The sequence below is a fragment of the Strongylocentrotus purpuratus genome, unplaced genomic scaffold (genome assembly GCF_000002235.5).
Source record: "Strongylocentrotus purpuratus isolate Spur 01 unplaced genomic scaffold, Spur_5.0 spur5_scaffold_18, whole genome shotgun sequence".
Classification (NCBI taxonomy): domain Eukaryota; kingdom Metazoa; phylum Echinodermata; class Echinoidea; order Camarodonta; family Strongylocentrotidae; genus Strongylocentrotus; species Strongylocentrotus purpuratus.
This window is the reverse complement of record NW_022145603.1, coordinates 29,886,839-30,031,017: the sequence shown is the minus strand read 5'-3', so window position 1 is coordinate 30,031,017 and position 144,179 is coordinate 29,886,839. Positions and strand designations below refer to the sequence as shown.

Here is a 144,179-nt window from a genome sequence, read left to right as displayed (position 1 = left end):
CAGAGTTTTCATTACTTTCAGTAAACATCTAGTTTACAGAATGTTGCAGACTGTCAATTATTACGGCGACTCAAAAATATACAATATCTTTGCATAAAACTGAATTCTAATCACACGCACACACACACAACCGCTCAAACACACGCCCACACGCAGGTGGTTTTGATTTCAAGTTGGTTTCGAAAAGTAGAATAGCACCAATATTAGCTCATGTTATGTATGTGTTTGTGCGTGTGTGTGTGTGTGTGTTGAATGATGTATACCCAGTGAGTTATTAGGCTCCTTGGTATACCTACACATGTGATTCTATAATACAGAGGTAGATATACTTATATGTTTGTAAGTTTGTTAGTGTGATGTGTGCAAATACTTAATATCATTTGAATTGAGAAAAAAGTTGTATACATGGTATATATAATAATGTGTATAAGGTACAAGCATTTTGGATTATACATTTAAAGTAACTTAATCAAATAGCTCCGTTTTAGTCTCATTTGACAACGCCCCCAATCGTCAGAGTCCAGCAGCCTATAAACTTGTTAACCTATGGAATTTTGCCCCCTAAAAAATCGTTAAAAATACTCTTTTTTGGGGGGGTTTAAACGAAAAGCACATCAACCCCGACGTACGTTGACACTAGCTCTTTCATTGGAACCCTCATGTCCCATTGACTTTTGAAAGTTCACCCACCGTTATTTGATCAAAATAGGTCGCAAGCTCGCCATTGCATATATAACGTATGTGTAACAAGGCGAACTTTGGACGCAATTTACCACGCGATTGTAAGATTATAGGTCAAGCACACGAAGGATAACAGACATGAATTATCATAGATCAGTTCTGCTTGGTTCATTATGTCCACTTCAGCCAACCCATCTAGCGTAATTTTTGCATTTAGTATAGGCAAACATTTTGCCGAGGTAAGCAAAAACATGAATATTCATGACACACCATGGACTATTCGATTATTAACAGAGGGGTGCAATTGTGCACCACATCAAACTCCCCTACTTTCAGTATTTCAATGTATTATGTAGTTTGGTAGGTTTATTTTACTAACTGTTTAATTATCAGATATCAATGATAGTTTAAAGATATGGAAAAGGTTTTTGTATTTTATATTTAGCAAAGCAATCCCACATACAAAATCACTATCAAATGTCGTCTGATCCGCCGATGGCCGTCTACTATATACGTTGTATAGACGGCGAACTAACTACGTTTGTGCTGGCGAAAATGAGACAACCGGAGCAATATGAATATTGGAAAGGGTCGAAGGATTTACAATTCAAAAACTCATTTATACCCTTAAATATCATTCTGAATTTCCTTCAATATATAAATGAATACAATTACAGATATAATGCAAACACATATGATGTACTTATTATTCACTCGTATCCTTTTAATACCATTACGTCAAATATTATGACTATCCAATTCGAACAAACATCAAACGGAAGTTAAAGTTTATTTAACCTAGCAAGGTTTCCTTTACGAATCATAATGTTTTATTATCGTGTTTATTATAATTTAATGACCCCCGCTTAAGTGGAATTTAAATGAGGAAGTCGCTCTTGCATGATATAGCACAATGCAACCATGCAACTTCCTTCAAAATTAAACATCAACTTACTTCCAGGACTACATAATTGGAACTAAATAACTATTTACAGTCCTTCACGGTATTAGAGTTCAACAATTTTTTGCGATGTCATTCTTTAAAAAAATATTAGCATCAGCGGGGTAAGGCAAACTATTGCACAGGAAAGATAGCAAATTAACAATCTTTTAAATTTGTTTTCTTACGCTAACAGTTCATCATGGAGGCCTCAGCAGCTTCAATGCTGTTCTTCCTCATGTTCCTAAGAGGAAAAGGTTGTGAACTTGCAAGACAGAAATTTGGAGTTTACTGTGTAGCTGTTTGATGTGTCGATTTATTAGGGGGGAGGTAACACGCCCATAAACACTGGTGGGAAGTAGAATCCTTTCCCCCAAAAAAATTATGCTTAGTATTTAGTATTACATTGATACAATTTACGTTGTAAAAAATATACAGAACAATCTAGCAAAATGTAAAATCACGGTAGGAGAGAGAAGAGAGAGAAAGTGAGACAGCCAGATAACGGAAAGTGAGAATAAATAGTGGAAGGGTGGAAAGAGAGTGAGAGAGAGAGGGTGGACGAGAGGGAAAAAGTGGATGAGAAATATATAATTAATCAAATACTGTCTAACAGGAAGGAGATTTTGGTATCGCATGTCAATAAACATTAGAGAATCACTTTCGAGTTGGTCGAATGCCCATTACTAAGAACCACTCAGGGAAAAAACCAAAAACAATCATGGTTTACTGCGCTTCCGTGCATTGTGGAATAAGCCATCAAACAGGAACAGACAAAAGAAGAACGGCAAAATGAATAAATCAAGAGTTTCATTTTACATAAAAGCAGGAGCAAATATTTGCACTATTACAAATTCAGTCTGACATAATTATGAAGGCGACGAGAATTCATAATAATACTCTGCTACAAAACAAAGATCTATGCAATGTTATGTCCGTCGTTATCTAAAATTTAAGTACTCAAAACAAGCCGATATGAATTTTTTGGAAAGGATAGTTATCTTCGCGATAATCTGCACAGGACTCTGTTCGGCTGTTGATCCAGGTAAATTATTGCACTTTTCAATTACACTCGCTTGCTGCTCAGATATAATGTTTTTGTTAACCTATTTCAGGACTCAACCTTCTCTTTCAATTTTTGAAAGGATAGTTATCTTCGTGATAACCTGCACAGGACTCGGGGCCGATCGGGATCTGAATTGAGTCTACTTTGGAATTACAATTATTCTCATGTGTTGATTTGGCGATCGCTGCGAGGCTTTGTCAGCCGTTCCCATTGCATGTATCAAAATGCTTCTACGATATACCGGCTACTTTAATGTTTTCGTACTTAAAATGTTTTGTTCATTCACAATGCTCAGAACAAGTTTTATTACCTCTCATTTTGTAAAGCAAGTTTCAATGAATAAGATGTTAGCAATACTCTACTCATTACGTATTTATATGTGTCACCTGCCCTTATGCTCGCATTTGCTTTGTACATTATCATGCAAACAAACTCAGTATAATGCAATATTCACGTTACTGAGGTCGCCCGGGTGAGGCAGTTTCTTTGATTTGTTCCTACCCAGCAATTACGAAAACCATGCATACCTCTGTCAATAGACATCGCTCGATTCAAATAATTCGGTCATCGACCAACGCATTAAGCTGCGTTGTCTTGGTGACAATCTCAACTCACCCTCCACAATATATCAATTGCACCCCCGCCCCCCCCCCCACTCAGTGTTATTTAGGGTACGCATATGCGTGTTCCCTCCTTTTGAAACCACCCCCTAAGTCCGGTGTGTAAAGTCAATTTTGTGTATGTACGTGCCGGACCTTGGTGCGTGAAAAGTACCCCTTTACCGGGCATTTTGGTAACACGCATGCGGTCATTCCAACCCCGGGGTGGGGGGGGGGGGGGCGGTAAATGATGTCTAACTTTCCTTTACAATCGCTAACTAAATGATGAGCTTCATGACTTTTTTGTATAGCCACTCTGATGATTCCACACACTGTGAAAAGGTTGGGCAATATTTTTCCAACACTTTGCCCAACGTTGTGCCAATAGTCAACCCAACCATCTATTGGGCAATATTTTGCCCAGTGGTATTGGTAAACGTAAATACCCTTCTTCACACGTGCATAATTGTTTCGTATTTTGACCAAAATTTGGGCAAAGATTTGACCCTTCAACTGCCCGACTACGGTAGCCCACTTGTTGGGAAAATCTCGACCAGCTGTTGGGCACAATTTGAAAATATTGCCCAATAGATGGTTGGGTTGACTATTGGCACAACGTTGGGCAAAGTGTTGAAAAATATTGCCCAACTTTTTCACAGTGCACCACCCCAGGGAAACGCGGCTTTCTTTGATTCAGAAGAAATTAATCGTTAAAATTTACAAATGCCTGATATGGAACTGGGTTATGATGAACATAACAGATCATCTAATTATCTTTTACCTCTTGATTTAAAAAAAGCGTGAATTCTTCAAGCTAACAAATATTTGTTTCCGTCTTACATCACAACATACGAAGTCTCTGTAAGAATTTTGATCTATTACAATTATTTTTAAGTGTGCTTAATGTTTACTTTTCAGTCATAGGTTTATGTGAAACTTGATTGTCAGAAACGCCCCCTCCACTTCTTATTTTGGATGGCTATTCGTTTGTTCCCAAAAACAGAAAAAGTAGACCTGGTGGTAGTGTGGCCTTCTATATTGAAAATGACTTGGATTCTGCTCTAAGAGAAGATCTGATTTTTATGACTGACGCTATCGAAAGCATTTTTATTGAAATCAATGTCCCACAGGGGAGAAACATACTTGTCGGTGAAATATTCAAGCCACCAAACTCAAATTATACTGATTTTATTGATACATTACAATCTATGTTAACCTCACCTTTATTTAATGATAAACATTATATAATAATGGGAGATTTTAATCTTAACCTTTTTAATTATAATGAAAAACCACACTGTCGAGATTTCTTGGATATCATGAATTTAAAATCACTGTTTTCCAAGTATAACGAAACCAACACAAAGTTCTGATAATGCATCAACCCTTATTGATAATGTGTTCTCCAATATTTCCTATTGTATGCATCGAGACGTTATAGTTTCTGATATATCAGATCATTTCCCAGTGTTTACATGTACCCCCCCCCCCCCCCATATTTCTAACACATTCAAGCCTGATATTCAGAATATCATAGTGGGTTCACGTCATATGTCAGAAGAGAATATAGCTAGACTCAGAGCAAGTCTGATGCTCAATGACTGGTCAGTAGTTCTTGACAATAATGATGTTAATTATGCTTATAACAAGCTAGTTGATATAATTATGGCTTCATGTGATATCCATATTCCAGTGAAATCACTTTCCAAGTCGAGTTATAAAACGGTACCTAGATCCCCCTGGATCTCCAAGTCTTTACTCAGATACATTAACCGGAAAACAGTATTTTTTACAAATATAAATCTAAAAGAGCAGACGAATCTAAGCTTAAATATTTTCCCTATCATAATTCCTTGACATCTGTAGTACGTAGGTCAAAAAATTATTATTATTCAACCCAATTCACCACTCTTAAAAAATACATAAAATCAACCTGGAAAATTATCAATAATGTTCTCAGAAAAGGTGAAAAGAAAAACAATCGAATTCAGTAAGGTCGTCTACAACGGAAACGAAATAAAAGACCCTCTCGGCATAGCAAAGGCATTTGACTCTCTTTTTGTAAATATAGGGCGTGATCTTCCCAGTAAAAAACCCTGCCACGAATAATTATTTCCACACGTTTCTGAGAAACCAAAATCCTCAATCATTATTTCTTGTACCCATACTAGTCAGTTGCCGGTGGCTCTGACCCTAATATCGTTCAGTAGGTCTTAAGGAAGCCCTGTACCAAAAATGGCATTTCTACAACAACAAATCATTGTTATACAATTATTGGGGGGGGGGGGGGGCTCCAAAAAGACACCCCACCCTCTACCCTTTAATTGAAATAGTCTGTCCATTGACATTTTTTATTTAATCTGACTTTGGTAGATGGCATAGTAGCAAGCAAAATGAAAATCGCTAAGGTAATTCCAGTTTATAAAGAGGGTAATGTCGACGATGTAGGCAATTATCGCCCAATATCTTTACTTACATCATTTTCCAAATTACTCGAAAAATAATATATTCTCGCACCATCCGATTTTTAAAGCCCAAGTCCATTCCGTTTTTTCAAAAATTATAGCATGTTGTAAACAAATTCAAAGGTTAAAAGTAAAGACCAGTTTTGGAAACGCCCCTCTCTCAAAAAAATGAAATGGAAGTTCTCATTACCAATCATGTGAAAGAATATGTTTTGACTAATACGTGATGATACAAATTTTGCCGTGAAAGTCGGGAAACCACCTACTAAATGAAATGTTTGGTAAATTATTGTATCTGTTGGGACCAAATAGATATCGCGCACGTGGTCGCGTAGTCCCATATACATCTTTCTGTGTACAGTGTTTATAATTTTACCAAGACTGGGCCAAATTTCTTATCATTTAGATGATTTCAGAACCTTGCAGTACACACCAATACTTATATGCTAGATGAATAACCTTTTCTGATCGATTCCACAACGTTTCTTTCACAACGCAATCGCATGACCAGAACTAGTCTTTATCTTTAAAACTGCCAAATATCACGGCGTACTTCAATCAGGTGATTTTTAAGAGCGATTTTTGTTTCGGTTATTTCGAGAAAAACATTTGAATTGCTGTACGGATGTGACGTATGCTCCTTACAACAAAGTTGCTAGCAGTATACATTCTGACAATAGGCTATTTTCGTAATGTTACCAACTTCAATGCATACGTCTTTGTGACGTGCCTCTATACAAACTATTTCATTCACCTGAAAAGAATTATAGTATTTCATTATTTTTATCAGGTGAATGAAATAGTTTGTATGAAGGCACCTCACAAAGACGTATGCATTAAATGTGGTTACATCGTGTTGTGAGGGCCCTATATCACAACAAATGAATTTATAAGCGAGTTCGTAAATAGCTCTGGACCGCATGACCCCAAAATATCCACAGATCTTAGACCCGATGGATACTTCCCACCTGTGCATTTTAGAATAATCACTGCCAAAGTGATGGAGGTGCTTCATGGATACCTTTTGTTTGCCTCTTGAGAAGAATACTTCCACCTGTGTATCAGATAAATGTACTGTCGGTACATAAATGAATACTAATTACATAACTTTCATGAGCACGATACAAGTATTCGTCTAAATGGTTTTACAATTTGGGTTCGAATGACCTTGATCTGCCCATGCGCAAATCCTAATTACGAACTCGCTTATAGTCGGGGAGAACCGGCTTGTTTTGTGCTCATTTAAAAAAAAAAAAAAAAAAAAGTCTGAGCACCATTTTCCAAAATCAAGTTATATGTTGGCTTTTTAGATTTTTGTCTATCAAATCAGCTCAACTTTTCAGTGGAGTGGACTTGTACTTTAAACACCTGCAACATCTTAATAAATTATCAATTTGGTTTTCGCCAAAGACATTCAACCACGCACGCAAAAATACTAGGGAATTTTAGATTTACACGACGAGAGCGTGGACTGCCGCGTGTAACATTGTGTTAAAGGCACACTGCAGTACTTGTAGCTACTTGCGCCCTCTATATAACAAACAATGCCTAATCGGTGACAATTGGTCCCCCATGATCCTCTTTTTCTTATGTTAATTATGAGCTGAGTTGATGAGATAACCACCTGTCCAGTGACCTTGCAGGGCAGTCAAATCCCTCCTATAATCTAGAACAGATAAGCTTTAAATGAAACCGAACCCCAAGAAATAACTTTACTTATTCAGAGAGATTTATCGTATTATTGCCCATTAATCTACAAGATTCCCCACCAAAGTGTATGATAGAGGTATAAAGCAAGAATAATGTGCCGTTTCTCAGCACGACATGGGCATCGTCATTTTCTTGATAACGTGACGTACTATGCGAAGTCGTTTTAAGGTTTATGTATTCAAATTTATGGATGCTTCCTTCCCAGACGTGTGTGGTGATGAAGCATTTCATTCACCTGCTATTATCCTTTGTACACACTTGCCAGAACGCAAATTGCATAAATAAGTTGGTGCTCTTCTAGGGTAAAGGTTGCTCATAAATGAAATAGATTTGTCAACTGCCATAGTGTATTATTTATAAGTGAATTTAGTTACAATTGTTCCCCTGTTATTTATTTTTCAGCAAATATAATTTCCATCTTCTCAGATATGATTTTTCCTCACTGAAAAGAAAACGTTTTGGTTATTGATTTAACAATTCTTTCCAACTAAAGCTTGGTGCATGATACATGTACAGCATCACACCATGCCAGGAATAATTATGTTCATTTATATATCTCTTATTTATTTTCGTAAGGAATATTTTACATCAAAGGGCAGGAATTTATTTCATTTTTAAGAATACCTACATTTATTCTTTGGGGTTAGGTTTCCTTTAAGACACTGGGCCGTGCCCGGCAGCGTAATTACTTTCCCACTTGTGCTCCGGATCCCAGCATGAACTCATTTGCATACAGCCAATCAGAGCTCATCTTGTCAATAACTAGCTTGTACAGATTTTACGGATGCGGAAGGGTACGGTGCAAAACTCACGCCAAACAGCGCATTGCCTATGTCACACACGCATGGTGTGCGTGCATAGGTCCATGGCACAGCTTGGCTGGGAAATAGTTTCAATTGTGCTCTAGCATGTCTACCTTTAGCAAATATTTTATAGATCTACACCTCTAATATCAGCTTATGAAATTGCTGTGAAAAGTTTTTACTTAGCACTAATTTAAAAATATTCTGTCAATCAATGATATGCCTTATCGTCATCAAAGCAGTATAGGGACTCATTTATAAAGGTTTTATTACGGTTGAGAAATTTATTAGAGATCTACATCTCTCTGAGGCTCTAATAATATCAGTTTAAGAAATTGCTGTGATGTTCATAGTTCTCAGTTAAGAATTCCTGCAATAAAAGAAGTAACAAAATAAAAATGATATTATTAGGGCCTTTTAGAGATGTATATAGTCTAGATGTATGATAAATTCTCAACCGTAAAATCTTAAGAAATGAGTCCCTATATAGTGGCTTCGATGACGATAAGGCCTATCTTTGATTGCTAGAGTAACTTTAAATTAGTACTAAGTAATAACTTTTCACAGCAATTTCATGAGCTGATATTATTATTAGAGGTGTAGATCTGTAGTAAATTTGCTAAAGGTATATACATGCTAGAGCACAAATGAGCACGGTTGAGAATGTATTATACATCTAGACTATATACATCTCTAAAAGGCCCTAATAATATCAGCTGTGTGTACATGATCTCTAATAAAGACTTGATTTACCACCCATGAGCTCTGATTGGCTGTATGCAAATGAGTTCATACTGGGGTCCGGAGCTCAAGTGGGGAAAAATTACGCTGCCCGGCAGTGCCTTAAAAGGACGTCACATTAATACCTTTAAAGGATGTCACAGGTGACGGTCCACGTTCTTGTCGTGTAAATCTAAAAGACCCTAATGTTAGTTGATAAAATATCGATAGTATGTCTCATACTGTTGGTATTTTGCTGATTTTCTCCACGGCCTTCGATACAATTAACCACGAGATTCTACTTTACAATTTATCCCATTACGGGATCCGAGGGAAGGCATTGGAGTGGTTCCGAAGCTACCTTACTGGTAGAACCCAGTTTGTGTCCATTAATAACCAAAACTCGAACTCAGAATCAATATATTGCGGGCAACCACAAGGCTCCTTCCTTGGCCCACTCTTCTAATATTCTTTATATCAATGATTTCCAAATCTCATCAACAGTTCTCTCGTTCCTCCTATTCGCGGACGATTTCAATATATTTCTTTTTCACCAAAACCCCAACATGTTTCTTAATATTTTTAATTATGAACTAAATTTTGTATTTTAATGGATACAGGCCAATAAACTTTCTCTCAACTTGAATAAGACTAATGTTATGCTCTTTAGCAACACATTAATTACCCTTCCAGGGCAGGTTCAAATAAATGATTTAAGTTTGGCCATGGACCTATTACGGATGGACATTCGACGTGATTCTATCTTTGATCCAATGAGAGTCACCGTCTTCTGATTATGTGCACCTAAATGAAAACGTTCAGCTGTTTTAACAATAACTACTGCGTAAGCATTTTCGGTCATTGACAAAGGAGCAGTTTCCCTCTCTTGGGTTTTGTTTGGATGGTGTGCTCTGTAAAGAGTGTCTTAAATAAAAACATCCCCAATGGGGAGCAGCAAAGTTGAAAAGCAGACGATTTTGGTGATCTGGAAATTTGTTATTACTGATTTGCACACTTTCGCACGCACCAATGACCTTATAAAACAATTATAAGGCCATGATCTTTATAAGCCCTGTTCGTTGTAACTCTGGAATATTATGAGGAAATTGGGGCAAACGGGATTTTAAATCACAAACAATCCAGTAATAACTTTCCTAGCCTAATAATGCTTCCTCGATATTTGTTTAAGCATGGTGACATACGTACACGTGTGCTTTACCATGGATCCCTGGTTTCACCTATCATTGCATATCACCTATATATATCCATTTGATATTTGAAGATTGGTCATGTGACTTTGAAGAGGACAAATGTGGAATCATTGAAGAGGAAGGGAGCTGGACCATCGGCAACGATCCTTACAGAGGTACGTTGTTGGCATTGACTGAAACGTCTTTGCCTCTTCTTAAAACACATCTTCTGTTGACTATTCCGCATTTACAAAAGAAGAATACGTAACCAAATACGTAACATATGGATTTAATGTTGTTGTTTTATCACATTTCTTTTACCATTACAATCAACACTCTCAAATGCCATACACAAAAACTGTTGGCTTGGAGCGACGAGCAAAAACCATAAAGTGGCAGCACTTTCATACGAGAGGTCCTTGGTTCGTCAGTGCTCAATGCTTACATCATTGGACAAGGTGTTTCGCATACATGCGTTCCTCTGTTATCAGGTATAAATACGATGTTGTGTCAATCATGAAGTTGGAGTGGCAGCACTCTTATACGAGATGTCCTGGTTTCGGTTTGTGCTCAGTACTTCCATCTTTTGAAAAAGTGTTTTGCATACATTTCCCCCTCTCAACGAAGATTTAACTACAATGTTCTGTCAATAATCATTAAAGGACCTCAATGAAAGCAGAAATACGTGGTTACCGTGTATAAACAGGACCAAATTAATATCATTGCGTTTAACTAAATATAACAAAATAATAATAAATAATGTACTTTCCTGTCGAATGGATACAGGGGCCTATTTGCATTTCAACTCGTTTTCTACAAACTATATACAGGGGCTCTAATCGCAGATGTGTCTACAAGCAGTACAGGTGACATGTTCATATTCTCCATCCCGCACAATTTCACATCACCGCAAGGAAATTTATCTTTTGACTACTTCTTTGCGGGGGATGGTTCAGACTTGTTGGTCAAGGTTTGCAGGGAAGCAATTGAACCTGCATTTGCATTTGCTGGTATGGGAGGTGCAATGCTAGATACTGAAGTCGTTCCTTACTCATGTGCAAGCAAAATGGATGTTGAGGTTTGTAATGCAAGGAATTATTTTCTAGTTTTCTTTGATATTGTACCTTCAAGCATGCTTTAAGCATGCTGACACAAGATAGATCTCGCTTTTGTATTTTGTTGTTATATAAAGGCCTAAATAAGCATTAAAAATAATAATTCATAACCACATTAATTATCATTTAAATTTAACAATATATCAGTACCTTGTTTCTATTGATTTCATGGATATAAACAAGCAGTAAATTTAAACAAAATTAATATGTTTTTAAAACGTGTTGAGAATTGTCGGGCTTTTGAATAGCTAATCTGGTACGATCTTTATTTAGTATATGTATATGTTATCGATTTATCTCTTTAATTCACTCTTAAAATACTTTTAAAAATTGGTTTGTTAATATTGAAGACCACTTTCTTACAGGAGATTTCCGAAAAGAGAAATCATATTTGTTCTCCTCTGTTTTTATTTCCTTCTTCATAATTACAGATTACATTCATTGCAAGAAGGGGTCGTTATCCTCCTATCATCAGAGTAGACAACATTCAAATATATGAAATACCAAATATAGGTAAGAAGCTGAAAAAGCTTGAAGTGGGTGCATATAATGCCATAAAGTTTGATTTACAAAAGATCCATTTTTTCATGAATCTAAAATAAACGGTATAATGTATAAAGGTATAAACCTTTCGGTTTCAGTTCACGCTCTTTTAATTTTTACAGGCATCAGGATTTTGTTTTAAAACTCGTTGACATCGAGATTCTTAAGCCCGAGATTAACGAAATTAAAAGTGGAAAATAGATTATTGCTTCTCTTTTTTATATAAGTACAAGAAGAAAAAAAGCAACTATCACTTATTTAATTTGTTTAAATTAAATTATTATTTTTATTTTCATACTTTCTAATGTTGATATGAGAAGGGAAGTATTAATGTTTTAAAAATGGAGGACATCTATGAGGAACAACAACAGTTCCACAAACAAATAAACGAAAAATCTACCAATCTTTATTCTGCTCAGACAAACTGTTAACTCAGAGTCGCAAGAGACATATTTGAATCTGAAAGAACGGGATTAGAGGTCGAAACACTCCTGCATAGTGGAGTAAAACGAGTCACATTGGATGAGCGCGTGGAATTATAGGCCGTATATTTAAATTGGTGCTGAAGATTCTCTTTAGATATCTCACAGGTCCTGAACGTTTACCAAAATGCTGGTAATAATTTCCAATCTAGAAGGGTGTGGAGGTTTCGGGGTATGATGGTTCATTGACTTGACTGAAGTATCCAAGGATTGAGGGTTCGAATCCCAACCTGCTACTATTAAACGCCCTTTGTGAAGACATTATTCCGATACTTCAGTGATTATCTTCTATTAAATCGCTCTTATTCAAGAACCATGACGGACAGCACAATTTGCTGCAACATAAATAGAATCAAACGTTCCAGTGATTCTGGGTCAAAACATAGAAATAAAACGACAGTAAAACCTCTATTGGGAAGGTGTCGGCTACTGAAGTAGCTCTGCCTGCTTTAGTCATCATCCGTATGGATGATACAACTTTATCATTGCACTAATATTAATTAATAATCTGGACTGAACATCAAAATAGTAAGGTGTTTGCCCATTGCACACGGGGCGTCATTTATCTGACGTATGACTGGATCAACGACTGGCGCGGTCTTTGACGCGGTGTGAAAGTAACATTGACGCATATTGTGAGAGTCACATTGACACACAGTGTGAGAGTCACATTGTACAAACAGTGAAGGCGAAATTAACAGTGCTAACAGTGCGATGTATTACCAGCGTATATGAGCTAATGGCCTTCAGAGGGGGTAATAAGGGCAGATAATAGGGACTTTTAGATTTGCACGACGAGAATGTGGACTGCTACATGTACATCCTATTAAGGCAATGTGACGTACTTTTAAGCCACACTGCGTCACATTGCCTTAAAAGGATGACCACGTAGCAGTCTACGTTCTCGTCGTGCAAATCTAAAAGTCTCTAGTGACGCAATCGAGATGACGCCTCGAGTGTTGAAATAAGAGACCATGAAGTAGTATTGGGACGCAACTTACTCCCGAAATAACTGCTGCTGAATATTCTTTTTAGTTATTTAAACAATTGAGTTTCATCAATTTTACCTCAAGTAAATCCAATCAATTTGTCCCAAGTTAATAAACACATTCCCTTTTTCTAAATGACATGCTTAGCGTCCTGCCTGGAATCGGTTGTCACGGGTACATTTGGAACCCTGAACTTCCTCGCTACACCTCTGGACCAGACCGCTGACAGCCAAGAACGGTGTAGTGAATACAGTAACAACAGTAAGTCGATGATCAGAGATGTAGCATTGTGTTAGCCATTGAGGGGGGGGGGGGGTGGCATCGATCGGCCTTACTTGGTGGATGGCAAATGAGATTTAACTAGGCATAGTAACAAGGTCATCGATGAGGGGCCTGAATAGAGTCATGTCATCCCTTTCGTTGATACCGTACTCCTGTAGCTACATCCCTGGTCACATCACATATATTATCTAGGCATATTTAATGAAATTTATCATAATTAATCTTAATAATTTGAAAAAAATCTCTAGGCATGGGCATATAAGGCGAAGGAGGGGGTTGCAGCCCCTTGATAATTTTGAATTTTGAAAGGACTAATATTCGGACAATGATGTGGTGTTTTGATAGGGGGTCAGTCGGATTCGTCTTTATAGGTAATGCATATCATCTTCTTTGCATTTTATTTTCCCTTCGTTTCCTGTTCCTTTATTTTTTTCCCCTTTCTTTCTCTTCCTTTCCTCATTCGATTAGGTCAATTAGTTACTTAAAATCATGTACAAAAATATGTATTTATTGCAGCCCCCCTACCAAGAGCTAGACGGACATGTCGTGGGGATCTTTTATCATCAGCTGTCTGGGATGATCCCGTGTTCCAAGACTGCGTTGAGGGAGAAGATACTAATGAGGTTCTAGAAAACATTGCAAGGGTAAGAAATTAAGTTATAATTTATTTCATACGCTCTCATTTTATCATTTGCATATTGCAAGAAATTTACTACCGAGATGCAGGTTGGCTCAGAGGACGATAAGTGGTAGTAGTAGTAGTAGTAGTCATAGTAGGAGTAGTATGAGTAGTAGTGGTAGTACTTGTAGTAGTAGTAGTAGTAGTAGTAGTAGTAGAAGTAGTAGTAGTAGTAGTAGTAGTAGTAGTAGCAGCAGCAGTAGTAGTAGTAATAGTAGTAGTAGTCATAGTAGGAGTAGTATGAGTAGTAGTAGTAGTAGTAGTGGTAGTAGTAGTAGTAGTAGTAGAAGTAGTAGTAGTAGTAGTAGCAGCAGCAGCAGCAGTAGTAGTAGTAGTAGTAGTAGTAGTCATAGTAGGAGTAGTATGAGTAGTAGTAGTAGTAGTAGTAGTAGTAGTGGTAGTAGTAGTAGTAGTAGTAGTAGTAGTAGTAGAAGTAGTAGTAGTAGTAGTAGCAGCAGCAGTAGTAGTAGTAGTAGTAGTAGTAGTAGTAGTAGTAGTCATAGTAGGAGTAGTATGAGTAGTAGTAGTAGTAGTAGTAGTAGTAGTAGTAGTAGTGGTAGTAGTAGTAGTAGTAGTAGTAGTAGTAGTAGTAGTAGTAGTAGTAGTAGTAGTAGTAGATGAAGCAGAAGAGGAGGGCGAAGAAGAAGAAGAAGAAGAGAGAGAGAGAGAGAGAGAGAGAGAGATTGGTGGAGTGAGCGTTAATTCGGCTTAAAATGATGCACTGCGTGCCTTCCGTCCCAATATCGAGCTGCTCGCGTCTTTACGTGTTTACCTTGTCAAAGCCCTAGCGAATAATAATTATTTTGTATCATTGTTCATCAAAACTGAACTTTGTCATGTGGCACACTTACGCGAATGTACTCCACGTATTTAAAAAGGATGGTAGGCAGCGGCGAATGAGAGGGGAGGGGGGGGCACAATTAGCCGGTCGTTTCCCTTGCCCTGTGTCCAACTGGTAGCAACCCTCAAGTACACGACCAAAATTGGCCTCTCCAATTCTATTTTCCGGATTTTACCCTCTTGTAAGATATGACTCCGTTTCTGAGTAGTAATGTTTCTCTCCAATTACAGGCAGTTGTGACATCAGAGAATGTGACCGAATATTCTTACTACGTTGCTGAAGCGACCGCGAATGTCACCGATATCAACGCGGAAGGTCTCCGAGCCATTTCCGATGCTCTGGAGAAAATCGTCAACGCCGGAAACTCATCGACAGAGGTAATAACACAGATTTTCCGTGATCTGACATAATATTTGTTGGCGACTTCAAATATTTTTGTTTTAGGGCTTGCATAGGTTACGATGAGAATTAGATTAGGTTAATGGTTATAGGATAAAGGTAAGTTAGGTTTTGTGTTGGATCCATGGTTCAATTTAGGATTTTGATTATTAACTGTTAATCTATTGTCGCCGGAACACTATCTTTACACAATTATTATCATGATTATTATGAATCAGTTCTGTCATTACACATTACACATTTTAACCATGTGAAAGCCATTCTTACGACTTTGTCCATCAATTTATAACTTTATATTGTATTTTGTAACACAACCCACCCAAATAAAAAGAAGTATAATTCAATGCATAGGCGCCGGAAGTGGGGCAACTGCCCCCCCCCCCAGTCAAAAAAGTGGGAGGGGGGCAAAACGCATTTTTGCCCCCCCCCCAAAAAAAAAAAAAAAAAAAACGCCCCCCCCCCCAAAAAAAAAAAAAAAAAAAACGCCCCCCCCCTCCAAAAAAAAAAAAATAGTAAAGGAGTAAACATGGTTTGTATTTTTAATCCAAAAGAACGTAACAATAATAAAAAAAACCTTAATTAAATCACAATTACAATTCTATTCAAAGAAAAAGGAAAGTTTACAGGAATTAAATTTCATGAACATTGCGCATGCCACTTATACGATATTTATCAATGGAGGTCTCTAAAATAGCGATATGCGCATATCGTGGACATATTTTTCGAGAATGGGAAAGCGTGTCCGTTTTTTTGTTTGTTATAGGGGTGAGAAGACATGAGCCCCTGAACGCGGGCGTACTGAGGGGCGGGGGGGGGGGAGGGATGTGATGTATTTCTTTGTCGAAACAAGTGATTTACAAATGTTGATGTTCTGACATGATTTTCCGTCATTTTTTTCTCCAGTCATAACTTTTTATGCGTTCGTTGGAAAATAAGAAAGTCCCAAAAAACAGTCAGGCGAAATACGTTTATTAAGAAGCCTTTATGTCATGATTTGCAAAGTGGCTGGGCTCGAGCCCCCCCCCCCCCCTCCCTTTTTGAAAAAGTATGTTAAAGAGAAAAAGAAAGAAAGACGGAGAAAAAAGTGACCTGCCAATGTCACAAATAAGGTATAAAAAATGCTCATGACCGTAATTAAATGCTTAAAACCCCAGACCTTACGGGGGCTCCTCCCCCTGGACCCACCAAGGGACCTAAGGCGGGCCCCTGGATGCTCATCTGACCGTAATTAAAAACCTAAAACCCCTGAGCTTCCGGGGGCTCTGCCCCCTGGACCTCAACAAGGGCTCTAAGTCGGGCCCCTGGATGCTCATCTGACCGTAATTAAAAACCTAAAACCCCTGAGCTTCCGGGGCTCTGCCCCCTGGGCCCCACCAAGGGCCCTAAGGCGGGCCCCTGGATGCTCATCTGACCGTAATTAAAAACCTAAAACCCCTGAGCTTCCGGGGCTCTGCCCCCTGGGCCCCAACAAGGGCCCTAAGGCGGCCCCTGGATGCTCATCTGACCGTAATTAAATACCTAAAAAAAACCTGAGCTTCCGGGGGCTCTGCCCCCTGGACCCCACCAAGGGCCCTAAGGCGGGCCCCTGGATGCTCATCTGACCGTAATTAAATACCTAAAACCCTGAGCTTCCGGAAGCTCTGCCCCCTGGAACCCCACCAAGGGCCCTAAGGCGGGCCCCCTGGATGCTCATCTGACCGTAATTAAATACCTAAAACCTCTGAGCTTTTGGGGGCTCTCCCCCTCCTTGGAACATATCAATTGCCTTACAGAGGGCCCCTGGATGCTCATCTAACCGTAATTAAATACCTAAAACCCTGAGCTTCCAGGTGCTCAGCCCCTTGACCCCCTGCCGAGGCTCATGCCCTGGACCCCACGCCAATTTACGCTCTACCTGATCGATAATACTCCACTTTGAAAAACGTTCCGCGGGACCTGCATGTAACGTGTACGACTGGTGGTGATGCAGATTTTTCGTCGGCCCCCCCCCCTTCCGAATTTTTTTTCTCATTACGTCACTGCCCCTGGAATGTGAGCCGCCTGGAATGTTTGCCCCCCTCCCCCCCCCCCCCCCCCCCCATCCCAAACTGCTTCTGGCGCGCCTGATTCAATGGATGTCCAATAAACTTGAATATTTTAAGATTAATACTGTGAGGGTTTCCAATCAGAGCTAGTGCCCTTGGGTGAGATATCTATATTAATTCATTTCGGGTTAGGAAAATCAATCAATTACCTGTTTTCTACCAGGTCACCAACAATACCCTCCAGATCGTCGACAACGCTCTCGGTGCTCCCGACGAGGAGTTCGTAAACTCCGTAGACGTCGAAGCTCCGACGAGGATTCTCGATTTCTTAGAGCAACAGATCACCCTCTTCCAGACCAAGGGCGACGCCAACAACCTCACCATCGTCGGAAGGAGCGTAGCTGTGGTGGCCCTCCAGTTCCCGAACGCCAGTCTGTTGGAAGGCTTAGGATTCGCTACCCTGGCATCGCCGGACGGTGAAGAGAAAAGTGAAGTGCTCAACGAGCTGAATGAAAATAAAACGATGGTGTACTTCAACCCAGACAACATTCCAAAGACAACAATCGATGCAGCTGTTGTTTTGCCACCAGACATTCTTGGACTGTTGCCTCTATATTTATTAGGTGCGAAACACTACATGTTAAAAACCCAAACATTAGATACAATTGCATGATTAAACTGTCCCTTAACTATAGTTTAAACTACAATCATGGACTTTAAATTGTGTTCCCTTCAAATCGATCCAATGAACATTAATGAAATCAATTTGAAATTATTTAAAAAATATAGTGGTAAGCAAACAGTATTCAAAGCGCGGATCCATTTGGCGAGACACGTTCTTCATATCAGACCGAAAACGTTAACTTACTCAGTAATATTGACATCTGAGATAATGGGCAAAACGTGTCACCATTGACCAATATAAAAAAAAATACAAGTTAGAATCACACGAACACCACTTTTTGAAAATCCCTGAAAAGCAATTCTTCTCCCATCTTCCCTACCATGCAGAAAATGGAACTGTTCCAGTGACTTTCTTCATATTCCAGACCAGTAAGATCTTCATAAGTTCAGACCAAGAATACGACCTCGGCGGTGGTCGTCGACTAGCGGTCGGCACCCGGGTCATATCAGCGACCGTGGAGGGTGCGGTCATTCAAGGTTTGCCGCAGGGTGGTGAAGTGGAGACAGCCTTCCTCGAACTGAATGTGAGTTCGTTTGCTTCATTAAAAAGAGCAGCGGCAAAACTGCGAGCTTTAATCAATCTGAAAGGATTCATTCATTGTCAACACGTTATTTGTATACTTTAATTTTATAAGAGCCAATATAAAATACAATCTACAATTTCTTTTACAAATATAAAACACAAAGGGCTACGATATTACGCTAATGCAAGTTGCACACGGGGTGTTATTTCGATTACGTCATTGCCTGCACTATTAGGGACTTTTAGATTTGCACAACGGCAACGTGAATTGCTACGATCGACGTCCTTTTAATGCACTGCCTTGAATGGACGTCACACGTATCAGTCCACGCAAATCTAAAAGTCCCTAATTATTTCCCCCGTGCGTCAGGCAAATGAAGCCTTTGTGTAACAGATATTATGGCCATTGCACACACGGCATCATTTCCCTATCGTAACAATTAATCGGGCCTATGTAAGCGATTTGCACATACGACATCAGGCGCGGATCCAGGATTTTTCCAATAGGGGGGGGGGGGGGGGGGCCGGAAGTTTGAAAATTGCGCCGACCGTTTTTTTCATGGTCATATTAGAAGCACCATACCATTACAATTTTTGACATTTTCATCGGAGGGGGGGTGGGCTATAGCCTCTTATCCGAAAAAGTAACTTTCTGGTTTCACAATTCGGCTAGTGAGCGAAGCGAGCGAGCAACAATTTGAGCAAAATATGTATTTTGTGAAAGTGTTATTTATAACCAAAATAAACGAGAAAAGATATCAAAAAATCATATGCAGATAGCTCGCTAACCCCCCCCCCCTTCCCAATGACGCGCGAAGCGCGGAAGCTTTGACCTTTCATTAATTATTAGAGAAAGAAGACGATTTGTTGTACCATTCTCGACTCTTAATCCTTCTCTGAATTCAGTTTTCCCCCTCCCGCGCAAAGCGCGGAAGCTTTGACATTTTATAGTTTAATGAAATTATTAGAGAAAAAGATAATTCGTTGTTCCATTCTCGACTCTTAATCCTTCTCTGAATTCAGTTTACCCCCTCCCGCGCAAAGCGCAGAAGCTTAACGTTTCATTAAATTATTAGAGAAAGAAGACGATTTGTTGTACCATTCTCGACTCTTATTACTTGACTGAATTCAGTTTTCCCCCTCCCGCGCAAAGCACGGAAGCTTTGGCCTTTCATAGTTTAATGAAATTATTAGAGAAAGGAGATGATTCGTTGTACCATTCTCGACTCTTAATCCTTGTCGGAATTCAGTTCCCGTCCCCCCCCCCCCCCCTCCAGCGCGTAGCGCTTAAGCTTTGACGTTTAATTAAATTATATGGAAAAGGGGACGATTCTTTGTACCATTCTCGACTCTTCCTTGTCTGAATTCAGTTTTCCTCTGCCCGTGCGTAGCGCGTAAGCTTTGACGGTTCATTAAATTATTAGAGGAAGAAGACGAATCGTTTTACCATTCTCGTCTCTTAATCCTTCTTTGAATTCAGTTTTCCTCCTCCCACGCGAAGCGCGGAAACGTTGACGTTTCATTAAATTATAAGGGAAAGGAGACGATTCTTTGTAGCATTCTCGACTCTTAATCATTGTCTGAATTGAGTCCCCGCCCCCCCCCCCCCCTCCTCGACGTTTCATTAAAGTATTAGAGAAAGAAGATGATTCGTTGTACCGTCATCGACTCTTTAACCTTGTCTGAATTAAGTTTTCCCTTGGCCGCGCGTAGCGCGTAAGCTTTGACGGTTTATTGAATTATTAGAGGAAGAAGACGAATTATTTTTTCATTCTCGACTCTTAATCCTTGTCTGAATTAAGTTTTCACTTGGCCGCGCGTAGCGCGTAAGCTTTGACGGTTTATTAAATTATTATCCTTCTTTGAATTTAGTTTTTCCCCTCCCACGCGAAGCGCTGAAACGTTGACGTTTCATTAAATTATTAGAGAAAGAAGATGATTCGTTGCACCGTCATCGACTCTTCATCCTTGTCTGAATTGAGTCCCCCCCCCCTCCATTCTCGCGCGAAGCGCGGAAGCTTTGACGTTTTATTAGATTATTAGAGAAAGAAGACGATTCGTTGTACCGTTCTCGACTCTTAATCCTTGTCTGAATTGAGTTCCCGCCCCCCCCCCCTCCCGAGCGAAGCGCGGAAACGTTGACGTTTCATTAAATTATTAGAGAAAGAAGATGATTCGATTTACCATTCTCGACTCCCAATCCTTGTCTGAATTCAGTTGCCCCCCTCCCGAGCGATGCGCGGAAGCTTTGACATTTCATTAAATTATTGGAGAAAGAAGACGATTTGTTGTACCGTTCTCTATTACACCTACCATGGATAAATCACGGCCGGGAGCGTCATAATTTTGTGTTATCGGGCGAGGGCCGGGGCTGGGGCGTAGCGACCATGCAAGCGAGATTTTGCAATGTTGAATGCTGAAATTATGCATTCTAAAAAATCCCTAAGCCCGATATGTACGTTCTTTCCGCTATATTTATTTCTAGCTATATTTCTAAATTTTCTGGGAGACTTTTCCCCTATCGGGCCCAGGATCGCCGCCCCTGTCCACGATTACTACCAACATGAGTTCTAATACAATCACAAGCGAGTCGATACGAGCTGAATCCAAATGAAGGGCAAAATAAGAGTTGTGAAGCGGCCCTACCGTTAATTTAAAATTTGACTGTTGAGTATATAACTTCTATTTAAAAGACATCCAAAATATTGTGCCCTTTTCAAATTTCTCACTAAAGAATGATGACCGCAGGGGCTGTTCTTAACGTTTAACTTTGAATCCGCGGCTCGAGATTTTATGCGGCCGGCCCGGCCCCCCTCTATTCAATAACGTTTGCCAATGAGCCTTCTGAAATGTCCCCTAATCTCCCGATTACAGTTTTCCCATATTTGTCGTTACTGTCACTTAGCGCCATTTCCTTGCCTTTCCCCCTTTCTCATCGACTTTTCTTTTCCCCACCCCCCCCCCCCCCTCACCCCCTCAGTGTTATCTAGAGTATGCACATGTATGTTCACTCTCTTTGAAAGCACCCTTCTGTCTCCGGTGTGTTAAGTCAGTACGGGCCGGATTTTTGTGTATTCCGACCCCGGAGTTGGAGGGAGGGGGGAGGGGGGGGGGGGGGGGGGGGGGGCTTTTTATTCATCTTTTCTCTTCTATTTTCTTTTCTCTTCTTTTTCCTTTCTCTTCTCCATTCTTTTCTCTTCTCCTTTTTTTTCTCCTCTTCTCCTTTCTTTTTTTCTCTTCTTTTCTTCCTCTTTTTTTCTTCCTTTTTTTTGCGCCGCCAATAGGGGGGGCCGCGGCCGTTTCGGCCCCCCCCCTGGATCCGCCACTGGACATGCAGTCATAGCACATCTGTCCTGCTCATTTTAAATAACACTCTCTCTTTGTACGACGTCATGTTCACATGGCAGCCCGTTCAAGGCCGCGCAGTGAGGGCCACGCACTATTCGCTGACGACTCGTATGTAATGGGTTTACGGCCCTGTCCACACGAGGTCATATATATATATTTATATATGTATATGACAAGCCTCGATTATTATTGCATTATAGGCCCCTAGAAACAGAGACAAGCACGCATGTGGTACGGCCAACATGCACTCATTTGCTTGTGTAGAAAACTGCTCGGTTGTTCAGTTGAGCGTCAATTTCAAACAAACTCCAAATTTGACCCTTGGCTGAACACCGGCTAAACATAAGCCGGGTCTTACTTTTTGATACATGCGCTCGATCATTGTCAACCTGAAATATATGCAAACTAAACAATGACAGCACGTTGCATGATGGTGGGTTTAGGGAACAATAGAGAAACCCCAAACGAAAAGCGCCCCTAAAATTACTGTATATATTGTTCAACATTTCACCCCTTTAAAGACCCTCAATACTACTGGGCCAGAAGGGATTAGACCACACAGCGAGGTCACTGACAGGTGGCTATCTCATTAACTCAGCTCTCAACAAACATAAGAAAAAGAGGATCATGGGGGACCAACAGGCACCGATTGGGGAAGTTTTCTATATAGAGGGAGCAAGTAGCTACAAGTAGGACAGTGGGGCTTAAAAAACAAAACAAATCTTGATCCGCCCCTGTAATGTTTGTCTGCTTCGTCCTGCTCCATACAGGTGACTCGAGACAGTGAGGCGGTGGATAACAGGACGTGTGTGTTCTGGGATAAGACTGATCAAGGTGGCCGATGGTCGTCAGAAGGATGTCGACGAGAAGACAACCCCGACAACAATAGGATACGATGTCTTTGCGATCACCTGACAAGCTTTGCCGTTTTACTGGTACATTATTATTATTTCTTTTCATGTCATTTAATTTCCTTTAAAACAAAAAAAGGACATGTAATAAATATTTGGAAAAAACAGTTAGCTGTTAGATGTGTCGCTGTGGAATATTTCTCGGTATTAGAACCACTATCGTACATTATACCGTGAAATATCGCGGTTATTACTATCCATTGTACTATTGTTCACCTCTCTGCCATGAATGGATTTTCAAGGTGTAGATTTCAGGCCTGGTCATTACAGCGGTACAGAATTGAACATTATATCCACCAGAGTGTGATGTTTAATCTTAAAATAGGTCGAAACAGAGGCGGCGTAGACAAATGGTTTTAAAATGTTACCAGAGATACGAAGGTCGTGAGTTTCAAGATTCAAGATTTAGATTCAAGATGTATTCATTTTATTCAATAAAAAACATATATGTATATAAAAGATAATTAAAGTGTTAAAAAAGTAAAAGAAATACAAGTTATACAAACATCAGAAGGTCACTGATCAGTACATTTAAAGGTAAATAAATCAAATGGAATTTGGGTCACTGCAAAAGTTTAAATAAATTTGAACTTGTCGACGCTGTGCCAAAGGTTTGAATTAAAATATTTTTTGCAATAGATAACTATGTACATAAACAATTTTCGTTACTTTTTAAATTATAGAAGTACATATATACAGTTTTGCTACATTAATAGATAGCTTAGTTAAATTGAACAATGTAGATATATTTTGTAGTTCAGTATTAAGCATAATTTGTAACTGTGTAATATCATTACGACTAATCATGTTGGTATCATCAGGAAAACGTACAAGTTTAAGAAGAGATAAGCAATTGGAAAGATCATTAATATAGAGTAAAAAAAAATTGTATTTGTAGGTGATTAATTTTGTCTCTATGTCTCTCTCTCTCTTTCTTTTCCACTCTCCTCCTCCCTCTCTCCCTTCTCCCACCCTCTCCCTCTCTCTCCCACCCTCTCTCTCTCCCACCCTCTCCCTCTCTCCCTCTCTCCCTCTCTCCCTCTCTTGCAATGCTTCCTTCGTTATTTGTAGGATGTATCAGGAGATGTGGGCCTCTACGTTTTAGATGTGTTTGGCATGATCGGCTGTATCATCTCCATCATATGCCTAGTGATCACACTTGTTACCTATCTGAGCATGAAGTAAGTAATCTTTCCTAATATCCCCTCTGTCTCATCAAACTTCAATATTTTACATACTTGTGTAATATTTGATTGATTGCAGAGCTTGAGAAGAGGTTAAGAACGGGTTTGAAGCAGTATTTTGAACAATATCCTTTAAATCAAAGCATTATTTATATCAAATACAGTTTGCAAAATGGTGGCATGACATGGCTTTGTAGCCTTTGCAAACTTGCACTTTCTGCCTCCATTCTGCATTTTACTTTAGGTTAATTTTATGATTTTATTGAATAAACTTTGGAACCATGTAACTGGTGAGTTGGCATCAGCAAACTGTAAAAAAATAGAGAATCAGTACACCATGTATTGAACGCATGCCATGTGTCACTTGACGAGGGACGCTATACTTGGCGCCATGACAACGTACTTTTGTATCTTGCCGAAATTATTCAAGGAGGCATCGCTTCTCTTAGCGACACTATAATTTACACAGACGTGAATGTAGAGCGATGGACAAAAGAAGGCATCTCCACAATTCCACTAGAGTCTACTCAAACCAACCTCATCCCAGACATTTGTGTTTTTTGGAAGAACTTAAAGAAAATTCTCATACTTGAATCGTCAGTTCTCTCTGAAACGAATGTAGTTAATGCACATGAATATAAATCAAAAAAAATATGCCCCCTAAGCTACCGACATTCACGCTAATGGATATTCTGTGGTGTATTTTACTTTGGAAATCGGCTCTAGAGGTCATATTTCGCCAGACAATGTGACGAGGCTAAAGCAGCTGTTGAACGAAATCGGAAAACCTGTCAACTTGGAATAAGTTCGACAGAATCTATCCAGGGAGGTGAAAGAAAGGAGTGGATTCAATCCGCTTCCCTTTGACCCCATGCTCCGAGCCGCCGAAAAGTTATGCGTTAATATCCAACTGTTGACCAGATGGTGAGATAAAAGAGCGCATGAAATATCCGGATTTAGAATTCCTACATCAGGAAATGGTATCCCAGCAACTGTTCGCTGTCCCTTTCGATGATTTCTCATCAATTGTTGAATGTGTAACGAGTAGAACAAGCGAACACAAACTTGTGTAATTTCCCCCTTTTTTCCAACTGCAAAAATACAAAAACACGCGAAAACACGCATAAGCAAACTTAAACTTATCGAAGATTGTAAATCATGGATTTAATAACAGGACATTAAAACATGCACAAATTAGCGCATTATCCTAAAAAATGGAGATTTTGTCAGGATATAATTTTTCTTTTACCAACTCTGGCACACAAATTATAGGAAGGACGGAGTACTAAATCTGAAAAATTGTCTGATGCACTATTCCCAATACAATCACCATATAAAGTTTATGACTTACACTGAGATTTTGCCGGTAGTTTAATATTTTGTAATAAATGTGAAACTGGTGCCTGTCCTCCAAAATTCCCCGCAGTGAAAGATCGGCTCGGAGCATGGAACTTCAAAGCCAAGTGAAATGTTACACATCCCATTGTTACGCTTTAGAACACACGAATGCGTTTCAATAAATTACAAGAGTTTCGACTCCTTTCTTTCACCTCCCTGATCTATTCGACCTATCTATCGTATCTTCGTTTGTCATCTACTACTCAAAGAATGCTAAATAAATGGGAAACCAAAATTCCTCTTCGCATTTCAAGTACGTATTAAAATGATTATACTTTTTTGGAAGAGGTTACTCATTCAATGGCTTTGATATGATTTAATAACTTGTGATTGATTTTCATTAATAGCATTATTATCCTTAACAAAAATGGTGGTAATTCTACACAATTTGGCTGGATTTGAAAAAAAAAACTACAAGATTTTGTTGTTAATGGAAAGGAGTAATATTTGATAGTGGTGAAATAAATGAGAATTTGTGCTAATCGAGTCTGGCCCTTTTAACGCTAAATATCATATACAACTTTCTAGTTGTACATGATATTTTGCGACTTTAACATGTTGCATTTGTAGGTCATAATCACTTGTTAAAGTCCAAGTCCACTCCAAAAAAAAAGTTAATTTCAATAGGACCAGAAAAATCAGACAAACCAATCAAAAAAAGTTTGAGCAAAATCGGATAACTAATAAAAAAAAATTAAAAAAGCATTTTTGAAAAAGTATGTAAAACTATGGAACGATATAGTTTCTCATATAATTATGTATAATGTATTTGTACAATATGTGACCAAAACTAATTTCCATGTTTTCTTGTGAATATGGAGGAATAAAATAATTTAATTGAATTGAATTGAAAAAATGGAAATCACTACTCAAACTGCCAATTTGGTTATCAGTTTGTGACGTCATGTCCTCACTACATGTATTTATCAATTGCTTTATATAGTTTAATCCCATTAATTTCCCTTTTTATCCCCTAAAACTTGATTTTCCCCATGCCTTTGCCCAGGTTATATGACTTGTTTTATATTGGGTGCATGACATTTCAAAAAAACTTCCATGAACTTTGAAGAATTGAGACTATTTTCTGAATATTGTATACTCATAATTATTGATTTTTATGTAAATGTTTTTTAGCAAAATTCCCATTTTTCATGAATTAACTGGAAAAATATTACTCTATATAAATGCATCCACACAAAAACATATTACTATCAATCTAGGTGGATGCTGGTTTGAAGAAATAAGATTCTTAGGGAGAAAATAGGAAATTCATATTATCAATATATAGAAAATAATTAGTGGATAGTGAGGACATGACGTCACAGATTCATGAGTGAGTTGCTAATTTGTCTTGTGATTTTCAAAGTTTTTCTTGTCATTAAAAGTTCATAACTTTCTTATTAGTTATCCGATTTTGCTCAAACTTTTTTGGTTGGTTTGTCTGAGTTTTCTGCTTCCATTGAAAGTAAGTTATTTTTTGGAGTGGACTTGCCCTTTAAAACGCACTCTACCGTCTCATCAATATGCCACAAGAACACTTTATGGGTGTAAGTCTGAGTTAATTGGGAGGAATTTGGCAGCACATGTTATGCTTGATAATTATTGTATTTCGCTTGCGAAAATTTCGGAATTGGACAATCTTTTCCCTAAAATATATGTTAAAATCTTGTTGGATTGTTCCCAATCCTCAAAGCTTTACATGGTTTTATTTTCGATTTTACGATTCGGTCCTTAAGAACGGACCCCGAAAGACAAAATTCACATGTTACATGTTCTTTTTCAGGGACCATGCAGCCACCATGTCGGCCTGTATAATTATACAAACTGTAAACGTATATTGATAATCAAATTTGATCACCCTTTTCAATATAAACAGAAAACTACGCTCGAAACAACCTCAGCAGATCCTGATCAACCTTTGCTTCGCGCTCCTCGGGCTCTATCTCGTGTTCGTCATCGGTATCGACCGCCGATACCCGACCGCGGGTTGCGTGGTCGTCGGTTTTCTCATCCATTTCTTTCTGCTGTCGTCGATGTCGTGGATGTTGGTGGAAGCTATCAATATGTACCTCCTCTTCGTCAAGGTCTTAAACGCCACCGTCTCTCGTTTTATGCTCAAGGCCGCGTTTTTTGCTTATGGTGAGTGTCTTGGTCTACTAAAACAAATAATGTGGAGGTGTCGTGGTATAGAGGGTTGTTTACTTGACTCGCAATCTTAGGATTTAGGGTTCAAATTACATCCCAGCATTATGGTCCTTTGACAAGACATTAATCCGCACTTACCACTCTCCACCATGTGTAAATGGGTATCTGGCAATTGCTAGGGAGACTAAGTTAATAATTGCACGACCCTCCAGAAGAACAGCATTGATGCTGATGAAAATTTCCTTTTATAAACAAAAATTCCTGTTTAAACACAATTATTATTATTATTTTCAAATTTCAAAGGACATGTAACTTAGTGGTTACTGCCCCAGCGCAAATAGGGCTGAAGTTAGGAATTCAATTAGAGTCATCAGAGCATAGATAGTCCTACATCCCATTGTATCATAAGTCCTACGATTTATTTTACCACCTCGGGCAAATGCCTCCTTATTCAAATCCGGGAAGTGTTAAGCTATTTGACGAGAAAAAAATAATTGCCACTATTATAAGATGTCAAATTTTTACGAGCTCGCAAAATTTAGAATACTGGAAATAAGTTAACAATCAGGCAGCGAGAAGTCAATCTTCCCGAGGAAATTGGACCTTTTCAACTACATGTATATTGATTTCACTCATTTTTTCATTGATCTAAACACATTCTTTAGTCTTTCTGAAATTAAATGTTGTTTACAGGTTTGCCTCTTCTCGTGTGCATCATAACGGTAGCAGTCGATAGCTCACTCTACTTGGGAGACGGGACTTAGTAAGTTAAATCTTTAAATTTTCTCGTAAGTCGTCATCTAGTATTAAAGGCATAATAATATTTGTGAAAACCCAAGGTCGCTAATTTGCATTATTCTTGGAAACTGTGTCGGCCCGTGTAGTTACATTGTATATAAAATTATTATTATCTTTTGCAAACCCGTGTTTACAAGGTCGTCATTTTGCGTCTTTACATGAAAACTGTGTAAGCCCATGTAGTTATTCCAATTTTAATGATGAATAAAAATGATCTGCTTCTTGTCGAGTTATCATTATCGCTATCATTACATATAAATTATTATTATTGTTATTAATCTTATAAGTGGTCAATATTTTGTTGAAGAGAATAATACTGTGATGATAATGGTCTCTCTGTTCTCAAACTTAAGTATGGTGTGTTTTTCTCTCTTCGCTTAACAGTTGCTTTGTCAAACCGGGTCCTGCCCTGTATTACGGCGTCTTACTCATCGTCGCTATCTTACTTGCCGCCAACTTCATCATCTTTGGTCTCGTCATGCAACGCTTGTCATGCCGCAAGTCCGTCGCTGACAACAAGACCAACCAAGCCAACCGCGGTGAGATGTGGCGACGGGTCCAGAACGCCGCTGCCATCTCTGTCTTGCTCGGTCTGACATGGTTGTTCGGTTTCCTCGCCGTTGGTGGTGCCCGTCTTGTCTTCAACATCCTCTTCCTCGTCTTAAACTCCCTCCAGGGGTTCCTCGTCTTCATCATGTTCTGCGTCCGGCAGAAGAAGGTCCGTGAGCAGTGGGTTCGATGGATGCACTGCCACTTTGCCGGTCAGCGTCGCAGTGACGATTGCGTCAAGGCAAAGTACAAGAAAACTGGGTCGCAGGATGGTCGAACGTCCTTGGCGACTTCGAGCGGTCAAGGTATTCAACTGGCAAGTAGAGAAACAGTCAGCACCAATACTACATAGTGACTTCCAGGATATTAATACATTTTGCATGAGTACATTGCTAGACCAGCTGACCAGTAAGAAAATATGAGAATAAAATGCCATTGATAGTAGTATTAGTAGTATCCTTACATGAGCTTTTTAAATTTCATAATATTTATATTATTAGTAAATATAATTTAACTATACAATGTTGCATATCGAAAGCGAAACATAATGTATAGCTAAAAAACGTAAATCTCATTTAATCCTATATATATATATAGGATTTTATTGAAATCAAAACATCAAAAACCAAGAGCAAACAGTCCAAAGACTGACAACTGTCTTGGGTACAAAAATATAATTTAAATCAAATATACATAATAAAATAGTAGTAATGAATAAATACATAAGTTACATAAGTTAAAATATCAAATAACTAAACTATTATCAATAAATATTGCAAAAAGGACATATAAACAATAAGTATACATCATTACAATTACGTCAAAAGAGGGCTCTCGAGCTGTGCAAAATCTAAATCAGGTACAGACCGAGAGTCCAATAAAAGAAAATTAAAATGCATAAGACTGGGTTTAAAAAAGATCAATAGTGAAAAGAGGGGAATATGTCAGCTAAAGAATAATTTTTTTAATTTAAAGTATTGAGAAGGTACAAGTAACATACAATAAAGAAATTCCCAAGAGAGCATAGTAAGAGAATAGAGTAAGATAGAGGAAGAGAGAGGGGGAGAGAGAGAGAGAGAGAGAGAAAGAGAGAAGGAAGAGGATAGGAAGAAAGTTAGGGAAATATCAATACCATCTGTAGAATTTGTAAAAACAGTCCAGGTATTCAACATTGTAGACATCATTGCAATTATGCAATTATGCAATATGCAATCCTATATTTTAATTAAGCCTATGATTCAGCCAAAAGATTCAAATGAATCTAAAGGCTTACATGACCGTTAACAAACATGAATCTTGCCAGAAACTTAACGGCCATTATTTGCATTTATTTAGTTGCATCAACGTTTGAAATTTTGTATTGTGCATAGAAAATGATAAGATAAATAAAAGAAATATCTGTGATTACAAATTACAAACAAGATGAGTGAAAATATATACTGCTTTAGCGCTTACCAAGAAATGAAAGCAAGTATACACAATGGATTGCTTGCTGGTTACAGTCTAGTTTATAGAATTTTCAAACTTAATTACCATGTTTTATCTATCTATAAATCGTTGAGTGTCTATAGGACACTATAAAATATGACATGTATTGTGCTGCGTTGATATTGATGGACTACTAAATTTACGTCTATAAGAAAAAGAAAAAATCTGCTGAGAATTGACAACCACAAGGACGTATTTAGTGTCGTATCTAAAATTAATACAATTGGGGAAGAATCGACTCCAAACGGGGAGCCTATATCTAGGGGAAGCCCTGCGTGAATCCTGAATCGGTAAACAGGGGGTGGGCGGACACCCCCCCCCCCCTCCCCCTCCCACCGTCACTATGAAATGAGGAGAGAATGTATCAAGTGCGTGATTTACATTTTTTGTAGAAGGTTAAATTTTCCGGGTGTGGTATGCCGGGTTCACCCAGCCAGTGCTGATCCGACAACTGTAGTTCAGTAACAACAGAGTCGATTTACTCTAATCTCCATTGTGCCAAGCCCCAGATCCCCTCGTGCCAAGTTTATTTTGAGATAATCTGATTAATGCGATGGTTCTATGAATAGTGCATGCGAAACACACAGCACACTACAATGAGCATGAACCGTATCAGGACAATTACCCCCTGGGCAATCACCCCCCCCCGGAAATTACCCCCGGAAAACTACACCCGTAGGACTATTACCCCCCGGGAAATCACCCCCCCGGAGAATTACCCCCCGAGGAAAATTACCCCCCCCCCCAAGGACAATTACCCCCCCCCCCCCCCCGGAGAATCACCCCCCGAGGACAATTACCCCCCGAGGACAATTCCCCCCGAGGACAACTACCCCCGAGGACAATTACCCCCCAAGGAAAAATACCCCCGAGGACAATTACCCCCGAGGACAATTACCCCCGAGGAAAATTACCCCCGAGGACAACTACCCCCGAGGACTGCTATCCCCCAAGGAAAACTAACCCAACTGGAGACAACTAGCGGGCAGGCTATGAGTTAAATATAAAACTTTTGTTCTTCCTCGTCTCGAAGGACTGTGATCCGGCTCACAAACTTTCTGGCTATAATCTTCAACGGAATTTAGTATGTGAATGTTCTATAATCCACAATTACCCATTTCGAAATCCCGTTAGCAGTTTAAAAAAAATGTTAAAGTAGAATTCCGTTTCAAGGTAATCTGACAACTACTTATAATTGTCCAATGACAGTAGAAACTATGAACAGGATTATCTGATCGAGATAAAGCGGCAACTCTGTAATGACTTTGTGATGCCACCATCCGTCACGTAGTTTTAATATTATAACAATAATTTTTTCCACAGAATTAGTTTGATCGTTTCTTTTACTGATGTTTTTAAATTTATTGCACTTATTCAACTTCATAAAATAATTATTATCATTAATGAAAAGAATTTTTTTTGGTACGTTATCTATTCATAAATGTACATAATTGCGTACAAACATTTCATTCAAATTCGTTGTTTTGATATCAAATACAATAGATTAGATATACGAATATACGATCATAAACTTGATACTAACATCAACCTTGGGTAGAGGCTTTATGAAATAGTTTTCTTTGCGATAAAGCTATCAGGTTAAACAAAGGAATAATTAAATGACATGGGAGACCCATGACCGGTCAGTTTGCCTATTTATCTCAATGGTCAATGACAAGCACTACGTTAAAGTCCGTTCATGTTCCTTGCGTGTAGAGAAAACAAACCATAACTTTTCAATATCACTCTGTCACAATCATCATAAATACATAGATATCATGTTTTCAAACTGTTATACATTTACATTTACGGCATCTATTACATAGGTTTCTCATAGTACATAACGAATTTTGAACATTTTCCTATAAGATATGTGTGTCGTTTCAAATGTTTCTAAAATCTAAATTTAGATATATAGCATATTTCTATTCTTAATTTGTGTCTTTCTGTATACTTTGTAGAGTTTGCTGTAATGTATTTTGTATACATCTTTCCTAGATTCTGATATCATGATGTTATCATTTGTCTGCAGAGATACGTTTACGTAATATTTTAATTCATGTAACTTCGTCAAGTCATGCATTACTCCGTAAAATTATGTTCATTTTTATTATTATATACGTAGATTCTAGAGGCGTTTGCAGGATTCTAGTTGAAATAAAAGTAATACAAATCATTTCCCCTTGATTGAGATTTGTTTGTATTTATCAAGCATTGCATTTCTTGGCTGCAAATCTTCCATAACCAACCATGGCATATCATGTCATACAACATTGTCAACATATCGATATATAAAAGGGCCATTCCCTCTCCCATTTGCTCAACCGTTGTCTTTCTTTTTCTCTCTTTCTCTCCTTTTCTCTCTCTCTCCTTTTTTTCTCTCTCTTTTTCACTCTCTCTCTCCTTTTTTCTCTCTCTCCTTTTCTCTCTCTCTTTTTCTAACTCTCTCTCTCCTTTTCTCTCTGTTTTTTTCTCTCTCTCTCCTTTTTTCTCTCTTTGTTTTTTTTTTCTCTCTCTCTCTCTCACCTTTTTTTCTCTCTCTCCTTTTCTCTCTCTCTCTCTCTCTCTCTCTCTTTTTTCTCTCTCTCTCCTTTTTTCTCTCTACTTTTTTCTCTCTCTCCTTTTCTCTCTCTCTCTCTCTCTCTCTCCTTTTTTCTCTCTCTCCTTTTCTCTCTCTCTTTCTCTCTCTCTCTCCTTTTTTCTCTCTCCTTTTCTCTCTCTCCTTTTTTCTCTCTTTTCTCTCTCTCTCTCTCTCTCTCCTTTTTTTCTCTCTCCTTTTCTCTTTCTCTTTCTCTCTCTCTCTCCTTTTTTCTCTCTACTTTTTTCTCTCTCTCCTTTTCTCTCTCTCTCTTTTTTTTCTCTCTCTCTCTCTCTTTTTCTCTCTCTCTTTCTAAGGGCTTCCTGCTTCCTTATCAAATTGTGCTTGATTTCCAGTTTCGATTTCGGTTCAGAGTTTTCATAACTTTAAGTCAAAATCTAGTTTTGATGTTGCAGACTGTTGATAATCAGGACGACTGAGAAATATATATGAAGAGGTGTCATGGTTGAGTTGTTTAAACACTTAACTTGACATTAAAAGGCCGTTGGTTCGTTCCTCGACACGGAACTAATGTCCTTTGGCAAGGCATTAATCTACATTTGCCACTCCATACCCCGGAGAGACATGGGAGCCTGGTAGGATGACGAAAGCACTTGTGTTAGTAATTGCTATATGGCCCCACGGTGACCATATGGTAGGAATACTCCCCAGGAAATGAAGATGGTGTACATTGTGCGTGAATGTATCTGATGACCGGGGTAATAATATTTGTAAAGCGCTTTATAAATCCAGATTATTATCATTTTAAATATATGCTGTCTTTGCATAAATCGGGATTTAAATCACACACATACACACACACACACGCACGCACGCACACGCATGCAGACAAGCTCAGAAACTCATATCTCTCATGTTCCAAAATCAACATTGTAATTGTTAATATATGAATAAAAGCCTGTTTATCTCTCCTTCTAATGATGCCTAATTAAAACAAAAAAGTATTATTGTCAATCGGGGATGGCTGGTCCGAAGTAATATTTCGAAGAAAACATTGTCTTCATTTTTACAAGAAGTTCTTTAACAAACTACTTTCCAAAAAGTTTGTGCGTCACCGATTGAATTGTGTGAACATGCCAATGACGTATTACGTGATCTAAACAGGATTTCTATGGGACATACAACAGGGTATTGAAATCGCCCATGCGTCGGGATTTCAAAAGCAGTTGCGATCGTGATTCGAGGCCAATTTATGTTATCTATTTTCTCACTATTAAGTGATATAAATCAGTAGCGTTGATGTACAAGAAGAGCTACTTTTTTGGATGAAAGAACGGGTATATGATATGATAAGATCAACTCCACTTCAGAAGCTCCTCGTTTGGCGCCGATTAGGATTCCTTCCCGTAAAGCGATTCCATAGATAGCAACTCTTGACATTAATCAAACGTTCAAGGTCAATTCAAAGTGTGGAGTCAAGAAAAGATGGCGAGTATAATACAAGAACTCTCCTACTAATCATAGAGGGGGCTTGAGGGAGTGTACCCCCCGAAAAGTTCTACAAAATAAAGTAGAAAGGGATAAAGAATCAAACCTCCATTCTGCATACCCATGTCCCTAGTTGACATGACCCCAAAGGGGAAGATAGATATATATATTTGATTGCTAATTCTCAAACAGTGAAAGCCTGTGCATACTTTCAGAGTAACCCGCCCTTCCATTCCACACAGCCCTGTTCCCAGCATATATCATTTCATTGAATATTGTAGTGTAAGCAAGGGACTGGTTAAAGAGATTATTATAGCCAGGGAAACTGAAAGACAAAGGAGACTGTTGACGATTGTCATGTTTAATTACGTTAGTAGGACTATTTTCAGCCCCGTTGTTTACGGACAAAATATCAATTGAAATTGCCTTGTACAGCTTCCAATGGGAAAAGGTTATCCTAATTTGTGTTCAGTGTTTAAAGTCGAAGTAATTATTGGACTACTCTGAGATATTGTTATGCTTCGTAGTATAGATCGAGGGGCTCGCTCAAAGAGTATATAAAGGGTAAGAAGCAGATGCAGAGAGGAGGAAGGAAAATTCCAGATGAGAACTAAGCCCCAACACAAATAAGCCAGGCATCACGACTAGATACCACCTACTCGACCCCTTTCAGGACTGAGCGATTGAAATTCAGTTATGAATTTTGGCAGGTGCTATTAATAAAAAAAATAGCAACTCTGTGACAAATCTTGCGAGCTCCCTGTACTAAATCTACTTCAAAAATTCATATTTTCCCTTAAGAAAGTCTTCAATTATACACTTACCTTAAATACGATTATTGCAAAAAGAATTGTATAAAACGTCTGTATGAACAAAGATCTATTCCGTCATCAATTACAAAGAAAATGAAAGTTCATGACATGTTTCTGAATAGAGCAAATTGAAGAGGAAGTCGCAAATTACGTCATATTGACGCCAGTTTCACTGATGGCAACTTTAACAAAATCATAACCTTCCAATTTGTAGTTGGATATTGCTCAAAATTGTACTAATATGTCCCTCTCATTTTTCTGCTTTTGTTTAAACCAACTTAATATCACAGGGGACTTCCCTTTCAAACACTATTCAATTGTGAATATAATTATCACGACGACAATTTTATGCGTTTCAAATTTGGATGTACATCAGTTATTATCCCTTTCTTTGGTTGACATGCAGTCAGTATGTAGCAAATTGATTTTCTTTTTTTACCTTAATTTTGGAGACAAAGTTGGTTTTCCCCTTTCTATTTTTTTTTAATCCTGTATTATGCTCTCACCTCCCTTTATTCCCTCTTCCTCTCTTTCTTGTTATACTCTCTCTCTCTCTCTCTCTCTCTCTCTCTCTAATTCTCTCTGTCTCTCTTTCTTCTTTTTTCTCTCTATCCCTCTTCCCTTCTTTCATCTATCTCTCTCCCTTTCATCTCTTTTTCACTTTCTTTTCTTCTTCTTCTCTCTCTCTCTCTCTCTGTCTCTTTCTTTTTCTCTCTCTCTCTCTCTCTGTCTGTCTCTAAAGAGAATGTTAAAGGTACTACGTCCCTTTTGCAGCCAACCTCAATTTCTGTAGAACTTTGCAGGAATTATAACTAAGTCGTGTATGTCCTATCTGTGACATTTGAACGTTAGCAGTGTCCTAATATTCAAATTATGCAAGGAAACCCGTTTACTTGCTAGACTTCACTGTCAGACACTATTCAGTGACTGACTAGCTTTTTTTTTCTTCTTTGGTAATAACATACATAAAATGAGCTGTAAAGGGTACATGAGCATTTGTCTACATCAATAACCCACTTCTTGTGATGGCCAAAATTAAACTGATTGAATCTGCGCGCAGCATAAAACGTATGACCATTATGTACAATGGTCTGAAAATCAAGACTGATACTTATTGGCTCTATAGCTCCTAAGTCGATTTGACAACTAATAGTCGTTATTTTCCCACTTGGAGACATTTTCAAGCCCCACCTTTTCTAGGGAAGTTCTAAATTAGTATTATCTTTCAAATGCCGTTGGAATTTAACCTTTCCATTTGTTTGGCCTACAAATGGGACATAGTACCTTTAAAGATGATAACATGAGCACTGGAATTTCTGTATAAATTGCTCTGATAACTATCAATACTCTGTGTTAATGACTGACTTAAACAAAAATGTATGGAGACTAGACCTCCTCACTCGTATGTCCCTGTATTATTATATTGGTCTACGAAACAGTCCTGAAGTTCTGAGCCATCAATGTTTTCTTCTCATAACACGAGATGGCGCTATCTCGAATTACATTCTTCGGAAAGAGAGAAATCGTCAGTAAACACAGCCAGCTGATTTCTGATTATGACAAGAGTGTTCTTCCATTAAACAAAATATTCTCTTATAACTTTCATCAAAGAACATTCATACTTTTCACAGCTGCATACATACCAGTCTTTGAAACAACCAAATATCTGTGATTCTGAGTAAAAATGTAATATTCGACATCAGCCTAAAATACACTCAATGAGTGTATTTTAGGCTGATGGACATGTTCTTTTCTCCTAACCAGTAATGTATGAACTATGAAATACAGTCATATCATATTGAGATACATAAAGCTTCTCTACAATAAATAGAGCCACCTTCTATTTAACGTCATAATAATGTTTATGCATGTTATGAAGAATTATGCAATGTACAAACTATATTTGAAGAAGGTTGCACTGTTCGTTGATCCTTCCATAATTTTCTTAATTACTAGGTTAGTTTGGGGGAGTTCATACCACACAAATATACTAATCTGATGTTAAATAGGGTTATCCGCAAAAACTCCGGAGTACATCCAAAGACAAGGGTATAACAATTACATTTTCATTTCATATTTAAACTTTAAGTAAAATTACACAATATCAAGAGTCTGCATTTATTTATCAGTGTATTTATCAACTAATGCTTTTTCTGTTATTCATTTTATGCCCATGATAACTTTTTAAATTTAAAATGTATTGGCTTTTTGTTTGTTTTTCTTTAGGTTTTATTGTTTACGGCACTTCCGACACAAAAGCGTTTGCTCTTTAAACATGTCGCCGCCTGTAATCTATTTTCACTGTATATTTTCGAACATAATGGAAGAGAGAGAATAAATATATTAATACTAATGCTAATACTAATATTATTATTAGTCCTAATAATAATGATAATGAGAACATAATTACTAATGATAATAATAATAGTAATAAAAAGGAAGACAAAATGTAGGGGCAATGGCACCTCTATCATCATTATCATCACAAAAGTATAAGAGTTAGGTTACACTAATAGCTATATAACAATAATCGCAATAAGTACATTTATCTAAGCGCACAAGTAGTACTGTCTAACTCAGTAGAATTATTCAACATGTTTAATCGCTTAAAAGCAGAACTAGAATAAAATGTTACTAATACAATACAATTAAGTTGACAGGAATTAACTACTTGTGTGCGCCTCCAGTATAATTTAACTGATTATCTTGTTCCTCCATACCTCAATGCAAGTTACAGAATTAAGCATTTAGGCCATTTTAGCGTACCCGCCCGCTTCTTTTTGGGGGGCCGTCTCCTTTTTTCTTTTTTTTTAATTTTTCAATGAAATTTTTAATTTAAAAAAATAATAATTTAAAGAAAAAAAACATGAAAAATATGTTAAAATGGATGTATTTCTGATTTAAAAATATTAAAAAATGTCGGCGGCCATTTTGAAAAATACCCCGACTGTCAGGGAAAATGTTCCGAGCGGTAATTTTGAGCGGCCATTTTGAAAAAAAAAGGGCCTCCTCCTTCCTATTTTTCAGAAAAACAGGACGCTAAACATGTTTGTTTTTTATTTTGCCTTACTATTTACATGTAGAATGAAGAGGTAAATCCATTTCGGAGGTGAGGATGGAGTCAGGCTGGATGGAGTGTGTTCCACAGTTCAGGGCCAGAACTTGAAAGCGATTGCCTTCACGGCCCAGGAGTGCCGTGAACGTGTGATGCAAAGAAGCTGGGTGTGAGCAGAGCGGAGTCGTCGTGGTGGTTCGTAGAGGTTTACTAGGTCCTGTATGTATGAGGATGCAGTGCAATGAAGAGCTTGATAGACGAGAAGATTGCCTTTGAAGATGATGCGCTGGCGGATAGAAAGCCAGTACAGTACGTGCCTGAAGGATGTAAGTGGCGCCTCTAGTGAGCGCTACAAGTAGTGACCGCTATATAGTTCCGATGACGTTTTTGGAGGCGTTGCAGCTGGTAGTCAGGAAGATGTATCAGAAGAGAATTTAAAAGTCTAAGTGGGAAGAAATAAGGGAATGACCAAGTCATATTATGATTTAGAGTCATGTTCGAATCGATGACAATTACACCAAAATTTCCTGCATTTATTTGCAGGCCAGGGCTGATTTGAGCATCAGTGCATCACAAATTGTATATGAAGCTTTCCGGGATGTTGTTGAGCATCACCTTTGAGCTTAGAATCATGAACTCAGATTTCCCTCCTTTGAGCTTTAGATTACAACCGAATATTCCGCTTCCTTCGAAGTTACGGCGTGTTTACCTGCGGCATCGTCCGCCATTTTTTCATAGATATCCTCCGTTACCATGACTACTTGGTTGTCTATGGTCTTCATGTCGACATACTCTGCCTCCATGGTCTCTCTCTTCATTCGGGGCGTTAAATATTCATTCTCGATCTCGCCTTGTTGGTCGTTCTTAAAGATATAAAATGAAAGTTAAATTTAAACCAATACACAAACATACCAAAGCAACAATAAAAAGCTTACAAAGAATAATAAAATAAGCCTAATACTAATAAAACCATTAATAAGAACATAATTAAATCAAATTATTTATAACACGGAAAGGAGGGGGGGGGGGGGGTAATGACCTTTTAAATACAAAGACGAGTTCTTATTTTGAGTTACTGATGAAAAGTGCGACGTCGTTCCACATTTTCGATGCAGCCACTATAAAACGTCTTTCAGTTGATGAGAGTCTGTGTTTGGGAATGATCAATTTAGTTCTGTCAGTTGCAGAGCAACGATAATTATACCATAAAGGTTTTTATTGAAATAGTAAGATGCCAAACAACACAAATTATTTAGAATTCTGAAGACATACACCATACAAGCAAACATTACAAAGAATGCATTGATAAAGAGGTAACCCGTGGATTTTCTAATCGAAGGTGAGTATGAGTCCTGGGGGTGTTTCTCAAAGACTTAGATCGACTTTAAGTTGGACTTAACTATGGCAGGCCATTAGTGCCCCAATTTTCTCTCACCATTTACTGGCATTGTTCTCTCCAGGGATGTACAAGTCATGGTCACAAATCTACAGAATTTACTTGTTTTGATCATCCATTATTGAAGGAAAAATATTATCTAAAGACCATGATCGAGAGACCAATGATGTGAGCAACCACTGACATAGTTAAGTCCAACTTAAAGTCGATCTTAGTCTTTGTGAAACACCCCCTGGAATCTAGTCAAATCTTATGTTTAGTGGTTCGATTCTGGACATTTTACCTCCATGTTTATGCGCAAAGAGTCACTGCCAGAGGCTTCGGGAAAAGCCACAATCGTAGTCTCGTACCCAGGAGGTGGTGCTTCTTCACCTGCCATCTCCTCGAGACCGGAACCATTGTTTGGGTCTTGTTTCGGCTTGCACCTAATGAGAGAGGCAATACGTAAGGAGAAGAAACATTACCTGTCAGCTACCATGGCCGGGTAGGCCTATTTTCACTGACTGAATTATTTCAGCAATATACTGTTTGCAACTAATGATCAACAGTTTGGTTTTTGTCAGAGAGTTTATCTGGCTGTATTTTATTTCGTTCCCCAAAAAAGTTGTTTTACCTCGCTTTTAGCATGTTGAATTATGATGTGACGTTTTTAAAAATGAAGGATGAACTTCTTGCACAAAGGCTAATAACTGCCTATTTGAAGCTTTTTGACGTTCGTTTGAAATATCTTAACTACTACAATATACTGATGATTGATTGAAATTGAATTCTCACCTGCTTATGCAGTCTATACTTGCCATTAATCATTCAACATTTAAAGGACTATTTATAACCTTAGAATGTAACCATACTCACTTGCATCTATAAACGAGAATGATGATAATGATGCATACTACTACTGCTGCTGCAACTCCACCGCCTATAGCTGCATATGGAGCTGTGTGTAAAAACAAGTATCTAGCATCGTTACCATTTACCCAAATGGACATGCATATATTGGGAGAGCAGTAAATACATAATTTCATTGTGTCCAGAGATGGGGTTAGAGCATGTCGAGAATATGGCACACGTTTATTCCGACTCTTCTTCTTCTTCCACATCTATTTCTCATTGTGCGCTTTGGACTATAGCTTCTAAATAAACTGCACCATACAAAATAATGCTTATCATCATTATTGTTTAATAGCACTATCATTATTGTTATCATCATGATCATTATTATCATCATCATGATCATCATGAATGGATAATTTACTACATTTACCTTGTCTAAGATACGCTTGTCTATACGAATAACAATCTTAACCCAATTAAACACGTCTATAGTTGCGATCATGAACATAACGAAATTCCTTTCTTTAATTACATAAATTATGTTCGCTACTTTGTGTAGAATGTATTGCGAAAGGCTCTAGGCAAATGTAAGCTCCGAGAAAAACGAAATTGAATTGAGTTGAATTGAATTGACTTGAACTGAGTGAATAATCCTACATCTTCTTTATAGTCACGTGTAGGTAAAGGCAAGCGAGGGAGAACAGTCATACATATCCACGGTAAGAAAAACAAAATTGGAGGTGAAATATGAAGGAATCTTGTGAAATATGACATGTTACATAATATGAAAATGACATTTACCTTCTAATGAAGTGGTTGATTTACCTGTCGAGCTAGTAGGGGTGGATGCTTTAGACTGGAGGTTTGTGCTGATTGGTTCAGTTGATGGTTGTCTTGTTACAAATGGATCTGTGTATTTTTAAAAGGAAGTAAATTCAAATAAGATCGCAATGACGTTCAATAAATGAACATGAGACGATTTTACTAAAGCCCATCGCATATTATATGATCTGACTTTGATCCGATTTGTGATTAATTGCAGTAGCATTTCATATGGACATTCAAACGTGTAAAATCTGGCTGTGAATCTTAGTAGAAAAATAAAATGCACTAAAATTCCTGTTGTTAGCATTATTAATATTATTCAGAACCTATATCAGGAAAATGGTGTAAGTTTATACTGCAATATCTGATATAATTGCAATTTCTTCGAAAATCCACCGTAGGAGGGTCGAATAGTTAGGCGTCACATTTTGCCATACTTGTGCGAACATGACATTGATATAATACGTAATCTGACAAGGGATTCAAAAGGCAACATAATAGGGTACTGACATTGCACTTGGGTTGATTTTTTTGTCAAAGTATTTGATATGAAATCAATATTATAGTGGCTTTTGATTGGGCTTTTTATTGAAGAAGTCATTCATTTTAGATTCATAACAAGATGGATCTTTTGTAGATCAAATTTTATGGCATTACGTGCACCTATAATTCTAGAGTAATGTCTCTTTCAACTGCTTACCTATATACGGTGTTTCATATATTCTAATGTTGTATAGTCTGATCAGAGGAATTACACTGCCCCTTCTGACAATAAATGTTATCTGCAATAATAAATAAGGATATAAGAACAAAAATGCCTTCTTTTTTTCGGAATCTCCTGTTAAGTGTTAGACATTGCTTAGTGATGTTCAATAATATTCCCAAACGGGGTTCTTAAAATAAATCGAAGAGATAAATCCAAAACACATGCATGTGTAGTATGGTATAAAGACCAGGTTCGCTTTTCTAAAGCTTGACAAAACTCATCAAATTTGATAACAGTTATACACGTTTTTACCGCTTGTTTAGATCCATGATATCTATACAACACAATGTTATGATATATAGTGCAATATAAATAATAATTCATGTGGTTATGATTATGTTTCAATCTTATTTAGGCCTTACAATTAAGAAAATACAAAAGTGAGATCTATCTTGTTTCAGCATGCTTGAAACATGCTTAAAGGAATATCAAGGAAAACTAGAAAATAAGTCCTTGTATTACAAACCTCTACGTCCATTTTGCTTGCACATGAGTAAGGAACTACTTCAGTATTTGGCGTCGGACTTCCCACGCCATCAAACGTAAATGCAGGTTCACTTGCTTCCCTGCAGACCTTGACCGACATAGATGAATCAGAACCCCCAAAGACGTATTCAAAAGATACATTTCCTCGCGGTGATGTGAAATTGTGCGGGATGGAGAATATGAACATGTCACCCGAACTGCTTGTAGACACATTCGCCCTTAGAGCCCCTGTTTATAGTTTGTAGAAAAGGAGTTGAAAAAAATAGGCCCCTGTATCCATTCGACAAGAAAATACATTATTATTAGTTTTTTAATAATCGTGATTTTGTTAAATGTAGTTAAACACAATAATATCAATGTGGTCCTATTTAATACTGATCTTATCGAGGACCCTTTAAATTATCATTGACGCAGCATTGTATTTATACTTGGGTAGAGAGGGACAAATGTATGCGAAACACCTTGTCCAAGGATGTAAGCACTGAGCAGTGACCGAACCAAGGACCTCTCGTATGAAAGTGCTGCCGGGTCATTTTTCTTTCATAGAGACAGCTGCTTTTTGCTCGTCATTCCAAGCCAACGGTCCTCTTAATATTTATGACTGATGATTGCAATGGTAAAAGAAATGTAATAGATATAATTGTTAAGTATTTGGTTCCATAATCTTCGTTTGTAAATGCTGAATAGTCAACAGAAGATGTGTTTTCGGAAGAGGCAAAGACGTTGCAGATAATGTCAGCCACGTACCTCTGTCGATTGTCCAGCTCCCTTCTGTCTCAATGATTCCACATTTGTCCTCTTCAAAGTCACATGACCAATCTAAAAATATCAAATGGAGTCAGGAAAAAGATTAAAGCAATGATAGGTATTAACAACCAGAGATCTATGGTAAAACATACATGTATGAAATATATGCTTAAACAAATATCGGAGAAGCATTTCAAGCTACATGCACTTTTTTAAACCAACAAATTCAGTTTTGCGGGCCTTCTCATAGTTTAGTTCACGGTTTATGAACCCGGCGGCACACATTACTGACAGCCCACAAGACCTAGTGCAGCGGCTTAGCAAGAAAATTGTGCACTTTTTGATAAAAGCATGAAACTTCTAGCATAGTTTGCTTTCACCATAAGATTTATTTTCAGATGTGGAGGGAAGTCAGATTTGACCTCTGATGACCCTGAGAGGTCAAATCCAAAATGGCCGCCAGGCCGCATGGTCTAATGTACAAACATGCTTAAGTTTTGAACCAAATAGTCCAGAGAAACGTTTAAGGTGTCATTTCCAACTAACTTGGGGATGCCAATTCATTTGGTAATACTTTTGAGATCGCCTGAACTCAGGGTTTTGCATTTAGGTCAAGGTCAAGGTCAAAATTGACTAAAAATAGCAAGTTTTGAATGGTTACAAATGGTTAAATCTCATTTATTTGTCATTTGTTCTCAAATTTCTTTAGGAATGGTTCCCCTGCATAGTCCTCCACCTTAATCCTTTTCAGGTAGTCTATTTCAGTTTGATTTGACCTCTGATGACCCTGAGAGGTCAAATCCAAAATGGCCGCCAGGCCGCATGGTCTAATGTACAAACATGCTTAAGTTTTGAACCAAATAGTCCAGAGAAACGTTTAAGGTGTCATTACCAACTAACTTGGGGATGCCAATTCATTTGGTAATACTTTTGAGATCGCCTGAACTCAGGGTTTTGCATTTAGGTCAAGGTCAAGGTCAAAATTGACTAAAAATAGCAAGTTTTGAATGGTTACAAATGGTTAAATCTCATTTATTTGTCATTTGTTCTCAAATTTCTTTAGGAATGGTTCCCCTGCATAGTCCTCCACCTTAATCCTTTTCAGGTAGTCTATTTCAGTTTGATTTGACCTCTGATGACCCTGAGAGGTCAAATCCAAAATGGCCGCCAGGCCGCATGGTCTAATGTACAAACATGCTTAAGTTTTGAACCAAATAGTCCAGAGAAACGTTTAAGGTGTCATTTCCAACTAACTTGGGGATGCCAATTCATTTGGTAATACTTTTGAGATCGCCTGAACTCAGGTTTTTGCATTTAGGTCAAGGTCAAGGTCAAAATTGACTAAAAATAGCAAGTTTTGAATGGTTACAAATGGTTAAATCTCATTTATTTGTCATTTGTTCTCAAATTTCTTTAGGAATGGTTCCCCTGCATAGTCCTCCACCTTAATCCTTTTCAGGTAGTCTATTTCAGTTTGATTTGACCTCTGATGAAACTGAGAGGTCAAATCCAAAATGGCTGCCAGTCCGCAAGGGCTAATGTATAAACGCAGTAACTTTTGAACCAAATAATCCAGAAAAACATTTAAGGTGTCATTTCCAACTAAATTGGGGATGCCAGTTCATCTGGTAGTACATTTGAGATCGCCAGAACTCAGGGTGTGGCATTTATGTCAAGGTCGAGGTCAAAATTGACTTAAAATAGCAAGTTTTGAATGGTTAAAGAAGGTTAAATCCCTATTATTTGTAATTTGTTCTCCCTAGCTATGTTCTCAAATTTATTAAGGAATGGTTCCCCTGCAGAGTTCTCCACCTTAATCCTTTTCAGTTAGTTTATTTAACAGTTTGATGTGACCTCTGATGACTCTAAGAGGTCAAATCCAAAATAGCCGCCAGTCCGCATGGTCTAATGTACAAACGTGGTAACTTTTGAACCAAAAAGTGTAGAAAAACGTTTGAGGTGTCATTTCCAACTAACTTGGGGATGCCAATTCATTACGTAATACATTGAGATCGCCAGAACTCAGGGATTTGCAATAAGGTCAAGTTAAAGGTCATATTAGGCCAAAAAAGTGCTGTTTTCTTTTTAAAAATAAACTTTGCCTCTATTTTGACACTTAAGGTTTCATTATTTTAAAAATTAATAAAAAGACCCGTGTACCACCACTTTGACTATCCAGGGCCAAATTTCATAGAGCTGCTTATCGGCTGGTTCTGTGCTTACGTATTAATTTCTACTTCAAAGCACTGCTAACCGTAAGCACACGAAAATGCATTAACCTTACGCTGCTTACTGGACGAAAATGAATTTTGTAACAATGCAATCCATTGTGAACGTACAAGGTGGACGCCATGTTTTCTTGCTAACCAAATTTGTCTGCTACAGTTATAGCACGAAAATTTGCTTACCGGTTAGCAGCTTTATAAAATTGGGCCCAGAAGACAAAAAAAGCTATTCCAAATACGACCTAAAACCTGTTCATAACCACAGCTAAAGATATTTACATGAATTTAGCACTGTCCACAACTTATGCATATCCTAATGATGGTAACGATCAAAATCTAACAGTCTCCAGAACAAGATCACAGTTCAGTGCATCTTTTCTTGCAGCGACAGTGGATTATTCATGCCACAATTTTTATGCTTCCGGGAGAGTGGTCCAAAGAGGCTGCCACCCAGTTGTTTCGTTTGTCCAGCCCAAGTCAGATGGCTCTGCATCTCTGGATTCTTGGCCAATATCTGGTTTCAACAGTTGGCCTGGTAGCAAGTGCGCTTGAGGTGCTGCTTGAGTGCTGCCTGGGATGGAGGAAAGTTCTCCAGGTTTCTAGACTTCTGTGCGAAGAGCTGTTTCCTGGCATCATTCACTATCATGCTCTCACTGGTTCGGTCGTATTAGCACCACAAATCGCTCTAACAGTAACATTGATCCTTCACTGACCTCCCTTGGCAAGCACAGGAGTTCATTGAAGGAATCATTCACCTCTGGGAAAGACTTCTAAGTTTTTCCTGTGAATGTAGAAACAGTGTGACACCCGGTGAACATGAAAGATTGGAAGAGTCATACATTGTGTCAGACTCATGGTGGCAACTATCATGATTTTATGAAAAGCCTTGTACCGAAAGCTTGATCTGACACCAAAAGCGATCCCCAGCATCAGGAGCTGTCTTGCTAAATGAAGCCACGGCCAGTTCAACCGCATCAGTACCAACAATACGTATGGATACCCTTTTACACCCATTGGACAAGGCCTGCCAAGTGTGACTCAGCAGCAGAGCAGACTACTCCACTTCAATCTGTTGCATATTATACAGTTCTTTGCCCTGTGGTAGAGGAAGGTAAACGGCTTCGCATGACATGAAATCAAACAATTCGGTTTTGTTCTCATTGAATCGAAGGAAGTCCTTCCAGCTTTCTGGCAGCAAAATAGAGGGAGCCACCCTTTTCCTGGTGCCCTTTCCCTTTTCCTGCCCTATTGAGGCTTTCAGGCTAGCAGGTAAGTATACACCATAGCCAAGGTCGATGCGGATGCTTTTCTCGAGTTGAGCAAAGATGTATGGGGCAAACACTTTTTCTCCATACTCTTGAAATGTTCTTGATGTTACAGGGTTGAGCATTTGAACCACAGCTTCACCATCAATAATTATTGCTTGGGCCACAGGTGCACTATTGTTTTCGAGCAGATTTGATTCCAGGCAGCGAAGTAGATCTGCTTTATAAACTCCAAACCGCATTTACCTCCAGTTAACAAAGCTGGCGGGACTGCCTGGTTTTCATGAGAGAAGAAATTGTCCATATCTCCATCCCTTGTCTGACACGAGATGTAAATCCTCAAAAAGAGACCACAGTCACTCTTAAGTGCTGCAAACTGTGCCTTCTGTTTTAACATATATATAACCTTCGCCGGCTGCCGACTGAAAAATGGCAACTTGTTCGTATGAAGTGTTTGTGTGACAGCTAGGTGTCGTACACTGCTCTAGCCTTTCTGTCACAAACTTTGTGTACTGCTCACCTAGGGTCTCAATCCTTCTCCCCGTTTCAGCCAATTGGATGTCCATGATATGTTGCTTGTGCCAATGACTAGTATGTCTTGACTTTGTTCTAGAGATGGATTCCCCATCTCTTTCAGTACTGTCAGAAGTTCCCATCCCTCAAGAATGCTGCCTGCACTCCAGGTTGCTGGTCAAGGTGATGTTTGTATAGTGTTAGCAGAAACGTTAGTTTGCTTTATGGCATGTTCCTCAAACTCTGTAGCGATTATTTAAATTACTTAAACCAAATAAAACACAAAGTAACTTAAAGAACATCTTACCAGTATTATTGAGCAGTAACGGAAAGGAGCAGTTTCCCTGACTTGAATTGAGGTTTGTACCGTATACTGCCTAGCTGCCCACTGACCATGCTATATGCATATGGTCAGTTACAAGACAACTACTGGTTTGGTGCTATAATTAGTGAAATAAACTAAATGGAGACTATGCAGGGGAACCACTCCTAAAGAAATGTGAGAACATAGGGGGACAAATAAATGGGAAAACTTTTTGTAAACATTCAAAACTTGCTATTTTTTTAGTCAATTTTGACCTTGACCTTGACTTCATGCAAAGCCCAGAGTTCTGGCGTACCCAAAAGTATTACCAAATGAATTGGCATCCCCAACTTAGTTGGAAATGACACCTTAAACGTTTTTCTGGACTATTTAGTTCAAGAGTTAAGCGTGTTTGGTCAATTATTAGACTATGCGGCGGACTGGCAGCCATTTTTGATTTGACCTCTCAGGGTCATCAGAGGTCAAATCTGATTTCACTCTACGTCTGAAAATGAATCTCATGGTCTGCAGGGGAACCACTCTTAAAGAAATTTGAGAACATAGGAGCGAACAAATGACAAATAAATGGGATTTGTTTCGTTGAAAACATTGAAAACTTGCTATTTTTAGTCAATTTTGACCTTAACCTTGACCTAAATGCCAAAGCCCGAAATCTGGCGATCTCAAAAGTATTACCAAATGCATTGGCATCCTCAATTTAGTTGGAAACGACACCTTAAATGTTTTTCTGGACTATTTGGTTCAAAAGTTAAGCGTGTTTGTACATTAGACCATGCGGACTGGCGGCCATTTTGAATTTGACCTCTCAGGGTCATCAGAGGTCAAATCTGACTTCCCTCCACATCTGAAAATGAATCTTATGGTCTAAACTAACTATGCTAGAAGTTTCATGCTTTTATCAAAAAGTGCACAATTCTCGTTATATGGGGAGCTAATCCGCTGTACTAACCGACAATTTTGCTCTCGCGGGTATTTATGAAAATGTAATCCTGCTTCACGAGACCGAAGGCCCACGAGATCGACAGCTTGAGAGAGTGGCTTGAGGGCCTGGCAATCTTTTTAAGGATTCATGAGACCGATACTATACACATAGGGATGGTATCGTGGACTGTCGGTCTATTCTATTGATCTATAATGAATGTCTCGGTTAACAGGATTAAACTGTAGCAATATTTATATCTAGATTGAAACAAATTGTAATTGTACTTGATATTTAGGTAAATAAAAGAGTGGGAGGGTTAAAGGCAGAAGTTAAATATTCTTTCTTTTTAGAATGAATTGGTGAATGAATCATTACCGTTGCAAAAACACTGAATAGGTAAAAACAAATATAGGTTCATCGGTTTCATTGAAAGACAAAGTTGAGTTCTGATTTAGGCTAACAAACAAAATTATGACTTATGTCTGAGCATCAACAGATTATCAATAATTATCAGTGAAATAATTTACCTGGATCAACAGCCAAACAAACTCCTGTGCATATTATCGCGAAGATAACTATCCGTTTGTAAAGTTCCATAATGGCTTGTTTTGGGTACTCAAAATGAAAGATAACGACGGACATAGAATGCATAGATCTTTGTTGTACAGCAGAGCATACAATCAATTATATTCGCCTTCATAATCATGTCGGACTGAATTTTGTGATATAGTGCAAATATTTGCTCCTGCTTTTATGTAAAATGATTGTTTCATTTGCCGTCGTTCTTCTGTCTGGTCATGTTTGATGGCTTACTAAACCATGCATGGAATCGTAGTAGCCCCGTGAATGGTTTTGGTTTTCCCTGTTTGGTTCCTAATTATTGACATTCGTTCAACTGGAAAGTGATTCTCATGTTTGTATTGACATGCGATACTGAAATCTCCCTCATATATTATATTACACTTCCTTATTGTCAGGTATATATTGATACTAAATGCACTCTTATGAAAGGTTACATTATAAATATATATGATCCTTTTTGCTCTATAGCTGGGGGCAGGCGCGCCGGAAGCAGTTTGGTATGGGGGGATTTTCCAGGGGACTCACCTTTCAGGGGCAGTGGTGTAATGGGGGGGGGGGGGGGGGGGGGGAGGGGGAGAAGAAAAATCTGCACCACCATAACTTTTACATGTTACATGCAGGCCTGCACCGCCACCACTTGTACATGTTACATGCAGGCCCTGCAGAACGTTTTTCAAAGAGGAGCTTTAACGATCAGGTAGAGTGTAGTGAGCGAAGCGAGTTGAGCATAAATTGGCATGGGGTCCAGAGGCGGAGCCTCCGGAAGATCAGGGGTTTTAGGCATTAAATAACGGTCAGATAACCGTATTTGTGACACTGGCAGGTCAATAATTGGCGTGCGGTCCAGGCATTTCATCAGTCAGATGAGCATTAACTAATGAGGGCCCCGTCTTAGGGACCCTGGTGTGGTCCAGGGGTGGAGCCCCCGGAAGCTCAGAGATTTTAGGGATTTAATTATGGCCAATGAGCATATTTTGATACCTTATGTGTGAAACTGGCAGGTCACTAACTGGAGGGGGTCCAGGGGTCTGAGCCCCATGAAGCTCAGGGGCTTTAGGCATTTAATAACGGTCAGATGATCAGTCAGGGGCCCGACTAATTAGGGCCCTTGGTGGGCCTAGGGGCGGAGCCTTCGTAAGTTCAGGGGTTTTAGGCATTTATTTGAGCATATTTTGATACCTCACTTCTTTCTCTCTTCCTTTCTTTTTCTCTTTAACATACTTTTTCAAGTGAGTGAGGCTCGAGCCCCCGACCCCCGCCGTTTTGCAGACCATGATATTAAGGCTTCTTAAAAAAGTATATTGTTTTGCCTCACTGTAAATTGGGGAATTTGTAATTTTCCAACAAACGCATTAAATAGAATTACAAACTAAATTGAGAAAAAAATCTTGGAAAAATCATGTCATTTCAGCAAAATTTGTAAAATACTGGTATCGAATTAGAAATAAACCATGTTTGAATTTTCTTTGGGGGGCAACTGACCCAACCCCCCCCCCCTTCAGTGCGCCAGTGTTCATGGGCTCATGTGTTCTCAACCCTATAATAGGGGCTTTTCGTTTGTGTGGACGAGGACGGCGTTCACGTCCTCTAACGATGCGAATTGGCGTCAGACACCCGTCCTGTTCACTACCTTATGTCCCTTTTCGTTTTAAGTCGACACCCGTTCTCTACACGATGACGTAATGGGCCCCGCACGCGCTTATTCACTTTCTCCTTCTTTCACTTCTTATTTTGTTCTTCGTTTATTATTCTGTTATACTCTCTCTATTTTCCTTATGTTATTCTTTGTTTTTCCTTCTTTCATCTTCTCTTCTATCTTTCCATTGTCTATTCTTTATCATTTTCTCTTTCTGTCTTTCCTAATGTTATTGTGGTTGTTATTATTCTATCATTTTTCTTTCTATTTTTCCTCATATTATTCTTCGTTTCTTCCTTCAATCATCTTCTCTTATGTTATTCTTTGTTTTTATCTTTCTATCACTTTCTCTTTTTGTATTTCCTTATGTTATTCTTTGTGTTTTCCTTCTTTCACCTTCTCTTTCTGTCTTTCCTTATGTTATTCTTTGTTTTGTCCTTCTTTCACCTTTTCTTTCTGTCTTTCCGTCTTTCCTTATGTTATTCTTTGTTTTTCCCTTCTTTCACCTTCTCTTTCTGTCTTTCCTTATGTTATTCTTTGTTTCTACCTTCTTTCATCTTCTCTTATGTTATTCTTCGTTTTTATCATTCTATCACTTTCTCTTTCTGTCTTTCCTTATGTTATTCTTTGTTTTTTCCTTCTATCATCTTCTCTTATGTTATTCTTTGTTTGTATCATATTATCACTTTCTCTTTTTGTATTTCCTTATGTTATTCTTTGTATTTTTCCTTCTTTCACCTTCTCTTTCTGTCTTTCCTTATGTTATTCTTTGTTTCACGGTCCTTCTTTCACCTTTTCTTTCTGTCTTTCCGTCTTTCCTTATGTTATTCTTTGTTTTTCCCTTCTTTCACCTTCTCTTTCTGTCTTTCCTTATGTTATTCTTTGTTTCTACCTTCTTTCATCTTCTCTTATGTTATTCTTCGTTTTTATCATTCTATCACTTTCTCTTTCTGTCTTTCCTTATGTTATTCTTTGTTTTTTCCTTCTATCATCTTCTCTTATGTTATTCTTTGTTTGTATCATATTATCACTTTCTCTTTGTATTTCCTTATGTTATTCTTTGTATTTTTCCTTCTTTCACCTTCTCTTTCTGTCTTTCCTTATGTTATTATTTGTTTTTTTCTTCTTTCACTTTCTCTTTCTGTCTTTCCTAATGTTATTCTTTGTTTTTCCCTTCTTTCACCTTCTTTTTCTGTCTTTCCTTATGTTATTCTTTGTTTCTTCCTTCTTTCAACTTAATTCTCTTAAGTTATTCTTTGTTTTTATAATGCTATTACTTTCTCTTTTTGTCTTTCCTTATGTTAGTCTTTGTTTTTTCCTTCTATCATCTTCTCTTATGTTATTCCTTGTTTTTATCATTCTATCACTTTCTCTTTCTGTCTTTCCTTATGTTATTCTTTGTTTCTTCCTTCTATCACCTTTTCTTATGTTATTCTTTGTTTTTTTAATCATTCTATCCCTTTCTCTTTCTGTTTTTACTTTCTGATGACGTCATTCTGACGACGGGTCACTAGTTTTTGACGAACCTCAAATCATCGATGAACGGGTTTTCAAATGTGGCCTGACGACGCCAGACGACCCGACGCATGCGCAGATCGCCGAAATGACGTCACATATTTGACGTCGACGTGACAAACGAAAACCCCCTAATAAAAAAAAAAAAACGCTTTCCTATTCGTTAACAATATTTCCATGATATGCGCGTATCGCTACATGTATTATAAAAACCTCCATTGATAAATATAAGGGCATGCGGATTATTCAGGAAGTTTAATTCCTGTTTACTCTCCTTTTCTTTGAATCAAATTTAATTCAATGTGATTCAATTCATGTTTTATTATTTTTTTATTTTCTTTTTGGTTAAAAAAATACACACCGTTTTTTACTCCTTTACTGCCAATTTTTTTTCGGGAGAGGGGGTCGGTGGGGGCAAAAATGCGTTTTGCCCCCCCCCCCCCCCGCTTCTGGTACCTATACTAACCAGAGATGAATTCGGGCACTTGTACGATTGGAAAAGGGACACCTAGTAGATTGTATTAGAGGCATTTATCAGATATGAAAAGGGGCATTTATGAGTAAGGGAAGAGGTCCTTATAAAAAGAATTGGGGCACTTATCACATGGAAAATGAGCACTTATTACAAAAAATAAAGGGGCACGTTAGGGGCACATATCAGAGGTGAAGGGGGGGGGGCAGTTATTAAGAGGAAAATGGCACTTGTCAAAGCAAAAGAGGAAGAACTGTAAACGTTGTCTTCACAAAATGAAAGAATTCCATTTTCTCACGTTTTAAGGAATGGCCATAATGTTCTTAATTAATGTTAATGGCGATAAATTTGTAATTGTTTATATCCCCCCCCCCCCCGTGAGTAAATACATATTCCATAATTTTAAAATCTTGAAAAAGCGATACGCTGAGTTATTTTGTGCACAATTTAAATGAAAATTGTTTTTGCAGTAGATGACATCGCACTTCAATGCCTGTTGGAGGTTCCCCATCTAATTGCATGTATTGATCTCGATTTTCCAAAAATAAATACTTTCTCATTCATTCTATTCCTCTCATGACTCCTTTCTATAAAGGATTTATTCCTTTACTAATATCCACGGCGATCTCGCGAGTCATCTCTCGATTTCAATAACTTCTCCCTATCCTCCTCTCCCAATCTCTCTTGATTTCTCCACATCTCCCCATATTCCAGTTTATGCAATGTATCTATGCTTTCAACTATATGTAGATGCAGTTATGACTCGAAATCATTTATGTAAATCACACTCAGGATACAGCCACTTGACGAGAATATCTTACATGTACCAATAATATATTGTTTGACAAAGGCCATGGTGATGAGATGTTCAGGTAATATGATCTGTTCGTTTAAATTGTGATACGATGGCGCACCTTCTTGGGAAAAACAGTATACTTTTATGTTTTAAAGAAAGTTCATGCCTTTATCTACAACAGTGGAGATTAATATTTTATCTTTGATGCAGAATAATACTTATTGCCTCTCTCTTTAGGTGCAAGCCGAAACAAGACCCAACTATGGTTCCGGTCGGTCTCGAGGAGAGGCAGGTGGAAAAGCTGCATCTAGCTCCTGGGTATGAGACTATGATTTTGGCTTTTCCCAAAGCCTCTGGCAGTACAGTGCACTACATTGACACAACCTTCTTCTTCTTCTTGATTTGATTTGATTTTGTTTGGCAATCAGTCACAGTGGACTATTTTGCCACACACCATATTTTATGTATTATATTTATGTACAATTTCATGTCATAAATGACTATTTTTAGGATTATTTCTCTTTCCATCCTCTTTCATTCTGCTTATTTTCTTTTTATATTCTACCTTCTTCTTCTTCTTGATTTGTTTTTGTTTGGCAATCAGTCACAGTTGACTATTTTTGCCACACACTATTTTATGAATTATTTATATATATACATATATGTACAATTTCATGTCATAAATGACTATTTTTAGGATTCTTTCTCCTTCCATCCTCTTTCCTTCCTCTTTTTTTCTTTTTAGACTCTATAACTTTTTTTAGAGAGAAAATTCAATAAATTAATAATTTTGGAAAGAGACGACGGCCTAGCAAGTTTTGAATAAAAAAAAAAAAACGCCTATAAACTAAAACTAAACGTACGTACTTGTGTTTACGCGCACGTGCGCGTTCAAATATCACCTCACGTATGCACATGTGTACTTCGCACTTACCCCCACCCTTTTCAAAATGCCATCTTACCAGTCTTTGAGGTATATTTCGCAGACTTTCGGTTTTAACCTAGGTCACTCCGGCATAGGTGAGGGGGTGCCAGCTAGCATGTGATGTTGGAGGTGATCACCGAATTGTTAGAAAAGTAAATGGTCAAATTAGTTACAAGTATTGTGGGCTTTATTGGTGCAAGAAAAAGGAAAAGAGAAGATAAGAAGAAGAAAAAAAAAAAAGAAAAAAAAAAAAAAAAAAAAAAAAAAAAAAAAAAAAAACTCAACAACAATTTAATTGTTTGGATACAGCCGCTTTGTTCTTAAAACGAAGCGAACTATTGCTTTTTGTTTAACTATTTCTGAAAGTTTAAGTAGTGTCATGATTTCCTGTGGATGTGATAAATCAGTTTCTACGAGTAACATAGCTCTTTCTATTATGTACTTTGGGCATTCAGTGAGAAAGTGGTTTACAGTTTCAGTACGTCCTATGCAGTTATTGCAATGGCCTGTCGAGTGTATATTCAATCTGAAGAGATCTAAGTTCAAACCTATCACTCCTATTCTTAATCTATGGAGAATACTTTCTTCAAATCTGTTCAACTTACATTCATATGGTTGATTTACTGTAGGCAGTATATGTCTAAGAGATCTATCAGAATTATTCCATCTGTCTTGCCAGAGTTTTATATACTTGCTGGTAATAATACTCTTTATTTCAGAAAAGGATAATTTATTACAAATTTCAATGTTATTTTGTAAAGCAGATTTTGCATAAAAATCTGCCATTTCATTTCCGTGTACACCACAATGGCTAGGAATCCATTCTAAGTGTATGTGTTTTCCTTGATACGATAATTTTGTACTTAATGTAATAATTTCAGTTACAAATGTAATATCTTTTTCATCCTTTATGGCGAGCAGGGCGCTTACGGAATCACAAAAAATAACAATGCCAACATACACATTAATGTTCTCTAGCCAATTAAGCGCAAGGACAATTGCAGCCAATTCGGCTCTGAAAGATGAGGTGTGATCCGCCAATCGTTTGGCTTGTTGAAAGGAGAATGCTGGTACATAAAAAGAAGCAGAACTTATTCCAAAACTTGGAACCTTTGACCCATCTGTATAGATGTGTAGTTGTATTGGCCATTTGGTACTGATCAATTCTAAACTGCGTTGACGTAAATAAGATGGGTTTTCATGTTTGTTCACTATTTCGCTTAATTCTATCGACACTTTTGGAGCATTAATTTTCCAAGGGGGGAAACTAGGTATAGTGTAAGGTTCGATAGTACAATGTTTCATTAGTTCTGTTCTGCATCCAAATGGCTTGTTATTCTTTTGGAGCTTCAAAAGTTCCATTTGCCAGCTGGGCTTAACGTTTAATATGACAGGGTGATCTCGATGCATTTCAATCTTTTGTCTGAATCTGTCCGCCAGCATCTGTCTTCTTAAGTCTAAGGGCATTTCACCTAGTTCAACTTGTAGTGAATCTAATGATGTAAGAGGAAGAGCTCCCGCACAAATTCTCAAGGCTTGATATTGAATGGAGTCAAGTGATTTCTTTATACTTTGAGCCGCACTGTCATAGGCTTCACAACCAAAATCTAATAACGATCTTATCAATGCTCTATATACCATTAGCAGGGATTTCGAGGAGCTTCCCCATGTAGTCCCAGTAAGGCACCTAAGAATGTTCAGTTTCTTTTTACATCTAAGGACTACGGCATCTATGTGCGTCTTCCATGAAAGTCTTTTGTCAAATATAAGTCCTAGGAAATGCTTCTTTGATTGGAATAAAAGTGCGTCGTTGTTTAATTTCAGTTCTGGGTATTTTGCTTTATTGTTTTTAGTAAATAACACTGGAAAGGATTTACTCTGTGAAAGGCGAAAGCCCCATTTAGTAAACCATTCACTCAATGTGTTCAGATAGCACTGTATTCTGTTTGAAATAATTTCTATGTTATTACCTGACATCCAGATGACACAGTCATCAGCATAAATAGATGTGGTGATTAATTCATCTGTTGGAATATCACTCATCATGATATTATACAATATAGGACTTAAGACACTCCCCTGGGGGAGGCTGTTGTACATTTCATATAATTTTGATTCTTCTTTACCAATCTTTACTTGGAAAGTCCGCTCTTTCAGATAGTTATAGAGAAACTCGAGCATATTACCTGTAATACCATGTACTGATAGTTTGTAAATAAGGCCTTTGATACAAAGTCTGTCATATGCCTTTTCAATATCGAGAAAGATTGCTAAAGTATATTCACCAACATTAATGCTTCTTTGGATGGCATTCTCTAAAAGTACAATGTTATCCGTGACCCCACGTTTACTACGAAAGCCAGTCATGAGGGGAGGAAGTATATTGTTCTTTTCTACATACCATTGGAGTCTATTCTTCACAATCCGTTCTAGTATCTTGGCAAAACATGAGGAAAGTGCTATGGGTCGGTACGACGATACCTTTCGGGGGTCTTTATTCTGTTTTAACACAGGTATTAGGATAGAGTGTTTCAGACTGGGAGGTATGCTACCCGTATCCCATATCAAGTTCATGACCTTTAGCATATATTGTTTTGCTTTCTGAGGAAGTTTTTGGTAAACCTGATAAGGGATCTTGTCTTTTCCAGGAGCTGATTGTTTACATGTGTTTAGAGTTTTTTGCAATTCAAAAAGAGTGAATGGTTCATTCAAGATATGCTCCATTCCCCGCTTCAGTGATTTCGTGACTTGTTGCTCAACATTTTTGTTTTCTTTTATTTCTGGACATTCTTTAACATTACTAATTGATTGGAAGAACTTAGAGAAAGCCTCAGTCTTTTCACTGTTACATGTGATTTCTTTTTCATTTTCTATCAGGACTGACATGTTTTTTGTTTTTTTGACAGATACCCCCTTTAACCGTTTAATGGTAGACCATACCGCTGATTCTGGTACAAAGCGGTTGAGTCTTGAGCAAAATTCTTGCCAGTAATTTCGTTCTGCTTGGCGTAGAGTTTTTTGTACCTCTGATTTTTTCTTCAAATATGTATTTAGATTTTCTATTGAAATGTGTCTTTTTAATCTATTATTAGCCCTGTTTCTTTCTTTGATACTTTGTGTACAGTCTTTTGTCCACCAAGGTACAGGGTCATGTTTTTTCTTTCCCCTCTGGGGCATTATTTCTTTAATAGTCTCTGACAAACTTTTCATAAAACATTTATACATTTTCGTAGGGTCGGAATAGTTGCCACTATGTTCAATTTTATGTTCACATTTTTCGGCAAAAGTGTTCCAATCAAAATTTTTAAAAGACCAAGTTGTTTCCTCATTTATCTTCTCGCTGTTGCTGTTTACTTTCCCTGCTCGGTCCAATAATATCTGGGTGGAGATGGGAAAATGGTCACTACCAAGGGTGTGCCGCAAAACTTCCCACGAGCATAGGCAAGATAGTTTGGGGGAGGTGATGCTAAGATCCAAACATGACATTTTCCCAGTGTGTGGATCTATTCTGGTTCCTCTTCCGTCGTTTAAAATTATAAAGTTATTGTCATGTGTGAAATTTTCAATTGTGTGCCCATTTTGGTCTATCTTTGCACTACCCCACACAGGATTATGTGAGTTGAAATCCCCAACTATAAGGAATAGATTGTATTCTAGTTTGTTAATCATCCTGTTCAAAACAATCTCGTTTAATTTTTTGCAAGGGTTATAGAAATTGATTATGGAGATTTTTGATCCAGCAACATGAACTTTAATATGTTGTATTTCGAATTCTTCGTCATTGACAGGATATTCATAGTTGATGGAATCATGTACATAAATGGCACACCCTCCTTTAGATTGATTTTCCCTGTTTCTAATAAAACATGTATATTCAGGGATTTGCAATATTCTATCATCATTGAACCATGTTTCCTGAACACAAATTAAATGGTACTTTACATCTTTATATGAATCTAAGTATTTTATAAGTTCAGGACCGTGATTAAGAAGTCCCTGCGCGTTCCATTGTAATATGGTTAGCGCTGTCATCATCATTACTATGCTATACCAGTACATCTTTAGCGTCATGTTTTACTCTTTGTTTGAGCAGTCTCTCAGCTGCCACTTTCACTAAGGATGAAATCTCCTTCTCGGATTTTCCATCCGTAAAAGTGAGAACAAGTTGCGTAATGAAAGAGATTATTTGCTCATCACTCATTAATGTTACTAGGTTACCTCGAGGGAGGGCTTCTAGTTTTACTTCAGTTTTTCCATCCTTATCTATTAATTTACTGCTCTGTGCGTTTTTTTGCAGCGGGGTGTTCCAGGGCTGGGGATCAAGTTGCGGGGTGGCGTTTTCAGGGCGGATTGCTGTGGATGACCTCACTGGTCGGGGAGGAAGAGGGAGGTTATCTGAGTTGACATCGAGGGAGGGATGTGATTCAGGGAGGTTGGCTTGTGGTTTCTGCTGTGCTTTTTCTTGCTCCGACTGTATTTTTGCAGCTTGTGCGTATGAAAGATTGTTTTTGACTTTTACTATTTGTATCTTTTTGGCTTTCTTAGCTTCAAGACAGCCGTCAAAGGCTGCTGAATGGTTCCCACCACAATTTATACATATCGGTCTTTCTTTTCGGTTACATTCCTCAAATTTGTGGTCTTCCCCGCATCTGACGCATCTCATCTTTGCTTTGCATTGAGCTATGCCGTGGCCGTAGCGTTGGCATTGAAAGCACCTCAAAACGGGGGGAATGTATAGTTTAACCTCAAAATGTTGATAGCACATTGTTATGTTGCTGGGGAGGTTTGTACGGTTGAATGCTATAATAACACTCCTCATTGGGATAAAATTGGGTCTGCTTTCTTCAATTTCAATTGATTTTACATTTGATTTGGACCTTTTCATGATTCTTTTTACATCAATTACTCCTTGGTGTTTCAATTCATTGAGAATTTCGTCATCAGTCATTTCTGTAGGTACTCCATATATGACCCCTCTCACAACTTGCTGCTTTTCTGCAACTTTTACTGGGGTGGTTCCTATGTTACTAATTTGAGATAGTGCTTTTACTTGTTTCTGGTTTTTGCATTTGATAAGGAGACCTTGGGCTGTGGGTTTGATAAATTCCACAGGGTTTGGACAAGCTTCACGGATATTTCTAGCTATAGTAATGGGATTCACATTCTTTAGCGATTTTGATTTATCTATGGGGGTAATTAAGACTTTGAGTTCCGATTGGCGGTTCTGGGTTGTATTTTGGTCTTCTGAGGAAGAGGATTCTGTTCTCATTGAAAGATTTTCAATTGCAATGCTTCCTTCGCGCCTGCGTTTATTTCTCGGTTTTTGCTCCCTACGAGAGTAATTTACAGTTCGAAATTCATCTTCTTCATTGGGTTGTAAAAGAGGTGGCTCTTCGCCCTGGCCGGTGTTTGTCACTCCGGCCATGACCTGGTTGGTTGCCTGAAAAGGGCGGGAAATTCAATTGTGTGCAGTCTACCGTGTAATTAAGGGTGCGGTATGTGTTAGTAGCCCACAAGACTTGCTTACCTTTTGACTCTGATCCTAAGTATAGGCCTGTATGAATCCACTATAGTTTCAATCCAAAGTTCAACAGTATAAAGAAGCAAAACAGTCCCAACTATATCCGGTATTGAGGCAATTTTTAACAATATTGGCAAAATTCTACAAGAAATCTACAAGAAATCTACAAGCTCCTAGAGAGCTTCTGAAAAGCACGTCCGCTCGTCCGCTCGGACTCGGACATAAATCCAGTAGGTAGCTGGGCTAGGCTTCTCTCAAGGCACAAGATTTTGTTGATAAAGTGTCAAATTAGGGTCTGTGCTTGCAGACTACATCGTACTAGTGCACGTTGACGCTCGATCCCGATCAGCTGTATCGTATCGTCATTCGGCGATTATGCATGATGATGTAAACTTGGCCGCTTCCACCACGTTGAAAACACCACCATTCGATGACGCTTACTCCAAAAATTTCGGTTATGTGTATACAAAACAGGCAGCAGAAACGATAAAGGAACAGCATGAATTGGATAAAAACACTGCGCTTTGTTTCCCTGAAAACGTTCATACAGTAAGTAAGTAAGAGCTGTATGCCCGTAAAATGAATTCGTATTCTGTTCTTGCCATTGTCTGATTGTCGCCGCCAGGGGTTTAGGCGGGTTGCCCTCTCAGACTCCCGTTATCTTTCCGACGCGTATACTTCGTGGATGATGATGCTGCTGATTTCGATGATGATAATGATGTTGATGATGATGATGTTCATCATGTTGATGATAATAATGATGATTGGTGATGATGTTGATGATGATTGGTTATAATGGTGATGATTGATGATGATGATTGATGATAATGATGATTAATTGTTGATGATGATTGATGATGATGCTAATAATGATGATGATTGATGATGATGTTCATCATGTTGATGATAATGATGATGATTGGTGGTGATGTTGGTGATGATGGTGATGATTGATGATGATGGTGATGATGAATGATGGTGATGATTGATGATGATGATGTTGATGTTGATGTTGATGTTGATGTTGATGAAGATGGTGATGATGTTGATGGTGATGATTGATGATGATTGGTGATGATGTTCATTATGTTGATGATAATGATGATGATTGGTGATGATGTTGGTGATGATATGGTGATGATTGATGATGATGGTGATGATGAATGATGGTGATGATTGATGATGATGATGTTGATGATGATGATGTTGATGTGGATGATGATGTTGATGTTGATGTTGATGATGGTGATGATTGATGATGTTGATGGTGATGATTGTTGATGATGTTCATCATGTTGATGATAATGATGATGATTGGTGATGATGTTGGTGATGATGGTGATGATTGATGATGATGGTGATGATGAATAATGGTGATGATTGATGATGATGATGTTGATGTTGATGATGATGTTGATGATGATGTTGATGTTGATGTTGATGATGTTGATATTGATGATGATGTTGATATTGATGTTGATGTTGATGATGATGGTGATGTTGATGATGATGTTGATGTTGACGTTGATGATGATGGTGATGATTGATGATGTTGATGGTGATGATTGATGATGATGGCGATGATGAATGATGGTGATGATTGATGATGATGATGAATGATGATGATGATGATGTTGATGATGTTGATGTTGATGATGATGATGAATGATGTTGATGATGGTGATGATTGATGATGTTGATGGTGATGATTGATGATGATGATGGTGATGATTGATGATGATGATGGTGATGATTGCCCGGGGGGGGGGGGGGGGGGGTACTCAGATTATAGTCGGACGGGGGTGTGCGGCTGAGACCTCCGAACCCATACCCACATCCAAGGGTCCTTTTGCTGAAATAGGTACCCATGTCTAAGGATTTTTTGTCAAAAATGGACCCATGTCTAAGGATTTCAAACTTCAAATATTACATTTTTTAAGCTGTAATAATACACTCCAGCAAAGCATATGGAGAGTCAACGCTAATGCATATTGACCTCTAGCACTGCAATACGCGTTAATAGGCAGCATTTAAATACATGAATAGTCAATACACTCATAACACAGAGATGCACACATTCATGCCGATGCGGCTGATCGGCAAGTTCGACAGTGGACTCACAATTTGATTTTTTGAATTATTCTTTCTAACATTGGAAAGTTAAAAAATGTATATTACTGCTATTTAGATCTTATTGATTGTCACTAAAGTATTGATTTTTAGTGAAATTGGTTGAGTTTTACACAGTGGTGTTTGAAATGTTGAGAATCAATACTAATAGCACAGCTTTTAATACACAGCCAGGATAGTAATGCACCTATGTGTGTAATAATACAATGGCCAATAATTTTGCAGTTTCTCGATAAAGTTCTTTATTAGTAAACTGTACCATACTACATGTAGTTTACAAGTAGTTTACACACATAAAGATGAAAACACCATGCAACATAATAATACTGTGCTAGCACCTCTAGCATCTGTTTTAATTGAAGGACTTTTCCTGTTAACGTACCCGTACACGAGCTCTCAAGCATTGGCTATATAGCTCCCTGCTTGAGCCCCGCTGCTGCCCGGCTGCTGGGCAGAGGGTACGCAGGGTATAGCTGCCGATCATTCAGCGTGCGAAGCGCTACAAGTTTCCGGGGGTACGACCCCTATACGGGCGGATACCCTACCTAGCGCGCATTATGCCATATGAGTACCCGGTATAGAGCCCATGGGGTCCTGATATATGTGGTACCCCGGGATCTAGTTGAGTTTACGAGCTACGTACGTACACCCATTGACTTAGAGGTCAGTGCGTACACCTCGTACACTGGAAATGCAATCACCGAATTCGAAGGGTCCATTTATTTAGAGATGGGAGAGATTTAGGCATTTTCAATGTAGGAGCCAATCCCAAAATCCAGGAGAAAATGAGGGAGAAAAGAGGGGAAAGGAATAAATGAAAAAAGGGACCCATGTCTAAGGATTTTTCTTAATTAAAAGGGGACCCATGTCTAAGGATCTTTCCTGAAAAAGTCACCCTTCCGAGCGGCACATTTCCCGTATACGTGAGTACCCCCCCCCCCCCCCCCCCCCCCCCGGGATGATTGATGATGGTGATGATTGATGATGTTGATGGTGATGATTGATGATGATGTTGATGATGAATGATGATGATGTTGATGTTGATGTTGATGATGATGGCGATGATGAATGATGATGATGTTGATGTTGATGATGATGATGATGATGATGATGAATGATGTTGATGATGGTGATGATGATGTTGATGATGTTGATGGTGATGATTGATGATGATGTTGATGATGAATGATGATGATGTTGATGTTGATGTTGATGATGATGGCGATGATGAATGATGAATGATGTTGATGATTGATGATGATGATGTTGATGTTAATGATGATGTTGATGATGTTGATGATTGATGATGATGATGAATGATGTTGATGATGGTGATGATTGATGATGATGATGGTTATGATGAATGATGTTGATGATGATTGATGATGATGTTGATAATGAATGATGATGATGTTGATGATGTTCATCATTATGATGATGATTGATGGTGATGTTGATGTTGATGTTGATGATGATGGTGATGATTGATGATGATGGTGATGATGAATGATGTTGATGATTGATGATGATGATGAATGATGATGAGGTTGATGATGTTGATGATGTTGATGTTGATGATGATGGTGATGATAATGATGCTGCATGATGATGGTGATGATGATTAAATTGTTTGATGATGATGGTGATATATGACCAGGAATTGAGATGGTGATGATGATCAGGATAGTGATGATGGTGATGGTGATCATGATTATGGTGGTTGTGTTGATGATGATAATGATGAAGGAAATTTTCAAGCTACGATGCTCACTCAAGTACTTCAAAATACAATAGATTTTGGGGTCTTGGTGTTTTGTCCATGGACAAGCTTGATTCATCTGAAGATCAATGGTTCTCTTTACAGCTATCGATAGATGCAAGCATATAATCTTATGGGAGGAAGCACAACCTAGCCACGGTGGAAAGATTAAGTATGATGGCATATCATTCATCCACCTCAACAAGAACATGTATGAGTGTGAATATGCCAAAGATCACAAGTTGAAATCCAAGGTGAAAGCTAAGGAAGCAAGAGCTGAAAAGAGGGTAAGTATATCCAACTTTATTGTAGCATTCAAGATACTGTGGCGTAACAGGGCTCTGCTGGGGTAGCGTTCTGCCTTGTGCAGTCTCTCAAAACCTGGTCCACGCTCTTGACAATCATTCATCAACGATCTCTCAGTGGGCTCTCACAAAAGTATATCGTGTAAGAACAACGTGGACTAGTTTTGAAGCTTCCCTGTCAACGGGGTCAACCTCGTCTTCCTCTCCTAAAGCTGACATGTGCAAGTTGGCTAGGAGCGTCCTGCTCAACCTTCGTGCTGACTTACATTCGCTTCTAACTAGGTGTCTGTAGGGCTGAAGAGATGCCACTTCGTAGGGTTCAACCTGTCCACATGAACTACCTTCAACTGTCGTACACTTGAGCAGATGTCTGCATCCGTTCCTACCCAATAGAATCTTAAGCGAACCTTATCTCTGGTCTTGTTCATGCCAAGGTATCCACTAGACTTGCCACCATGCAATTCCTTCACAACGACCTCTCGAAGCTTAGCTGATAAGACAACATTCAGTTACCCTATGTCCTTGGTCACATTCCCATTTCCTGTAGAGAACGCTTTGCTTCATTTCCAGTTGGGCTCACTTCCTTCAAGGGCTTCTCCACACTGGACTTTGAAGCCATTGCTGACCAATCCGGCCGGTCCGCAGACCGCTGCTTTGCTTCCAGGATCCAGGTCGTACTTGACAGGATCTTGCGCCTGGTCTTGGCTCATCTGCTCATTCCTGATGCTGGGTTCTATCGGAACTGTCCTTGACTGATCTGTAATTTGTAGTAAATGGTCTTACAGAAGGTGCTCCACTTAGAGACTCTGTGTCTTTCCTGAGTCTGTGTTCTTGTCCAGCCTTCTCAAGTGCTCCTGAGTCGGCCGAGTCCCGTTTCCCCAAGGCTTCTGACTATAGGTGCTATCTCTTCCTTCACTGGCGCCAATAGGCACTATTTCTTCCTTCGCCGGCGCCTATAGCATTACGTCTGACCCTCGTAGCTCGCAAACCCGAGTAAATGGCCATAAAGTCAGGTATTGAAACACCCCCTTCTTTGCTTGCTGCAGAGGAGGCCTAACCACTGATCAACTTGTTTTCCAAACATAGTTCGCGCTACTTTCCGTCTCTCTCTCTCTCTCTCTCTCCGACTCTGTTTCTTTCAGGCTGCCTCCTTCAGTCTCTCTCCCCTCTCCTTTCTATCTATCTCTCCCTTCCCTAGTTTTCTGTCTCTCCCACCTCTCTCTCCTCATGTTTATTTATGTCTGTCTCTCGATCCATTCCCCGGGTGTCCGTGTCTCTCTCTCTCTCTCTCTCCCCCTCTCTCCAAAATTTTAATTCTCTCTTCTCTCTTCTCTCTCTCTCTCTCTCTCTGGTTGGCGGCCGCTTTTCTTCTTCTTCTTCTTCGATCTTCTGTTTCTTCTTCTTCTTCTTCTTCGATCTTCTGTAATTTCTTCTTCTTAATTCTTCTTCTTCTTCTTCTTCTTCTTCTTCTTCTTCTTCTTCTTCGATCTTCTGTTTCTTCTTCTTCTTCTTCTTCTTCTTCTTCTTCTTCATCTCAGTCTATAGTGGCCTAGTCTTTTTCTCCAAGTCGAAGCGACAGTCCTCGGGTTTTTCCTGGTTGAAAAACCCCATTCATAAATTACGAGTCCTCAAACTCGGGTTTTGAAACACCCCCTTCACCCGCGCATTGATGATAACAAGAAAGTTCTCTTTACACTGCACTATTTAACGATTTTCTGTCTTGTGTCAGAAGCTTGTTATATCTTAATTGATATTAACATGTACTTTTATTATCAGTGAATACTCATGCAACGGAATGCAGCTTCTTAATGAGGACTAATTTCTGCACGGATTTTTATTAGGGGGACACTTCGTCCGCAGATGTGGACAACTCAGTGCAGTCCTGAGGTCAGTGGTGCAGTCACGTTAGGGTTAGTACCATTGACCTAGAGGTCAGTGGTTACTATGGGGTTACTATGGCGATCTGTCAATCTCTCTTCTCCCTTCCAGCAACGATCACTGGCAAAACCACATTGTTGACCTGGGGATCAGTGGTTCTTGGCAGCCTCCCAATACCTCCATCTAAGCAAGAAGCAAGGGGGTATTTCAATTTTGCTACGAGGACTTTACGTCATGGGCGCTATACCTACTACGTAGAGGCGCTATCTCTTCCTTCCAGGTGCCAATCTCCTTTAGTGCGTATGCACGTAGGCGCTGTTGGTGGAGTACGTTCCGAGCTCAGTGCTACAACCATGTTGCTTCAATCCCACCGCCGCCACCAGTGTGGCGTAACCGGGCTCTGCCGGAGTAGCTTTCTGCCTTGTGCAGTCTCTCAAAACCTTGTCCACGCTCTCGACAATCATTCATCAAAGATCTCTTATCAGTGGGCTCTCACAAAAGTATATCGTGTAAGAAAAACGTGGACAAGCTCTCAATCACTTACTCCTGCAACCACTAAATGTATGACAGGAACTCAAGAAACAACACTTGCACAGTATCTGCAGTTCAAGTAACTTAATCTCGTTCTTTGTAACGTACCTGTCGCAACGACAGCTCAACGCTGACTGACCGACATATCACGATGTACATGTATGTATTTTATAATTAACTATAACGCCCTCTACGTCTTACTGAATACTGGACCGATTATGTTACAATACTAATTATGATATAGTTGTTCTGTTTGAGTTGTTTCAAAATGGATACAAAATTCATCTATGTTAATTGCCAATAGATGTGTAGGAAGTTGTAATGGAGAATGATAACTGTTATTACTAACTAATTGAAAGAGAAGCAGATTCTCTCTTTGGTGTAAAATGATAATTTGTCCAAACAGATAATATCTGTAAAGCTATACAATACTATTATTACAAATGCATGTTTTTTCACCAGTTCCCCTCGTCTTTAATCTGATATTAAACAGTTAAGAGTTTGAAATAACTTGGTGTTCTTCTAATCTAAATCACCCCCTGTTGTTTGTTTTATCAAATGTCATACCTCACTCAATATTTAATTGTTGTGTGCCAAAAGTTAAAATGGTCACTCTATTTTCTTTAAAAGGTAGATTGTGGCCATCAGTATACTGTTGTGATGTCTTGTTATTCATTTTTTTCTTCATTTTTAGATGAGAGAACCAGCTATTGGAAATGCATACAAGCCCAGGAACCTTATATACAAGATACTAAAAAGAAAGATTGCCAGGCAAAGCTAGTCATGAAGGAAATCATGAAATTTCCAAATTTTAAGGTAAGTTATCTTATAAGGGCTTCAAGATGAGTATTCATCTAAATTTAAAAAGGGGTAGAAAATCATGATAAGAAAGCCACTTTTAAGAAGAAATAATAATGGTAAGCATCGTAAACTGAATATGATTTCAGAAGCTTTGCCGACATGCTTGACGATGCCTCCGTGTTTTTACTTCTTTCATTTGCTGTTTTTGTGTGCTTTTTTGCTGAATTAGGTTCGCTAAATCGCTTTTTTTTTTGGCCGGGGCCTTGGTCGGTTTCTTTCTATTTCTCTTTAACATACTTTTTCAAAAAATTGGGGGGGGGGGGGTAGGCTTCAGCCCTGCCATAGGGGGGCCCTGTACATTGTGTAATGGCCGGCATGATGATTTGACAGATGGACCTGAAGCTAACTGAGTCCTGACATACTTTTGAACGTTGTAACTTGTACGCCCTAGTGTACAGCGATCATCAACCGTTGTTTAAATCATATACATGTAGGCCTAATTAAAATACGAATTAGGGCTAGTCCTGACCTAAATCATATACATGTTGGCTTAATTAAAATACGAATTAGGGCTAGTCCTGACCTAAATCATATACATGTAGGCCTAATTAGAATATGAGTTAGGGCTAGTCCTGACCTGAAAATGACCAAAAACTTGGAGCACGGCTAACTGGACCGGGTCCTTGGCCTATATACGGATAAGTGAGTGCCCCGGGTCCACTTCTAACTCGTTTTTTTTAGCCCTTCTCTCCTCCCTTTTCCTTTCCTATCCTTTCCTTTTTTTAAAGAGGGGGGGGGGGGCGGGGTCCAGGGCCTGTTGGCCCCCCGTGTAAATGAGCCTGTCATACACAGTTCCAACATAAACCATATGCCACATACATGTATGATTCAGCAACTACAGCCAAGAACGAGTCCCGAGAGAGAGAAGCGACCAGGGGCCACCGCAGAGTCAGAGGGGGAGGGTTTGGGCGGGGGTATCCCTCTCACACGGTAGGGCAGATTTTGCATTTATTTACTTATAATGGTGCAATTTGGTGCATGTCCTGCCATACCTGCGAAGGAAATAAAGAATCTGAGTTAACATGTCATGATTTAAAAAAACAAAGAAAAAATGGCTATGCTCTCATCAGATTTTTACAGTTCAAACATAATCAAATAATATTTACACAAACATGACACAAATCTGCCCCTAAAATGCCATACTTTGATAACAAAAGAAGCAAAACAGAAGCCCCTTGACTAAATTGCAGGGGTGGGTTAGTCTGACATATATCAGAACACTGCTGAAATCACGCTTATGGTGCAGTGGCTGGCGGCTAGAGCGCTGTTTTGTTGATATGCTAGGCGTGGCGGCCGTGGCACGCATGGTATTGCAAACGCTCACAGAATTACCCTGGGTAACCGTAATGCATTTCACGCTCTGTTTTATATCCATAACATAGAAAACAATACTCAACTTGATGGAAGTGCTTATAAATGAATATAAAATAAATTAAAACCTCTATTATTTTAATTGTTATCATTTGTAGGCCTGGGTGTGAGATTATTAGCTCTAATTCAACCACAAAAATGACCTTTTTAAAAACTTTTTTGGTTAAAATTCTTTTTTTTAGGAGGGGGGTTCGCGTGAACCCTGCGAACCCCTAGTTTGTACAGCCATGATGATGGAGGTACATGTTGCAGGCTGGACTTTGACTAGCAGATCAGAGGTCAATGGAAGACTATCGTTACCCCCGTCTTCATCGTGTAGTGCTTCATCAGAAGAGCCTGGGCATTAGATCACACTTCTGTAGGTAGGTAGGTATCTGTTAAAGAAAGGAGTGGCATGGATCTAGAACATGGGTGAAACGACAGTAAAGATGGGGTCTTTTTCCCCAATGTACTGAAAAGATACTGCGCTGTAATAAAACTGAGAAAGCTGATATTTTCTTTTCTGTTTGGTACACACTTAAAAAGAACATATATACAACAATGATATGACACCAACAATAATAGTACAGATGTGGTGTTTTAATACTGAGTTACACAATTCACACAAGCAATGCTTGTTTACTAACACAGTGTTCTAAAATGAGTAAGCAAAATTATACTTTCCAAAGAGCTGTCAATATTCCTTTCATCACAGCACTACTCATATACAGACCACCTGAGGGAAACAAGAAAGGTGGTCTTTACAGACAGGCGGTCTTCATGTACAGGTTCCTTTAGTACATGTTTCAATGAGAAACCATTTTCAAACAAAAAACAAAACAAAAAATGTGGTCTTTGTAGACAGGTGTTCGCTAAACCAGGTTTGACTGCAGTAGGCTAAGGATGGAGTCCCTGTTTAATAGGAGGCCTGAAGACTAGATGGGAAAGTGGATGGTAACTAATGAAATGACAAGAACATTGAGGATGGGATCTATCTACCATGGTAGAAAAGCAAGATGGATAGTAACCAATGGTAACCAATGATGTGATACAAGTAGAGATGGGGTCCCTCTTCCATGGTAGGAAATCGGACTTAGAAATAGATGATTACCAAAAGTATCTACCTTCTGTGTTGCTTGATCTGGTAGAAAGGCACCTGCTGAAAGAAACGCCTACAACTTGAAAAAGCTTCTGTAACAATGTTATTCCATAATCTCTCTCCCTCACTCTTGCTCTCGATCTCCCTCTCTCTCTCACTCTCACGGGAAATAGACCAGACTTCCTTCAAGTTGTTCATTCACCAGCTTGTTACTAACAGATGATCTCTTCTCCTTCTTTATAGCCAAAGTTGAGTTCCGGGGAGAGGTGAAAAATAATTTGTGAGCATTATCATTGTTATCGTGCAAGTGTGGAAGAACATGAGAAGAAAAAAGATTCCCTGAAAAGCGTGGTTCTTCAAATGCCTCCATATTCTAAATATGACATGTAACAGCGTAAAAATCGGGACAGATTTATATTACACATGTTCATGTAGTCCCATATACATCTTTCTGTGTACAGTGCTTGGAACTTTACCAAGACTGGGTCAAATTTCTTATCATTTTGATTTTTCCAGAACCTAGCTTGCAGTACACACCAACACTTATATTCAAGATGATCAACCTTTTCTGATCGATTCCACACCGTTTCTTTCACAATGCATGACCAGAACTCAACTTTCTCTTTAATACAGAGCGGCTCATTTCACCACCAAACAACTGACAAGACAACAATGACCCGAAAAAAGAAGAGCGCCAGCCGACTTATCCCAGCTAGTTCAGCTCATCTCACAAGCAGTCATCTAGCACTGTGAAGACAGCACTGAGATAGTTCTCACCACCTGATGCAGAAAAGGCACATTGACCAAAGCAGACCAAAGCAAACATGACAGATAGCAGAGAAAGAGAAGCAAGGTTAGAAAATCAAATCAAATCTTACATAGCAAACCAAACCAAAATCAGAATAAAGGAAATATTTGGTTTGTTTTTCATTTAGTATACACTGCATTTTATTTTACTTTTTTTCTTTCATTTTCACATTTCAAGTAGAATTGTATTCTATATTTATTTTGCCTTTGCACATTTTTACATATAACATAATTGCATTTTTATTTCATTTTCATGTTTGCAAATTTAACGTAGTTATTGCTTATTTAGTAGTGTTTGATGACAGTGTAAAGCGCTTCAAAGTGTAACATTATTTTCCACCTAAAAAGGTCATGACAGTTTTCTATCATATTGCACATTTTTTTTAAATATTGCATTTTGGTAACTTTTAAAGTACATGTACTTGAAGATATGAAGTTTGAACAGTTAACCCCCATGTTCCGACAGTGATAAAGCTTTAATATTGTCTATATGAGCCTGGAAAATAGCATGATCATAATTTTCAGAGATCATGATGATTTTTATTAACTAAGTGCAGGTTCCTGGTACCATAGCATCGATCGCTCTAGGGCTGGCACAGTCTCATATGTTTACAGGATTGTGTGAATACTCCTGATAGGCCTATATTCAAAGGCATTCAACTTCTTGTATTCTTTCGCTCATATCTGCTAAAGAATATTGCTCTTAGTAGATCAGTCTAGGTGTGAAACCGTTGAGTGTGAGGATAGACCGTTATGGCCTATAATAGTTGGTAGTCTCAATTCAGCTATGTAGTGTTGCTTATATACACCACATAATGAGACCCATATCTTCTAATGTATCTGCTGTGTAGTGGGGCTCATTATACTACGGAGTAGTACTTATATCCACCACGTATAGTGGTATGGTACCCTGTTGCTACGGAGTGGTGCATATATCCGCCACGTAGTAGGTACCATATCCCCTTGAAAGTTGTCTTTATGTCCACCACTCAGAAGGACCCTTTGAGTGCCAATACGTCTCTGGCTGTAGCTGTTGTTGATGATGTTGCTATCAGCATCAAAGGATGTCAGCATTTGAGGTCTAGGATTCATACATAGTCCTCTGACTTATCTGCAAGGACAGAACTTATGTTCTTTGAAGAAAAATTTAGACATCATACGGACTGTACAGCTGAGATTGATGCAAGCCTTAGGTACCAGGATATGTGATGTTTGAGCTATAGAAATAGGCAGTTGAAATTCTCAACCTTGTGATTAAATGTCAAGTGAATCTGCCTAGCATATAGTGCCCGCATGCTAGTGTTCAATCTGTGAAAGAGTAAGTCTGATTACATTTTTGACACATGCAGTCTTTTCCAAGCATCTTTTCCGGCTAATAAAGGCCTATTTTACCTTGGAATATAGGGCTGTCACTGTTCTATCATTACTCCATGTTACATGTTCGATACGTCAGTCACTCTGACAACAGAGCATTTAGATATCAATTACAAATTTCACTACCCATACAGCCAAGAATCTGTGAGTTGAAGTCAGTTTGGCATGGTGACTGATGTTTAACATTTGAGCACAGCTTTTGTACATTTCCATTTCCATTAATAATATAGTATCATACATTTTGACACGAGACAGCTAGAGACAGTTGTGAAGCTTTTGTACCATTTACATTTACATTAATATTGTACATACTGACATGAGATAGAGACAGTGGTGATCAAAGCACGGGACTAGCCACCAAGGGGCCACTGTCATCATTGGGAGGCACCAGTCTTATCAAGTTGTTGAAATGTGAATTTACAAGGCCAAACAATTTGAGAGAGTATGTGGTAGTTTTTATCTTCTTTTTATTACTATCTTTCCCACCTGTCCCTTTTATTTTTCCCCTTTTTCTCATTTTATCCTTTTCTTTTCATCTTTCAACATTTGATTCGGTGGTATTTGCCCCCCTGACCCCGTATAGCTGCACCACTGCCTGGTGTGTATTATGATACATGTATTAGGCAACATGAAATATGTAATACAGAGAAGCCACTTCATATGCACCTTCATCTTAGCTATTATCGTACAGTATTATGTCAGTTATTTTGGTAATAATAATATTAATTATATACTTATATGGCGCACAAATCTATCAAAGAGGTATCCTTGCTTTACAATTAATGACAAAACAAGCATGAACAATTGATTAGTGCAAAAATTAACAAACCTACAATTTAGGAAAGAGAGAAGCAACAATTGGCAAATAAAGAAATATACAGAAAATATAAAGGATCAAATAACTATCATGGCATTAATGATACACTCTCTTCATCAGCATGGTTTTCAAAAGCTTCTGGCTGATTGAGATGATTTCAAGTTCATGTACAGTACAGTTCAGACTCCAGAATCATAAATGTTGTCATTTATAATATGATAATAGACAGCCCTTAAGGATTATCAAAGATACAATATTCAGGCAACCGTCACCTCATACTCCGTACGCCTATGTACCAGAACCCAAAATTCATTAAACAGTAGCACGTTCTCATAATGCAATCAAATTTAATGCATAAGTCTTTCTTAAATTAGTTGTTGCTAGGTAGGACAAACATTGCTCATTTTACCTAACAACATGTACTGTATGCAGTTTGTATTCTGACTATTGAAATACAATTATTTGTAAGAGGTGAATGAAATAATTATTAATGTCGCATTTCACGAAGACATATATGCATTATATTTGATTACATTACGAAAAATACCCCATGACAAATCAGTGGTGAATATTCACATTTCGAAACATCAGTTACAAGACAATAAGAATTGATTATAAACAAGAGATGAAGAGTTCACAAATGAAGGCCTCTATTCAATTGAATGGGTGCTTCTTTTGTGATTACTATTGCATCCACCTGCTAGTAGCAATTTCTTTCAATAAGGGAGTTTACAGAAAGCACATGGTACAAATGACCCCAAATATCCACAGATATTTTACAAACGGAGAAGTTCCACTTTGAGCATATTAGAATAATAACTGCCAAAGTCCTAGATGTGCTTCATGAATACCTTTTGTTTGCCCTCTTGAAAAGAATACTTCCACCTGCTTGTCATAGAATGTACCGTTGGTGCATAAATGAATAATGTTACATAACTTTCATGAGCACATATCCAGTATTCATCTCGAGTTTTACCTTTTTGGTACAAATGACCTTTATCTGCCCATGCGCAGATTGTATCTGTAAACTCTCTTATAGCCTGGTAAGAATCGAATTTGCATATTGTTGGTATGTAAGACAAGGCGCTGCCTAGCATGAGCTACCACTTGGAATCAATGGAGCAAAGGCATGTAACAAATTCAAGTACATTTGTAACCTGTCCTCATACAACTCATACATTGTATTTCTATAGCGCTTAATACAATGTTTCTAAGCGCTTTACAAAATTGGCAATACTTAGATGATAATACATTCAATATAATATTTACAAACTATAATTAATATATATACTAATCAACCTACAATAAATTCAAAAAACATAAGCACAGATACATCAAGTCAATACATATAAATACAATAGAATACAATTAATTTTAGGCCTAAACATTACAAACTCAAGTTTAAGCGAGTTCGTAAATAGCTCTGGAACGCATGTCCCCAAAATATCCATAGATCTTTGACACGATGGATACTTCCCACGTGTGCATTTTAGAATTATCACTGCCGAAGTGATGGAGGTGCTTCATGAATACCTTTTGTTTGCCTCTGGAGAATAATACTTCCACCTGTGTATCAGATAAATGTACTGTTGGTGCATAAATGAATACTGATGACATAACTTATATGAGCACGATCGAGTATTCGTCTCAATGGTTTTACAATTTGGGTACGAATGACCTTGATCTGCCCATTCGCAAATTCTAATTACGAACTCGCTTATTACATTACATCATACAACCCATTGTTTCAGCAGTAAGGTAGGTCTGACAGCAGGTGCAACACCAGGATTGTCTGAAAGGAGGAGAGCGGTAACAGTTTTTCTTCAACATGACCTCGCTTCAAGGAAAATGAATTCAAGAATTCAGACAATCTGAAACAGGAGGGGTGTTTTTACCCTTAAAATAGCTGGCTATTGTTGTTTTGCTTTGTTTTCTGCTCAATGGGGAGGGGGAGGCAGCAGTCATTTAAGTCCTCACTCCACCTGTCCCCCACCCCCCCTCCCCCAACAAAACAACAACAAAAAATCTACAAAAAAAAATCCAAAAAAAAATCCAAAAAAAAAAAATCACCTAAAAACAAAATAATAATAATAATAATAATAATACATAATAATAATAATAAATAAATTTAAAAAATAATAATAATAATAATAATAATAAATACCAAAAAAAATAAAAAATCACCTATATACCATTAAATATGTGCCTGTATAACAGAATTAACCCTGTAAGTCATGCTAAAGGACAGTGCACCTGGGTATGGGGTTTCAATGCAAATGATTGCTGTCAAAGGAGCAATATAGCTCTGGGGTCGTATTCTTTTTCCTTACAAATCAGAATTCTAGGGAAGAGACACTTATTGTTGGTGCTTGCACAGATATCTGTACATGCACACAGCTAGTTTGCACAAAAATTAACAAATGACTTGTTCTAACTACTTCTTGTAACTATGACACATAAAAGATTACATAGTCTTCAGAATACTACCCATGATTATAACCATTTGGTTATTTTCTTCCATTTAATAGAAATGTTACTTCTCTAACATTGCATCTGTAAGATGTCATAAGTGATGCTTATCATGGCCAACAAATAACGTGTAAAACTCATGTTTTTTTACCCTTTATTGGTCGAAAACATAACTCAAGTGAAAGAGTTGTAGTTTTGGTTATTTTGGTACGTACAATAACCATTTCTTTAGCTTTAGCTATGGGCTTTGGGAAGAACAGGTCATCCATTTAAATTTCAAACTCGCAATGAAGCTTTTCAGTAGCTGGTAACAAATTAAACACACTTTTACAATGTACAATGTAATTAATTGCTATCAAGGAGGAATTGATGCTATGTCCATAAGATTCAGGACTGGCAAATCTGATCATCATATAAAATGTGTTATGATACTCATACACTCTTTTCTTTTATGATTTACATAAACTTATTTATGCAATATATGCATCTCTGTGTAGGAAATAACAATTGATTGTCTGGCCATTATGAACTGAGCATTGCAGGTACCGGTATACAAAAAGAAGACATCTATGTATATTAAAGCTAAAGACCAGTTATGGTCATGGGATTGCATTGTGAAAGAAACATTGTGAAATCGATCAGAAAAGGTTGATCATCTAGCATAGATGTACTGCAAGGTTCTGGAATCATCAAAATGATAAGAAATTTGGCCAAGTCTTCATAAAGTTAGAATCACTGTACACAAAAAGATGTATATGGGACTACACACACGTGCGCGACACGTGCATTTGTATCTCTCAACAGGCAAGAGATACACTAATTTACCATATATATCAATTAGTAGGCGGTTTCCCGTCAATATTTTTATCATCATTTTCTATTCAAAACATATTCTTTCACATTATTGGTAATAAGAGCTTCTATTTCATTTTTTGAAATTGGGGCGTTTCCAATACTGGTCTTTACCTTTAATGTACCTCCTTTCATTTGTAAGCTCTGCAATTTGAATATTCATTATTTACAGATGTGATAGAAATGTACATACAAATATATATGCAAAATAAACCCCTAATATAAGGTTGAGAAGCATGCATAATCTCAGGCAGTTCTTCACAGGCAAGCAATTAGGAGTGAACATGTGTGTTTTCAAGCTCTTTGCAAGTTAGTGCCACGCCTGATCCTAGCTGTATAGAGTACCGAAGTGTGACGTCATATTAGCCAAGTTGTTAAGGTAGCTGGTTTCAAACAATTTTGTGCCAAACAATGGCGTGGTGATCACACCAGCGCCAAACATTGGATTTGCCCTGCTACAGCCATTTGCTTAAATGATGTCGCATTGAACCTCATGCGCAGGCTCTGTTGTTTCTAACCAGTAACCAAGACAATGAGCGAATATGACGTTAGCACTTCGGCACTCAATAGGACACCCTACAGAAGGCTTGAGAAGATCAAGCAGGTCATGTGGAATTCAAGTGTACAATAATAAACTCTTATAAACTCTCTTTTATTCAATGGTTTACATAGTAGAGTTGTATGCTTTAGTATGCATGATTTATATCCACCTGCCCAGCAGGTATACATATCCCTCTGTAGCAAATAACACATGGGTACAGATGATCTAACTGTATGACCCGAGCACAGGAAGTATACAAAATAGGTTTATGTGCATATCGGACATGTCATATGAAATGTAAATGTATAATAATAAACTCTTTTCTTCCTAAAATCACAAAGAATAGGCCTACAGGGTTTCCACCTGCCTTGCAGTATGTAGGCACAGACCATCTGACCAACATGACCCAAGTACAAGAGATATACAACATAGGTTTAGGTACAAATCCAGCATGTCATATAATATGTAATAATAAACTCTTTTCTTTAATGATGTATAAAGTATATAAGGTTTTCACCTGCCCCATTGTAAATGTCTTGGAAATAACACATAGGCACAGGTCATCTAACAAATATGACCCAAGTGTAAAAGGTATGCAGATGGAGATGTAGAATGTCATGTAATATATAAATGTATAGAAAAAAACTATTTTTTTCTTGAATTGTTATACCATATAGGTAGTTTCCCTTGTGTGGGAATCAAATAACACACTGGCACAGAAAACTAAACAAACTGGCCATATAAGGAATACATATAAGGCAGATCAAGCACCTCATGTAACTGAATGGAAAGGGGCATATCCACAATAAAAGAACATTTTTGAGAATTGTAGAACATATTGAAATATATGCAGTGAGTAGCACACAAGTTGCATCCTCAATGGGAGCCTGGTTGGTAAAAATGAAGATTTTAGCCTCCCCTTAGTTCAATACCAACAACAAAATATTATATTCAGTTCAGTATGAAACATGTTGAAAAACGCCTGTTGAAAAACCTTTGTACTCCAAGAAACATGACTTTCAAAGTACAAGTATGTATATATGTATATAAAACCAGGAGCCGAAGCCACTTGATCCTAGGGCTCACAGCCCCTACAGATACAAGCTAGGGTGTCATCCCTAACGGGAGCCTGGCCGGCTTAAAATCTTCATTTTACGTCTCCTCTGAGTTCAACACCAACAAAAAATGATAGAATGTTGGTTATATCATATATTATAATATCATTTTGATTACAACGCAGAACAAAGGTATAATTATGTTTTTATTTGTGGATATGCCCAAATATATAACAAAAAATTCCATTTTCATTCAATTTATAAGCATAGATACAATACAATATATAAATGCAATGTATAAATACAGGAGTAATACAGGAGTTGTGCATAGGCCAAATAAAAAGGAAGAGTAGGTTAATTATCTTTCTCATGTTAACACGGACTTTGAAATTTCTTTGAGAAAAAAATCCCACAAAAATAAATGATAAATACAAATAATGTATGAAAAAAGTAAAAAAGTGAATGCAGTTAAATGACCTGCTATCCCATACTAAAAGCACTTTTTTTTAAACATTTTTTTTATTTTGATCTTTTTTTCTTTTTTTCTTTTTTTCTGTCCATTTCCTCACATGAAATGTTTGTGCGGTTGTTAAGTATTTTATGTATTATCAAGTAATTTCAAAATCCATGGATGAATGCATTCCATTTTTTAATGTCCCTCAGTAAACAATGAGAAAAGAAATGTCACAAAAACAAATATACAAATGCAGTTAAGCATTTTGCAAATATACTGATCTTTACACAGACTTTGGATTTTCTTTGAAAAAATAATCCCACAAAAATATATGATAAATACAAATAATGTATGAAAAAAGTAAAAAAGTAAATGCAGTTAAATGACCTGCTTTCCCAAACTTCAAAGCACTTTTTTTTTACGTTTCTTTTATTTTTATATTTTTTTTTCTTTTTTCTGTCCATTAATTACCACACATGAGATGTATAGTGTGATTTGCTAAGAATTTAATATATCATCAATTGATTTAACAATCTATAAATTAAAGTGTTCCCCTTTTTTTAAATGTCCCATTTATAATAGTATTTTAACAAATGAAAAATAGAAAACCAAACAAACAAAAAGCCTCATAAAACAAACAAATTAATACAGTTGAGCACTTTGCAATTCCCCATCGATACAGCATCTATTTTATTATTTTATTAATTTTGTACTTCAATTTCCTAGTTTTTCTGATTATATCCATTATAACATGATGTTGAAAAAAATCGAAGGAATGCATTCTCTTACAATACTCTTATTCCTAAAGTAGATAATTAACTTGTCTTCCTTTTTATTTGGCCTAAATCCATGGCAAGAGGTTCACTATGATGACAAATACATGCTACCGGCAAGAAAACCAGTATACAAAATTATTTTATAATTGTTATTGTAAAACACATGCTCCAGAGACAATTGTTCAGCAAGCACTATCCAACCTAACTTGGATCAACCTTTGACCCAACAGCAGCTGCTGTCAAGACACTAATTGGAACACTTATTCTAACCTTAACTTTAGACCTAAATCTAACCTTAACTCTAGACCTTACTTTAACCTTAACTCTGACCCTAATTCTGACCCTAATTCTGACCCTAAATCTAAGCTAACCTGACCCTCACCTAACCTAACTTAAAACCAAACCACAACAAAAGCCTTAATCATAGATCTCTGACAGAAAAAGAATGAAACAAATGTCTCTGGAGCAAATGTTAGAAATAACAAACATGTTTTTTTTAAATGGACATAAGACCAGGAGCCAAAGGGCCTCTTGATCCTAGGGCTTATAGCCCCTATGGATACAAGTAAGGGTTGCATTCCTACAAAAGGAAGCCTGGCCGGCTAAAAATGGCGATTTCAGCCTCCCCTGAGTTCAGCGAGAATGGAATGGACATAAGACCAGGAGCCGAAGGGTCTCTTGATCCTATGGCTTATATAGCCCCTATGGATACAAGTAAGGGTTGCATTCCTACAAAAGGAAGCCTGGCCGGCTAAAAATGGCGATTTCAGCCCCCCTGAGTTCAGCGAGAATGGAATGGACATAAGACCAGGAGCCGAAGGGTCTCTTGATCCTATGGCTTATATAGCCCCTATGGATACAAGTTAGGGTTGCATTCCTACAAAATGGAAGCCTGGCCGGCTAAAAATGGCAATTTCAGCCTCCCCTGAGTTCAGCGAGAATGGAATGGACATAAGATCAGGAGCCGAAGGGCCTCTTGATCCTAAAGCTTATAGCCCCTACGGATACAAGAAAGGGTTACATTCCTATAAAAGAAAGCCCGGCCGGCTAAAAATTGCGATTTCAGCCTACCCTGTACAACCAGGGGTACAGCCATTTCTTTGTTTAAAGTTAAACTTTAAAAAATAGTTATTAATACTTATACTTAATCATAATTCAATACCAAACTCATTTTATGATAGTTAATGTTTGTCAATAACTCTCTCTGAGATGGTAGGTGTGTTTGTGTGCGTGTGGGTGTGGGTGTGTAATGATTCTATTTTGTTTTTAATACATATCGTTTACTTTTTTTGTATACAATGTGTTTTCATCTGACATGTACACACAATGTAATAATCTGAAGTGTATACTTTTTGTAGCCCTCATTTTCTTGTTCAAATGTAATTATTTACGAATGTACAGTCTGATGTTTTATTTGATGTTCAAGAATAAAATGATTTTGAATTGAATTTGAGTTGAAAAGAATGAAAAGACACATAGGACCAGGAGCCGAAGCCTCTTGATCCTAGGGCTTAGGGCCCCTACGGATACAAGTTAGGGTTGCATTCCTACAAAAGGAAGCCTGGCCGGCTAAAAATGATGATTTTAGCCTCCCCTGAGTTCAACAAGAATGGAAATACATGTTATAAAACCAAGAGCCAAAGTAACTTTAGTGCATTCTCACAGTCCCTAAAGGAAATCTAGAGTATAACGAAGGTTAAGCCTGGGGTTAAAAGTAAAGATTTTAGCCTCTCTTTGCCTAAACACCATCAGAAAAATATGTATGTTACAAAAGTAACAGAAGCCGAAGCCACTTGATCAAAGGAGGTTGATTATTCATGTTTCATGTGTTAGGAAAATTGTGTCCATTCAAAAGTATCTTTGTTTTAGGAAAATAGTGGTAATCTCCTGTATATGTGATGATGCATTGTTACATCACTGCATATTTACCTGGCATAAAAACTATCCATTCTGAAGTGCATGTGATTTGCACAAGAGTGCCTAACATTAATTAAAGATGGGAGCTCCCTACAATTCCAAAAGTAAATATGTCATTTAATTTGTAATTTAGCACCTAAAAATGGGAAGCTTAAATGCCTTTTGTTTTCGAGGAGATATCAATAGTAAGCGTGTGTTTGGGATGGATTTTGTTTCACAATTTTCCAATTTTAGCATTTCAGTTCTCTAATACATGCTGCAGAACATGAAGGAACCCTATGTAAGAAGCTTAAAAAGTCAAAGGATATTCATTTTGAAATGTTGATGTGCACTGACAACATTCCTCAGAAACAGAAGAGAGGCTAATGAATCTTAGTCACCCCATATAATGGGGTACGAGTATTGAAGAAACTTGGTAATCTTGAGAAATGAAGAACAGGGACTGAATGAATCGTACAGAAAGTGGCGCATAATGGGGCAGCTGATGAGAAATCCTAGCACTGCTGTCAGAACTTTTTGACGTGCCACCAATTTTAAAGGATTATATACAGCCTAACGTTTGTGAGAAGAGTAAAAAGCAATTTTAATTGTTTATTTAGAAACAAACGGTATTCCATAATATTCAATTTTACATTTCATGAATCTCTTTTGAATGCCAAGAAGAAAAAAAAGCCTTTCTTTCTCCAAAATAATTAGATACAATATGACTGAAGCTGTTTAAACCACCAGTGGTACTTTAAAGTTTAGAATTTATTAAGTTATATTCAGTAATGTTAAATTTATCTAAAAATTACACTATAATTAAAACGGTACAATATTATTTTCACTCTATTTATGGATATTAACCTATATTAAACTACACAATTATCAAACTATATTTAAATATAATATATTATTTCAGACTACATTTAACTATATTAAATTATTTTAGACTACATTTAATTATATTAAATTATTTTAGACTACATTTAACTATACTAAACTACATTAAACTAGATTAAACTACATTCAACTATATTGACCGCTGGTGGATTTACTCCAAAGATTCTAATATTTTGGACAAGGAAAAACTTGCATTACTTCTTGAATTCAAAATGGGTTCATGAATATTATGGAATACTATTTTTATCAAAATAAACAGTAAAAATTAGATTGAACTATGATTGAAAAAAATTCTGACAAAGTACAATTTGTTATACAGGTTTGTAAATTTGATATTACGGTATAATGTAAATTTTTGTTATCAGGGCTTAACAATTTCATTTTATTGAGTTGAGATTAACCCAAGCATTAAAGTGTTTCTAATATGCATTTATGGGTATTCAGTATTATGGGCTGTGCATTTTCATCGGACAGCAAGCATACTGCATGATGTACAGGATCCTGCTTGTCTGTAGAAATAGCAATAAAACCAGAGCAAATGGGGAACTGGATTTCATGTACCGGTAGAAATATTTTCAGTGTTCAGTGTGACAGAAAATATGATCAATGATTTCATTGTTGTGATAATCATGGCAGAGTTCTATATCAATTAGAGAGCAAGCACAAATCATTCTACGCAGGATGTAGAAATTTAAATTAAACCAGGGCAAAAATTGTAGTTTTCATGTAGAACTAGTTAAGCAGTACTTGTTCAGTGTGACAGAGACAAAAAATATGATCAATGATCTGATGGAGTCAATTGACAATTGAAAGTATTCTATGTTATTATTAAGTGACAGAAAATATGATCAATAACTGATCAAGTTTATGGACAAGGTTGAGTACGCTATCATATCGTAGATCAGTGCAGTCAAAACTTTTTACAGAGTGAGTAGTGGGACAGGCCAGTCAATATGGATGTAATTAAACTTTTTACAGAGTGAGTAGTGGAACAGGAAATATGTATGTAATTACTCTTTTTACAGAGTGAGTAGTGGGACAGGCCAGTTTTTATGTCGTGTTGAAGACAGAGAGTACTAAAACATCAAAGAATTATTAGAGAAATAAGAGGAATGCTAACAAAAGTTATAAAAAAAGAAAAACCTTGGTGGTATGTTATTTTACTTTGTAATTCATTTGACGAATTATAACTTGGGATAGAAGCAAAGATGTGAGAGCAAATTTATACCAACATCTAGGAAAGGTTTTTAGTAATGTTACCAAAATGCAACGTAAAAAGCTATAGTTAATGCATGTATATCTGTTTTGTGTAATTTGTGCCCAAAGAAACCCAGCAACCTGAATTCTACACTAGATTTGAGGTGGAGGCTTTGCTACAAGTTGACAAGTGGGATCATTTTGTTGTCATGTCTCCATTTAAGATGCCTCTTTGTATAGTACAAAATTGTGCCATCGGGATGCCGTATTGTTCTAGAATAGTGAGCAATGTTTAAGTGATCTTTGATCTTTGATTCCTGGTGAGCATTTTTGTATCTAGTCACTCCCTGTCTCACTATTTGCGAGGTAAAAGTACCTCATCAATGTAAAGAGTTGTGAAAGACATTTTATGTTGGCCTTAATGCCAGATGACTACACCATCTTGACCTGGAGATGTGAAAACTTTGTAAACTACTGGCACCCATTAAGCTAAGTCTACCAGCAGTGATTTCTTTATGGTTACAGAGGATCTTGATGGAGGCAAGAACATAGATGCATAATCCTTCCATTAATATATCTACCAGAAACAGGCAGAATAGAGATTGAGCCTTCCCCCTTAAACATTTCAACTGGAGTTCATAGGATGTAGGGTTTAAGTCTGTCTTTAACTTAAAACTTAAAACCAATGTTTGCTAGGTGCTATATATCGTCGCAGTTATTCCCAGCTACCGATTGGGATTCTGTTTAAGTAAGAACACAGTTTGACTTTGTTTATATTGCAGTCATGCTCTACTGATGATACAGCTGTTTCACCATAACTTTTCAATCTCCAGTTCTAACTCTAGTAGCCACTACTACCATACTGTCCTTTCTTATTTGTTCAGATCAAGAAAAATTGAAATGTTCGTCCTCCCTACTACACACCTCAATGGGCAAGATGTCAGTGAGTAGGCTGAGCTACTTAACCAATGAAAGAGCCACAGAAAGTGTTAATATGCGTATGCTATATAGGATTAAGATTTATATCCGGATTGAGTTATATGGATGCCTATCCCAGGCTGCTTTTAAAAAAACGTGATGCCTCCTGCGGTTCCCCTTAAACATGAGTAGGGGAAAATAAGATTAATTAAGATCATATTTTTTTCTTCTTGAAGACCCATGTATAAATGCCACCAATCCCATTGGTTGAGCTATTAGTTAAGCTTAAATACTTGACTCGCTTAACATAATATTGGAGTCTCAGTAATCAATATCCTAGCTCTTGCAGGATAGATTTTTATTTAGCTGCTTTGTATAAGTAACCCTTACTAGCCCAACCCCCCCCCCATCCCCTCTCACCTCCTGGTTCCACCATCATAATATTAGGAGTCTGATTAGCAATCAGTGGGTCAGCTCTTGGTGGACCCACTGCATCCCAAGATGGATTTGGGGATTGAACCTCATATATCCTAAGATGAATTTGGGATTTACACTCACGCATCCCAATATGGATTGGGGATTGAACTTCATCATGCATGCCAAGATGGATTTGGGGATTTAACCTCATCATGCATGCCAACATAGATTTGGGGATTGAAACTCATGCATCCCAAGATGGATTTGGGGATTGAAACTCATGCATCCCAAGATGGATTTGGGGATTGAAATTCGTGCATCCAAAGATGGATTTTGGGATTGACACTCATGCATCCAAAGATGGATTTGGGGATTGAAACTCAAGCATCCCAAGATGGATTTGGGGATTTACACTCATGCAACCCAAGATGGATTTGGGGATTTACACTCAAGCATCCCAAGAACGATTTGGGGATTGAGACTCATGCATCCTAAGATGGATTTGGGGATTGAAACTCATGCATCCTAAGATGGATTTGGGGATTGAACCTCATGCATGCCAAGATGGATTTTTGGGATTGAACGTCATGTATCCCAAGATGGATTTGGGGATTGAACCTCATGCATCCCAAGATGGATTAGGGGAGTGAACCTCATGCATTCCAAGTTAGATTTGGGGATTGAACCTCATGCATCCCAAGATTGATTTGACGATTGAACCTCATGCACGCCAAGATTGATTTCGGGATTGAACCTCATGCACGCCACGATGGATGTGGGGATTGAACCTCATGCATTCCAAGTTAGATTTGGGGATTGAACCTAATGCATCCCCAGATGGATTTGGGGATTGAACCTAATGTATCCCAAGATGGATTTTGGGATTGAACCTCATGCATCCCAAGATGGATTTGGGGATTGAACCTTATGCGTCCCAAGATGGATTTGGGGATTGAACCTCATGCATGCCAAAATGGATTAGGGGATTGAACCTCATGCATCCTGAGAAGGATTTGGGGATTGAACCTCATGCATCCCAAAGATGGATTTGGGGATTGAACCTCATGCATCCCAAGATGGATTTGGGGATTGAACCTCATGTATCTTAAGATGGATTTGGGGATTGAACCTCATGCACGCCAAGATGGATTTTCGGGATTGAACGTCATGCATCCTAAGATGGATTTGGGGATTGAACCTTATGCTGCCAAGATGGATTTGGGGATTGAACCTCATGCAACCCAAGATGGATTTGGGGAATGAACCTCATGCATCCCAAGATGGATTTGGGGATTGAGATTCATGTAACCTAAGATGGATTTGGGGATTGAAAATCATGCATCCCAAGATGGATTTGGGGATTGAGATTCATGCAACCTAAGATGGATTTGGGGATTGAAACTCCTGTATCCTAAGATGGATTTGGGGATTGAACCTCATGCATCCCAAGATGGATTTAGGGATTGAAACTCAAGCATCCCAAGATGGATTTGGGGATTTACACTCATGCACGCCAAGATGGATTTGGGGATTGAACCTCATGCACGCCAAGATGGATTTGGGGATTGAACCTCATGCAATCCAAGATGGATTTGGGGATTTACACAAATGCATCCCAAGATGGTTTTAGGGATTGAACCTCATGCACGCCAAGATAGATTTGGGGATTGAACCTCATGCATCCCAAGATGGATTTGGGGATTGAACCTCTTGCACGGCAATATGGATTGGGGATTGAACCTCATGTATCACAAGATAGATTTGGGGATTGAAACTCATGCCTCCTAAGATGGATTTGGGGATTGAAACTCATGCATTCCAAGATGTATTTTGGGATTGAAACTCATGCATCCCAAGATGGATTTGGGGATTGAAACTCATGCATCCCAAGATGGATTTGGGGATTGAACTTCATGTAACCTAAGATTGATTTGGGGATTGAACCTCATGCATCCTAAGAAGGATTTGGGGATTGAACCTCATGCATGCCAAGATAGATTTAGGGATTGAAACTCATGTACGCCAAGATGGATTTGGGGATTGAACCACATGTATCCCTATATGGATTTGGGGATTGAACCTCTTGCACGCCAAGATGGATTTGGGGATTGAACCTCATGCATCCCAAGATGAATTTGGGAATTGAAACTCCTGCAACCTAAGATTGATTTTGGGGATTGAAACTCATGCATCCAAAGATGGATTTGGGGATTGAAACTCATGCATCCTAAGATGGATTTGGGGATTGAACCTCATGCATGCCAAGATGGATTTTTGGGATTGAACGTCATGTATCCCAAGATGGATTTGGGGATTGAACCTCATGCATCCCAAGATGGATTAGGGGAGTGAACCTCATGCATTCCAAGTTAGATTTGGGGATTGAACCTCATGCATCCCAAGATTGATTTGACGATTGAACCTCATGCACGCCAAGATTGATTTCGGGATTGAACCTCATGCACGCCACGATGGATGTGGGGATTGAACCTCATGCATTCCAAGTTAGATTTGGGGATTGAACCTAATGCATCCCCAGATGGATTTGGGATTGAACCTAATGTATCCCAAGATGGATTTGGGGATTTACACAAATGCATCCCAAGATGGTTTTAGGGATTGAACCTCATGCACGCCAAGATAGATTTGGGGATTGAACCTCATGCATCCCAAGATGGATTTGGGGATTGAACCTCTTGCACGGCAATATGGATTGGGGATTGAACCTCATGTATCACAAGATAGATTTGGGGATTGAAACTCATGCCTCCTAAGATGGATTTGGGGATTGAAACTCATGCATTCCAAGATGTATTTTGGGATTGAAACTCATGCATCCCAAGATGGATTTGGGGATTGAAACTCATGCATCCCAAGATGGATTTGGGGATTGAACTTCATGTAACCTAAGATTGATTTGGGGATTGAACCTCATGCATCCTAAGAAGGATTTGGGGATTGAACCTCATGCATGCCAAGATAGATTTAGGGATTGAAACTCATGTACGCCAAGATGGATTTGGGGATTGAACCACATGTATCCCTATATGGATTTGGGGATTGAACCTCTTGCACGCCAAGATGGATTTGGGGATTGAACCTCATGCATCCCAAGATGAATTTGGGAATTGAAACTCCTGCAACCTAAGATTGATTTTGGGGATTGAAACTCATGCATCCAAAGATGGATTTGGGGATTGAAACTCATGCATCCTAAGATGGATTTGGGGATTGAACCTCATGCATGCCAAGATGGATTTTTGGGATTGAACGTCATGTATCCCAAGATGGATTTGGGGATTGAACCTCATGCATGCCAAGATGGATTAGGGGAGTGAACCTCATGCATTCCAAGTTAGATTTGGGGATTGAACCTCATGCATCCCAAGATTGATTTGACGATTGAACCTCATGCACGCCAAGATTGATTTCGGGATTGAACCTCATGCACGCCACGATGGATGTGGGGATTGAACCTCATGCATTCCAAGTTAGATTTGGGGATTGAACCTAATGCATCCCCAGATGGATTTGGGGATTGAACCTAATGTATCCCAAGATGGATTTTGGGATTGAACCTCATGCATCCCAAGATGGATTTGGGGATTGAACCTTATGCGTCCCAAGATGGATTTGGGGATTGAACCTCATGCATGCCAAAATGGATTAGGGGATTGAACCTCATGCATCCTGAGAAGGATTTGGGGATTGAACCTCATGCATCCCAAAGATGGATTTGGGGATTGAACCTCATGCATCCCAAGATGGATTTGGGGATTGAACCTCATGTATCTTAAGATGGATTTGGGGATTGAACCTCATGCACGCCAAGATGGATTTTCGGGATTGAACGTCATGCATCCTAAGATGGATTTGGGGATTGAACCTTATGCTGCCAAGATGGATTTGGGGATTGAACCTCATGCAACCCAAGATGGATTTGGGGAATGAACCTCATGCATCCCAAGATGGATTTGGGGATTGAGATTCATGTAACCTAAGATGGATTTGGGGATTGAAAATCATGCATCCCAAGATGGATTTGGGGATTGAGATTCATGCAACCTAAGATGGATTTGGGGATTGAAACTCCTGTATCCTAAGATGGATTTGGGGATTGAACCTCATGCATCCCAAGATGGATTTAGGGATTGAAACTCAAGCATCCCAAGATGGATTTGGGGATTTACACTCATGCACGCCAAGATGGATTTGGGGATTGAACCTCATGCACGCCAAGATGGATTTGGGGATTGAACCTCATGCAATCCAAGATGGATTTGGGGATTTACACAAATGCATCCCAAGATGGTTTTAGGGATTGAACCTCATGCACGCCAAGATAGATTTGGGGATTGAACCTCATGCATCCCAAGATGGATTTGGGGATTGAACCTCTTGCACGGCAATATGGATTGGGGATTGAACCTCATGTATCACAAGATAGATTTGGGGATTGAAACTCATGCCTCCTAAGATGGATTTGGGGATTGAAACTCATGCATTCCAAGATGTATTTTGGGATTGAAACTCATGCATCCCAAGATGGATTTGGGGATTGAAACTCATGCATCCCAAGATGGATTTGGGAATGAACTTCATGTAACCTAAGATTGATTTGGGGATTGAACCTCATGCATCCTAAGAAGGATTTGGGGATTGAACCTCATGCATGCCAATATAGATTTAGGGATTGAAACTCATGTACGCCAAGATGGATTTGGGGATTGAACCACATGTATCCCTATATGGATTTGGGGATTGAACCTCTTGCACGCCAAGATGGATTTGGGGATTGAACCTCATGCATCCCAAGATGAATTTGGGAATTGAAACTCCTGCAACCTAAGATTGATTTTGGGGATTGAAACTCATGCATCCAAAGACGGATTTGGGGATTAACACTCATGCATCGAAAGATAGATTTGGGGATTTACACAAATGCATCCCAAAATGGATTTGGGGATTGAAACTCATGCATTTTAAGATGGATGGGGGATTGAACCTCATGCATCCTAAGATGGATTTGGGGATTGAACCTCATACATGCCAAGATGGATTTGGGGATTGAACCTCATGCATCCCAAGATGGATTTGGGGATTGAACCTCATGCATCCCAAGCTGGATTTTAGGATTGAACCTCATGCATGCCAGCAGTGATGTCTTTACAGTTACAGAAGATCTTAATTGAGGCAAGAACATAGATGCTTAATCCTTCCATTAATATATCAACCTAAGATGGATCGGGGATTGAAACTCATGCAGGGAAAGTCTGAGTTGTATCAGACTATGTACCTAACCCAATGATGAGACATCTTTTTGTTTTAAATCTGCGGTACGATATCCTAAAGTGAACCTCCTCATTGAACCTCTTCAAACTTGTTTCTTCACATTTCTTAAGATTACAAGATAGGACAAATTTAAGGAGAAGGTGACTAAGGAATAGAATGTTGGAGGTACAGATTGTTACATAACAGGTGATAGGTATTGCCTGTAGCTTTCTTTTTTGGGGGCTTCTATATTTTGAGGAGCGGCCTAAATTAGAATTGGGAATTTCACTTGGAATTTCATGCAGGTCTGGTGCTAGCCCACTTCAGACCCATAGCCTAACAGGGCCTTCTCAACACCATCTTGACAAGAAGACAGAAGGGAAAAGAGAAGGGTAGGAAAGTGAAGGAAAAGATGGGAGAGTACATGGAAGCATAAGATAGGAAAGGAGAGGATAGGAGGATATTCTAAGTAAAGGCCGAAAAGAAACCAAGCTCCTTTACAGGTATCTCAGATACACTCACCCATATTCTCCTTAATGCTCTGTTTCAAGGTTGTCCCTCCCAAGCATGATCCATGATCTGATGATGCAGAATTAAGCCTTTGTGTGAATTCACTGACTTCTCTCCTGGAAGCTGGATGGCACCTGAATTAATCTGACTCATCAAACAAAAGGTTAGGTACTGAATAGATGGTACAAGTTTCTAAGAGTCAACACGGTAAGCAAGTCATGTTTTAGTAGTGCCTGTAATTAGCGAAAATTTTATTTTGCTCCCATCCCTTTAAATATTATAGAAGCTATGTGTACTTACCTGAAGTCAGGAACTCGCCTCCCCCTCCCTAACCTCTCCCCAACCCCTCCCTAACCCTAACCCTAACCCTCACTTAGCCTTTATCTCTATCTCTCTCTCTCTTTCTCTCCCTCACACTCTATTTCTCTCTCACACACTCTCTCTCTCTCTTTTCACTCTCCCTCTCCCTTTCTCTCCCACTTTCTATCACCTCCCTCCCCTCTCTATTTTCCCTCATTTTCCCTCTTCTCTCTCTCTCCTCTGTCTTGCTTTCTCTCTCTCTCATCACTCTTCTCTCTTTCTCTCTCTTACTCTCTCTCTCTCTCTTTATATACATATATATATATATCTCCTCTCTATCTTCTCTCTCTCTCCCATCTCCCTCTACCTATAAAACAAAGGGATGGTCTGATCATATTTATATAGCCTAGAACGATATAAAAGGTTGGCCTGGTCATTCTTGAAGAACGATATAAAAGGATGGCCTGATCATTCTTGAAGAATGATATAAAATAATGGCCTGATCATTCTTAGAGAATGAAATAGAGGGATGGCCTGGTCATTCTTAGAGAATGAATTAGAGGAATGGCCTGGTCATTCTTAGAGAATGAAATAGAGGGATGGCCTGGTCATTCTTAGAGAATGAATTAGAGGAATGGCCTGGTCATTCTTAGAGAATGAAATAGAGGAATGGCCTGGTCATTCTTAGAGAATGAATTAGAGGAATGGCCTGGTCATTCTTAGAGAATGAAATGGAGCAATGGCCTGATCATTCTTAGAGAATGAAATGAATAAGCTCTATCATTTCAAGAGAATGATAAGAAGAGATTGATTCCAATATGCTCCATTATTAAGAGAAGTTTCTGATTTTCTGATTACACATTTAAATTTCTTTCCTGAAATGAAACTTTTATCTACAAAGACGGTATGGTTCATCAGATGACTGGTAGTAACAGAAAGCTATAGCTGCAAGAATTACAATCGGACTAGCTGTCGGAGAGAATGGGAATGTACAAAGAATATAACTTGTATTGGCCCATATTGATTCCAGTCATGTTCTGATTCTTTTTCTCTGTATATGGCCTCTCTATTTCAGCGACTTGCTCTGTCATCCTTTTTTCCTAGATATTGCTTTTCTCTCAATTGATGTTGTGATTATTCCAGTCAATATGGTTGCTGATGGCAAGTGTCCTTAATACAAAAGTTGGGATCCTTCCTGAATCTTGCTGAGAGGTGGTCATCCCGTATACTTCTCCTTGACCTGTTGATATTCTTTCTTTTTTTTCACCCTGAACTTCTTAGTGGTTTCTGCAAAGTATGCTCATTTGCAGCGTTTGAAGATGCGATAATCAACTCTTGCAGATTCATCGATCAACCACTCATCCTTGGGATGTAATCCATTTAGTTTGAAGAGAGGAAGTATGGAAGTGGCTATGTTGAATTTCTTGGAAGCTTCTCTGCATTGCCTCCATGGTTACCGTTTCTGTATGTAGGTTGCTGCTGAGAGCAGACTTTTGATTCATCTGCTCTTACATTCCATTAAAGGGAGACTGCATAAATCTACAAATTTGTGTGCTTCATTGAATAACTCCATTGGTGATGAGTTGAAAAGATTTCTTGAGTATGTTCAGAAAAGATAAATCCCTGGTGTTGATATCTGTGTATGCTCACTTTCTTAGCTATATCCTCTCCTTCTTCTCCCTTATGAGATTCTTCTAATCCAGGCTGACTGAAGTAAATCCATTCTCTTTACATACTAGTCTCCAGATGAATTGAAGTAGGTTGAACACAAGATGATTTGATGTCTCGTCATTTCTATACACCCCATCCTCTGACTTTAATCAATGTTCTGGCAATTAACCCGTAGATGATTGAAGAGGTTTATCTTCTATGTGCATTCCCGTGATTTTGGACTGTGGCCGGACTGCGATTCTCCCAGCTATCGCTAGCCATCACTACCCCTCGTCTGATAAAGCATACATTTTATTGTAGACAAAAGTCCCATAAGGTAAATGGTAAATATATTTGATGTGTAATCAGAAAATTTGGCCTCTATCCATCAATGAACCTCTTCAATGATGCTCAATCATTTTTAAAGAAAAAATTCAAGGGGATGGGAAAATACACTATATCACCCAAAACGAATGATGTAAAATGATAGCCTGATTTGATCTACCATTCTCAATAGTGAATGATGTTATTGAGTATCTGGCATCACCTGAAAAGTGAACCGAATCACTGTGACCCTTAGGTCTCTTCCAATATTTTACTGGGTGTGATGTGCTGGTGTATGGCCACAACACCAGGTACTTCCCTGCTTTTTTATGAAGAGTGCAGTGGGTTTCAACATGCACAGGTGGTGACTTCTCCTACACACATGGCCTACATTTAAACATCCCATTTAAGCACTCTATCCTGAAAGATGAGGTGGTTTCCACTGTAACGTAGACTAAGTCCGACGAACAAGGGAAGGGGTGTTAAGACACAAAGGCTTCACCCAATCATCCACCTGAGTTCAACAAGTCCATCTGGATTGGATTTGAACCCATATTTTTTGTTTGATTTGCAGACACTCTACCAACTTAGCTTATTCAGTAGGTCACCAATTTGTGTGATGAGGTCCTCTTGGAGTTCCTATTAACTAGGCCTTAAATCAGTCAGGAAGGCTGGGTAGTTTAACACTGTCTTTGTGTAGAATAAAGCTTTTAGGGTAAATTAATCTAAATTTTCCACACTCAAACCAGCTAGTGAGGTAAGTAATAATAATAATGAATAATAATAATAATAATAATATTTAATTTGTATATAGCGCTCAATACAAACATCTCTAAATGCTTTACAAATATACTATTACCCCGGTCATTGGATTCAGTGCTTGCCCGCACACAATGTGTGTACAATCTCCACTCCCTGGGGAGCATTCCAGCCGGGCGTTACACGACGCTCAAAAACTGTTTGACCAACAATGACGATCGCATCCTACCGGGAACCCATTTAATACCTGGGTGGAGAGTAGCAAGTGCAGGTTAATATCTTGCCAAAGGATATTAGTGCAATGTCGGGTACCTGGTAGGATACCAAATTCTGCTGCAGTATAGTTCTGCTTCATGTGCATACTATTCACTTATATCAAGTGCATTAGATGTGCACAGGTGTCAAAACCAATGAAGACTTACACAAAGCTTGTGAAAGAGGTTTATCTCTTTGCTGACCACATCTTAATGTGTTCATTCTGCACGCTGGTAATCATTGGTATTCTTCCAGCCACATCCGTATCAGGGATTCAGTTGGACATGCTTAATGAACACAGGTCATGATATTTTTGACAATCAGGTGTCTTCCAGACCTCAGACTTAATTATGAGGACTGATTCCACAAAGCCAGAGAATCAGCTTTGTCTTTAGACTGACCACATTGTATTAGGTCTGCATGTTAATAATCGTCAATTGGTGTTTTTGCAAGCCTCATACTTTGGGGTACTTCTACAAAACCAGAGAATCAGTTTTATCTGTATTCTGACCACATCTTAATAGATGAGGTTTGCATGCTGAAGTTCATATGTGTCTTCCAAGCCTTGTACTTAATGAGGATTTTCATTTTCATACTGAACACATCTCATAAATCTCACAATCATAGAAGTATGTCTTGCAAACCTCATATTACTTTGAGCCTGCTTCTACAAAAGCTAGTGAATCAGTTATACCTGTTCACCCCAGAAAACTCAATGTACAAGATGCTAATTGTCATCCGTACATCATAACTCCTGTCCTGAGAGAAACAGACAAAGTAGGAGCCATTTTCTCAGTTCAATTGCAATAGACAGAGGTCATAGTTTACAGTCTTACTACTGCTAATAGACTCTCTTTTGATTGATGCTTAGCTGGGGAGATGTTGCTGGAGTAACTTTAATGTCATTAAAAAAGCCTTAAAGAAAATCACAAGTCAGTGATGGAGTGGTTGGAAATACAAATTAAAAGTTGATAATGCAATGAGGGTAAACTGCATTAGTAAGTGACCTTAGATGTGTAAGCCTTTCTCATAGCTGTTCATTTTACTTTGAAACAGCAAGATACCTTCTATCTAGATCTATTGTCACATGGTTTAAACACTTGTTCAAGCATGTCTTGTTTTGCTTGGGGATGACAGGTATACAGTTGTCTGTACCAGGTATAAACTTACTTATTTCTTCAAGCATATTGGACTTTTAAAGTTTGTGGATGGCTCTTATTAGGGATTAGATAAATAAATGGTAAATCTTATCACTAATCTATAATCTTTATACAGAATTGATAAATTCTGATTAATTTTCAAAACTCTCGGTTCAAACAACATGCTTTTCCAACTTTCACACACTACAATATGGTACACTGCAATGCTTTCATACACTGCAATATAGTGGCCCAAGGAAACAGTGTTAAAGACATGAATGATATGGTTAGGGATGGAAATTATGGAAAGGAAAGGAAGTAAAGATGAACCAACAAAGAAAGAGTATAGAAATCTATGCATACTTACATTGAGGGAAGTATGTCGAATACAATTTGAATATTTTTGGGCTCTCCCCATCCCCAAAAAGTTGACGAAATGGTAAAGAAAAGACTGCATGAAATTTTGGGATTGTATTCTACACACTTCCAAGTCCTTCCATTTTCGATATTCCTGCAAAGAAAAATATATATATTTTGGACAGGCAAGAATCTACCGTACATGACTGTCTTACCATACTGACTCCATGAAACCTGCTTCTCATCTATCCAGTGTCGAACCTGATGCCTGGGTCTTCATAATTCAAGTGTCATACAGCTTTCAAGAGAGAGGTCAGTGATTCCAAACAAAGGCTTCTTTCTACATCATCGTCACATGGATCACACTGTGGAAGAGACAACCTTGAAAACCAGAACAAGAAGGAGAATATGAGATCATGTTTCTGGATCTCTGAAAAGAGGTAAGTAACTGTTTGGTCTTTAAATAGAATATGGAAATAGGAAAAGATAGAGAAAGAATAGTTGGAAAGTACGAATAGATATAGCAAAGTAGAAAAGACAAATAAATGCCTGATGTTTCCCTGTCCAAGGCCATGGAACAATGAAGTGCAGATGAAAGCACTTGATGATGAAGAGTTCATCTGCACCTTGGTCTAAAAGAAAATTTTGTTTCACAAAGAAAGCTGACAATTGTGTAGGAGGATGCAATTAACCCAAAGCAATTTGAGTTTCTCTGCCAGTTTTGGATGCAGAAACAGAGGTGGCCAATATGAGGTCCCATATGTGTTGCTTGATATCAAAAGAAGCCCTTCAAAGCTCTGTATACCGTAAAGCTTCAAGAGTGCATAGCATAAGCAATAAATAAATAGGCACCTTACCAAGTGAGCTGCCTCAAGATCCCATGATTTAGAGTTTCTATTTCTATTACACTATTTTGAAGATGTCGTTCATTAATTGAATTCCCCAGGGGATATATCGGCGTATCCCTTAGAAAAGGAAGGACACCTGTTGCTAGAAGTATTACAAGGGATCAATCTTCGTGCAAATGGCCTGATTTATACAGGGGATGATGGTGGGAAAAAGAGGGCCAATGCAAGTCAAGGGCACATCCGTGCACCACCTGGTGGGTGGAAGGACCAGGTTGTATATAGCCCTTTCACCCCTGTAGTGAATAGTGACAGGGAGAACATGGACTTGACGGAACTAAAGAGACAGTTTAAAGAGCTATCCGAGAGGCAGCCCACCAAACTGAAAAATCCCAATCTTTGATGGAAAAGCTGCGGAGGTCGATGATTTTGTCATTAGCATTAAGGGATCATTTGCCAGATGTGGGATTGCAGAGGACGAAAAGGTAGCCTATCTCCTTGAATTTGTTAGAGGCGTTCCCAAGATAGAGGTCCAATCCCTCCAGAAAGAAGGAAAGACAGCGGAGGAGATTTTGACATTCCTTCGGAATTCCTATGCCTGTTTGCGCAACCTGGGGGAATTACAAAGATTTTTCTCGAAAGAAGGCAGAAGAGGGGGGAACCTCTGCGAGAGTTTGCCATGGACCTTGAGAGGAGATTCAACAGCCTCTGCAGGAGAGAGCCCTAGCTCTACTCGGATCCTAACGCAATCCTCATTGAACAATTCATCAAAGGTCTTGATGACCAAGTACTGAGGAACGCCAGCAGGGATAGATATGAATTCAATAAGAATTTGGACTTCTGTGAGTTAAGGGAGTTTGACGTACGGAAATCAGGACAAGAAATGCCCCGGGTCCATTGCCACGATGGTGCCCGACAGGCAGCCCTCCAGACAAAGCAGATAGAGGAATAGACTCCTTCATCAGATGTGCTCCTCGCGATAAAGGAAATGGGAGAGATGGTTGTTAAGGCTGTCAGAGAGGTACTACCCCCAACTTCAGTCACCAACGCTACAGATGGTCCTCATGCTCCGTATGCGATGAAGCGACAGAGAGGTCCATGTTATTCTTGCGGTGCTTATGGACATTTTGCAAGAGAGTGCCAAGGGCAGCAGTGGTGTCAACCAGATCAGTATTGGGGCCAACAGGAACCAAAGAGTTTCCAACAGGAACCACAGAAGTCCCAACAGGAACCACAGAAGTCCCAACAGGAACAACAGAAGTTTCAGCATGAACAACAGAGGTTTCAGCATGAACAACAGAGGTTTCAGCAGGACCAACAGAGGCTCCATCAGGAAAGACAGCGGTCCCAACAGGAACAACAGAGACCCCAACTAGATCATCAGGAGAGCCAGCGACAGATGAGGGTGGGAACCTCATGTGTCAATGCTAGTTCTGAGTGCACAAGTAAAGATTTCATGACGAAGGCGGTTGGTGACTGCTATGCGGTAGATGTCGAGTTCAAGGATGACAATGTGTCTTGTTTATGGGACCCAGGCTCTCAAGTCACCACAGTTGGAGAGACTTTTTTCAGAGAACATCTAGAGCCTCAGGGATTTGTGCTGGAAAAGGTCCCTACCCCATTCTTACTTGTCTCTACAAATGAGAGTGATATTCCTTACGTAGGGTGCTTTGAGACTGACGTCAAGGTCCTTGGAGAACTAGTGCATGGTTCCAGTAAACACAGGTACTCTTAGGAAAGGTCTAAATCAGATATATTGGTTTTACCTGCTATTAATGCTATTCAAGCACAATGGCATCAGGCCAGGCAAAGCCTTTGATATGATTTTGTTTTAATCCAAAGGCTTTTGTTTACCTATGGAAATAATCCTAAGTATTGCCCCAAACCTGAATGGATGGATAAGCACACATCCAAGTTGGACTCCATATCATATGTCTCTGTTGCAGGAGAGGAGGACCCCACCCATCTATGTGAATAATCAGGAGGGGTGGGGGATATTCTTGATGACCGTGACTTCTGATGGCTTTGAACATATATTTCCTTACCAGATAACCTGGTATTGCTAGAATAAACCACTTTTGTTATATATTAATATTCTTTATTTATTTATTTTTTTTTTTTTGGGGGGGGGGGGGGGGGGGGGGGGGGAAGTTTCTTTTAAGTTGTAAAGTTGGCATGCTACCTAGATACACTATTGAACTGTAGAGGTGAGCTCATTCAGTGAAACCTGCCAAGAATCTTAATTAGTCCCATAGGAGTACTTGGTGGACTATAAGGTACCAGTAAACACAGGGACTCTTAGGAAAGGTCTAAATCAGATGTAGTGGTTTTACTTGTTATTAATGCAATTCAAGCACAATGGCATCAGGCCAGGCAAAGCCTTTGATATGATTATGTTTTGATCCAAAGGCCAGTTCAGGTTTTGTTTAATACCTATGGAAATAAACTTAAGTATTGCCCTAAACGTGAATGGATGGATAAGCACACGTCCAAGTTGGACTCCATATCATATGACTCTGTTGCAGGAGAGGAGGACCTCACCCATCTATGTGAATAAGCAGGAGGAGGAGGGGTGGGGGATATTTGTGATGACCGTGACTTTTGATGGCTTTGGAAATATGTTTCCTTACCAGACAATCTGGTATTGCTACAACAAACCCTTTATTTGTTTTGTTTTTTGTTTGGAGGGGGAGTTTCTTTTAGGTTGTGATGTTGGCATGCTACCTAGATACACTTTTGAACTGTAGAGATGAGCTCATTCAGTGAAACATGCCAAGAACCTTCATTAGTCCCATAGGAGTACTTGGTGGACTAAGGTACCAGTACACACATGGACTCTTAGGAAAGGTCTAAATCAGATGTAGTGGTTTTACTTGTTATTAATGCAATTCAAGCACACTGGCATCAGGCCAGGCAAAGCCTTTGAAATGATTATGTTTTAATCCAAAGGCCAGTTCAGGTTTTGTTTAATACCTATGGAAATAAACCTAAGCATTGCCCCAAACGTGAATGGATGGATAAGCACACGTCCAAAGTTGGACTCCATATCATATGACTCTGTCGCAGGAGAGGAGGACCTCACCCATCTATGTGAATAAGCAGGAGGAGGAGGGGAGGGGGGAAGTTTCTTTTAAGTTGTAAAGTTGGCATGCTACCTAGATACACTATTGAACTGTAGAGGTGAGCTCATTCAGTGAAACCTGCCAAGAATCTTAATTAGTCCCATAGGAGTACTTGGTGGACTATAAGGTACCAGTAAACACAGGGACTCTTAGGAAAGGTCTAAATCAGATGTAGTGGTTTTACTTGTTATTAATGCAATTCAAGCACAATGGCATCAGGCCAGGCAAAGCCTTTGATATGATTATGTTTTGATCCAAAGGCCAGTTCAGGTTTTGTTTAATACCTATGGAAATAAACTTAAGTATTGCCCTAAACGTGAATGGATGGATAAGCACACGTCCAAGTTGGACTCCATATCATATGACTCTGTTGCAGGAGAGGAGGACCTCACCCATCTATGTGAATAAGCAGGAGGAGGAGGGGTGGGGGATATTTGTGATGACCGTGACTTTTGATGGCTTTGGAAATATGTTTCCTTACCAGACAATCTGGTATTGCTACAACAAACCCTTTATTTGTTTTGTTTTTTGTTTGGAGGGGGGAGGTTCTTTTAGGTTGTGATGTTGGCATGCTACCTAGATACACTTTTGAACTGTAGAGATGAGCTCATTCAGTGAAACATGCCAAGAACCTTCATTAGTCCCATAGGAGTACTTGGTGGACTAAGGTACTAGTACACACATGGACTCTTAGGAAAGGTCTAAATCAGATGTAGTGGTTTTACTTGTTATTAATGCAATTCAAGCACACTGGCATCAGGCCAGGCAAAGCCTTTGAAATGATTATGTTTTAATCCAAAGGCCAGTTCAGGTTTTGTTTAATACCTATGGAAATAAACCTAAGCATTGCCCCAAACGTGAATGGATGGATAAGCACACGTCCAAAGTTGGACTCCATATCATATGACTCTGTCGCAGGAGAGGAGGACCTCACCCATCTATGTGAATAAGCAGGAGGAGGAGGGGAGGGGGGAAGTTTCTTTTAAGTTGTAAAGTTGGCATGCTACCTAGATACACTATTGAACTGTAGAGGTGAGCTCATTCAGTGAAACCTGCCAAGAATCTTAATTAGTCCCATAGGAGTACTTGGTGGACTATAAGGTACCAGTTAACACAGGGACTCTTAGGAAAGGTCTAAATCAGATGTAGTGGTTTTACTTGTTATTAATGCAATTCAACCACAATGGCATCAGGCCAGGCAAAGCCTTTGATATGATTATGTTTTAATCCAAAGGCCAGTTCAGGTTTTGTTTAATACCTATGGAAATAATAAACCTAAGTATTGCCCTAAACGTGAATGGATGGATAAGCAGACGTCCAAGTTGGACTCCATATCATATGACTCTGTTGCAGGAGAGGAGGACCTCACCCATCTATGTGAATAGGCAGGAGGAGGAGGGGTGGGGACATTTGTGATGATCGTGACTTCTGATGACTTTGAACATATATTTCCTTGGTAATGCTACAAAAAACCAATTATTTGTGTTATTTTTTGTTTGGGGGGGAGGGGGGATCTTTTAGGTTGTAAAGTTGTCATGCTACCTCGATACACTCTTGAACTGTAGAGATGAGCTAATGCAGTGAAACCTGCCAAGAACCTTAATTAGTCCCATAGGAGTACTTGTTAGACTAAGGTACCAGTAAACACAGGGAAAGGTCTACATCAGATTTAATGGTTTTACCTGCTATTAGTGCATTTCAAGCACAATGGCATCAGGCTGGGCAAAGCCTTTGCCACTATTTTATTTCATGTTGCATTTAAATATGGCCTGTACTCGCACTGATTGTGAGAGCAAGCTTACTCCATATTCAGTTAAGTATTCTTTCCTCAATTTCTCAGGTGAGAAAGATTTTTCCCTCCTTGCCCGTAGCACCACATTCAACTTTCTTCTTCTGTCATTCAGAAGCATTTCATGATTGATGAGTAATTATTAGCAGCAGACGTTCTCTACTTGAACAGAGCTGATATTTTCAGAGCTGAAGAGCTGGTCTCTTTAAATAGGACATTTTATGCACAACAAACTAAAATGCCATTATTTACACTGTGGGCTTCACAATGCTAATATGATTTTGTTTTATTCATTTTGTTGGTTTTTATTTGACCTCATAATATGCTGATCTTTATCTACTGTATACCCTGAACTAAAACAGAAGTGCAATGTTAAGAATTATTTCATGAAGCATATATTTGGAGTGGACTTTAAAAGATTATTATTATTATTATTGGGAAATATCGAGCCACAATTTTGATCTTGGTTGAATCAAGACTTGTTGAGAACTCAGAAAAGACACTCTGGAAGATGACTCACATATAATTGTCAGTCACTTGGGATATTTGAACAGACTTACATGAAATAAATCTATTCCTTGATATGATAATTTCATGACATACAAGCACCCCTGAAGATGACCATACTTGATATTGTAACAGTAGACCTATGAAGGGAACTTTGGGCATGGGGTGGGGGTACCAAACTTATGGGGTAGATGATCGACATGCATCATGAAGTGATGTAGTCTGGGGTTGTATCATTTCTCCTTTTTTCCCATTTTCCCATTTTGTCTACCATCTCTGCATCTTTTTTGCCCTTTTTTACCCCTGCCCTTCAAAATAATTATTCTTTTAAATCAGAAAGTTTGTGTTTTTAGGAAATCATTCCAGGCCATTTCTCATTGCTTTGACAGGCATATTTGTCAGTGTGAGAAATCAGAGAAGCAATTTGCTATTACCAGGGAGATTGAATGACATTGGCCGAGGAAGATAATGACATGGCTGACAATATAAAGTATGGTATTTGGTTTTGATCAATGCATCTTTTATGTTAAGTAAAATATGTCCCAATACTCACTCTGTAAATAGTTTAAAAAATCATGATTAATTAGATTGATCCTAGACAATTGCATGAATTACGTGGATACATAAAACTAACTTGAAGAATGATATTTAATTCAACCTCCTAACTGCAGAATATGGATCTGGTAGAATCAGTCGAGTAATTCTGAATCGTGCACACTGAATACTGCTATTTCTCTTTAGTTTTTATATGTGTTTTTTCCTATTCGACCTACTTCTTGATAGTTGCCAATAATTTTTGTTTAAAGATACAAATTAGTGTTTTTGCACGACGCACTTGCTGGAAATGTTATAGCAGGGTTTAATAATTTATTTACTCTCTCGCTCCGACACCACTTTCTGTACAATTGGGTTTTTTCATAATTTGAGCTGCTCTGTGAATGTCTTTATAACTGACACAATGCAAGGTTTATCTGGCGATTTACATGAAATTATTTCTCTATAGATACATCCGACAAAGACAAATTGTGTGATTTATTAGTGGCTTATCCAGTTAAAGAGGCTCCAGAAACAACTAAATTGGAGGCCACTTAATGTGAATATGTATGATTTTGTAATGATGAATGGATGTAATGTATGTTTATGAAATAAGAAAGAGATGTTATGTGGCATTTTGGCCTAATGAAGCCACATAATGTGAATATGTATATGATTGTGTAATTATGAATGGATGTAATGTGTGTTCAATAATGAAAAGAAATTATGTGGCATTTTGGCATAAGGAAAAGAAATTATGTGGCATTTTGGCATAAGGAAAAGAAATTATGTGGCATTTTGGCATAAGGAAAGGAAATTATGTGGCATTTTGGCATAAGGAAAGGAAATTATGTGGCATTTTGGCAAAAGGAAAAGAAATTATGTGGCATTTTGGCATAAGGAAGCCACATAATGTACATATGATTATGATTGTATAATGATGGATGGATGTAATGTATGTTTATGAAATAATGAAAAGAAATTATGTGGCATTTTGGCATAAGGAAAGGAAATTATATGGCATTTTGGCATAAGGAAAGGAAATTATGTGGCATTTTGGCATAAGGAAAAGAAATTATGTGGCATTTTGGCATAAGGAAAGGAAATTATGTGGCATTTTGGCATAAGGAAAGGAAATTATGTGGCATTTTGGCATAAGGAAAGGAAATTATGTGGCATTTTGGCATAAGGAAAGGAAATTATGTGGCATTTTGGCATAAGGAAAGGAAATTATGTGGCATTTTGGCACAAGGAAAAGAAATTATGTGGCATTTTGGCATAAGGAAAGGAAATTATGTGGCATTTTGGCATAAGGAAAGGAAATTATGTGGCATTTTGGCATAAGGAAAGGAAATTATATGGCATTTTGGCATAAGGAAAGGAAATTATGTGGCATTTTGGCATAAGGAAAAGAAATTATGTGGCATTTTGGCATAAGGAAAGGAAATTATGTGGCATTTTGGCATAAGGAAAGGAAATTATGTGGCATTTTGGCATAAGGAAAGGAAATTATGTGGCATTTTGGCATAAGGAAAGGAAATTATGTGGCATTTTGGCATAAGGAAAAGAAATTATGTGGCATTTTGGCATAAGGAAAGGAAATTATGTGGCATTTTGGCATAAGGAAAGGAAATTATGTGGCATTTTGGCATAAGGAAAGGAAATTATGTGGCATTTTGGCATAAGGAAAGGAAATTATGTGGCATTTTGGCATAAGGAAAGGAAATTATGTGGCATTTTGGCATAAGGAAAGGAAATTATGTGGCATTTTGGCATAAGGAAGCCACATAATGTACATATGATTATGATTGTATAATGATGGATGGATGTAATGTATGTTTATGAAATAATGAAAAGAAATTATGTGGCATTTTGGCATAAGGAAAGGAAATTATATGGCATTTTGGCATAAGGAAAGGAAATTTTGTGGCATTTTGGCATAAGGAAGCCACATAATGTACATATGATTATGATTGTATAATGATGGATGGATGTAATGTATGTTTATGAAATAATGAAAAGAAATTATGTGGCATTTTGGCATAAGGAAAGGAAATTATATGGCATTTTGGCATAAGGAAAGGAAATTTTGTGGCATTTTGGCATAAGGAAAAGAAATTATGTGGCATTTTGGCATAAGGAAAGGAAATTATGTGGCATTTTGGCATAAGGAAAGGAAATTATGTGGCATTTTGGCATAAGGAAAGGAAATTATGTGGCATTTTGGCATAAGGAAAGGAAATTATGTGGCATTTTGGCATAAGGAAAAGAAATTATGTGGCATTTTGGCATAAGGAAAGGAAATTATGTGGCATTTTGGCAAAAGGAAAAGAAATTATGTGGCATTTTGGCATAAGGAAGCCACATAATGTACATATGATTATGATTGTATAATGATGGATGGATGTAATGTATGTTTATGAAATAATGAAAAGAAATTATGTGGCATTTTGGCATAAGGAAAGGAAATTATATGGCATTTTGGCATAAGGAAAGGAAATTTTGTGGCATTTTGGCATAAGGAAAAGAAATTATGTGGCATTTTGGCATAAGGAAAGGAAATTATGTGGCATTTTGGCATAAGGAAAGGAAATTATGTGGCATTTTGGCATAAGGAAAGGAAATTATGTGGCATTTTGGCATAAGGAAAAGAAATTATGTGGCATTTTGGCATAAGGAAAAGAAATTATGTGGCATTTTGGCATAAGGAAAGGAAATTATGTGGCATTTTGGCATAAGGAAAGGAAATTATGTGGCATTTTGGCAAAAGGAAAGGAAATTATGTGGCATTTTGGCATAAGGAAGCCACATAATGTACATATGATTATGATTGTATAATGATGGATGGATGTAATGTATGTTTATGAAATAATGAAAAGAAATTATGTGGCATTTTGGCATAAGGAAAGGAAATTATATGGCATTTTGGCATAAGGAAAGGAAATTATGTGGCATTTTGGCATAAGGAAAAGAAATTATGTGGCATTTTGGCATGAGGAAAGGAAATTATATGGCATTTTGGCATAAGGAAAGGAAATTATGTGGCATTTTGGCATAAGGAAAGGAAATTATGTGGCATTTTGGCATAAGGAAAAGAAATTATGTGGCATTTTGGCATTAGGAAGCCACATAATGTACATATATATATATGATTGTATAATGATGAATGGATGTAATGTATGTTTGTTCAATAAGGATTGGCATTGTATATTATGTAAAGTCAAAATAGTCAACATAGGACATATTGCACATTCTGATTAGAAACATTTGTGGTTCTATGTAACCACGCAAATATAGACTTTGTCAATAGTGAACCTCTTGCCATGGGAAGCAACACTTTAACATTCACATAAAAAAAGAGCAAGACAAGGTACAGGAAATACAATGATAATTGAGTGTGACAAGGTGGAAATAAATAAGTTAATAGAATATGGATATAAATGGCAGTATTGGCTTTGAAGAATGTTGGAATACCTGTTAAACTGGTGTGAAGATGGCAGAACTGGTGTGAAGATGTTGAGGGAACTGGTGTGAAGATGGCAGAACTGGTTTGAAGATGTGTGGGGAACTGGTTGGAAGATGATGACGGTATAGGGGAGATAGTTGAGAGGCGGGTGTTGTTAGATGATGTCCTTGTCTTGCTCTTTTTTTATGTTTACCTGTAGGAGAATATAACAAATCATTCAAATAAAAACCATATCATCTTGCATTCATATGCAAATGAATGTATAAGGTGGCACAACCAGCCTGTGCTCCCATTTGAAAACTAAATGGCATAGTACACATACCCTCGAATTGTGTCCACCTTTTAAATTTTCAAACAAAATATATGTGCATGTAGGAACATTTTGGAATTGTGCCTCTTGAATCTCAGATAAGAAACTGTTCTACGAGTGTTTGTCTAAAGCCTCGGTCACAAATTACGAACTGCTACGAACGCCGTGCGAACGATTTTCAGACAATGGAAATTCGGGAAGAAAATGGAAAAACGGAGATTCGTACAAAATTATCGTTCGTACAAACATTTGTGACTGTAGCATTACATTGACTTTAAAAAAATTGCTGAAAGTTTTTTGAACAATAAAGATGAAATTGTGGTTTAGGAAAAAAGAGGTGATATAGTCATAGTTGTCAGCATGATCAAAGCAGTACTCATAGATATCTATGTCCAGGCGCGGATCCAGGGTTTCTTAAATGGGGGGGGGGGGGGGGGGGGGGGGGGGGGGGGGGGGGCGAATTTGAAATTATGCGAGCCAAATATTGGTACGTAATGGTGACCAGCAGTGGTGTAATAAGCAAAAACGGTTGGGGGCAGACCGCATCACCCCACTCTTACATGCAGGCCCTGCTGAATATTTTTCAAAGTGGGTGGGGGAGGCTAAAGTATTTACGACCAGGTAGAGCATAGCGTAAATTGGCGTGGGGTCTAGGGGCGGAGCCCCCGGAAGCTCGGGGTATGGGCATTTAATTACGGTCAGATGAGCATATTTTGATACCTTATTTGTGACACTGGCAGGTCAATAATTGGCATGGGGTCCAGGGGGCAGAGCCCCCAGAAGCTCAAGGGTTTTAGGCATTAAATTATCGTCAGATGAGCAGCCAGGGCCCGCCTTAGGGTGGAACACAGGGGGCATAGCCCCCGGAAGCTCAGGGGTTTTAAGCATTTAATCACGGTCAGATAAGCATATTTTGATACCCCATTATTTTGTGACACTGGCAGGTCACTATTCTTTCTTTCTTTCCATCATTTCTCTTCAATATACTTTTTCCAAAAAAGTGTGGGGGGGGGGGGGGGCGATTCCCCACCGTTTCACAGGCCCTGACATGTAGGCCTCTTAATAAGCATATTTCTTGCCTGACTGTAAATTTTGTAATTTGTCACTTTTCAACAAACGCACACAAAAGTAAAATTTACTAAAAAGTGAGGAAAATTCTTGGAAAATTATGTCATTTCAGTAACATTTGTAAATCACCGTTATCGAATTAGAAATAAACCATCTTTGAATTTTTTGGTCCCTTTTAACTCTCCCCTTCCCTTTCCCTTCCTTCTCTCTTTTTTTTTGGCGGAGGCGGGGGGAGGCAAGGGCCTTTTCGCCCCCCAATCCACAACTTGTTGGCGGGAATATTGCAACTGATATCCCTCTTGTCTTTTCTTCTTCCTCTTTTTTTCCTTCCCTTTATCTTCTCTTTTCCTTTTTTTCTTTCCCTTTCCTTAATTCTCTTTTATTTTTTTGATAGGGGGGGGGGCAGGGAGGCAAGGCCCCCTTGGATCCGCGTCTGTCTATCTCAACATACCATTTCTAATGGTTTCACATCTCTATTTTTCAGAATGTTGATCGAGTTAACTTACCGGTCCAGGCTAGAATTCATCGGAATCGGACATAACCTCCGGGCCGGCATGAATGTTATCTGTGAAACAAAGAACATAAGGGAAAACATAAGTTAACTCTCTTACTAGAAGCAATTTCACATAGTAATGTATTTGAGGCAGCTAATAGAATTTTGTGGTAATCCTCACTTTTAAATAACAGTAGTCCTTACAATATGTTATTCAAATTAAACAATGAGGTAACAAAATATAAGGTAAACAAAATATAATCCATGGTCTTGTGTTATGATATAAATACTCTCCTGTGGAATAGTACAGACCATATACCACTGACTTCGGTATTTGAATCCAGGGCTCCACTCCTGGGTTTTGCTGGATATTCTTTAGGTTTGATCCCTATTTTATAATTAATGCCAAGATGCGTTTGAATAGGACCCAAGCTGTTACAAATACTTGAATATGGTGAGATGAATATTCATGCGCATGTGTTCCTTTATATGGCCATTTGGTTTATGCTGTATAGTCACTAAGTCACTAAAACACTGATCAGACATGGTTGATTTTGCATGATTCTTTTCATTGTTTTACTGTCTGTGTGAATGTCATGTTTAATGGAGTCTAAGAGGTCAGACACCCTGCACCTAAATACATGTACATCATTTCACACACAATTATAGATTCCCCTGTTTTCACTTTCCACATGCCACTTTCCTAATGCAATCACATTTAAAGTATACCTCTTTGCCAAATGACTAGTAAGAACTTATTACTTCCATCAAGATAATGATCAATATTGTATTTCAATAGCCTAATGTTGATTGCGTACATAAAGTTCCTTGGTCAGGCAAGCCAAATTGTTTGACTAGTTTGTTTAACTTGTACTAGGTGAATGTAATAGTTTGTTAGAAGGCAATCAAGTCTGAATTATAATATATTTAATGGCCTACCAATATACCGTGTGAGTCCCAAAAAAGTTTACACCTAGAAAATTGCTTATTATTTTTAAAATTATTTATGAACAGTAACCTATTCTACATCTTATGAAAGAGAGTTTTATCCCAAATCATTTGGTATCATTTTTGTGTGGTATGTGTTCACGCTTGGATGAATAGGTGGCATTGTTTGCGAGAGAGCAAAAATCGACTTGCGCCAAAGTGATGCCTACAGTATGTATTATGCGGAGTTATTAGCGGAGTGAGAGAATGAATTGAATGTATCGAATGAAATGCATTGCATATGCTTTTTGCAGAAGCAAAGTCACACACACACAGGTGTGCACACATGTTCGTTGATATTCGATATTTGATATGTGTGGCATGATTAATTTTGTTAAGGATGTTATTTGGATCTGCAAAGACCGAATTAATACCGAAATCCCAATTATTTTATTCAAACATCACATAAGCAACTTTGGCGCAAGTCAATTTTTGCACTCTCGCAAACAATGCCTCCTGTAAAAAAAATGTGGGCTCACACTGTATATAAAAATAAATAGAATACTACTAATTGGGTCCTTTTTACCCAGTGTGCCCATATCAAAGTCAATACTGCTCATATTCATAACCGCAATTGCTAGCTTCTCTTTTACACTTGGGTAGAGACTGCCAAATGTACATTAATGTCTTCCCAAATGACGTTAGTGCCAGGCTGGGGTTCGAACCCTCAACCTATCTTTGAAAAATCAGAGAAACAGATTGTTGAAATTTTGAATAAAATTGGATAATACAATAACAAAGTTGTCAATTTGTTAATATTGTAATCGTGGAAATTTAAAATTGGTTGAATCGATAATGTCATTATGTTGTAGTGCCAGACAACTCTTCTGTTTGTTCCAGCACAACAAATTACTAAAATGCTTATTTTTCAAAAAGTATAACAGTTAGGAGAGTCGGTCACGAATATATCACAATCCACTCGCTAAATTGCCAATTTGAGATTTGCATGGAAAAAAACATTCATAGCTTTCTGATAATTTACCCAATTTGCCAATTTAATTTTTTTATTGTCAAGCTTTCACAAGAGTTAACTGATTATAAACACCAAGGTTTGATTGTCCTTTAAGATTAGATAGTCCACATGTTAGCAGGTTAGAACTTCATATCAATTGCTGTGTCATTTTTTATTATTACCATAGGAGCACATTACAGTGAAGGGTGACATGATAAAACAAAATAATCTCAAAGTTACACTTAGCTAAACTAAATACATTTACAACAAATATGGATTTGATTATTAGTTATGGATAGGAAATAATTATGGCTATTGGTGATTATTTGACTAGGCCCATGTATATCAATTCAAAAGTAATGTATAAAAAAAACCCTACGTTTTATTATAAACCTAAAATTACACATCTAATGCTGTAAAAGTTGTAGAAAAATATTACTCATAACATGCATGTATATAAAATGGTTCTCCAATATCAGAAAAGTATTTTGTAGATTTTCTTTTGGTTCGTTCTCATAATACAGTGTTATAAATTTGTTAACAATGGGGCTTTGTAAGTAGCTGTCTCCATCACAACAAAATCACTGATAGGAGATCAGTTTCTTATTATTTGTGCAATTGTTTGAATGCTTTCACTACGTAAATCATTCTGATTTTTTTTTCTTCAATCAGGTCAGCTTTGTATGAAGGATTCCAGGAGGATTTATTCTATTTGAACCCTTTTGGTATGATACCTTTCAACCTTAACAGTAGAGAAGATGGAGTCTGGATATAGATGCATTGGCTCTGCTTCATCACATGCATGGTGAGACTTTAATTACACAGTATATGTGAGTTCTAACTGAGGAAAGAAAAGGACAGGCAAGGCCATAATGACCCCATAATCACTGTGTCTCTTTGAGGTAGGTTTCTGCATTAGAAAATAGTTGAAACAACTTTGCCATACAATACTTTCATCATACCCAATACTGGTAATGAACATGGTAATGGTATTTATGGTTGAAATGTATAATATCTGTTTGGTAATCCATTTTATATACATCCACGTGTCCTCATAATGTTCAATTAGATAGAAGGTATAGAACTTGCGGTTATTGTTCAAAGAAAAGTTTGCTGCTAAAGAACTAAAGTGATAGAAGCCGGAAAAACAATGATGCCCTTGAAGATGTGAAATGTTTATGACCATTTCGTTGTTCACAACTGCATGCTACTTGGCATTTTTAATCAATAAGATGTCCTGTAATAAAAAGCTAATTACAGCTTACATCTAACAAGTTTTGAATTTGTAAGTTCATGATAGCTTAACCCACTTCATGAAAACAAATTGTAATTTTGTTAACCCTGTATGATTGTACTTACAGTGTTGTGTGCAGTACATTAAGACATGGCGTCTTCTGCCATCTCGTGAGCATTGATGGCCTCTGAGTGTCATCGCTTGGCATCTGATAGGCCGCATTCTAATTAACACTTCTATTCTGGTATGAAGAAGATAAAATATATATGTAAAATGCTAATGTACATGCTATCAGTGACTAAAAGTAACAACTTCTGAAATCATCTTAGTAATATGTTCAGTAAAATGATAAGACTAAAAAGTAATTTCAAAATGCAATAAGTTATTGAACATGTAAGACTTTTCCAAAGATCATATTGTATCATTTGTATATATATTCACATGGGCTGTATAGAACCGATATCTATTATCTTTGATTGAATACTTATAAAATGGGGTGCTAGTTATTTGTATGGAATGAATGTATTTTGTAATCAAGGTGCATCATTTGTCCATGTTCTTTGCCATCTTATTATATGAACTGTAATAAGAACTAAATTTATATTTTACTCTTCCAATCTATGATGGGACTAGATGCTTCGTCTTGCCGTATTGCAAGCAGCATTGTGAGTACAATCATACAGAGTTAACACAAATATGTATACATGGTGTGATAGTTACCAATGGACGTGATAAAAACTTGATGTTGAATGTAGTGGATAATGATGATGATAATAACAATAATGATATTAATAACCATTATAATAACACAAGACATTATTGATAGCTGTATACACCTCTCTCTGTATACATGTACGATATTTTTGATGCATAACTACATCTATGTTTCATTGTTTTTGTTTTTGTTTTCTGTCAACTCAAAATTATTTTATTAAATCTGTCTTTTGTTATGAATTAATTTATATGTTTATATGTGTATCCATATACATGTTCATATGCAATGTAAATACCACCAATCTTCATTCTTAAATTGACAGTAAATATGAACCTTATATTAAACCTTATGAATATACAGAAAGAAACTAGATCAGGTGATAGTCGACTTGCTACAGTAATGATCCTGCCAATGTGTGGAATGATTTACTTGACCACTATTGAAGCATCATCCTCAGTTGTATATATAAAGATTATATAGGCGTGAAGAAAATGGTCTAGGAACTGAGACGTAGCTGTACTTACGAGTGTATTACTTGTAAAGTACAGCTACGTCTCACGTTCCTAGACCATTTTCTTCACGCCTACATATTCTGGAACACCCGTTGTCATGTCAGAGTTGAGAATTCTCGCACTTTTATAAAGATATATATATTTGCATGTGTTTGTATGTGTGTGTCTGTGTGTGTGTGTGTGTGTAGTTATAGACAATCACCTGAACCAACCAATGTATATCTCTCTGATTTTACCAAAATCATCTTTTCAAGATGGTGGGATTATTTTTCAACATATGCAATATAGTTATAAGTTCAACGGGAGGTCATTGCAGAAAAAACTATAAGACTTTCATAATTTATGAGAAGTGTCGTGGTCGAGTGTATACATCACCGGACCGTGGATCACAAGGTCCGCGGTTTGAGTCCCACTGCAGCACTAATGTTCTTGGGCAAGACATTAATCTACATTTGCCACACTCGGCCCAGGTGATGTAAATTGGTACCTGATAGGAATTAATTGCTTGAAATGCTAGAGCGCCGTAATGGCAGCCATGTTAAAGCCGGGTAATAATTGCAGAGTGCCAGGAGTTTCAAGTCTTACAGATGTGAGCACTATACAAAAATAAACACTATTATGAAAGAAAGTAATGTAATGTTTTAGCAATAAATATTTCCCCCGTTTTTTTTAATGAATACATTTTGAAAGGTCTGGGATTTTTCAGAAACTCTATTTAAATTTTTAATATTGATGCTAACGAGAAAGATAATACTATCAAACAGTAAAATGGATGAGTTTATTTTCTGACTCTGTTTCAACTTTTCTTTTGGATATTTACTTTAAAAAGCTATAAGCAATAAAAGTAAAAACCTGTATAAAGAAGTTTAAACCAAAAGTTTGACTGAAAATAATGGACTAGTGTGGTTTCATTACAAAGTTGATTACTTTCTTATCTTAATGATGTTTGGTATAATTAGTAGATATGAATGGGGTTTCACTCGGAGACAAAATTCTTCAAAACTGTCACTGCCAAAACTTATGAATCCATTATGTATCTTTACATTTGATCTTATTTTAAAGCCTGTTATGTTATTGTGTACAATATATTCAGCCTAAAAAAAATGTTTTATTGTCCTTTAATGTGTCATGAATAAAGTGTTGTGAGCCTTTCTGTAGAAAACTCTAAACAGCGACCGTCGCCCACTAAAAAATAAAAACCGTGAACGCCGCCCAAATATCCCTGGTTTCTAGCTGGTGCACGAGGCCGGGGTCTACTTGCATGTAATTTACGCTATAGCAGGATTTTGAAACTAGGGTAGAAGACGAGTTACAATTCGCGAATAATTTGATAATTTTATGCATTTATATCCCATTTAAACAAACAAAAAACATATTTTTTTATTCATTTAAAAATATTTTAAAACGGTGACTTTTTTTTTTTTTTTTTTTTTTTTTTTTTAAAGCCGACCGTATATTTCAAATTTTTGGGCTGGTCCCAAAGGGCAATACATCTGTTTTTTTTTAATGGCCGAATTGATTTGGTCAAGGATGTATTTTCCTGTACAGATTGTGCCTTTTAAGCATCAATATTTTTCTTTAAGCCTACAGTAGGCCTAACGTAATTTAGTTGGATTGAAAGTAGCGCTCGATCTATACATAATGAAAATAATAATTTTGTAATATTATCATTTACCTAACTACCCATATTTCTGGTTAAATATCTGTATTGTTTAATTATTTTGTTTTAAGATTTTTGTTTGTGTGTACTTATGATAATAACAATAATAAAACGAAGCTTAATTATAAAGCGCTTTTCACCGAAGTCTAAATATACTTATATTTGTTGTCTTCTTTTAATTTTTACCCTGTAGAAGATTTCAAAATTCGGCATTTGCCCATGATGGAAAGTTGTTAATAAACCAGTTCAGTCCTTTCAATTTAATTTTACTCAATTACAATATAATACAGAAGTGTGGTATACAGCATTAACGCATCTTGATCAAAGAAAATTCAATAAGAGTACTCACTCCTCCTCTGTGTAATTTAAGCGGTGCTGCCAACAGATGCGCGAAAGGTGTCGCGTGTCCCTCTTGCATCGGGGTCCAAAACCTCCCTGTGTGCGGCATAAACACTGGTGCCTAACTCTGGCCCATGGCCCAACGTCAGGGTCGATCACATTCATGATGAAGGCTGTTAAGGTCAAGAAAAAATAGAGTCGATGGTAATTGATAAATCAAAACGAACGACAATTTGAATCATTTGAACTTTATGGAAAATCTGTCTTTTTCACACATTGTTTTATCATTGTATATTGCCTTGTCTACCCAGCCTGAAAGCCCGGCTTTATGTCAGGAGGTATGGGAAGCCGGGGCAGGCGCGGATCTACGGGGGGTTTAGGGGGTTTAAACCCCCCCCCCCCCTTGGGCGCCCCCCCCCCCAAAAAAAAGGGGAAAAAAGGAAGAAAAAAAGAAAGAAAAAAGAACGCACGCTGGAGAGAAACCCTTTCAAGTGCAAATATTGTGAGAAGATATTCAACTCATCTGGTAACTTAACCAAACACATGATAACTCTGGATATAACTGTATTAAACTGTTACTTGATTTAAAAAGACGTTATCATGCACTGCTTTTTATGGTCTCCATTGTGTTAATAGATGCCAGGAAAACATCACTTACGGGGTTCAAATAAACACCCCCCAAAAAATCGGCTCGCCGCTTTGCGGCTCGTGGACGATGCTCCGCATCGTCATTATTTTGGTCAACCCCCCCCCTTAGCAAAAAGCTAGATCCGCCCCTGCGGGGGGATGATACAATAACATTAAAGGAAGTTTATCCCTTTTGCAGCCAATATCTAATTCTGTAGAACTTTGCAGGAATTATGAATATGTCACATAATTATGTCTGTGAAATTTAAACATTAGCCCTAGTATTCAAATTATGCAATAGGAACCCTGTCTACTTTTTAGACGTACTTCACTGTGCAGTGAGTGACTGACTGACTTCTTTTCTTTTCTTTTCTTTTCTTTTCTTTGCATGGTAATAACATACATAAAATGAGCTCTAAAGGGTACATGAGCATTTGTCTACATCAATAACCCACTTCTTGTAACGGCCAAAATTAAACTGATTGAATCTTTGCGCAGCACAAAACGTACGACCATTCGGTACAAGGGTCTGAAAATCGGACTATTTAATTAAACGACCGCGATCATTAAATTTGATTCGACAACTAACGGTCCTTATTTTCCAACAAAAATACATTTTCAAGCCCTTTTGTTTTAGGTGAGTTCTAAATTACTATCATCTTTCAAATGCCGTTGGAATTCAACCTTTTCATATTTTTGGCCTGCAAATGGGACATAGTACCTATTTGATATCCCAAATATATTTAAATTTAAATGTGCTGGCAAATGATGAAGTATGAACTTGTTATTCTCGTTGGGATTTTAGTTTTAGGTGTGACGAGTGTTTCCTGAGGGGGTGGGTGCATAACACTCCTCTTTTCTTAGGGAACCATTCTACACAAGTCATTACATTTTTAATAATAACCTAAAATAAGGCTTAGCATGCAAGCCTACTGTAAAATTAGGCTTGTTTTGTAATTTTTTTGCCAAAATGTGTGATTTTGCAAATAGCACATTATCTTGTTTATATTGTTTTTATATTATATTCATAAAAAAATGATGTATATACATGTACTTACATAAGTATGAGAAAAAGACTGGCGAATAGACCTGTATAGGAAAAAGAAAAGAATAACCAATAACATGTATTAGAGATATAAAGAACACTCCGGACTCATTTAATTGGGTACAAAACTCTTTCCAATGATTTAAAGTATTTGTTGGGATGTTTCTGGGTCCTTGTGCAAGTTATGAAATTAATTTGCATTTGGGTTATTATATGAAAGTTTATATTATATTTGCTGCTATTCTTTGTGTTAACGCCCTTCTGGCTCTCAGTACACGACACCATCATGTTCTGTATAATATTTATCACAGGCCTATGACATGTAACACCAATTGAAAAATAATCTGTATTATATATAATTTTGGACAATAAAACTTGAGTCATGAATCTTTATTGCTTTCTGGTTGATAGGGAACTGATACTTCATGTATATATGTTAATTCAAAGTAGGGCCTATATCCCCCCAAATTCGTGATCTTGCACATCTCATAGTCAATTCGTCTTTGGTCATTCATTTTCGAACTTAGTCCATATAGAATTTGTCAAAGTCAAATCAAGTTCGTCAAAAGGTCAATCAAGTTCGGCACTCTTTCATTTGCAATACGGATGTGTGTTACACTTTGTCTTTTCATTTCTACTCGAGACTTACTTTGTGTATCTATACAAATCGATCTTCTCATTTTAATTTCAGAAATACGACGTATTAAAAGAAAAATTCAAATCATAAAAATGAATAACAGATGATAAAGAGGGAACGTGACTTGTTTTTTAATGACAATTTTCTAGAATTATTCAGTTTTCAATTTCTGATGAATTTGGAATATGATAAAAGGCTGTAAAAACTCAGCTGTGAAATAAGTTAAGCGATGAAAAATGAGGTTTTAATAGTAACTGCAGAAGCCGAACCCGAATGTCTGTCTTAATTAAGATCTGGAATATTAGGATCACCCCTCCCTCTCACACGATATAGGTCTTGACCTTCATGACTCAATTATTTGTGAAATTTTTGCTAAGCTTCTATTTTTACAATATTAAAGCAATATGTTTGGGGCTTTGCATGAGCTCTTGAAAAAAAAATATTTTGGATAATAAGGGAAGAGGACCAAAAAATAAGAAAATTGTGACATTTTCAGACCATTCAACCTTACCACATCTGATTTCAGCACTTGGTATGAAATTTGAAGGAGCATCAAACTGAGTTCTACGACTCGTGCTTCGACGTTAAATGCTTAATTTCTTAACTCAACGAATTCTCATTTTCATCCCTGGACCTAACCATAAAAACCCACCATAAATATGATAAAAACAATCACGATCCTTTCCCTAATTCTTTGATGAAATAAAGCCCGGAGGATAATGGCGCCGAAAGAATGTGTCAACCATAAGTTGTTATAAGCTCAGTTCAGTTCAGATTGCTTTCTTTTGTGTTGTAATTAGCAAATATTAACAAGATATTAGGCCAAATAACAACAATAACGAGTTTTCCAAGATGGCCGCCATGCTAAATATAGCTGGGGGGGGGGGGGGGGTTGTGCACACTAATTTTTTTTTTTTTTTTTTTTGGGGGGGGGGGGGGGCACGTCCCTGTTTGCCAGTACATTTTTGGCGAATTTGGGGCTGATTTTAACTTTTTTTTTTGGCCGGCAAAAAATAAACATGTTTAGACTTTAGCGACCCCGTCCGCTTCCTTTTTGGGGCCGCCTCCTACTTTTTTTTCTTAATTTTTTTTTTTTTTTTTCAAAGAAAAAAAAGAAGAAAAACACTTCTAAAATGGATCTATTTCTGATTTTAAAAAATAAAAGAAATGTCGGCGGCCATCTTGAAAAATAGCCCGACTGTCAGGGAAAATGTACCGAGCGGCCATTTTGAAAGAAGAAAAAAAAAGGCCCTCCTTCCTATTTTTCAAAAAAGCAGGACGCTAAACATGTTTTTTTTATTTTTTTATTTGGCCTTAGCGTTCATCAATTACACTGGAATATTTTCTTCACAATAAATTATTCTAAATGAAACATGGATAGATCTAAATGAACTTTTTTAGTATCTTAAATCTTGAATTTGTCGTGCCGAAAAAAATATGGTGACAGCTGTCCATAACATAAACGAAAAGACCTGCTCAAACATAAGGAAAACGGAAGATGGCAAGAAATAGCTTGATATACAACATACCTACGATAAGATGATATATGATAATGATTTAAACAATCTAAAAATGGAGCTAAATAACATTCAAATTACAATTTCAAAACTGCAACAAGAGTAGGAAACAAGTGCGTGTACTCACTTGAACGATAGCAACAGCAGAATGCGGGCCTATGTTGGTATTCCGAGTTGTGTACCTGAAATCTGCATAGGAAAGCCTTTGTCAAAGTTTCTTTGGCATGCATGACGTTGTTAATCTATTGGTATTTGGCGTGTTTTGAAACATGTATAGTTTAAGATTAGCTTTCTTTTTAAGAGCAATAGCCTTAATCATGTCGAAGTTCAAAAGGTTCTTTATATTGACACCCCTGTTAGACACCCCTTTATTGTCATCGACAAAGTCAAATGGAGGGAAAGATCATTGTGTAGCTTAGTGAAAGATGCTGGAATGGTTTAGTCTCGGAACCCAGCGGCGGATCCAGAGGGGCGGGAGGCCCAGGCCCCCATCCCTGGGGAAAAACATGTAAAAACACGTTAATTTTCCCTTTTGGGGGAGATGAGCCCCCTCCCCTGGCGCTCAAGGGGGGGGGGTGCGATTTTTCAAATTTTCGCTCAAATTAGTGCTCACTCCCCCCCCCCCCCCCCCCCCACCTGTCAGAACCTGTCCCGAAATTGTCACCCTTTCATCAAGCCCATGAAATTTCACCGCAAAATAACATTTGTTATGAAAGTCATTGGCAAAAATGGCTTGCAGACTAGTCTCCTGATTAGCCCCTTGTCGGGTCGATTTCACCCCATCTACCATCAAACTTTGTCAAAAGGATGCCATGAACTATGGTATTGAATTAGTATCTCTTCGGTTATGCTCATTGGAAATTTGTATTTCATTGCTCTATGTGAGGATCTTATTCAAATTAGTTCTTTTGTGAGCCCAGTTATGTACAGGTGCTTATGCAGATCTCCACTTCAATAGATGGATAGTCAAGTGTAAACAAAAGCTAGGTTCTCTCAGGTGCATAGCATTGCAGACTCGTTGTATGACATATTTTCATTTGGGTGTGCTAGTCAAAATGCACAGACAGCTCACTTTGATATTTGGTTCTGGAGAGAGAGGTCTGTTATATCATGGACCTATTACGGATGGATATTCATCGTTTTCTTAACGAATTCATTGTGATTGTCTCCGTCAATGTCGTCTCAATAACATTCCGTACATGTTTCTTCCCTTTGGTCTCATCATGGTCGCCGGCAAAAAGCCGGGACAGAATCAAGATAGTGATTTTACACATGTTAATCTACATGCGCGGAAGATAATTACTCGCCTAAATCATGGAATATAAATGTGCAGTTCTGGCTTATAATCGGAAATTGTTGTTCCGTGTACTGTACATGTATTTTTTTTTTTTTGAAAAACATGTTGATATTACCAGATAAAGGTTATTTTTGGATTTTGGGGTTGTGATTTAAAATCCCGTTTCCCCATATTTCCTCATAATATTCCAGAGTTACAACGCACAGGACTGATACAGATCATGGCCTTATAATTGTTTTATAAGGTCATAGGTGTGTGCAAAAGTTTGGGAATCAGAAATAATACATTTCATATCACCAAAATCGTCTGCTTTTCAAATTTGCTGCTTCCCATTGAGGATGTTACAGAGCACACCATCCAAACAAAACCCAAGAGAGGGAAACTGCTCCTTTGTCAATGACCAAAAATGCTTACGCAGTCGTTATTGTTAAAACAGCTGAATGTTCTCATTAAGATGCACATAATCAGAAGGCGGCAACTATGATTGGATCAAAGAAAGAATCACGTTGAATGTCCATCCGTATTAAGTCCATGGTTATATATATTTTGTTATTATATATATATATATATATATATATTTTTTTTTTTTTTTTTTTTTTTTTTTTTGGGGGGGGGGGGGGGGGAGTGCTGAGACTGTTTCCAGGCGCGGATCCAGGATTTCTTAGGGGGGGCCAAATTTGAAATTTTGCGAGCCAAATACTGGTACGTACTGGTAACAAGTATTGGCGTAATGAGCAAAAACGTTGAGGGCAGACAAAAATCCGCATCACCCCATTGTTACATGCAGCGCCCCGCAGAACGTTTTTTCAAATTTGAGGCATTTTATAACGGTCAGATAAGCATTCAGGGGGACGGCTTAGGCCCCCTGGTGTAGTCTAAGGGGGTGGCGCCCAGGCACGTAGCCACCCGGGGGGGGGGGGGGCACGTGCCCCCCTAAAATTTCCAAGATCGATTGAACTTTTTAGACCCCTTTTTTGTATGTATGTGCCCCCCCCCCCCCCCCACAAACATCAAACTCTGGCTACGTGCCTGCTCTCTCTCTCTCTCTCTCTCTCTCTTTTTCTCGCTGTCTTTATTTATAAATATATATATATATATATATATATATATATATCATCATAATCATTCTCTATATTTCACCTCCATTCTCTCTGTATCTGTTTCCTCTCCACACCCCCCCCCCCCCACCACCCACCCTCTCCTTCCCTTAATGTCTGTCCCATTCCATTTATCTTTCTCTTGATATCATGGTGTTGTTTTTTTAAATATCTTCCAAGTTATGCTGATAACATTTACGAAGTTATGTACGAACTGGCGGCCGGGGGTTCGAGGTTTTGAACACTCCCGCAAGTATGATATAATTACATGTATAGAAAGCACATATCCTTTCAAGGATATCTAGCACAGACTAATGTTTTAAAGAATTTTGTTCAAGAAATAAATAATTACATATTTTAATGCGGATATAGTAGCTAGCATGACTAGAATTTTTAAAACAATCGCCATGGCTCTATAAAAAGAAGGGGAAGTGGTGATGTTAATGTCATTTGACATATTAAAAACCGTTTTCACTATCTCCCCCCCCCCCTCCCGAATGGAATGGGAAGCATTGTTGATTGTATGACTAAATTTCTACGGGCGTTCAGGAGCACATATCCTTTCAAGGATATCTAGCACAGACTAATGTTTTAAAGAATTTTGTTCAAGAAATTAATAATTACATATTTTAATGCGGATATAGTAGCTAGCATGACTAGAATTTTTAAAACAATCGCCATGGCTCTATAAAAAGAAGGGGAAGTGGTGATGTTAATGTCATTTGACATACTAAAAACCGTTTTCACTATCTCCCCCCCCCCCCCCCCCCTCCCGAATGGAATGGGAAGCATTGTTGATTGTATGACTAAATTTCTACGGGCGTTAATGCAGTTTAATATCGTCCATCTTTCCGGGTAAAAATAATGACCTTAATTTTCCTGGCTGTAAGACGGAAATCCCTCTCATCATCACTATCTTCTGTAAGTTCTTTCCAATAAGAAAAAAGATAGCTAGTTTTCAGTTTCTCAAGTTTTCCCCAAACGCTCATATTAATAAACAAAACAAGAAAACAAGGGCCTTATTTCATAAAACTTGTCATCAATTAATAACAAGTTAGAATAACTGTAATGAGCTTATATACTGAAATCCTGACATATGACTGGCTGAGAGCAAATTTGTCATAGAAATTTAGCATTTGTAATTGTTTTGAATTGAACTTGATTTATTTCCACATTTGCATAACAAATACAGAAACAATATATACAAAAGTAAAACTACAGAAATACAGAAGATAAAAGGACAAATTTACACGACTTGAAAAACATACAATGTAAGTGTGGCGGGATCAAAACAAAATATGCAAAACTAATATGTCCATGATCCCGTACTGTTTAGAAGCATAGTGACAAGTCTAAAGACAACATAAAGCACACCAAGCAATAACACAATATATCGATATTAATAAAAAAAAAAAAAAAGGCATGAATTTTATTGCATTCACTGTATTGATAACAAGTTGTATGAATCAGGGCCCAATTCACTTACTTAAAAAGTGCAACAGAACGTTGATTATCATGTTTAAAAATACTCAAATTGGAAGGGGACACCCTATCCTCCTTTCTCGCTTGGTACATCCATAGTTGTGACCTTTTCGTCTAAACTGTGAGAAACACAGGTATATATAATTTTGCTGTAATACAATATAATATTCCTTTGACACTGACAGCGTTTTACACTGGCAAGTTTAACTATCATACAACAATGTGAAAGTATGTGTGAAGTATTAAAAATGCTTTCAAAAACAAGCAAATTTTGTTGTGACTGGCATAATTTACAGAAATGTACTGTAACGGACACGATTCTGCCACCTTGGCTTGACACGAAGTATTTGTCAGGATGCCCGTGTCCGGCCTGGCGCTCCCCGTCGTTCGTTTGGACAAAATATATGCCCGTAGCTTGATGGCTGGAGTTATCACTGCTCACAGGTACTAGGGGTATCTCAACAATCATGCATCCGTCGACTGCAATCGGTCACCCCAATCGTTGTGCACAGCAACAGTCAATTGAACATCCTTCGAGCAATCAATCAATCAATCACCAATCAGTCACTGATTCTCGATCTTGGTTATCTAACTACGGTTTCACTGTCTAAGAAATCAGGCCAGTCATGAGTTGCATGTTGAATTCCTTTAATGCAAACCAACCAACATTCAGGGTAAACTCGAACAACACAAGTACAAGTGTAGACTAGGTGTAAGACTATCAGGCCAACTATCAGGCCAACTATCAGGCCAACTATCAGGCCAACTATCAGGCCAACTATCAGGCCAGCCTCGGTGAGGCTGGCCTGTGTCGGATACAGTGCAGTGGTAAGCCCTAGATGCACAACCCTGACCATCGTAACAATTTCCCTATACATAAACGTGTAAAAGAACAATTATGTCCTCGTTAGTAAAACAACACTTCAACACAATATTTCTGCTAATCCCATAAAATCTTCACATATAATCTTCAGTATAACCCCTTATTCCTGATTAGATCACTACTATACAAGTAATATCCCCAAAAGAAACATGATAATTGCACCAACATGATCAAAATATGTAATTTATGCTCATTTTCCTTCAGTTTGGTAATTGCTAAATCAACGATGCACCATATTGCTATAGCGCATGCTCGTACAACAGAAAATGCTTAACCTTCGTCCAATACTAAAACACTGATTTGTTACAGTACATACAATATATAAAGCATTAAGTTATTACACAGTCATGTTCGACGTGTTCGGTGGCGAGAATTTCTATATGTTCAGAGATTAGTATTCTTGAGGAAATCTCATTGACACCGAGAGACTTGAGATATAATTTTGTAAAACAGCCAATGAGACAATGAGAAAAAACCTTAATTTTACCTCGAACTTTCAATATTATGCTACGGTCACAAATGTTAGTACGAACGATAATTTCGTACGAATCTCCCTGTTTTTTCATTGTCTTCCCGAATTTCCAGTGTCTGAAAATCGTTCGTATACAGCGTTCGTAGCAGTTCGTAATGGCATTTGTGACCGAGGCTTAACTCCTCGTGTTATGTTCCAAATCGTTGTCTAAAGAAAAGTTCTTGGTTAAAGAGGTTTCATGGATGTGGATTTTTGGTTATCTTGAAGGGATTCACTTCTCCATAAATACGTACACGACTTACCGGCGCACACTACACGATCCGATTTTTGAAGAAATGGCAATTATATTAGTTATGGAAATGTAAGCAAAGAACGTTTTGCTGATTTCGATTGTAAATAATGGTAAGGACCCTATTTAAACAGCAATCAATTTAGTGCTTTAAAGCATTTTTAGTCACAATTTATTCCGAAACGGCTTTAAATCGTAGACAATCGTGATACTGGTATGACGTCACTAAGATTCTGAGCCGATTTAACTTTTCCTCCGTCAATTAGGCTTGAAACCTTTTCTTATACCCTTTAATTTAGTAAATAATTGTACGTCATATTTTATATTTATGTATATGATTTCTGGACCCCATGGAAGACCAGCAGTGTCGTGCCTGGCACAGCTGAATATGGGCTATCCAGCCGTTTTATTTACACTATGTATATACTTGTATTATATGTTTGTTTTTAAAACGGAAAATAAATACTATACTATACTATACTAAACCCCTAAAATTCAATTTTAGTAATAACATGAATAAGCAGATCCTCTATTATTAAGATTTTACATGTTGGAATGCTCTTATAAAATGATGTTGTTAATTCTTCCGAAATCGGATCGCAATCAGATTGTGTAGTGTGCGCTGTAATAGAATCAGTAAGTAGAAACCTTTAAATGCTTATTCTCTTATTCAGCAAATATGAAATAATACTGTTGCAGTCATGGGGATTGCAATCATTATATTGAATGAAGAAAAAAAACTGCCGATACAAGTACTTTAAAGATTTGCATCCGACCATGTCACTACGAGGATTTGATTGCCAGATATCTTACCGATTTTCTAACATTTTAATTTCAATGTAGGCCTATACCTTTAACAGAAACAAGAACAACAACATCATCAACAACAATAATAATGGTGATGGGGATGGTAATGATGACGAGGATGATAACAACAATAATAATACTTATGACAATGATAATATTAATGATAACGATGATAATGATACTGATGATAGTGAATAAGAAAAATAAGAAGATAATTATGATGATAAAAGTATAATAGTAAGAATATAAGTAGCGCGATGACTAATACTAATACCACTACGCTTATTACTAATACTACTACTACAGCTACTACTTCTACTACTACTACTACTACTACTACTATTTCTACTACTACTACTACTACTACTATTACTAATACTACTACTACTACTAATAATAATAATAATAATAATACTACTAATAATAATAATAATAATAATAATAATAATAATACTCAATGTCTCTCCTCACCATTCCACATATCAATACTAAATTATACGGGTCTCGCTCTTTTCAGGTTGCATCGGCCGAACTTTGGAATAAACTACTGAAAACTATGAAAACAATCGTGATGCTGTTGACAACTTTAAGACACGTCTTAAACATTTATTTTTAAACATACTTTCTAATGTTAACGAGAGGAAGTATGTTGAGCATACCACACTCTCCTTATGTTACGCTATCCACCTTTCCTTCTTAATCTTTCTTACATCGCATGGAGACAAATTGTGCTATGCGCTATATATACGGCATATCGTTATTATTATTACTACAACTTTCATTTATAACAATCACACGTATTTCTAGACTCATACATGACTGCTACTCGTTTGGGATCAAGTCATTCGTCCTTAGATTAATGGTAAGATTTTTGGTCAATTCTTCCCAGAAATAATCTTGTCCTCTCACGTCTTCAGTCCAGTGGATATAGGGTCTGCCGTCACTGAGGTACAACCTCGCCAAGAATGGCATTTCACCATCCGGGATGTCTTCGAGGAAAACTACGACTACGAATTCAGTCAAAGTGTCACTCACGTGGTCCATGGTCGTACGGAACTTGAGTATGAACCAGTGGTCGCGCACAGCAGCTCTGCTTAGCACTATGATGGTCTTGTAACTATGGCTCACCACGTAATCGACGGAATCTAAGTAATGCATACCCACCACAAGGTCTTGGTCACCAAAGACGTTCCTCTGGAACTGTGGAAGCCGTTCTTCGAGAGCCGGTCGGAGCTGTTCGCGAATCCATTCTTCGTCATCGTCGTAGAAAATTATGGTCACGTCAAACTCGTAGTCATTGTGGTCTCGAGCGTCTCGCATCTCTTTATAGCCCAGTACCGCCAGTTTCAAGAAAAATAGTTTGTACCTCAACTGCCATCGGTAGTGATACAACAGGACGCTGATTACAACCAAGCTAATGGAGGCGAGGGGAATCAGAGAAAATATACCATTTTTTATTATACAGAGTTCATTCGGATCAAAATCAAGCAGGGGCTTCTGACGAAGAGGCTCCAGAGATGTTGACGAACAGATAGTTTTGTCCTTGTCTTTCAGGCGTATATTTTTATTTAACCAACCAATAAGCCACTTTAGATCACAGTTACAATGATTTGGGTTCATTGATATATCAAGTGATGAAATAGAGGAAAATATCGGCTTGAAAGTGCTTTCATTAAGGCGCGTTAATTTGTTGTTGGCCAAGAAAAGATTTGTGAGCTTCCAGTTATTTAAGAACATTAGCTCGTCCAAGTACTCGATACGGTTTTCTTCAAAGTTGATACTTTTTATTTGACCCAACCCCGACAATACATCAACATGAATATGCAGTATTTTGTTTCCTTTTAAACTCAAGTTCTTAAGCGATTCCAACCCCGAGAAGACAAGAGGGTGTAGATTTGTAATATCACAGTCGTCTAGCTTTAGTTCTTGTAAAACACAGAGTTGCCGGAATATCCCTGGCGGTAACTCACTTCCCGAAGTCAGGTCAGGGTTACTACTCAAGTCCAAATGATAAAGATCCAATAATTCATCGAAAAGAGACGCGTTTCTATCTTCATTCCATAAGTTCCAAAAGTGAAGATGGGAGTCTTTCATGTCTAAATTAAAAAGGGACGGTAAATGTTGAAAAGATTCTCCTGGTTGCAAAAGAAACATGTTTGAACGAAGAGAGTTTAGGGAAAGTGATCTTAATATTGGGATGTTCAATTCCAGAACAGTTAAATGACTTCCGGTCAAGTCAATGGTTTGAACATTGTCAAGTCCCGAAAAGGCCGTCAGCTCAACGACAGAAAGGTATTTGTTCCAGCTCATGTCTAAGAGAGTTAAATTTCATAAACCGTGAAATACAGATGCGGATATTTCTGTAAACAGATTACCGGATAAGTCAAACTCCGATAAGTCCACTGTCCAAGTCTGATTGTGAGGATTTATTTGTCGTACTTGGTTGTATTCGAGTATCAGTACCTTTAATGCATTCATGCCGTCGAAAATGAAGTCTGGTTGAATTTCGTCTATGGAAAATTTGTTATAACTGAAACTGAGTTCTCTGAGTTTTGTCAAATTTGAGAAGACTAAAGGATGGAGGCTATGCAGTTCGTTTCTGAAGAAGACTAGAACAGAGAGGGAAGAATCGCGTAGTGGATTAAAAAAAACCTTTAGGAAACGCAACGATAGAGCCTTCTTGGATCGCAAGCTGTTCGATGTCTGATTTTGAGATTCCGAGGATGATGTTCGCCAACACCTCGTAACTCAAAGGATAGCCACCTAGCTTCAAAGATCGAACATGTAGTGATGCGATCACATCAGGGTCTACTGATTGGATATGGTTATATCTAAGATCTAGAGTATCGGTGTGGCACGAAAAGGTAAAATCGCTCGCCGTAAGGTGTTGTAGTAGATTACCAGTCAGGAGTACAGTGTCGACCATGCCACAAGAACTTACATTGATAAAGGAAAGCTGGTTGGAGGACAGATCAGCAACATCTAGATTTTGAATCCCTTTTAGAATGTCATTGGGGAGCGACTCCAAATTTAATGATGCTAATACGAGAATGGAAAGCTGTGAAGACATCTTAAAGACGCCTGTCGATGCAAGCACAAGACGCGAGTTAGCGGATAGGTCCAGGTACATTAAGCCCTTGAGGGGGTAAAAAGTGGCGGATTCTATCGTTCTTACATCGTTATAAGAAATGTCTAATGAGTTGATAAGAGGGTATACTTCAAACGAGGAGTTCAAGAGTTTGGTGATATTGTTCTTAGATAAGTCAAGCACCTCGGTATCCTCAGAAAGATTCTGGGGAACCGTGTCCAGGTCTTTATTGCTGCAAGAAGCTTCTTTCAGTTCAAGGTTCTGATCACATCCATGGAAAGATTTGTCCATGTCCAGTGTGAAGAATGGCATCACCGAATCTCCATCGTGTGGATGTAAAGATTGAAAGGACGAGCTGACGAGGAGACAAATGACGAGCAATGGGTACAAGATTGAATAGTAAGCCATGACGTCAATACCTCTGAGAAGGAAAGGTACTCTCTTGTCGGAATATATCGATCTTGATTATATTATGATAACACAAACTCATATAATATAAGCGTAAACAAATTTGTATCCTTTGCTGCAAACGGTCAGCCTCATTTTGAGCTGTGAATACACGCTCGGATTTTTCATAACAAATTGTGGTTATCATATATATTTTGAATTAGTAATGAAAACTGAAATATAGGTTCGGGAAACAATAATCATGAACGTTTTCAGACGAAACCGAAAGTCATATTTCATTGTTGGATAAAGATTATATAAACATTAACCAGTAATAAAATCACGCGCGAAATCATGAGTTACTCTAACGATTATGTATTATAGAGAACACAAAGAGAAATATTTGATATACGTGGGCGGAATAAAAGGCATACTAGTCTACTCACAAGTCGCTCATTCTTGTGTAATTTTGACAATTAAAACCTGAAACTCTTTATACAGAAATCGTACACAAATATCAATATCAGTACATGCTCTTTTCTGTTTCCAGTTATGTTAAGGGGGATATATAAATTCCCCATGTCAAAAAGTCGCATATTAACATGATAGAATGGACAACCTTTCTGAAGTAGGTGTTCTCGTCTTTCGCTCGTATGACCTACCTGATCATGCCGATGAAGGTAAAGAAAGAATATAGTTGTGAGAAAGTTGTGATACGGTGGGGGAATTATCCATACATATCGGATAACTATCTCTATCACCCCCCCCCCTCAAAAAGTTCAGCCTTTGCGTGCTAGTGTCACAAATAAGGTGTCAAAATATGCTTATCTGACCGTAATCAAATGCCTTAACCCAGAGGCAGGGAAAGGGTGCCCTACTGTTTTTGGTACCCCTAAAGTGCCACCTTCTACATTCATATAAACAGAATATTGATGTACATCAATGATGTTTAATAAATACAATACAATACAATACATATAAGTGCCTCTTTCCACCTATGATAATCAAGTGCCCCCTTCACCTATTTTAGTTGCACGTATTCATAACTAAGAGATGCTAATTTTATTTTAACAATTGCCCTTTTCTTTTGTAATACGTGCCAATTATGCTATACGCTCGCTCTAATTTAAAGTTGATAAAATTAGGTTTCTTACTAAAGGTCTTTGTAGTCTTTCATGATTAAATTGTGCTTAAAATTTTAAACCCCCATCAGGAATGTTTTTTCCTCTTTACAAGGTGTATTTTTGTTGCAATACGACCTCTCTCTCTCTCTCTCTCTCTCTCTCTTTCTCTCTCTCTCTCTCTCTCTCTTTCTCTCTCTCTCTCACACACTCAGTCTCCACTTCAACGCACTACAAGACTAGTTTTCCCAAAATATTCTAACAATTCATTTAAAGGATTTACAAATTCATAAGGTACGGTCTTAGCAAATGGAAGTACGAGCAGATGTACATAAAATAATCAAGCATCATAATCATTTCGACATGATCGGTATCAGGAGCTCCGAGAGAGATGAAATGAGCTTGGAGGGCGGGGCCTAATTTGCTTCGACTACACTATAGCTGGAGGAGGTTTGTGTTCTAAGGATGGTATGGGGACGTCATAGAAACGTACAAGTTGCTCGAAATGCATGCTGGACAGGCGTAGGAAAGATGACGTAATCAGGGGGGGGGGTAGTACTCATGTTAGGACATACGGGGGTGTGCAGCTCTAATGGGTCACCTTTTCACACAAAAACCTAAACATGGGTCCCACTTTTAACTAAAATACCATTAAAAATGTGTCCGTTTTTTCAAAATTTCCGAAAATCCAAAATTCGGGTTTTTGCCATGCAAACATCCAAAACAAACACCCCAAAAAGGCCCCAAAACTGACCCCTAATAATGGGTAGGGGGTTTTGTGGCTTGAGCGGCATACCCCCGTCCAGACCAAACCTAGTTTAGTTTAGGACGCTTTTATATGCGAAGCAAAACCCTGTCCATCATTGTTTTCATGTCGCACGTATCCCCCCCCCCCCCGTAAGTAATGTTTTTGGGGCATTTACTAACACAATGGAGATCATAAAAATATCTCACAATATGGCGTTTGTCTATGCAACACATTTTCACTTGGCAGCCCAAGGGAGGGGGGGATAAACTCCCCCCCCCCCCCCCCCCCCCGTATATAGATCCTCCACCGATTGAGGTACTTAATTAAGGTCAGACGAGAATATTCTGATACCTTATGTGTGACACTGGCATGATGTAAATTAGCGTGGGGTCCAGGGGCGGAGCCCCCAGAAGCTCAGGGATTTAAACGCATTAAATAACGGTCAGATGAGCATCTAGGGGCCAGCCTTCGGGCCCTAGGTGAGGCCCAGGGGTAGAGCCTCCGAAAGCTCGGGGGTTTATGCATTTAATTACGGTCAGATGAGCATATTTTGATATCTGTGGCACTGGCAGGTCACAAATTGGCGTGGGAGAACAGGGGCGGAGCCCAGGAAGCTCAGGGGTTTGAAGGCATTAAATAACGGTCAGATAAGTATCCAGGAGCCCGCCCTACGTTTTCAGTAGGGGTAGGGGGTGTAGAGACGACTGATCATCGACAAAACGCTATATAAGAACGAGCTATTATTATTATTATTATTATTAAAACTAGCCACGAATTACCGACAAATATATTATAGTCAATGTCCTCATGTCTACAAATTTAACCCTATAAACCCGGGATTAGGAGGAAAATAATTGTTCAGTTCCCCCCTCCCGCGTGAAGCGCTGAAGCTTTGACATTTCATTAAAGTTTTAGAGAAAGAAGACTCGTTGTACCGTTCTTGACTCTTAATTCAGTTGTTCCCCTCTTGCGCAAAGCGCGGAAGCTTTGACGCTTCATTAAATCATTACAGAGAGAAGACGAGTTGTAATGTTTTCGATTGTTAATCTTTTATTGTCTGAAATCAGTTTTTCCCCTCTCGCGCGAAGCGCGGAAGCTCTCACGTTTCATCAAATTATTAGAGAAAGAAGATGATTCGTTGAACCGACTCCTAATCATTGTCTGAATTTTCAAAGATGTTTCTTTGTCCGATAAAAAGTGACAGTTCGTAGGGGGAATCGCCGGCAGACCGACATAATACATCTCACCGGCTTAAATCTTCTTCATTGATATAGCACACGAGGGTCGAGCAAGATTACCGACACAGCAACATAATTATCTATGCATGTCTTTCTTGCCTCCTCGGCTAGTTGCGACTCGATCCAACATCCCCTCTCTCTTACTCCCTCCCTCTTCTCTCTGGCTCTTACCCTCTCTCTTTCTTCTCTCTTTCAACCTCCGTTTCTTTTGTTTCCTTTTTTTTTTCCCCTTTTTTTCTATTTCTCCTTTTCTCTCTTTTCTTTCCTCCTTTCTTTCCTCTCGATCCTTCCTCTTTTTCTTTTCCTTTCTTCTCTTCTCTTTCCTTCCTTTCCTTTCCTTTCCTTTCCCCTTTTTTCTTTCTCTTTCCCGACAGCAGCGCAATTTTACCGACATATCCTGACAGTTGGGGGGTGTCGACCCCCCCCCGCACCCCCCCCCCCCCTTTAGCGACGATTTGTATACGTTAAATTACGGTCTGATGAGCATTATTTTGATACCTTATTTGTGACATTGGCAGGACACTAATTGGCGTGGGGTCCAGGGGCGGAGCCCTTAGAAGCGCAGGCGTTCTAGTTATTAAATTCCCCTCACATGAGCATTAAGGGGGCCCTATTGGTGGAATCGAGGGGCCAGAGCCGTCGGAAGCTTTTTCGGCATTTAATCACGGTCAGATGAGCATATTTTGATACCTCGTTATCTTTTGACACTGACAGGTCACTATTTTTTTTCTCTCTTTCTTTTTATTTCTCTTTAAAATACTATTTCAAGAAAGTGGGAAGCTCGAGGCCCCTGAGCTCCGCCGTTCCGCGGGCCCCGACATGTAAGCCTCTATAAATAAGCATATTTCTCGCCTTACGGTAATTTTAGGAATTTGTCATTTTCCAAGAAATGCATACAAAAGTATAGGAGAGGAAAAAACTCGGAAAATAATGTAATTTCAGCAACATTTGTAAATCACCCGTTTCGAATTAGAAACTAGATTTGTAATACTTGTTTGGAACAAGTATAGGTGGGCTGGTCCAACTAAAATTTGAGACAAAATGAAGGGCACATTTGAGATATCTTATTGTCTCAGCTACAACAAACTCGAAGTACAGCGTAAACGAAGCTAAAACGACGTAGATATTGCTCGCGAAAGACGGGAATGTAGAATCGAGTTTTGAGAAAAAGTCATGTCCCATAGAGAATACACGCTAAATGTGAAAACTTGACATGCCTCCTTTAATCGCAAAAATACGCCATGATGCATTTGTCAAAATAAAGAATACTTGTAACTGCATCTGTAGAAAATTGTCTCAGCTAGAACGTATCAAAATTTGGAAGAAAATCGATCAATATTTACAGAGATACAATCAATTTTCTATAAATATGCTGACGTCATAATATGCAAATTGGAATTTTGAGTTCGGAGGCCATTATGATGACGTCATGAGTTAATTGAGGATCAAATGAGACATGAACAAATATCTCCGAATCATACTCTATTAAAATATAAAAAAAATTGGCGTCACCTTGCATTCTAAAGAGCTACAATGGATTTTGTATAGGCATGTTTTTGCCCATATATGCTATGTATTACAAGAGCTCGCGCGCACGGAAATTTTGTTGAACGGTCGATCATTCCGTTTTTAATAGTCATAAAGAAACAACCATGGCATCTTTTTGTTTGTAAAAATATGTAGAATATTATGAAGAAAAAAAAATGGCGATTCTATGTTGTGTAATAGTTTTACGCGCGAAAACGCGCGCGCATGTGCGTGTGCGCGATTTTTTATAAAATGCTTAAAATGACCTCAAACGTATGCAAAATGATTTTGAAACGATTTTGAGCATTTTAAAATTTTGCGCGCGCATTGACGCGCGGACGTACGCGCACGCGCGCGTTCTTTGACCTGAAATTGACCGGACGGATATTGACCTTGATCATGATAAATATGAATGAGAAAAAACTTTTGGTTATGAAGATATGATCATGAGTTGATTTTTGTAAAATTTTACAAAATGGCGCCTAGATGACGTCATCAGTGAAGGTCAATGTTAAAAACGTTATTGTCCTTTGTACATATGCCTATACATATGTGTGCTAAATTTCAAGGCTTTTCATCGAGCCATTTTCAAGTTATCCTGCCAACAAAAAAGTGGTTAGAAATAAGAAAAATAAATAATAAATAAATAAATAAATAAAGGCAATTCTAACGAAATTATAAGGTGGTCTGTACGTTATACAGCCCACCTGATAAATCACGTTTGAATTTTAAATGGGGGGGGGGCACCCCACCCCCATCCATACGCCAGTGCATCCCCACGCCCTCGATCTACACCTTGTTGGCGGGAGAAAAAAATCGCAACTGATGGCCTATACCTTCCTTATTTCTCCTTTTTTAAAACTTTCCCCCTTTCTCTCTTCTTTCCCTTTCCCTCCCCTTTCCTTCTCTCTCTGTTAGGTTTGATGGGGGGGGGGGTGGGATCTCCCCTTCTTTTCACACTTTTCTTTTCTTCTTCCTCTCTGTTGTACATATTTAGCTCTCGTTCCCTTTCCCTTCCTTCTCTCTCTCTTTTTTTTTGGCGGGGTCGGAGGGAGAGGCAAGGGCCTTTTGCCCCCCCCCCCGGTCGATAACTTGTTGGCGAAAAAATTGCACCTGATATCCCCATTATTTTCTTTTCTTTTTCCTCTTTTTTTCCTTTTTTCTTTCCCTATCTTTCCTTCTCACTTATTTTTTGATGAAGGGGGGGAGGCAAGGCCCTTTCGGCTCCCTCGATCTCCTTCTTTTTACCCCTTTTATTTTTGTATTCCTCTTGTAAACAATAGAGGCAGGCAAACCTCTTTTCTGACTTTGGCCCTCCGCTTATAATAATGGAGGAACCTTCGAATGAGGAGGTCTAGCTTCTATACCATCTTGTTTTAGTCCGGCAGCCAAACCCGGATTTGGGGCCTAACCTTGTTTTGGTGAAATAAGTTTTTTTTTTAATGGATTCTGATTGTCTAGATATCCACTGTGAACAAGCAAAAAACTGGAGCTCTGTCAGCCTTGAGCAATTTGAGATATAAGCAAAAACAAAATGGCCGCCAAAATGGCGTTTTCTGCTCTAAAAATTGTGAAAATGTATACTTTGTCATGTTTTATTGCTGCATTTAGAACCCTTTTCTGATTCTCTTTACCAGATATGATATATATAATACATATTTTGATAATTCGTGATATTATTAAAGATGGCAGAGCAATTTATACATTATTTATACAGGGTGATTCATAAAAAAAGTGTACAAGAGATTGGCTGTTTGCGATTTCTTTGTCATGTTTTATTGCTGCATTTTATAGAACCCTTTTTTGATTTTCATCTACCAACTGCCGATATGATATATATGATACATATTTTGATAATTCTTAATATTATGTTAGATGGCAGAGCAATTCATACATTATTTATACAGGGTGATTCATAAAAGAGTGTACAAGAGATCGGCTGTTTGCGATTTCTACTTCGATAACAAGCAATCGATGTATACACACTCTGGCAACATATTTTGTGATGTATATAAGCTGCATTTTAATTGAAGGTAATTGATGTAGCCTACAGCATATCGCCTTTAACAATTTGTGATTATAAGGAAAAACAAAATGGCCGCCAAAATGGCGTTTTCTGCACTAAGAATATGTGAAAATGTATACTTTGTCATGTTTTATTGCTGCATTAAGAACCTTTTTCTGATTTTTTTAACCAGATATGATTATATGATATATATTTTGATAATTATAAACATGGTTTTAGAAGGCAGAGCAATTCATACATTTATACAGGGTGATTCATAAAAAAGTGTACAATAATAATACAATACAATAAAGTCATTTCTATAGCGCTCTTACAAACTAACTGTTGTTTCACAGCGCTTTACATAAAAGTTATCAAAGAATCTATTGTTGATCATGGTCAAAGAGGAGAGTTTTGAGACATTTTCGGAAGACATCCAGCGAAGGTGCTAATCGGATAAAATGTGGAAGCTCATTCCAGAGTCGAGGAGCACATGCATGGAAAGCATTGTCGCCGTGTAGCAGGGTGCTGTCAGTACACGAGCGAAGGCCAGGACGAGCAGATTGGTAGGGTTCGATGAGAGAATTGAGATACACTGGAGCTTTGTTTTGGATGACTTGTAGACAACCGTCAGGATCTTGAACTCTATGCGTTGCTTGATTGGAAGCCAATGTAGTTCTTTCTACTTCGATAACAAGCAATCAATGTATACACATATACGCTGCATTTTGATTAAAGCTAATTCATGTAGCCTATCATCTCAAAGCAAATGTATTTGTAGAGAATGATACCCTGTTGAACATACACACATCTATGATGAACTGCTACGATTCCAGAAGTCTGCAGCTGTAGAGGCAGGGGAAACACTGAACTGACAGCATTATCAAGTGCTGAAGATGGTCTTGTTCAGATCGTAGTTGACAACTTTAATGCTGATGTTTCATCTCAGAACGGTAAATTGTCAACACATTCCCTTGCCGTTCTCATGACCCAGCCAGATACAAGCATGCACCATGATGATCAGCAAGAGATTTCACAACTGAAGAAGGCTGAGATGTATAGAGATATTGACTGCAAGCTTGACATCATGAGATACAATGGTCCAATGAAAGCAGATATGCCACCTGTCAAGAACCAAGTTCCACCACTTAGTGTTCTCGCTCATATGGTTTCTCGACAGAGACCTAATGAGTGTGACCTCAGGTTCTTGACAGATTTTGGGCAGCGTGATAACTGTCCTGAAATCAATGGATATAATACGCATTTGTGTCGCAATCAAGGAGAAGCCACACAATCAAAAACTAAAGCAGTGTATCTATCATTGATTGATATGCCACCAGCACATCCAGACACAATAATGACAGCCATGAGCAAATCACAGTAGTTAAACAGAGAAAACTGGTCAATGTTTCACTGTCTTCACTGCAGATCAACAACTGTACAGGGTTGCAGTAGAGGTACAACCTGATCAAACCAGTACTGATACTGATGCTCTATGTACGGGCTGAACGAGAAGGTGATTGGCCACTACACCTGGAGGCAGTGAAGCTTATGATGCCCTACTTCTTTGCGTTGGGACATGTAAACTACCCGCGATATGGGTTATTCTACCTTCGACGCATGGAAGCCCTACCAGGAGATGCACTCCAGCATTCCATGAAAGGGTCTCATGTGATGAGACACACTCAAGGCTTATGGAATGGCATATGGAGCGACATGTTTATCGAGACAACATTCATGGGATATTGGCATGGTAAAGCTGGTGTGATTGGCATCAGCCTTAATCAAGAAACTCTCAAGACCTAGCTTGCACATATGTATCAGATTTGTGGAAGGCGTTTTAACTCTGAGAGACAAGTCAGCTCGTTCTAAAACGGTGCACAAAGAAGAGGCTCCAGCAAGGATATCTGCAGACCAAGGTGACAGAGACTTGTTGCGCAGAAAACTGGATGTGAGCATCAATCCAATGGACTCAAAGAAGCACCCAGCGAACATTGTCAATGTGGTCAATGGACAGATCGCTCCTGAATCAGTGAATGTTGACAGAGCAGTTGAAACTGGTGCTCAGCAAATGGGTGAGTTTGAACGGATATTGCCTGGAGGTATCTACGACACAATTTCGAAGAAAGTTCAAACCATGGCTGTCATGAAGAAATAAATTGACGTAGGCGATTCCAAGGTATACGATACGAAGTTGATATACTCTCGCGTGATAGGTCTACAAGCAAGTTCCAGAGATGTTGAATTTCATGACGTTTATGACATGCGAGCTGTCGCCAGTTCCTACAGCTCTGTTTGATGAGTCTCGAGATATGGGTATCTCGAAGTCCAAGGCCGCTTTGAAGAACCAGAGACAAAGGTTGAAGTATCAGCTAGACACGAGACACTTGAATAAACGTGTAGAGTGATCGATGGCTGTGCTCTCCTTTGGATTCCCAATTGGCCTTCATCACCGCCAACACGAGAACCAACCGTGGTGGATTTTTTATCGAAATTCAAAGGCAAGATTGAAGAGAGACTAAAATCTGATGATGTGTATTTGGTCTTTGACAGGTACAATGATTACAGCACCAAGTTTGCAACCAGGATATCGAGAGGCAATGATGGTTGCAGAGTTTTCCAACCGAGCCCAACTTCACCCCTTCCGTCTCAGAAACTGACTCTGACAGTCACAGAGAACAAAAAACAGTTGATTAACATCATTTGTCAACATCTGCAAGGCGATGCAGGTTTCATCATAAAACACAAGCTTGTGATCACCAGCCAAGATGGCACTCCAAGATTGACAATCCAACGGCACGATATGGCCACATCTCATGAGGAGGCTGATGTGATTATTGTCCAGCAGGCTATCATGATTGCAGATGAAGGACGATCCATCAGGATGCATGCAGACGACACAGATGTCTATGTTCTTCTGCTTCATTTCTACCAAAAGCAAGGTCTTCAGTCACCCTTGATAATGGAGTCGCCCATCATAGACAGATCTGTCATCGATATACATGCCACAGTGGACAGACACAGAGACATCATCCCTTCTATGCTGGCAGGTCACCCATTGACAGGTTGTGATACTGTTGGTGCACATTTTGGAGTTGGCAGAGGAACTTTGCTAAAAGTGCTGCGGCAGAAAAATGGGTTCCCATTGCCATCGATTGAAGACATACATGCAGATATGGCCGACGTGATGATGCTATGGACAACCCAATGCTACGACACTGTCAAATGCCCGACTGAATGTGTGGACTAGACCGGTCGGGAAAGCAGGAGCTGCCAACACTCCAAATCTTGCTGCAATGCCACCAACAACTGAAGCTTTCAAAGATAATGTTAAGTGTGCCCATCTTCAAACATGGATTTGGAAGAGTGTTTTGGAAATGACTCCATCAACATTGGATCCCACTGCATTTGGTACATGAAAGACAAAGCAACAAAGTCACTCATCCCGGTAACCACTCCACCAAATGTGAAACTTGCACCTGCAAACATACTGAGACTTATACGTTGCAATTTTGCAAGCTAGTGACAACCCATGCAAATCATAAGGATGTGGATGCAACAAAGCCAAATTAGCGTGCACAATGTTCTGTGCGTGTCATGCATCCGTGATGTCTAAATGTATATTATCATTTTGGTGGCCATTTTGTTTTTTCTCATTATCTAAATTAGTCATTATTGACAAATGAGTATGACATAAGTATTTGATACACTTAGGTTTTCTAGGAATTGAAAACATAAGATAAAAAGAAATGAGTATAGTACTATTTTACTGTGAATCTAAGCTTAACAGCTGGCATTTATCCGCCATTTTGAATATGCAAATTAGCAACAATTACAATGGAAAATATGCTAATTATGTCATCTATGGTCATCTATGTTCATGTATGGTCATCAGGAATATGTTGACAATGGTCTTCGTGAATTATAAGCACACCATTCTGCCAAAATTTTGTAATGTATTATGAAATAATTCAAATTTTCCTGAAAATAGGCTATTTTGGCGGCCATTTTGTTTTTGGCCATATCTTAAATTGCTCAACACTGTCAAAGCTCCAGTTTTCTGTTTGGTCATCTGCAATACCTAAGGAAACAGAATCCATCAAGAAAAAAACTTATTTCAACAAAACGAGGTGTAGCTCAGTGGCTGCCGGACTATTTAAACGATCGGAGTAGTGATGCCTACCTGATCAACTTATACCGAAATTCCAGGACTCGTGACTTTATCATCTTTCAAATTCTTTTTAGGGACAGAGACAGAGACAGAGAGTGAGAGAGAGAGAGAGAGAGAGAGAGCTCCCTAGTAGCACTATAAGTCCTCCCTTTCCACACACAGCCCAGCCCAGCGAGCACGGCGGCTTTTGCTTTGCCGGCCCGTATTTGGGGTGAATAGTGGTGATAACTTGACAACTTCTTGCCCTCAATCAATGCGCAAACATATAACACAATTTCATTTAGTTATTTAGGAAGATAAACCTTTGGACTACCTTCCTAGCTATGTACAAATTTCGGACATTTTCGGGAAATGTCAATAATAAGATGAGAAAATCATGATGATGAAAACCTTTCATTCGCTCTAACTCACGATTTCCTTGGTCGATTTCGCTGGTTGAAATGGCCATGTCTTCAGTAGAGCTATCCGAGAACGGAAAACGCATTTGATGACTAATAGAACGTTGCATTGGACATATGTTGTGAATTCTGTATTTTATATGTTATAGCTAAATACATCTTCACTCAACATGACTTAATTTTTCGGTGCCACGCATGGCTTCAAAGCTTGATGCTTGCATATTTTTGCAAAAGAGAGTGAATAGAACTTAGGGAAGCAGATGGCGTTGCGTAACATTTCGTACTATTTGGAATGCCAGAGAGGGACTGTGCATTGATATAGACAGCTGTTGATGGAAATGATGGCTGGAGAGGGTTACATTTCTTTTTGTTAAGCCAGGTTAATCTTGAATATTTTTCCCTTGGAAAATTCTTTCGAGACGGTATCTCCATTCTTTACAGCTTCCTGATTTAAGCGTTTTGTAATTTATAATAAGCATTACTTCAAATGTTTCCAAGCATTGAATTTTGATAACCTTGTCGAACCAAAGTTTCATCTTTGCAATAATGAAAATAAAGTTAGTTTTTAAAATCATTGAATATCTACTTTAAGGCGACATCGAATTGTGGTGTTTTAAGCGTGGTGGGAGCGGCCATGTTTACATCATCATGCCATTACATAATCGCCGGATGACGATAGGATACAGCTGATCGGGATCGAGCGGCAACGTGTGAAGAAAATGGAGAATTGAAACCTGAAGCTCATTTTATAATGTTAGGTTTGAGCAGAGTGGAAATTGATAAAGTAAACACAATTTATAAAGTAGCCCCTTATGAATGGAAACAAAATGTTCAACATTTAAGAAAGTCAATTCACACTGGCTTTAGTTTAGAATTTATTTTTTCAAAGAAAGTGTTTACATTTGAAGATTTAACTGCAAAAATGGTATATAAGAGTCAAATTAAAAAGAATGTAGAAACAAACTCGGCAGGCGGCAATTTAATGACACTTTACAATATTCCAAGAAAAGAAGTAGAAAAGATATATGTTCAACCAAGGATGTGTACCTTAAGTAGTAAACTGCGAGAATTTCAGTTCAAACTATTGCATAATATTTTATATACAAATCATCATTTACATAGATTCAGGTTCCATGAAAATGGTTTGTGCTCATTTTGCAAAAATTTTGAAGAAACTTATCAACATGTATTCTTTGAATGTAATACAATAAAGGAAGTCTGGGGGAAATGTGGACTTAATTTACCAATTCTGAAGAAATTATCCTGGAAAGAAATTCATATAGGAATAGATGACACTACTTTTAAAACAGAGCAATTATTGAATCACATTTTGATTTTGATTAAATATGTGATTTTCCACAGTAGAGAGAAGGGAAACCCTCCAAAAGCAAAATAAATAGAATATAGATTGTTGGAAAATAGAAATGAAGAGAAAAAACTTTCAATGGAAAGAGACACACTTTCAATTCATTTAAGGAAATGGGAAGCTTTGGAAAGTTTAGAATAAATGTTTTCATTTTTTTTTCTTAATATACAACTTCCTGACCCTCCTCTCTTCTCTTTTTTTTTTCTCTACTTTTGTTTGTTTGTTCGTTCTATGGTGGTGTGTGTTTTGTATACTGTTGTACTTGTTATGTGTTTAAATGTTGTGTGGGGCGGGGGGGGTAGTAGGTGTTTTGTAGCTTTTTCTCTTTTTATATATATATATAAATTTTTTTTCTCTAAAGGAAGATGAAGAGGTGTAACTTTTGTATGTAAATGTAAAAGATCATTGGCAATTTATAAAGACCTATGTTAAATTATTTTGTTATTTTGTATACAATGTTATAAATGTTCAATTGTTCTTGAGAGAAATGAATAAAAACCTATGAAAACAAAAAGTGCACTAGTATGATGTAGTCTGCAAGCACAGACCCTAATTTGACACTTTATTAACAAATCATTGTGCCTTAGGAGAAGCCTAGCCCAGCTACCTGTCAGGGGCATCTATGGTAGTCTTATAGTGCAGACTCTCTTTTACGAGTGACCAGGGTTTGTGCCTGCAAACTAATTTGATCCTATCGTGACCTATCCGAGAGTGGAGGGACAGCTATATAATTCTCTTTGGTTTAACCCCTTTACTCTCAAACCTCAACTCTGCATATTCATGCCCCTTGTTAACATGAGCCAAAGCAGGGCTCCCACTTAGCCGAGTGGGAGCCTCGAGTTGTGGCGAGCTGGCGCGATCTTATGGCAAGCACTTTTATCATTAAAACATATTTCTTGATACCAAGAATACAATTCTTGATATCACGAAATCGAATTCCTGATATCACGAAATCGAATTCTTGATATCAATTAATATTAAAACGGCTTGCCATAAGATCGCGCCAGCTCGCCACAACTCGAGGTTCCAACTCGGCTAAGTGGGAGCCCTGCTTAAGGGGAAGACAGGCTCAAGTTATAAACAACATCTTTGACTGCTAATTATTTTACAACTCTGAGTATTGTCGTGCTTCGTAGTATAGAGGGACTCGCTCGAAGAGTAAAATAAGGGTAGGTTTCTAGGGTAAGAATCATATGCGGACAGGAGGAAGGAAAGCTCCAGAGGAGAACCAAGCCACACCAAAAGCAATCAGAGACTGAGAAGCCAGGCACCACGACTAGGTATCATCTACCCGACCCCTTTCGGGGCTGAGCGATTGAATTTCAGAAAGTTATGAATTTTTGAAGGTGCTATCAATCAAACAAAAATTAGCAACTCTGTGACATATCTTACGAGCTCCCGTCCCATTTACCTGTACTAAATCTGCTTCAAAAATTCACATTTTCAATGTTCAATATTCAATGTTCAATCATACATTAACAATTCTTATGATTTTATTTGCAAATTTGCGTGTATAAAACACTTGTATGAAAAAAGATCTATTCCGTCATCAAATTACTACAATTTTTTTTTTTCAACAGAGGAAATTGTAGAGGAACTCGCAAATTACGTCATATTGATGCCAGTTTCACTGATGGCAACTTTAACAAAATCATAACCTTCCAATTTGTAGTCGGATATTGCTTAAACTTTTGCTTATGTGTTCCTCTCATTTATGTGCTTTTACTAAAACCAACTTAATATCACAATGGACTTTCCTTTTAAACGCTATACAATTGTGACTATAATTATCACGACGATAATTTCATGCATTTCAAATTTGGATGTACATCAGTTAAAATAGACATGTTATATTTATCAAGATCCCTTTATTTGGTTGACATATGGTCAGTGTGTAGCAAATTGCTTTTCTTTTTCTACCTTAATTTTGGAGACAAAGTTGGTTCTCCCTTTTCTATTTTTGTATCCTGTATTATGCTCTCACCTCCCCCCTTGTCCAGGGAGAATTATGTCATGATAAATCAAGAATAGCAAATGAGTTCAATAATTATTTTACAACTGTGGCTGACAAGTTAGCGTGTAAATTACCAGTAAACACGAACAAATTCCATGCCGACAGTGAAAGATTTCAAAAGTTTTATGACGAGAAAGACATCTCAAAAGATAGTTTTCACTTTTCTCCAGTTACAGAAAAGTTTGTTTTAGATGAGTTAAACAAGTTGAAAGTATCGAAAAGTACTGGACTAGATATGATACCAGCCAGATTTTTAAAAGATGGGGCGAGAAATTTGTATGAACCTTTGAATTATATAATCAATTTATCTCTTATGTCTTCTACCTTTCCTGACGACATGAAAATTGCAAAAGTAACACCGCTACATAAAAAGAAAGACAAAACTGACGTTGGTAATTATAGGCCTATCAGTGTTTTAAGCGTAGTTTCAGAAATTTTGGAAAAATCGGTTCATGCTCAAATAGAGAAATATTTTCAAGAAAAAAGTTAAAGGTATTACAAAGTTTTGGTAAAAATATTTAATTCATCTGAAACTCTTTGATGTTATAACAAGATGCTATAGGAATATCTTTAACCAATCTCCCCCGTTGAAATACTTTTTTTTGTTTGTAGTGAATTAAACAGTAATTAATAAATCAATTATTAGTTCCAAGCTGCCTGTATTTAAACCAGCTCATGTTGTTGTATACTAGCGCCATCTACTGTTGTAAATGGTTCATGGTATAATCGATATTGAAAATGGGCTTTCGCCCCGCTCGGCGCTGACCCCGCTCCACAGCGGGAAAGCCACTGCATTCGCATGGCTAAGGTCCACGGTCTCTTTTAGAGCTCAATGGTTCCAGCATCTGTGTGCGTTTGTGTGAGAGCAAGTACCGTTCAGGATTGTATCGCACAAATCAATGGAGTTATAGTCTCCTTGCAGAGTGAGTAACCTATGGTTTGACGTACCCGTAAACCCTCCTCCGCAACCGTCTCAATCTAGTCTCAGCTTCGACTGATCAGTCATTTTGATATACATTTATAACAAACAGTTTCAATATGCTACGGGATACATGAAGTCTTATCATTTTTTCCAATTATTATGTCCGTGAAATGCATTCAGAAAAGAATATCAGAAAGAAAGCAATTTGAAAATGAATGACCTCACAATCGTTCAAATAAACATGAAAGAAATACAATAAATATGTCTATCCATATACCGCTCTCTCTCTCTCTCTCTCTCTCTCTCTTTCCTACAGAAGTTCGTTGTAATGTTCATCATACCCTTGGAAGTTTCGAAAATAATCATTTTCACCACATAGACCCTCTCTCTCCGAAATATAGACCCAGGCTCTCTCTGTCACTCTCACTCTCACTTGTTCCCTCTTTCCCTTCCTCTCGCACCCTCTCGATCTCCCTCTCTTCGCCTGGACCTCTGCACTGAATGTTTGACTTGTTTTATGATCATTATTTTCTTTCATTCTCATCTACATTATAACCCCATCAAAAAACTATGATCCTATCACGTTGAATGAAAACTTCTATCGTCTTTGTGATTATTATTATCTTTGTCATATCTTTATATCATCCTCATTTACATACACCCCAACAATGGTCCTATCGCGTGAATGAGAACTTCTATCGTTTTTACGATTATTATTATCCCTGCCAAACATATATTATCATACTCATTTACATGAACCACAACCAAAAAATATGGTCCTATTACGCGAATGAGAACTTCTATAGAAGTTGTCTTCGTGATTATTATTATTGTTGTCATAAACTCCAACCAAACACTACTATCCTATCGAGTGAATGAGAACTTCTCTTGCTTTTGTGATAATTATTATCTTTGTCATATATTTATATCACCCCCATTTGAATAACCCCGATAAAAGAAATATGGTCCTATCGCGCGAATGAGAACTTCTATAGTCTTTGTGATTATTATTATTGTTGTCATAACCCAACCAAAAACTACTGTCCTATCACGTGAATGAGAATTTCTCTCGATTTTGTGATAATTATTATCTTTGTCATATTTATATCACCCTCATTTGAATAACCCCGACAAAAGAAATATGGTCCTATCACGCGAATGAGAACTTCTACCTTTTTTGTGATTATTATTATCCTTGTCATAAACTCCAACGAAAAAATACTGTCCTATCACGTGAATGAGAACTTCTCTCGCTTTTGTGATAATAATTATCTTTGTCATATATTTATATAATCTCATTATTTTGAATAACCCCGACAAAAGAAATATGGTCCTATCACGCGAATGAGAACT

The 144,179-nt window shown here is 38.1% G+C and overlaps 3 protein-coding genes and 1 long non-coding RNA gene across 8 annotated transcripts; 2 read left to right on the top strand and 2 right to left on the bottom strand.

Moving 5' to 3' along the window:
• The first annotated feature begins 2,596 nt into the window (after positions 1-2,596).
• Positions 2,597-29,512, top strand: LOC105436509 (adhesion G-protein coupled receptor G6-like). Its single transcript, XM_030988911.1, has 14 exons — positions 2,597-2,666; positions 10,267-10,350; positions 11,005-11,252; positions 11,721-11,802; positions 13,451-13,564; positions 14,102-14,229; positions 15,336-15,482; positions 17,752-18,151; positions 18,540-18,736; positions 22,854-23,018; positions 24,066-24,175; positions 27,453-27,715; positions 28,415-28,484; positions 28,904-29,512. The coding sequence occupies exons 1-14, from the start codon at positions 2,597-2,599 to the stop codon at positions 29,418-29,420; spliced, it is 2,595 nt and encodes an 864-aa protein (XP_030844771.1). The 3' UTR covers positions 29,421-29,512.
• A 30,954-nt stretch (positions 29,513-60,466) lies between these two features.
• On the top strand, positions 60,467-111,393 carry LOC105436494. 4 transcript variants are annotated; one of them, XR_004064804.1, is made up of 8 exons: positions 60,469-60,750; positions 64,196-64,377; positions 67,499-67,620; positions 69,219-69,402; positions 70,748-70,967; positions 95,409-95,595; positions 109,901-110,033; positions 110,590-111,393. It is a non-coding gene; the product is annotated as an uncharacterized LOC105436494 (long non-coding RNA). The 4 variants fall into 4 exon arrangements; XR_004064805.1 differs by having other exon boundaries at positions 60,467-60,750; positions 69,219-69,398; positions 109,901-111,393; XR_004064803.1 differs by having other exon boundaries at positions 60,468-60,754; positions 109,901-111,393.
• LOC105436495 lies at positions 105,292-114,096 on the bottom strand. Of its 2 annotated transcripts, XR_004064801.1 has the most exons (4): positions 113,699-114,096; positions 110,588-110,703; positions 107,303-107,361; positions 105,292-105,611 (listed from the first exon to the last, which is right to left on the bottom strand). XR_004064801.1 is itself a non-coding variant. In XM_030989694.1 (3 exons), the coding sequence occupies exons 1-3, from the start codon at positions 113,851-113,853 to the stop codon at positions 107,312-107,314; spliced, it is 321 nt and encodes a 106-aa protein (XP_030845554.1). In that variant the 5' UTR covers positions 113,854-114,096; the 3' UTR covers positions 107,139-107,311. The 2 variants fall into 2 exon arrangements, 1 of the variants encoding a protein (XP_030845554.1); XM_030989694.1 differs by lacking the exon at positions 105,292-105,611 and having other exon boundaries at positions 107,139-107,361.
• Positions 114,097-124,663: 10,567 nt separating this feature from the next.
• On the bottom strand, positions 124,664-125,161 carry LOC583603 (toll-like receptor 2 type-2). Its single transcript, XM_030988910.1, has one exon. It carries the CDS (start codon positions 125,159-125,161, stop codon positions 124,664-124,666), a length of 498 nt encoding a protein of 165 aa, XP_030844770.1.
• Positions 125,162-144,179: the final 19,018 nt, after the last annotated feature.

Excerpts from the sequence above, each read along its gene's own strand:
- LOC583603 (XM_030988910.1), bottom strand. The coding sequence starts at position 125,161 with ATGCGAGACGCTCGAGACCACAATGACTACGAGTTTGACGTGACCATA.
- LOC105436509 (XM_030988911.1), top strand. The coding sequence starts at position 2,597 with ATGAATTTTTTGGAAAGGATAGTTATCTTCGCGATAATCTGCACAGGA. Across the intron at positions 2,667-10,266 it reads CTGTTCGGCTGTTGATCCAG|ATTGGTCATGTGACTTTGAA; the intron begins GTAAATTATTGC and ends TGATATTTGAAG. Across the intron at positions 28,485-28,903 it reads TACTTGGGAGACGGGACTTA|TTGCTTTGTCAAACCGGGTC; the intron begins GTAAGTTAAATC and ends TTCGCTTAACAG.
- LOC105436495 (XM_030989694.1), bottom strand. The coding sequence starts at position 113,853 with ATGAATGTGATCGACCCTGACGTTGGGCCATGGGCCAGAGTTAGGCAC. Across the intron at positions 110,704-113,698 it reads TTAAATTACACAGAGGAGGA|AATAGAAGTGTTAATTAGAA; the intron begins GTGAGTACTCTT and ends TCTTCATACCAG. Across the intron at positions 107,362-110,587 it reads AATGTACTGCACACAACACT|ATAACATTCATGCCGGCCCG; the intron begins GTAAGTACAATC and ends TTTGTTTCACAG.